This window comes from Synchiropus splendidus, chromosome 2 (genome assembly GCF_027744825.2).
Source record: "Synchiropus splendidus isolate RoL2022-P1 chromosome 2, RoL_Sspl_1.0, whole genome shotgun sequence".
Classification (NCBI taxonomy): Eukaryota; Metazoa; Chordata; class Actinopteri; order Syngnathiformes; family Callionymidae; genus Synchiropus; species Synchiropus splendidus.
Window position 1 is genome coordinate 37,277,760 of NC_071335.1, and position 143,117 is coordinate 37,420,876.

A 143,117-nucleotide genomic window follows, 5' to 3' on the forward strand; every position below is an offset into this window, starting at 1 on the left:
AGTCATCACACTGCCAGACCCACCCAAGCTAAGACGGTTAGTTTGAAGCTTCAGACCTGAAGCAGGTGATCAAAGAGCAGGGTTGAGCTTTTGTTAGACAAATCAGATTGCAGTGTGACATCTAGTGGTGCTCCCGTAGATAGCAATCGAATTAATGCTACCTTACCTGAGAAAAACTACTGAGATCCTTAAATCCGTGTACTGTGGTGTGAGCGACAAATGAACGCATACTAAACTGTGGCACATATCACCATGACACAGACGAAAACAGAAAATCTATTATCTTTCATCTCTAAGTTGTTTTAAAATAATAATAATATATATACATACTTGATACTAGAAAGGCACTGGGACAGTGCCGACCTTGGGCTCTCATTTCCACCCTCACTGTTATAGCCCGACACATATTTTAATCAATATAATTTGTATCAACAATATTTTGAAATTAACGCAATCTGACAGCAGGTGGCAGCAGTGTTCTGGGGTGCCTATAATATGCATTAGATGTGGAGAAGAGGCCACGCAGCAGGGGTTGAATGAGAAACCCTGTAAAATATTAAATACAGTAACATGAAAGTACAGTGGTACCTCGGTTCTTGACCGTAATCCGTTCCAGCTGCTCGAGACGTGATTTGTTCGAAATCTGAATCAATTTTTCCCATTACAATTAATGGAAAAATAAATAATGTGTTCCAAGCCTTAAAATAGGCTTTTGTAGGAGTGAATGTACCCAAGTAAGGCTCTGTCCGAGTCTCGCCTCATGCCTCATCTCCAGCCGACAACAGGACATCGAGTGCTCCAGCCTCGGAGGTGTGGAGAGCGAGCAGCTCCCCTGTGACACTCTACCACGGTCCAGTGCGGAGACAGGAAAGGTTATACACCTCAATATGAAGAAAAAAACAGTCAGGAAATGTAGCTAACGGGACACGTCTGCATACAGAGGCTGCGTTATACACAATAACAAAGCGCATTGTGGGTCAGCTGATCGGTCCGCGCATGCTATGTTTTTTCCGGCTTTTTTCGGGGGAGTTCTGGATTTTCGTTTGAAATTAGAAGCAAATTTTAGTTTGAACTCTGATTTATTCGAAGTCCGGGACGTTCGAAAACCGAGGTACCACTGTACATTTTTTAAGAGAGCAGACTGTTGTGTTTGCCCGCTATAATCTGACCTCACCATGTGTCTAAATGCGGCAGTTGACACACTGAAAAACAATGATGGAATGTTTAGAACGATTGTGAATCTAAAATCAATTCATGTTATTTTAAACTGACCAGGAAGTTGTATTGAAATACGTTCAACTTGTAGTCAATTTGTTTACAAGCCAATGCTTAGTTAAGGCCCTTATACTGATGGCCTGTCGCTCTCATGGGCTGAGGCTAATATAAAGAGCCATTATTGGTTTTATTCTGACCTCGGTGTTCTGCAAGAGAGGGCTTGATTTCGCTTGTGTTTTTCAGGACATGTCAGTCAGTGCAGGGGAAATTAGCTTGTGGAGAATAAATATCAGCTTGTTCTCAAAGGCCGAGCCAGCAGCAGATCACGAACCACGTGGTTCTGTCCTATAGCTATTTTAGCAGTGTCGGAGATCTGGATACTGGGGAAACCATTCTCTGCCTGTAAGTGTTTCAGAATTGTATTTCACTGAAGTTCCCCTTTACCCTTGAAAAATATGGGCGGTTACGACCAGAAAAATTTTAAAATTTGTCGTACCAAGTGATGTCCTATGTATTGAGAGAGGTTTGCCTTGAAATCAACATGGTTGTTTGGACTCAGTAACAGTTTAACAGATAGAAAGTAGATCAACGTAACGTAAAAATGTCAAACACTTTGTGTCCTCCATACAGATGGTTCTCTAGAGGATTCTGCTTCAAAGTGTCTGCAGGACTTAGAGCTAAATGAAAACTGCAAGCATGAAAGAAAAATGTAATCTATTGTAAAACCAACTATTTTCTCACGTTGTTACTCTCATCACCACTTTATCGTATTTGTCAGTGGAAGTAGATTATAATTAGAACCATTGCAGGATGTGTGTTGTTTCGTACAAGACGGTTGTGGATTATTCATTTACTGCTCTTCTACTGTGTCTGTCATCTTAAATCGGCATGTTATTATTGCCATATTCTTTCAGTGTGCCTTAGTTTATGTGTTTGTGTGCACACGTTACTCTCATACATAGAAGAACACTCACTTATCCAACCCTGTTTCCCACTGAGCAGGATTTTCCAGGGTTTGTCTTGATCTTGGACACTTTTCGGCCGAAAAGTTGGCTTTTATCAAACAGGCACACCAACACACGCTTCAGATGACGTGACTGAGACTTTCATTATTTTCCTGGGGACTTATCTCTGACCTTAACTGCAGACTGCCCCACATTGTTCCACTATTTTTCAAAAGGGGACATGTGTCCTGTCACCAAAGGGGGATTTCTTTTATTAAAATGGTGCCCCCTTCCTCTTAAGAATTACTGTCACCCTCAAACTGCTTCCTATTCCAATAAAGTACAGCCTTAAAATCTCTTTGGAAGAGTGTGTCCTTCGTTTTAAGGTCCTCAAAGTGATCCTCAAAAGACTTGCATATTAGTCTTTATTGTGTCTATAGAGTACGAGGGGTTGTGACACTTATAAACCGTCTGCAGTCCAGGACACTCAGACACTCTTTTACAGCATGTGTGTAATGTGTGAGCTGAAGTGTGTGTCTGTGTCTGTGTTAAAGCATATCTGTCCTAGTGAGGTTCAATTTTGGGGAAAACACCCCAATATATATATATAATATCTGAAAGGAGAATCAAGAATGTTTCGAGGTTCACAACAAATCTACATATAAAAAGACGTTGTGAAAAAAATGTGTTGCTCAGAGTGAAACTACTGACCTCCACTCACATGGCTGTCTGAAGTTTGTGTGCAAGTCAAACTGAAGTATTCAAGAACAAAGGGTGTATAAACTGCAGGAGAAAATCTGCAGGGATCTCTGTCGGCCAAGGCAATGAACACGAGAGAACTCCCACACAGAATTAAAAAAATACTCAATATTGAAAGCCTCACTAGCCTCACTGACGGCCGAAACAAGACTGCAGACAGCTAGTCGACAAGTCAGAGTAAGACAAAACAGTTTGCATTTTTTGAGCACATTTGAATCATCCTCCAAAGGATCCATTTCACTCTTGACTGTAGTGCATTCAGTTCATTTACTTCGACATCGATTCTAGCTTCTATTGGCGACTTTTGATTTTCATTTTGAGTTTCAGTTGAAGATGCACTTTCACTGCTCTATCCTGGCCAAAATGACAAGGTGTAAAAAACAAAATCTCGCTTGGATGACAGGTCCACAATCAACTGTATATCACATCAAAAAGAAATACTGAAATCCTAGAGTAAACCTGCTTAATATATTCAGTGACATTCAGAGGATGAAGAGCACCTGAACAGAAGACCACACTTCCTTCCTTAAGAGGCAACCCATCATCTGGCCTCACCAATCTGAGACCCTGTCAGCACGTCAGTCCAACTGTCTGTCATCCTGACAGGGCCCAGACTCGCCTGCCGCTCCCTCAATATTGTCGGCTGCCGTTTTCTGTCTCTGCAGGAGCCATCCAGCGCAGGAGTCACACTTAGCCGTCATTCTGACGAAAAGGTCAGCAAATAATTAAGAGAGCTTGAAACACAGTGTTGAAAAATACCTTTCTCTCCAATATGAACCATAACTTTTGTAGTACAGAAAATGAAATGATGACGCTAGTCCTAAATTCAGTAAAAATAATGTGGGCTGTGCAGACTTTTTGAATCAAGAGGCACAATGGGTACTTTTTTTTTTAAATACTATGTCATAGATGTAGCAACTATGATTTAAGATGTGTCCAGAATCTCAGTTCGAACGGGTTGTGGAAATTTACAATAACGGCGACTGAATCAGACAATGCTGTCAAGCTGTTTAGCTTTAAAAGAGAGCATCTCCAGGAAAAACAACCATGACACAAGTTTTCTTGATGCCATATACTGTTGTTGCTGGTTGTCAGTACCAATTTCTAGCTGTATACTAAAGTTTTACCACTGTATATTCAACCCATTCTCACTCCAAATAGAAACGATTTTAAAGTAACGTGTACGTCCTATGTTGATGCCATGTTGAGCCATCCCTGTTGCCTTCCCGGGTGATGTCCCAGAGGGGTTAGGACATACACAGAGTAGTGACAATCGGGAACTCTCATCACTACTTAGATAGTCACTTGGTATATAGCTCCGTGCTGCTTCTGATTCCTAGCGGCACTTCACAGTATAGAGCGAAAGCAGTGCCCTTCCATTACTAACCCCAACTTCCATCTTTGTTGTACGTGCCACTGAGCCCACAGTGTCAGGATATGCAGACGAAGGCAGAACATTTGCTTCAACAGAAAACGTAATGTGTCAACATCAGCTAAAGTCACTTGACAAGAGTCACTATTTGACACCTTGCTCTCCATCCATTCACTGATGTCGTACAGTGTGAGTGATACAGTGTGATACTTTTACCTTGTGTCAGTGTGAGTTTGTGCAGATAAAATTAGTGATCTTTGGTTGGTAGCCCTCTCACATGGCTAAACAAACAACTGTACTCCGCCATGTGCTTATTGCCAAACTGCGAGCGCAGTCATTCATGGTTCGTCACTGCTGACAACCTTTGATCAGGTCTATAAAGCCCATGGAATATTGTTTGAATTTGTTTAGCAAACACACTAATTATACAGGAAAAAGCAGCAGATACTAATATGAAACCAAGTCTGTGATATATTTTGTGGTTTTACTCCAAAGGAGAAAGAAATCTACTGAACTAAGTCAGGTGTCAGTCAACAAGAGCTCAAAGAGCACTGTTTGTCTTTGGATTGTGTCAACTAAACAGTTTTAAAATAACCAGAGCCAAAACCTGAGTTTAAATATGAAAGAAAGAGGGGGGGAACAAATGAGAGATTTTGAATTGATGATTGAATCACTGAGTGCAAAGTCAGACAGGCATTCTAAAGAATTCTAAACTTCTTAGAAAATAAATCACTGGCGAGGAACTGCCACTCTTTATCCGAAGCCTAATCTGTTAAATGGAAATTCATTATCTACATAATCTGATTTAAGTGTACTGACGTTGACAAAACATCCTGCTAGAAATGGTGAGTTGAATGGAATCATTTGGAACACACATTTGTTTAAATGACTTTGGTCCTGTCCTTGATGTTTAAGAAAGATGGCTGTCAGAATGCACGAGTCCTCAACATTTTGACATGTTTCATGCATGTATATCTGCTGGTGACTTTTTGGGCTCCAAGGTTTCTTGGAGACTGTCTTATTCAGAGAATCAGTCAGAGTTGAGTGAGTGTTCCCTGGTTAAGAGTGAGTACAGAGAGGCGGGGCAAGACCTGGTCCTATGGAGATGTACAGGACTGATGTGGGATGTTGGATATTATCCCGGGCAGAAACCATTCCAGCCCAAAGAAAGAAAACGAAAACACATCGGCCAGGCTGCTCCCACTCTGGAAAAAAGTCATCTCAAATTTATGAAACAAGCTTGGACAAAGAGAGCCAATAATTGCTGTGGACGGTTCTCTCCTGGTCTTCATTATGTCTGGTCAAACTTGAAGTGGTCGTGAAAGACAGACATTTTCACTTTCTTTCTCCCCCTGCCTGCCACACACCCTCTTATTCCCAAAAACAAAGTGCCAAATTCTTGTCATGTTTTTTCGAACCTCCGCAGCGTGAGCAGGGAGTCGCTCACTCTGGAGATGACATTGAGTTAGTCACTCGCACATGAAACACAAGGGGAGGGTTCCTTTTCTCACAGTCATGCACAGAAGAGCCTGATCAGATAAGCACATTTTTATTTGATTTTATAAAGCGCCGCACCACAGTCACGTTACATTTGATGACTGATTAAATTATGACTAAATGGTGTGGGAGGGGATGTGAGAGCTGTGTGGTCTGACGCTGTCAGCCAGAAACAAACCGCACACTTACAGCCAATCCCAACCAGCCAGCCCCTTCACCACACTCACAATTAACTTAAACATCTGTGTGTGTTGATGAGCTAATGGCTGTGTGTGTGTGCGTGCGCATGAGCAAATTACATCTGTTTCAAGTGAGAAACTATGTTCCTAAGTGTGGCTTCGCCTGAGGTCCTGGGTCTGTTGCCAGGCCAGGCATTCTCACAACACTCACAATGCTGCACATATCTGAACTCAGTTCAGCAACGATGTACCTAACGCTAACCACCAGCTGAACGCTTAATCTGAGCCGCTAAATCGAATCCCAGCTCTTAGTGATCCCCGAGACTGCCGCTAAGATCGTCTCTTTCTCTGAAGCCTAAATGCTTCTCACAAGTCCCACACACAAAAAAAAGTACTTTAAGTATGTGGGTATGACTGTCCAAGTCTTGCCAAGACATACTAACCTTTAGACAAAAGTAGGCTTTGCTTTACAAACATATAACAAAGATGTGAGTGATGGGACAAGGAAACAAGAGGCTCACATATTTCATCCTTTCCAGACATGATTGGATGATAGTTAGGTTTTTGACATTTTTTGAGTGAACATAGTGAAAAGGCGAGAAAAGAAAATGCAGTTTTATGCCCTTTACCATTTGTTATTATTTTGCGATTATTGAGAGGAGACTGCGCCATAAGATGACGGCATCAAAGAGCGTCTCTCTGACAGAATTTATTTGGACCACAACGTGTGTGACATGATATCCAGTCCTATCAATATCGTATCCACACCCTCCGAGCAGAACTTTTTTTTTTTGCCTTTTTGGATTTCAAGTGTTTCCATTAATGTTTATTTTTGTGATAATTCAAACAAGTATAGGTGGGTGGAAACCCCGTTTGTGTTTGTTTGACCTTGACTTACTGCATGACAGTACACCTATGCACATATGTATTACATACGTGCATGAAGGTTGCTTTTGCTGATGATGATCTATGACCTTTGAAGACACACGGAAACAACACTGAATCAACAACGCTCTTTTTTTATCACAAAGATGAAAGACACATAACTATAGTTGAGTTGCATGATTTTTGCGGTCTTTGGAATTTGTACATTTTTAGGGTGTTCAGGAAAGAACTTACCACAAGCTAGCTCAATCTATAGTTTGATTTGAGGAAGGAAGACACTCTCATTTTCGACAATTATGTTTTAGCCAAAAAACTGATGCTCGGGGCATGATAGGCTTTAAACATTTTATACACGCTGATATAAATGTATTTTCATGACTGTGATGTCCAGGAGGCTGCATGTATGTACAATGTGTCAAGTCACCGTGTGGAAGCAAGTGTGTTTTGGACGCTCCAGGAGGAGATGAGTATGAGGTGGTGCCATTTCATAAGCTGTGTCTGTGCTAAAGGCTGTTCAGACCACAGTGACAAATGTTACAGTGAGGACTGTCATGGAGTGGAGGGCGATATGGCAAAAATATCTTATCAGGATTCTTGAGACTAAATTGAAATGAGTTACTGCACTGTGTAACCAAATAAATATGAAATTATTATTAGATGTGACTCTGCATCATTCAATACAGTCAGTAAAACAAGTGCACCAAAACATTAAATAACTTATTCTAAAGGGTCAAATTAACATGTTAGCCAAAGTAACTGAGGTTAACCTTTCATTGCAACAATTTGGAACAAAGAAGATCAAAGTGCAATGACTTTGGTTTTAAGCCAACTATCAGCTAACTGAACCTTGATGCTCTATGAGTGTAAATAAAGGTTTGAAGTGAAACTTCACATTATTACTATTAGCTCTATTAGCTATGCAGCGCAAGAAACTTTGGCATCACAAGTCAGACAAGGAACACTTCATCATTCTGCCGTGAAGGTGTGTGGTCATGTTAGAGATGCATCTGGTTATAGAACAACTCACAGTAGTGTTTTATTTGCGCTGGCTGGAGTGTGCGTGGGAGGATGATGCGTATGACAAGAGCGCTCTGGGCTGTTTCCTACACCAGCAAGAGTACGTGCATCAGCAGAAATACTGTAACTTATGGAAAGTGACCTAGACTGTCCATATTAAATCCTAACTTTAGCAGATCATCAACACGTTCTGCATGTTCACAAGCTAATATATTGTCACATTGCACACCCCAAATATCATGTGAATACCAGCTGTCACAAAACACTTCTTGTTTTCAAGACCACATTTCTTGATCTTGACCTAGAATCTACTGCTTTGAAACTATGTCTTGTCTATGTCTTTTAAAATTTAAATTAGCTAAATTCTCAACTGAATAAGTTTTAGAAAAACCTTAATTCAAATGCTACCGAGCTTCATGCTCATTGACATCGCCGGAGCCACTACTACCACGACTACCTCCACCAGTCATGGAGGGCGTGTATTGGGGTCTCTGGTCTTCCATTTGTAAAAACAAACAAACGACACACTTGCAAAATGTATTTATAATACAACTTTGAAGGCTAGGTTGGAAATGAGATAACTTAAGAGGGATTTGAGTTTGGTGGCGTTGGTTAGTTTGTATTTACGATGGCAAAAGACTAATGTGTTCTGTATTCAGTTAGCTGTTGGTCTTGGACTTGGCTCAGTCTTGTCATGCTCAGGTCAGGTTTTGACTCAGCCTCGGGTTAGGTGGTCTCGCCTACAACACTATTTGATAGCGCTTTGAGTGTCTTATTCCTTCAGAGCTGTCAAGCACGAAGCATTCTCAGTAAATTTTGGGTTAGGGTTGGGGTAATATTTTAACCTTTAACCTGCCTTTCAATTTATCTCTATTGACACTTTTCAGAACAGTCCTAAACAGAAAACCCACTTGTAGATCCTAAATAGCATGTAAAAGAGGTCACACATTTTAAAGTCTTCAGTATTTCGAGTACAGCAACTCCAAGCATTGGAAAAAAAAAAAGAAAAAAAAAAACATCTGTGTTAAATATTTGCTTCTGTTATTTTTGTAAATTAGCCCAGACAAACTGCTGAAATGTATGGTTTGAATAAACTTTATGATTTGAAAAAAAGCACTATGACAACTTGACAAATACAAAACAAAGCAAACGAGCGGGTGAAGACAGGCTGACATCTCACAGTACCATGATTTCCTGCTCTGAGTTTGTGTGACATGAGGGAATGCACTTAACCTTGCATATGGTTTTGGTTTGGCTAATTCTGCTCATCCCTTGTTCACCTCCCTCTTGGCCGTTCCCTGAGTGGATTCTGGCCTCTTGCATCTTGAATTAAAATGACAATTCGTCTTCCAGGTCCCTACACTCTTCCTCAATCAAAGCTGTGCATTCCTTGTCGAAGGTTAGCATCCCCGTAAGTGCTTTTTGTTTAAAAGAATAATAATCCCATGTAAACCAACATGCCACATTATCCCTCGGAGCGTTTTTTTTTTGGTTTTTTTTTCACCGAGTCTCTTCTTATCTAACGTCTCTTCCAGACACCCTCAAGACAGGCAGAGAAAGAGAGTGATGGGGTCAGTAAAAACCAGCGTGATGGGGCACTAGTTATGAAAGACGTCTTAAAATCTGAAGCAGCTTGACATCTCTCTGCACAGTGGTACCTCTCCAGGTCAACGCTTGCATGTCACAGCCTCTAGCTTGCCCGATTTCCTGTCTTAGTCAACGTCCTTCAGGAGTGGGGGGGTATTATTCATTATACTTTCTTTAAGTCCCCTTCACATCCCGATTGCTACCCATTAATTCAATGGTCAAACACAACATCGGGATTTTCGGTAAAAAAGATTTGGCACTGATGATCAGGATACGACCAACAAACCATTTTCTAACTTCAAACCATTGCTAACTACAGAGACCAGCATTATTCCTTTAACTGCAGCACTAAAGCGTCTTCTTAGCAAAGAAGTGCCGACGTACCATGAAGTGAAACCAAAGACAAGTACACTCAGAGTCTCAACTTGAACTTTTGAGAGTCGTTGGAATGGTCGCGTTGAGTTGAGATGCATGTATGGATTTTCCATGAGCTGCTCTCGTGTGTTCTTCTATCACCCAACTTTGGGGTGTCAGGTAAATTGGTGAATTGTTGGTGGCTGTAGCCTAAAAAATAGTGAATAACTGTTTCCATTGACCTAGAATAGAAAGACCTTCTCAGACCCGCGCAACCCAACTTACTCTGACTGAAATCGCTCACTAATCCTTGTGAATGGCAGGTGACATTACCTGTCACTGTCTCTTCCAAATATTGTCACAGGTGGGATTGTCTCGTGAGCCCATTTTAGCTTGAAGGATGTGGGACTGGTGCAGTGAGAGAGGCCCAAGGAGGATGGATTACCGATGTTGCTGCGTTAGTTTAGATTGATGGCTTGCAGTAAATGATGTACACCTTCCTTCTAGCAACTAGTTGGCTTTTTGGTGTCGATGACTTGGTGCAGCGTTTGAACATAAATGAGTTGTGTTGTTTCCATTGTCACTGATAAATGGTTTGAGAAGAGGGACCACAAAGGGCTTTAAAGCTAGGACCTGAGTGTCCAGTGTGTACGAAGGGCATGAGGTAGTCAGAGCAATAACTGAATTAAATTTGTGCAACTGTACTGTATGTAGGGAAATGCGCCCTATCTCCAAGCACTTACGCCAAGTCAGGTTTCTATGGTGGAAGATGTATGCTTTCTCATCTCTTCTTGACTTTCACGTTCCAAAGCTTGGAAATAGACAGTGAATAACTGAACAGCAGTGTTACATGCATAGGGACCTTCTCTATGACTAGATCTCAAGGAGCTTGTTCTTGTGTTGCCAAGTCCTTTTAAACTCGGGTTCAGGAGGCAGAGCTTCAAACAGAAGTTTGGGGAAATGCTGTATGACACATAAACATAGCCATGTCCCACAGTGACCACCATCTCCCATTTAACACCAGGAATTCTAAACAGATGTAGCATGTAGTTGTGTGCTTTGACATGGGAGGCTGACACGAGGGCTGCGCCAGAATGTGCTGGGATGGGAATACTGCACCTCTGCAATCACAATGGAAATGGTCCAAACACAATATTGATCTCCTGTCTTACACACACATATGCATGCACACTTATGCATGATATGCATGCACTCTTAATATTCACACACCCTTAAAAACCACACAGGTAATCATTTCCATCTTGGGAATGCCTTTGAGGGTGCCTCCCTTTATGTTAAAAAAAAGTTCCCAAAGAAGGTTGAAAATATTTTTTTCAGTCCCTTTTGAAGGTCCCTGGGTTTCAGTTTGGCGGGTGTAACATGTCAGTGATTACACTTGGCAGTTGCCAATAACACATGGGACTCTCCCTTTGTGTAATGATTGTGGTTATTTTTTATTATTTATTGGTGTTACATATAATTTGATACACTGAATCCAGGTTTTATCAGGAAAAGAAAATCGACTGCTAGAATTTACTGTCTTAAAATATAAGTGGAAAAGACAGACTCCCATTTACAGACAAACACCACTAACTTCTGCGGCAGGAAGAATGTTTTAATGGGCATTTTGAATGAAATTATACCGATGACATCATGGAAAATGCATGCCTCATCAATATTATGGTTTGGTTTGATTCAAAATAAAAAGAGAAACGTTTGCTTTGATTCGATCAGTAGAAATACCGTAGTGCATACTGAATCAGTGTGGTTGTTGGAATGAGAAACAGGTCTGTTTGGACCCTATTTGTTCTCCTCTGTCGAAAGCATTTGTAGATCTTATCTTTACAAACACATGGGCTCGTAAGATAAACTTTTAAGATGAGTACTAGTTCCTCTCAGCAGGATGAAAGGATGAGGGACTGGTAACCACTGAATGCTTAGGGCCCCACACATGAAGTTAAAAAAGCCCCACAATAAACCAGTGTTGATAACAGAAGCAAATGTCACTCTAATCTGAGGCCGTCCTTACCCAGTCCATCTCATGCAGCAAACTTCCGCGAGTGCCTGTCATTTATTTACAGTGTTTTATTCTGATTATTCCGTTGGAAAAAAAAAACAAAACCCACCACCATCCAACGCACTGGCATTCAGCAATTTGTATTTTCTGCTTATTGTTACAATTGTGAGATTTCGGGTTTAAAGGTCTTCCGATGAAAAAAATGAGCATTTTTATTACTTGCATTTTAATGTCTATGTGTCGGACTGTTTCTTGATTGGCTTCGGTCCACGTCACAATGCTGGTCAAGAGTGATCAGCTCTCCCTACACTCATAAAGATCTTTGGTCAGAAATATTGTTTAATATTCACAATTGTCTGCCCCGACCATTTTTAGAGATAATAATTGAGACAAATTCCCTCTTAACACACCACAGCAACAAGGATTCTCTGATAGGATTCACAATCAGTTTCACATGCTGCTAATGGATTAGACAACAGGAGGAAAATAGAGGCAATCGGCAAGACTCCCCCAATAAAGGAGTGGTTCTGCAGGTGGTGAGCACAGACCACTTCTTAGTTCCTATGCTTCCTGGCCCGACATCCACTGGTGGGGGTTATGGCACTGGCATCCCGTGCCACGGGTGAAAGCAGGTTCACATTGAGGATAATGTGACTGGGGAGTGTCAACAGTTCCTGCAAGATGGAGGCATTGATGCTATGGACCTGTTTCCCAGAACTGAATCCAATTGAGCTTGTTTGTGTCCACTGCCATTCACAACCATATGCATGTGTTTTCTTGTCACAATAGCATGAGCAGATTTGAACTGCCATGCTTCATGTGCGTCTCTAAGCATGTTTCACTTTGCCGATAACACACAGAGTTGCTGAGGTATTAAAGGTGAGGCTACTGTGCCCCCGTTTGAACTACATAACAGGTTCCAGGTGCTACGCTCGATCATATTACACACAATGAGTGTCCCCAACTGGAAGCACACAGCCAGGCTTTTGTGGTGTGGTGGTAATGAGTTACGTTGGTGGCTGAGGTTTTATGTGCCTCTGGGAATCTGCAGACACCCCAGAGGGACCACCACCTCGGTGCTAAGCTGTGGCTCGTTTCTAATCACTCACTGCACCAGATGTCACAGAGAGGGAACTGTGGGCAATCGTCTCTCCACTCGCCTTGTTCTTCTGCTTGTGCACACAACCTGAAACACTTGATTCAAACAAGGCACTACAAGATTACATTTAATGAGAATGAATAATGAAGACTGTTGCACTGAGAGCAAGGTTTTCCATATTCCTTTCACTGTCTAAAATTAAAACAAATGTCTGATGTTTAAAATCAAATTTTGTTTTGTGCTCCCTTCTTCTTCTTCTCTCCAGGACCCCGAGACATGCAGGTGGGATCAGGGCCGACCCTTCTCATCCTGGACATGGACTGTTTGTTCCTCTTCCCTCTGGCAGGAGGCTACGGTCCATCCAGACCAAAACCTCCCGTCACAGGAACAGCTTCTTCCCCACAGCCGTCAGACTGTTGAATTTGTGAACAGCCATTTTATTTTATTATTTTATTATATTTTATATTTTCTGTCATCGCTTTATTCCAAAACACTTTCATAATTGGTGGGATCCCCACTGACCATGGCAATAAATTTGATTCTGATTCTTCTAAAGTCATTATTTAAACAATGAGTTGGGCTCATTTATTTTGTTTGGTCAGGTTTGGTTTGGTTCCCATGACTTAGTGAATTAAGATCCATCAGGGGCATTCATTCTCTATCATGTTTCCACAACTCTGTTACAGGTTTAAATTACAGTCATAGTTCAACTGGGTGACTTTCCAAATGTGCTTTACTGCCATCTGAACTTAAGAGTCCAATTCTGTTTACGGCATTAATCTATATGCCAAAACCTTAAACCAGAATGCATTATTTCAATAGCATAACAATAATAATAATATAATTCCTGCGAGAAAACACGGCACTCTCTCCTTCCTCCACTTTAAACAGACTAATGGTTTGTAAATGGTAACATGTTACATTACCCCTTACTGAAAAAAGGGGTTTATAGTTACCAGCATCACTGTATCTAGCAAGCGCAAGAGAAACAATGTGGTGTTATACAGTCAGTAAGCCCACGTCCAGACCTTCACATTGGAGAAACCAAACAACATCTCCATAGATGTTTGGCTCAGCCCAGTTTCTGGGAAGACTCAAAATTCAATTTACACCTCAAGGGTGAGCAATACTCTAAAGAAAGCGAGAAAGCGATGCACATATTTTGACAAGACATAAAAGACTTTGTCATGGCGGAAAGTCCCTCTCTTCAACTGGGGACGTGGGTATAGACACTATGCTTCAGCCCCATAGAATACATCGGATATAGAGCTATTGCCTTTGTTTTTTGAGTCCTGGTTAGCACATGTGCAGTATTAACTCATCTCAACACCTCCCCTGTACAGGTCGTCATGTTTGCCCACAAATACATCCCTCATTGTCACCATGGTCGCACATATGGACAGTACGAATGGTTGGGCCTATTGTTGTGTACCACACCTGGACTGTGTGCCCATTAAATATGATGTCGACCGTTGCCTTCCTTTTCCATTCTGCGCGCGTTATAGAAGCATTAACTCCAAATCCAGTTCACTAGAACTGAAGAATTCTTCTGGATACACGGTGAAGCGTTTGCGTTGGCAAATGTCTGGACATGCGATAAAGCCAGTGGCGTGAAGTAGAAAGTACAACAGCACCGCTCAGAGGAGGGGTGGCAGTACTGCAGCTGTTTTGCTGCCGAGTGGAGAAGGAGGCCGCTTCCTGTAGTCGGGGAGAGAGGGGGAGGACGCAGAATGGCGGCCGTGCAGTGCTCCAGATGCACGGCAGAAAGGAGAGGGTTTCGGCGAGAACTTGACTCGTGGCGATACAAATTGATCCATTGCGTTGGTATGATTGCAATCAAATAATGGGCATTGTTTTTCAAAATTGAGATGACGTGTTTTCCGGAGCACTTTCCGTCATGTTGAGCTACCGTGCTAATATTTACAAGCCGGCTAATCGGCGGAGTTAGCCGCTTTCTTTGTCCCATCTAGCTGCCTTTTTGGCCACTCTTATGGGATTTTTCTGTCGTTCGACTGCATGACAACCCATTTTAAGCTGGTTAGACTGTCGTATCACTTGACATTTGCCTTCCAAATTGGAATCTGAGTAGATGTTGCGGGGTTTATTGACTTTTATGTTGGCAATGCTAATGCTACGAACATCGTTCATGTTGGTGTATTTGTAGCAAGGGAGTTTTAGCCACACGTTTATTCCTTTCTTACCTAACACATGCAAATGACAACTTGTGGCAAATGTAGTTCATCCTATAACCAAAATAGGATTTCGACTGCTAGCCAAACACATTGAATGGGCTTCGGTTTTTGACAAATCCGTGAGTTTTGTTTTGTTTTGTTATCACAGCTGACGTTTTTATGTGTTGTTTTTCAGGGTTTGAAAGTATTCTGGAGGGAATATATGGCTCAATGCTAATGAGAGATCTTAATTTATTCGATGGTAAGTTCAAATTAATAACTTAAACGGAAAAAAAATATTATAGGTGTTGGGGTTGTGTAAATTGTCAACTTCACTTTTTGTGACGACAGACTGTGAACCTGAAGAACTGGATGATTGGTCCCCAGAGTCGAGTGTCTCTCACTGCACATTCTGCAACCTTCCCATAGACAGAGTAAGTTGAAGAACAAACACGTTTTGATTATGCTGCTCTCGCATATGTCTAAGGTCAGCTGGATGATAAACCTGCAGGTATCCAAATTCACGCTATTTTTATAAGGCTGATCAGTTAGTCGAACTTTCGTTCACAGTTACGATTGATGATGATAGTCATCATTCATTGATTCGCCGAACTTTCATTGTGTCCTGATGCACTGTAAATGACATGCTGGGCCCCACCCTGCAACATTCCCTGCACCTAACAGTTGAGTGAGTGCGTGAAATGGCTATTGCTTAGGGATGCTCCGATCGATCGGTCACGATCATGATCGGCCAGTTTCAGCGTGATCTGTGAATGACGATCACAACTGATCACATGACAGCCGGCGCTCTGATGAAGTCCTGTGCTTGTGATGCGTCCACACCTCCCTCCCAGCTGCACACTCGGCAGCAGAATGTCTGCCGTGGAGCTTCTTTCAATCTGCATCCTGCTGCACATGCACAGGAAAATGCTGTGCAGGGAAGCGTGTCAAAATGAAATGCGCCATTTAAAGCGCCAGCACTTGACAGTGCACAGAGAGTTTAAGAAGCTTGTGAAAGTGAGACCGCTGGTTCCTCAGCAGCTGGCTGTTAGCACAGCGACCACTTAGCAACCCCCGCCGGTCCAAGCGTGACATTCGGAACGCTAAGCAAATTGACCAAGGAATAATGATTAATTTCATCGATCTCGATGACCAGATCGGTCTGAAACGAGCAAATCTGTCGACTTTTGGAGTCTGGTGCAGCGTTCATTGGCCACCTGAATCTGAAATGTTTGACAACGTCCGGAGTGGAAACTTTCATAAATTCACTGTCTCTTGAGACCCGCTACAAGAGGCTAGTATGTAAATATTTCATAAACATAGTAAAGTCTCAAGAGATTCACCAAAGTGTGATGTCTAACATTGAATTAAATGTTTTTCAGTTGTCCTATAATAATAATAATAATAATAATAGTTGCTGCATGCTGCAAGGTTTTTCAAGGTTTTGCCTCCTTGAAGAGGTATATCAAAACATGTCTGGTTCTGTGTATGGTTCATTTTTTTTCACATGTACACAGAAGGTCACGTCATTTTGACAAATTATTTGTCGATCCATGTCATCGGTTTTGGTGAACAGTAGCGGTGATCAACATTCTGGCTGATGGGTATCAGTGAACGGCAGCAAAAATCCTGATCTGGAACATACCTATTATTGCTATGTCCTAATCAAACACCTGGTTTAGATGGTGTCAGTCATCTTGACACCCACTACACAGATTGAGCCTCCCTCCTGTTTAAAAAAAAAAAAAGAGGGAGACGATAGTACTAGCCGCTGTTAAGCGTTGATGCTCCATACCACAGGGATGTGGTTTTCAGCATCAGGGTTATCATTCTTGTCATAACCGTCTAGCTAGCCCTACTATTTAATGGGGAAGTTCCTGTTTTGATATTTGCATGCAACGGCACTTCTAAACTCAAGGCAATTCATTATGTAAGCTATTGTAAGGACAAAATGTTTGAGATTGGAAAGCATTTTCTGCTGTAGAAATAAAAGACTTAACCATTAGTATTGATACAAGCCTATCAAGCAAATATGCCCCAGGTGCGAAGGTGCCTCAGGCAGTGACAACTACTTCACACCAGCAGATGGTGGACACGTGGAAAAAACGTTATAGAAAGGGGAAAACGCTGCTTGAGTCTTGAGGGACAATGAATACGAAGAAGCACCACAATCATCACCTCCACCAAGGAGCTTATGTTTTTGACCACATTGATTTGTCTCTATTCAAAATTGAATACTTGAAGACAGATTTGGATACAATTTTCAGGAACTATGTGAAATGGGACAAGGAATAAATTATTCCTTTTTGGGAGTGATCCGGCGCACCGTCGGCATCCAGGAATGTTCTAACATCGAATGTTTACTCCACCCTTTGCTTTAGTGTAATTCAGGATAGCATTTGTGATAAGGGTGCACTTCCTTGATTTGAATCTGGTCTCCTTAAGACCTGTACATGTGGAGCAGGTTGAGACCAGTGGCAGAAAAAATAATATTGGAATATTTATTTTGTTACTAGTTCTGATTCCACAGTGGTTTGAATGCTGGTACATTTTCGCAAAGGTTCCAACTCTAGTATCACGGTCAGTGTCTCTAAAAGGCTTTAGATAAATTGCTAATGTCTGCATTAAAAGATCTTTTTCTGTAAAGAATAAGTGACCATGACCATGAAAACCTCCCCACATTTAAAACTGATGAATACAACCAGTTCTCAGAATCTACGGAAATATAAAATAGAAGCTCCCGTTTTCAAAGAGGAATAAAATGTATATGTCTGTCTTGACAGGATCAAGTACCCTCAGCCGTCTCACCCCTCTCATCCCCATCTGATTACTCTCCTTGTCAACCTCCAACAATCTCTGAAAGCAGCCAAAGAGCTCACAGGTTTCTTCAGTCTGTGTTCCACAAGAAAGGTGAGTTAGCAAGAAATTCATTGTACAGCTTTGAAAGATGATTTTTTTTCAATTTTTAATAGGATCTGTTATTTTTTAGGATTAACACATGCCGATTGAAATGTCTGCTGTTAACTCTTTGGACTTGTGTACTAGTACCATAAATTCCGGACTAAAATCCCCTAATTTTTCCTTGCTGTCTGAACCCTGTGATTTACATGCAGCTAACATGGATTTTTACATGCAGACAACCTTCATGCCACTAAATCAAACCGATGAATATACATGTTTTATTTACCTTAAAGCGTGCGCCAAATATGCCGTGTTCGCCTCTGTGTCTGCAGCACTGATCTCCTTTACTAGTCTTTTGCATATTGTGAAATATGTAAATAGCTCTCTATATTCATAGGCATCTGCCGCTTGTTCAGTCTCTTATGTGCATTAAAAACATTGTTTTTGACAGATGTGAACATTGGCGGCGATTCCTCCATTCCACTGATTGCCCAAGAACTCATGAAGAAGATGATACACAAATTTGCTCTGGAATATGCGTCCAAGTGCCTGCTAGACACAAGTGCAAGTGTTGTGACAGCAGGAGAGTCATTGCCTTCACCTGAAACAATTGATGGACCTCTGGATCTCACCGTTAGTCGCGTCCAAGTAGTGAAGGAAAAAGAACCTGAACCAGGTAGAAGATGGCTGTGTAATTTAAATTATTTGCAAAAAATGGTATTTCAAAAGTGTTACCTTATTCAATTGACTCTGCATGAATTCAGTTTTGAAACATACAGTTTCAGTTAAAAAAATTTGTAATTTACAGGTTTTACTTATGTGACAGATGGTGTACTTGACCTCTCCAAAAGAAATGCAGTCCAGGCAGCAACAGCAGCGTCTAATGATAAAAGCTCAGGGTAAGTATCTATTTTTTGGAACTGCATCTGTGTAAAGCATGATTTGATTTGCATCTCGCAAAATTTAAGGCATATTATATGCTACTGAACGGTGTCTTTGGTGAGGCCTGGGAATGATTTTATTTGGGCTTGTTTTGTTTGTTAAAATTTGTGTACACAAAATCTATAATGTAAAGAGGAGAAATTTGGACTAAACTCGGACTGATGTGCCTTAAAATGGAGCATAAGTTTGACAAATACTTTACTGACTAGTGCTTGTCAGTTACCATGCTGAACATACACTTTGTATTGTAATAGTTTTGATAGCACATGCCAGCATAGTTTTGTATTTTGTTGGATTTACTGGATTTTGTCGTCAAGCAGACCTAATAGCCTTTTTGCGTTCCACTTTAATCTGCTTCATATTTCCTCGCTGGTTTTACCTTAATGTAGTTTTTGTGTAATCCTAAACATTCAGTCCCCTGTGTAATCTGCATCTGTAGTACTTTTAGTCCTCTCTGCTCTACTGGGCTTGAACATGAATTACTTTCCTTTCCCTGGTAGACACATCAGTTTATAAATAGTGCTTTATCTTTTCTTGCAGTTTTTTTAGAAAACTGATAAATAATATGTATGGGCACAGTGTTGCTATAAATGCTAGCACTGAATTGTTGGTTCCCAGGCAATGATGTATTGGGCTCCATTGTTTAAGTCTCTCTAGGTATCTGCATCCACTCAGTGTTTTTGATGTGCGGGTACTCATGTGACTCCATAATATAACATCATAACGGATCGTCTCAAGGGTTATCGTGCATGTGCAAAATTACTTGAAGACATGATTTATGCTACCTACAAAGGCCTTGATTTTGCATGTCCTGACATATGAACCTATGAGGTATAGTATTGATCTGAGGATAATCATTATCTCTGTCTTTTCACTGTCTTTTGGGGGTTGACTCTTTTATCTCTTGAACGGTAACGTCACAATTGCGCCCTACGATGACAACTGGACGCCATATATTTAGGATTTGAAACGTTGAGCATTCAATCTAATTCTGATTATTCTGCCACTGAGCATCTGGGATTTTCAGTGAAAAGGATGTCTTGTCGAATTCCCCAAAGTAATTACTGCCTCTTCACGTCTCCCACTGACGTGAATAGGCTTGATTACACCTAGTGCGTGTGAAACACCAGCGTGTAAAGAGCAGTCAAGACATAATGGTCACGGTGATGTTACCAACACAAGGAATAAAGGAGTGGACCCCTCGACTTAACCCCCGTCCCAATGCAAACAAAAAAAAACAAAACAAAAAAAAAACACAAAACCATCCATCTCCATCCTGACCCTGCTGTTTGGTCCTCCCATCCTTAGGAGGCAGTGCAGGCAGAAGGACTACATTGAGAGGAGCTGGGAGCTGTCAGAGAGCCTGCTGTCGAAGGCCTTGAAAGATATTCGTTCAGGGAAGCTTCAGGTGCAGCGTGCATCCTTGCTTTATGGAATACCTCTAGCCACTCTAAAGCAGGGTCTAGACAGCCGACTGGAGCAAAGACCAGGGAATTTACTGAAAGTTGCCCCTGGATATAGGGAGTTCAAGGAAGATTCGCCATCATTTCATGCCATGTCATCGATGCTTGGTGGAGACGCCCGCCTCGTTCTACAGAAAGTGGCTGCATGGGCTGAGCAGGCAGAAATTGGTGGGGATGCAGAGGAGAACAGGGACCTGTTTTTGTCGTCCCCACCTGTGAAATTTTATCAGCCAAGTGGTTTGCAAAAAAACCTGTCTCACACCTTTGCCCAGCTCAGGGATGCACTCCAACTTTCTCCAAGCCCTACAAGCCCTAGTCTGGAGCACCCCACGTCCCTACGTATTCCTCAGGTCCGTTCCGCCTCTGACCACACCAGGTCTTTCCAAGCTGACAGCGACAACAAGGCTGAAAGCCTGCGGTTCCCAACAGTAGACGGCGAGTCCAGTTTTCCTGCCAAATCCTCAGCGCCATTCAAACTCAGACCTCCTTTCCTGACACAAGGATGTACAGGAAGTGCCAACCAGTCACCTCAACGCGTGGGACAGCGCACATTCTCTCTGGATGATTCAGAAGATGGCGCAACCCGCGATAAAGACAAGCAACCGAGAAAAAAGCGGGGAAGATACCGCCAGTATGACCATGAACTGATGGAAGAGGCCATTTCTATGGTGATGGGAGGCCGAATGAGTGTGTCCAAGGCCCAGGGCGTGTATGGAGTGCCCCATAGCACACTGGAATATAAAGTCAAAGAGCGTACTGGGACTCTGAAGAACCCACCCAAAAAGAAATCTGCCAACTTTGCTTTGTCTAACTCCTCTGGTTCTGGTTCAAACACCAGTTCAGCTAACTCAGGGACCTTCTCAGCTGCTGCTGCGAACAGGTTGTAGACCATAAACACCTCCAAAACTCCTCAACACTTGAACTAATGACCTCTTACATAGTACTTATTCATGGACACAACACATGCCTTTAAGATATATGAATATTAATATTCAGGTTTTTTTTAATACTTTCTCTGCTGTTGTGTTTGCCTGACTGGTGCTGGGGTTTTTGTGTCAAATCTTAAGTTTGAAAATGTAATGCTTACGTTGGTTCTTCCTTGTAAGCAAAGCATCCCTTGATGAAATCTGTTCCTCAATACAGAGATTAATTTCTCCATAATAGAGCGCAAATATCCGTAGCATCTGACATTTTCTGGAACTGCGATGAAAAATGAAATGACAAAAAGGCTCCTTAAACTGAATATTTTTGTTTTTGACTGCCCAGTACGTAGTGAGTGAAACACAACCGTAGAACTGTAGTGTGATTTCTGTGTTTGCTTTATCAGGTTATTCAGGTTTGATTCAAGTTCTTAAAGCCCTGTGTAAATGGGCTGTTGATGATTGTCATTTGCAGCTTTCTTTCTCTGGGTGACCTCCTTGAACTACTTAAGTGACTTAGAACCTTTTTAAGATGGATTTAAATCACCTCTACAGATAAACGATTGTATATCCAACTACTGTTTTATAAAAGAGATTAGCTTCTGAAGCCATTTTGTTCACATGATGCACCCTCTCTACTTGTACATGCTAGTCTTTGTATTGAGTGCAGTTGGAATGCCGCATGATTTGTAACGTGCACTGTAAAGCCTGGGTAATGTACACTAATGTTTCGTTTGTGAAAATGTTCTTTAAACAGCCAGTTATTTCTGCCTGTGCTGCCGTAGCTCTGATTTGAACAATTATTTAATGACTGCTGCTTGATATTTATTTTTACTTTCGGAGTTCATTTCAGGCACAGAACCTACTGCAAAGGTCGTAACACTGTTAAGCCATAGCTTTGGAAACTGGTTTATACTTGGTGTGGAGTCTTTTTTTCCTAGTGTAGAAACACTGGCCTGTTGAGGGGGCTGAAGGCCTCTCTGCTGGTGTCGTTGAGATTTGTGAGTCTGTACTCTTGTTTGCCTCTGAGATGTAATCATTTTAAGTGACAGGGCTACTACCAAAGCAGCAGTCCAGGGTCGACCACGCGAAGCTGCTCGACTGGTTTTGCTGCGATGGCGGCTTGTCCATTTCCCTTTATGACCTCGTTACCATATATACCTCTGAACTAAATCTGCCTATCGTCCAGTGTCAGGTTTCACCTCAAGGTCTCTGATGATGTCGAATGTGCTTGAGCATAAGCTCCCACCAGCTTAGCAAGCTGTACGGGCTGTTTCGTCTTCAGAAACCGTCATTTGTAGACATTGCCATCAAAGAAATTTTGGCTCCACATAGAGAGCAACTCGTCTTTGTGGAGTGACCTTTTTTACTGGTATTAACTGTGGCACTTGCTGGAGAAGCCTTGCTGTTTACTCAGCATGCTTCTATAAAATGTTTTTTGTGATGTCAACTCAAACTTCATTTTATCCATCCCAATTTAATAGCATTTCAGTGAAGTCATTTCTTCACAGCTTGAATGTTTGACAACATAACACTGCAGGATAGTCTCCGCTGGGATTGTGTAAAGGATGAGATCCTCAGTTTGGAAACAAGTCCAATGCCTCATCGCCACTATCTTTGTTTTCAAATGAATCAAGAGTTATTATACTCAATCCAAGGGGTGGTAGTCGTGAGTAACAAATTCAAAGATATTTATACGTAAATCCATTGTGGCACTATAATTTATAAGAAGCATTTATCGTATATTATAGAAACCTGTTCAATGTCTTGCGTGTTCTTAATATTTATTTATTGATGTGCTAAGGAACTGTGATCCACTAGTTTAATTGTACTTTAATTGCATGAATGCTTTAAATGTTAATCCTCTATTTATTTGATTCTCAAAATGACAACTTAACTATTGTAGTTGTGTAGTGCATTGTGAAAAAGAAGTCATTTTAAAACGTAAAGATCACCAAAATTGAGATTCAACCTTGAACTGCGTCTGACCCTGATGGTCTGAAAACTTGGGTCTTTACACTATGTCTGACTGAGTGAGACGGTGAAACATATCAAAGACATATGCAGTTTGAAATCCTAGTGGTGATGTGTCACTGACTTGATGATTTAATGTTGATGTGTTTGATTTTGTTCTGTTGTTTAATCTTGCATTATACAAATGGGTTTGAGCGTTTCTACAATCTGCCTGTTGCAGAAGTGTTGGGTTTGACTTCTCGCGGCTTGATTAATAAAACCCTCCTCTGACACAATCGAAGGCTTTTTTTTTTTTAAGCAGTTGCACCGTGATGTCAACACGACCAAGCCAAATTCACTCTCACTAAATATGGTCTGCGCACTGTATTATGTAAAACTTAGTTTTACATCCATGTCAGAGTAGCGTTAAGAATTTCATAATTCATATATTTCTTTTAAACTTGTTAAATGAGTGCTAGACTTTGGTTGTTTTGATTTGCCTTGGCAACCACACAAAACCGCCTAACTGAAAACTTTGCCTTTTGCCTCTAGCTGCTGTCTGCCGTCTGAACTCGGACATCAACAGAAGAAGCATCACAAGAACTCGCCATTGAATGCTGTTCTAAGTTCTCTTTGTCCAGCACATGGTTCCTTGCTCTACCAAGTGTTAAAGTTGGCAAACCAGGAAAGACTGCTGCCCTATGCTGATCCCAATCGCTCAAAATGTCAAAGGTTTTGCTGCTGTGGGCATCGATGCGAAGTTACCAGCCCACTCTCAATGGCAATATGTAAAACAGGTGCCCACGACTGCGTACCGTCCTTCCCTTTATCTGAAGAGTACGACAAATACATATCGAATGATGGTCAAGGAGACTGCAAGTGCGATGACCTCGCCCACCAGTTCGCTTTGAAACAAAGCAACACTCCTGCAATCTCCATGTGCTGCTGTCATCAGCGATGTGGGATGGAAATGTGCTCAAAAGGTCGGCCTTATTTACACTGCCAAAGTGTGGATGTAGATCATATCTGCAAAATAGTTGGTGGATGTGCATCCTGTCCGTCACTTGCTCCAAGTTTAGGCCCACCTCCCCCTGTGTGCTGTAGCAAAGCCAATCCGTACCCTAACTGTCGATCAAGACATTCTTGTAAAACACAAACGAAAACAAGAATAAAACAGGAGTTGGACGACTCTCATTGTCCAGTCCTCAAGAGAGAGCGTAGTCCGTCCCCTCCCCCTCTTTCTCCAGTCCCCTCAGACATGCATATGAAAAGTCACGAAAAGCCCCCGTGCCTTCTTCACCAGCCTCATGAGGGTCCTAGATTACTGGGCAAAGCCCATGTGACCTCTTGCTGTCAGGAAGAGCGTTTGGACTCAACAAAAGAAGAGCCAGCGTGCCCAATGTGGACAGCACATGTCCCCAATGGGTCTTCCTTACAAGATGTCATGATGCGCTTCAGTGAGAAACTTGACACCATTAGGCCCTTAGATAAAGGCCAGCCTCACGTGGCTGAGAAGCCGCAGGCTCCTTGTGTCCCTGCAAGCCAGAAGCCTCACTTTCGTGCAGACACACATCTAACGGAGATCATCACGACTGTCTTGCACACGGGCAGCGCAAGTGACTACAATCTCAGTGAACTGTTCAATCGCCAGGACAGCAAAGAGTCCATATCTCCCAATACCCGCTCCCGACGTCGCCAAGAAGTACTCGCAGCCATAGCCAAACCTCCTACGGATGCATCCGCCCGAAGACAAACTCTGAACATTAAACGTGAGCTTGCACAGTATTACAACCGAAGGAAGGTGTTACCTTCAAAGTGCGCAGGACGGAAAAATGGGTGTCATAGCAAGTCTTTGGATGCAGGTGAAACACAAGGGAAAATGGCAACTGAAGAACTCCAGCTGAGCAAAGCACAGGAGATGGAAAGAGAAATAACTATGAATAAAAGTGACAACGGGGGTGTTAATGTAGACCCTTGTTCGCTGGATCCAAAGATGCTGTCAAAAGAAAGAGACTCTGACAGAAGCAAGGCATCTGATTTGGAGGAGAAAGGAGTCACGCACGTGGAGTCGAGACGATCCAGGAGAAACATAGTTCCTCCGCAGCGCTTCTCCTCTTATGTCACAGAGCCTAGAAAGATGTTCTTTGTTGCATGTTTTTCTGAAAACATCTTTAATCAGCGAGCACGGGAGGACAATTGTTTGACTCCACCTTCCTCGGATAAGAATATGTATTCCACAGTCACCGTGTCTGGACCTCAAAACGTCAGTCATTGCTCGCAAGTAAACCAACAGTATGTTGCATTCTGTTCAAAGTCAGACTCTCAAATTCCCAAACCTCTCGAAACGCTCCACGGTAAAAGAAAGGCCCAAACACAGAGCCCAGATGGTCAGACTGACGGCTGCGACTCAAGCGTCAGAAAACTCAGAACTTCTCCAAGAAGACAAAAGATCGCAAAGACAGAGTCCCCGGACATGGACCTTAACATCAGCACAGTTTGTGAGAACTCCGCTACCTCTCCAGTCCAGTACACCAGTCCAATCAAGCTCATGCTTGTGTCGCCTGTGAAAGACAAAGAAGGTTTGAAATACAGTCTGAAAACAGCACCTTCAGGTTTAGATGAGCATCCTCAGGAACCATTTGATCCTTGTGTGGAATCTTCATGGTCTGGGACAGCGCTGAAGTCCACTGACGCCAGTACTCATTTGGAACCTGTTTCCTCTGCGCTGAAGTCAACTACTTTGCGTAAAATATCGAGTTCTCCATCAAAGTCACCAGTTAAGTCAAATTCAACATCCTCACCCGTCAAGTCTCCCTCTTCCTCTGTCAGTTCAGGTTCTTCACCAGCAAAGTTGCCTCTTTCACCGAAGTCTGTTTCACCCAAAACAGTCTCTAGGAGATCACCTGACCTTTCACCAGCAAGGCGTCTCCATGAAACTTCGCCGGGTAAATCTGGCCATGACTCCACCCCCAAGAGACGTCGGGGTCGACCAAAGAAGTTCCGAGCGCAGCTCGAAACAAAAATCAAGAGACCCATTGGTCGACCACGAAAGCAGAAGGCGTCGGAATCAGCGACTGCTCCACCGACGCTTGACAAAAACAATTTGCACGATGATCCGTTAAACAAGAACCTGAAGATCACTGTGGTCTATGGCCGCTCCAGGAGAAACAAGAGGACCGTGTCTGAGAGCTTTGACCCAATACAAATGGAATTTAAAGATGTCTGCCAGGCAGGAACGCGAAGTTCTAGCCGTTTCTCCTCTGCTTCATTGAAGTTGTCGGAGAACCTCATCAACACAGAGCAGTCCATAGGGCCTTTAATGCAGAGCACTAATGTCAAATGCCCCAAACATTGCGATGCTCAACCAGCCAGAAAACCAGGCAGACCTGCTAAAGTCAAAATCTCTGGGATTTCTGTCACTGTTGCCACCATGTCTCCCAAGCAGCGTAAAATCAAAATGAAGAAAGAGTCCAGGGAGTCTCCCGCAGCAGTAAGGCAGAAGAGAGCAACAGCATTTAGATCAACCAAAGACTCCTGCTTAACCGCCAGGCAGTCAAGGCGTGGTCCCCCTCAGGAGGAGGCAGAAATGCGAGACAAGAATAAAGACAGACAGAAGAACAGGTCTGCACCAGTACGTTACTCAAAGAGAGTAAGAAAGCCCTCCATTTACTTCCTTCACGCTGTCGCAAGTGCCAGCTCGAGGTCGCACAGCCACAGTAACGCTCTCCTACGACGCTCCAAGCAGCTTTTGCTCAACAAGGCAAGCAGTGAAATGAAGCAGGAAGAGCAACGAGTTTGTGTGGAAGATGAGCGGCGAGGACAGAAAAAGAGCTCATCTCAGAACGTCAGTAAAATGGCTGAGGTGTCTGTAGACTCAATATTTACCCAGAGAAACCCGCCACGGTGGTGGGCATCTTCCACTGAAGAGATGGCTTTGAACCAAGAGCTCATACAACAAATACAACTCATTTCTGGCAGCTGGGTCTCCATGAAATCTACCAACGAAAAAGGAAAAGAAATGAAGACTAAAGCGAGCACCGACGGAGACGGTTCGCTCGAACACTCGTATCTGGTTAAAGCCCTTTTTGACTGCCCGAGAGATAAACCGTGGTCTTGTAGCACACAGCAGCTTCGCTCCTGGTTCATGCAAACGACAGAAACAAAGTCCCTAAACATTATCAAGAAGGCCAGCTCTCGTAATCCGTACGAAGTGATGCACTTTTCTCGTCCCGTTAGTAAGAAGAGCTCTTGCAGCAGTCCCCAAGCAGAGCGGCTGCGCAAGCATGTCAAGAAATTTGCCAGGGCTGTGCCCCAAAGTCCGTCGCAGCACCGCGCCGCCCTAAGAAGACAGGACGTTAGGAGGAAGATATCGACTTTAAAACACAATGTCAGGCGAAGACTTTTCTCTCACAAGCGTCAGACACAAGGGGCCAAGAGGGAGGTCAGAGGGGGGAATTACCTGATGGTACTATCCAGGGCGAAGAAGAGGTTCCAAACTCGTGATGAAAGGAAAGTCTGGCTAAAGAGGCAGAGAAACAACAAACGCAAAAAGGTGGTGACGCTCAAGGTGGAGGCGGGAAGACTGATGCACAGACGAAATAGGAGCCAAACTCAGGAGCAGGTAGATGCACATAAAGAGCCAAAACATTGCACTAAAGCCTGGAGTCCTGAGACACTGAAGGATTGCCGCGTCTTTCTGAAAAAGATTGACCTTGCTCACCACCGAACACCTGAGCGACCCGACTCCAGTACTGTGACACTGGATGACCGAAGTCGCGTGGGAGGGGTCAAAGCTGTGAAAAGAAAAAGGATGACGACAAGGAGTGCCCGAAAATCCGCCCTGGAACGCGACAAAAGGCCAGCAACACGGCAAAAAGGCAAATCTCGAAGTCCCAAGGTTGGATCTCCTGAACCACCACCAGCCAAAATGATGAGACAATCGAGGATGAGGGGCCTAACCGGACCCAGATGGTGCGACTTTGTCTTTGGTAACTATCCAAACTCTTGACCGCCTCTTCTGACTTTCATTGGAGCTAAAAAAAAGTTTCTCTCTCACTGTTTCCCAATAGGAAGTTAGAAGCACCACACCGCCTCTTTTCTTACTGGGCAGGGAATTCGGATTGAAGTTGTGCCTTCTGACTTTGACCTCGCAGGTCCAGTCTTACACTCTGCAGTCATGTAGCAGTCCACCTTTAACTCTTGCACTATTTTTCTGTACATGTACGTTTTGGTTGTCTCAACATGTCCAGTTTGCATTTAAGTCACACGTTTTCCCATGCAGCGACTGCTCTGCCACACCTGTGTCAAACACTCCAGCCATTGAATTTTATATATTTTTTGCCGTTATTTAATTAAATCTTATTTAATGTCGGATTTTTTTAAGCGACTACAGCCTTTGCAATATTTTTATGAAGCGTAACTTCATGGTTGGAGTTGCCAAATTCCCAAGGAGCAAACCTTGTTTGCTACTCTGCTTATCAATGCTGGACACTCTGGTCCAGACGTTGACAGAAACCTTATTTTTGTAGTGTGTGGCTGTGTATTTTGTGTAATAAGTTCTTTTTAAATGTCTCCCCTTTGTTTGCCTGAGGCGTGTGCACTGACTTCAACGGACTTCAACTTCCTTCATGTTGCAGTTAGCTTCACTGGGCTGCATTCATTTTCTCTTGATATAGGTTTTCCATTGATAAGCTTACTGTTGGGTGTAAAGAAATCATGCCATGATATGCACACAGTCCTAGTGAGACCTATAAATATAAAGGAAGCTACACTGAACAGATAATATGCAGTTAAAAAAAGCAGATTAATCCCTCTCCTCACAAGTCCCAATTTTGCACAACCTCCCTCCAATAGATGGTGCAATACAAAGCTGTTGGTTTGTCACAATGTATTTATATTTTATTTCTCAGACAAATGGATGTACACAAGAACCAACGACGACGTGTGATTGAAATAGTTCCCTTCTGAATCTTTTGTCAAAGCATTACTACTTTTCAATGTTTTCGAGTTTTGTTGCGTCTTAATGTCTTTTAACAACGATGCCTCGCCCCCTCATTGATGCTGTGTAGATCTGTTGCTGGTCGGTCAATGTGGACCTGTGACATGTATCTGACCTCCCGTGTGTTGTTTCTGCAGTTGCGCAATGATCGACTGAAGAACTCGGTGCTCTACTTTTTTTTTTAACGTATATTGTTCTTAACAGATTGTGTCGCCTGTGGTTAGAACAATAAACATTTTTTTAAAGGCGTGGTCTTTCTTTCTCACCATCAGAGCTCATTCCTGAGAACGCGGTGTCAATGAGGGGATGAAGTCAGTCATGTAAGCGCATAAATTTGGCAAGGTCTCGGGATGCATCTTGATTTTATGGCTTAGACAGTGACGGTCTCATGCCACTAGATGGCAGTGGTTCATTAGTGTTACAGAATAGTAGCCTCCAACCAAACACACACACACATACACACACACACACACATATATATATATATATATATACACACACTCACACACAATTAAAAAACATTCGAATGCTTTATTTAAAAATAAAAAAAATCACACGTTCCATTCCTCAATGTGAATTACACAAATTGTAAATACATTTTTAAATATTTTAACGCTATTATAAGCTATTACAGACACAGCCGACGCCGGGTTGCTCACAGTGGTCCGGGTGACCGCTCAGAGTCTGTGGGTTTGCTCAGACACATGAAAAATTAGAGGGAACATTGCAGGCCATGAAGAGGGTGCAGTCTGACCTTGTCCCTGGAGGTGGCGCTGCTGTACCAGACCGTGATAGAGGAGGTGAGGATGGACTGGATGATGGCTGTGTACAACTCCACCAGCAACTTTGGATCCTAGGAAGCAGATGGAGTCCACAATAGGAATGGGTAAACCAGGCAACATGAGAGGGGACAGAGAAACTGTGACTCTCCTGAAGTCTATGACCATCTCCACTGTCTTCTGGGTGTTCAGCTCCAGGTTGTTGTGGCTGCACCAGGACACCAGCCGCTCCACCTCCCTCCTGTAAGTCGACTCATCTCCATTTGAGATGAGCCCGATGATGGTGGTGTCATCCGCAAACTTGATCAGCTTCAACAGGTCAGGACTCTGTCAAGTCCAGTCAAGTTCATCCACAACAGACTCATCCATGTCTTAATGGACCTTGCTTTGTGCACTGGTGTACAGTCATGTTGGAAGAGCAAAGGGGCACTCCAACCTGACAAGGTTGGGAGCATGGAATTGTCCAAAATGTTTTGCTATCCTGAAGCATCCTAAGTTCCTTTCTGTGGAACTAAAGGGCCAAAACAACCTCACACCATAATTTGTCCTCCAGCAAATTTCACTTGGGCTAATCTGAAGGCCACATGAAGTTTGGAGCTCTGTAGCAATTGACTGTACAGAAAGTCGGCGACCTCTTTGCACTATCCGCTGACCCCTCTCCATCAGTTTACATGGCCGACCACTTCGTGGCTGAGTTGCTGTTGTTCCCAAACTCTTCCAATGAAGCTGAGAGTTGACTGTGGAGTATTTAGGAGCGAGGAACTGGATTTGTTGCACAGGTGACACCAGTTCCACACTGGAATTCACGGCACTCCTGAGAGCGGCACATTCTTTAACAAATGTTTGTCAAAACAGTCTGCAGGCCTTGGTGCTTGATGAACCTGGTCATTTGGCTGGCTGAGCAAATACGTTTGGTAACATAGTGTATTTCAAAGTGATCGAGACACCCTTTATAAAGAACCAACGCAAGTTTCACGTTTTATTTAATTCCATCTTTTGAAAGCCAGCAACTAATGAGACTTAATGAAAGTAGTAAAAGTGAATAGAAAATAGAATAGAAAATCCAGAAGGTAGTAAAGCAAGAGACATGGATCAGAATCAAAGAACACTGTCATCAGTCAAAAAAAGACTTTTACGACACGTTGGCCTCCTGGTTAATGAGCGGGTTCAGATCCAGTTTGGTTTTCTCCAGAGCTGCAGTCTTAGCCCTCCGCGACGGGCGGAGGTTGGGAGCTGCCTCCGGAACATTCTCTCCATCACTGGTGAGGACAAACAACAGTCAGATACCAGTGCAAAGCAGGTTGACTTCACTGTTGCTGAACTGTGTGGTCACCTCTCTTCTGAAGACTCTGCCTTCCTGCTCGGCTTCCGTCCTCCTCTGGCTGCACAGGCTTTATTCGGACCTGAGATCAAATCAACAGTTGGTTCAAGTTGGGTACAGATATTTGTTTCAATCCTTACCTCTTTTGGGTCTCTTGGCAGATTTAGCCAACTCATCATTTGTGATATCTGTGAAAGACACTCAAGTTAGTTTGGGTTTTTTTCCAACCCCCAGTTTTGAATGACGCTGAAGGCAGAGCAGAATATCTCGTGTGAAACAGCAATATATTGATCTCACTCCATCTGCTGTTTAGAAGCAGTTCCTACCGTCTGTGTTGACGTCCAGTGGCTGCAGGGCTGTGGCACTCAGCAGCTCAGCTTGTTCTTTAGAATCCACCAGATTGCAAAGGATCTTCTCCAGAGCACGCAGACAAATGCGGTCCTTCACAACCTGAAGCGGCACAGTGCCAGAAGAGCATCAGTTTTAAAACCCTTCTGTGCCAGATAGGGACACCAGGGCGCCTCAGTACCTGCACCAACTCCTGCAGCAGCATCTGCAAGTCCTTCCTGACCATCTCGTCTGTGCTCAGCTCCAAGTTGCCCAAGGTTTTGGCGTACAGACGGACTTCTGGAGCTGTCGGGTCCTTCAGCATCTCACCGCAGATTCTAGCTGCCAAGTAGTCGTGCACACATGCCCCCTGAGGACCCAGACACGTCATGTTATGTCGTGCTGAGCAGTATGGGATGCTTCTGCGGCGCATCATGACTTGCTCTTGGGCTCTCAGCTTTTCTAATCTGTCTGTCAGGGTGTTGCTGAATATTGCTTTGTCAGAGCGGGGGTTCCTAACCTCAGTGTTTGTTGAGGGCTTCATCAGAGCGCTGGAACGCGTCAGCTCCACAAACAGCTCGACCACATTGTTAACGTCGACCTCAGCCAGCGGGGAAGTGGCCGGAGCGTTCATCAGAGTGCGGAGTGTGGGCAGGAAACTCTCCTCCACCACCTCCTGGTGAACCCTGCAACACAATAACAATTTTCTCGTCAAATTTCATTGTTGAAATGGCAAATTAGAAAAACCTTTTAGAAGACTGACTAAAGTTGGACTGGGTCAGGTGTGTGTTGCAGCAGCAACCCTTCTCTAGGACTGACAAGTAGGGACGCACCGATTTGATCCGCCACTTAAGGCGGTATCGGGCGTCGGTGAAAAATTGCCGATCCGGAGCCGATCATGGCAGTCGGGAATCTAACCCTAACCGATCCACAGGGCATCATCATCATGTTTTGTGCACACGTTGGATTTCTATGCATTGTCATTTTTGCCTTTTACTCTAAGCATGGCCAGTCCCATTGTATGGCACCAGGTTAATATTTGGTATCGGTCCATTCTCAAAGCCCAAGTATCGGGACCATAAAAGTGGAATCTGTGCATCCCTATTGACAAGTGTCTGACCTGCTCTCGCGGGCGTAGAGCTGGAAAAAGACCCCGAGGCAGTGTCGCAGTCTGATGTCGTCCTCTGTGACTGGGTTGTACCACAGCAGCACCAGGCGCGACAGCATCTTGGCGCTGGACATGCGACCCGTATACATCAGCTTAGCGAGTGCCTCGGCCGTCTCTGTACGCAGATCAGACGCCTGGAAACGTTAGAGAGTAGTCAGATCACTGATGGACAAAGCTCTGCCTGGACCCGCACGCGCCAGCTCCAGTTGACCGCACCTCATCGTCCAGGAACTCTGACAACATCATGACAATGCTCTGGGCCGTGTCCTCTCCCTGTGCCAGGTCCTCCTCTGGACCCCCCAGTGACTGAGGCTGTGCTGCTTTCTGACCCGCAGGGTTCTCAGACAGCAGCTGGAAACCAAAAAGCAGCAGCAGGTCCACCACGGCTCGCAGGGCGCTGATCCGAATCTTCGCCTCGTCCAGCTGAGCGATCTGCAGACACAACCTCAGGTTTCCATCTTGCGGGGGCCAAACATTCACACATGCTCATCTCACCTGCAGCAGCAGAACCATGTGAGTCTTGGCCAGTTCCTTGCTGTGCAGAGTGCAGGTCCCCAAACACACCACTGCCATGTTCCGGACAGAGGGGTGTGAATTTGCGATCCCGGGCAGAATCTAACAGCAAAAACATCAAACTTAAGAGGCTAGCGGAACATAGGGCCTTCCATTTTAAGGCGCCAATTTAACCTGATCTGGACAAAGACGTTAAACCAACTCTGAGAAAACCATACCAGAGAAGACATCAAGGCGTTGAGGGTGGGTCCGACTCGGGTCTTGATGCTCATCTGCTTCAGCAGCTCGGCGCACATGGTAAGGCACCTCAGCAGAGTCTCTGGGTCGTTCTGGAATGGAAGAGGATTAAAAAAGGAACAGGAACAAAGTGGCAAACACCAGCAGGTGTCAGACCTTCTCGGTCCGGACGTCCATGTCGGCAGGCTGGCAGCTCTCTGAGATTTCCTTGACAAGTTGGTCCCTCTGCTTTTCCAGCTCGGTGAGAGACTCCTTCAGCTCTGCGGCTCGGCTGAAATCCTGAGCTGCGATGCACTCCTCCAGAGTTTGTTTCACCTCGATGATCTGGACTTTTACTCCAGCCAACTGCAGCAGAAGAGGAGGTGGGGGTGGGGAGTCAGTCACTGTCTGTCTGTCTGTCTGGAGTTCTTCAACAGGCTTCATCAACTTGCTGTGCCTTATATTGTCTACTGAGAAGTCAGCAAGATGAGGACTTTGCAAATGTCTAATAGTAGAGGGGAGCCTAAGGCACGAATGACATGAAAAATAGCTCCAAACTTGTGGGTCTGTTTATTAGTCAAATGGCAGACAACACTTTCACCAGGTCGACGTGTGTTCCTCACCTGAACCTGCTGCCGTCGGCTCTCATTCTCATCCACCTGCTGAGGAGGCTCCATCATGGGTTCCCTCAAGTCCGAGATGATTTCAGCCACCTGGGAGACACAGTATCATTCATCATCCCCAGTGATCCATCCAGTCAGCAGCACACAGGACAAAGATTTAGAGTTACATGTGACCCTTTCCTTAGCAAGTGCTTGTAAATGTCCAAAAACTGTTTGTTGCATTAACTCACCAGTTGTATTCGTCTCTGATCATCAGAAACCAGTGAGATTAGCTTCTGTGCGAGTAAGAAAACAAGAGAAGATGGTGTCTGCGGCAGAACAAGCATCTCCTGCAGCACGGCCAAAACACGTTTCCTGCACACAAACACAAATACAGAGTTCATCCCAGAAGTTTGGCTCTTAGAGACCTTTCAATTCAGTCACCAGGCTGATTCATTTAGTTCATACCCTTGTACTACTGCTCCAGGAAATATAGTTTATGGTATATTCTGAGTGTATTTTTGTATTTGAAATTGTTCCACACCATTTGAAAATTACATATTTTCTACTGGGGATAATTCGAGATATTTTGGATCTTCCAGTTGGTTCAAACAGCTACTGTCTTTACAGTGTGTTCAGAAGGCTGAAATTGTACTGAACCATCTGCTAGAGGTGGCAGTTAAAGGCTTAAGCCTTACCAAGGAATCATTAGCAGGAAAAGCAGACATTAGTACAGTTACTCGTACCTGCCCCCCTCTTCGTTGGTGTCCAGGCAGCCGATGAGGTGGATGAGCTGCTGCGAGATGAACTCTTTGATCATGACCAACTCCAACTGGCTGAAGTCAGCCCTCTGTTCTTCGGTCAGTGCCGGCACAGATTTCAGATACCTGCACCAGAGAACACGGGTTGAGGAAGTGTTTTAGAAGCTCATCCAGATTCCAGTTTCCAGAAAGTGGTATCGAGTTAAGTGTGACTCGTGAACGTCAAGCTGAAAAGTAGGGCTGTCAATAGATTCAAATGTTTAGTCTCAATTAAAGCTGAGTTAACTAGCCATTCATTACAAATGAATTTCATATTGTCTTAACAGTAACTTCGAGGAGGATGTTATCAACACCATAGTGGCCAATGATTACATTAGATTTGATGAGATGAGGATATGATGGTCCCACAGTGGGGAAATTCAATACTGTATGGCACAGCAGCCAACAACAATAAGGAGACTGACACATACCAAAGACTTTAAGGATAAACAACATACATCAAAGACCTCAAGGCATCTGAATTGTGAAAAATACTAAACAAAAAAAGCGAAGTCACAAGCAACCAAACAACACAAGACTTAAATAAATACCCACAACATATAAACAGATAGCATGACAACAGAAATAAAATATACATAGTTATAAGTTAGTGGATAATAATATCTTATATTTAAAAAATACATTGTATACATAAATAGATCACTCTGTGTGTGTGTGTGTCTTGGAGGGGGTGAGACATGTTGCCATCATGGATGACATCTTCCAACCTGCCTCCAACCTCCGATGTTTACAGTATTATGCTTTTCGCATTTTTTGAGCCTCTTCATCTTCTTTTAAGTCACATTTAGAACAGATCCAAAATGTGTGTTTCATTTGCCATTAATCGCGAGTTAACTAATCTTTGGTGTTATTAATAAAAAATGTAATCTATTGACAGTCCCAAGATTCCAACATTATTTAATATAAGAGACAAAGTCAGATCAAGCACAAAATGTGACTCTTAGTTGAAATGTTAGTCACAGTTTGAAACAGAATAAGATTCTAACAGGTCAGCAGGAGCAGAAGATTGCGATGACTGTTATGTTTCAGTATGCGCAGCACTCACCCGAAGAGATACTCAGCATAGGTGGCGGCATCAGGTAACACCTGCTCCAGCAACTCATCACCTTCATCCCCTTTACACTTGATGAACTCACAGAGCGCTCGCCACAGAAGAACGTTCTCGCAGGTGAGGGCCTGAGTAGGGATCAGTTTCCTGGGGGAAAGAAACACATGCACGCTGTTTAGTCCAAATATTTACACTCTTTCGCAGTATTGTGCTAAAAAACATCTGTTTTGTTTTCTATCATTATATTCCCAACAAAAGAGTGAAGCAGCAAAGTGCCAATAAGCGATTTCAACAGTAACCATGCAGGTCGAATGCAGCACCTGTTGTCAAGCTCAGGTTTGTTCTGCAGCAGCTGATTGGCCGGGGTGGCCCCGAAAACAGCTTTGAGGGTGTCCAGGGCCGTTTCCGCACAGTTCTCCACATCAAGTCGGTGGAGCAGCTCGATGATGTTTCCACCCAGACGCTGAAGCCAGGCCGGCAGCAGACAGGAACAAACCATGTCCCTCACGGCTTCTGAAGAACCGAAACAATCGGGCATGGCAGTGACGCTTGAACTTAGCACAGTGAAACCTTTTAAGTCAATCTTACCAGAGGTGTCATGGAGACCGTGCTGCAGGAGACTCACTCTCTGAGCAATGCTCAAAGCTTTGATGTGGACCTTCTCCGCCAGAACCTTCGAAAACAATTACTTGGGGTCAGTTATTTTGCACTAAGCCAGCCAAGACGACGATCGATTTTATACCTGGTAGGCTAACTTGCGGACGTTCTCCTTCACATCCCTGGTGCGTTTGATGACTTTTGGAAGGGTGCATGGAGACATGGCGATGCAAGAAAGGACCGCACGACGTACTTCTGCGTTTGAGTCGTTTTCCAGGATTAACATGTATGCTGGAAAGTGGATAGAATTCAGATTGTAAGACTGACTTTACAGAATCCAACTAGGGAAGACAAACAGTGGTCACTTCAATTAGCTGACCACCTGACAATACACAGCTGATAAATGTGTCAGTGTCCATCTCACTGCGCTGCACAAGGATTGGCATGGACTAACAAATTAAATATTAAAGTCACTTATGACAGATGTGCAACACTTTAAATGTAAGTGACTGCATTTTGGAATCGAACTGATACTAACCATTGATAGTTGGGCAGTCAGGATCGGCGGGCTGCTGCAGGCGTGTCATTGCTAATGCTGCCTGAATCCGAACGTTGGGGAACTTGTCTGTGACACGGATCAACATGGCCTGATGAATACTGTCAAAGAGGTCGTCGTCTATCTGGGCATTCTCTGCCATACTCCCCAGCAGCTTATTGATCAGCTGGCAGACACGGAAGCGCACTGCATGGCTGCTTGCTTTATGAGACTAGGAAGTGAAATAAGATGAGAAAATGAGACGATGGTTTCAAATCTGAGGGAAACTGTATGATGAACAAACCTCCAGTAAAAAGTTAAAGATGAAACTCAAAAAAGGATGATCCTCATCCTCGTCTTCGTCCTCCGCCTGGTCCTCTTCCTCATCCTGCTCCTCTGTTTTTGGCTGAGACTGGAAACTCGACGCAAATCTCGCCACAAATTCAATGACATTCTCGACTGCAGGTTCCCGTTTGTAGACGATCATGGCATACTTGAGGTAGTGGATAAACTCCTCGTGGAACAGAGTCTTGTCTTCAAGCTGAGGGGAAAATAGACGATGAAGGAATATGTACGTTTGTGAAGGACAAACGTTTGAACCGATGACAGCCTCAGAGACCAGATTATTCTTAAATCAGATAAGATAAAATGTAAAAAAAAAATATGTATCAGTAGTTTGAAGCAAAGCTATTCATGCTCCCAATAAAAACGTTGTTACTACAACAATTTACGTCATAGGCTTGGGATTGACGTGTCCGGATGGATTTATGGCAATGTGTGGGTTCCGAGAAACATTGTAAATGTTTAACAAATCGTGGGTGTTACGATGACTACAGCGTTAAACAAAGCACGCGCACCAGCAAAACACCGAGCGTGTACCTTGCTGTAGCTTCTCTTCAGGCCAGCGACCAGCTTAGCCTTGTTGTTGTGGCTCTTCTGGGCGCGTTGAAACGCCTCTTTCAACTCCAGTTCGGTGTCTGCAGTCATGTTGTCCTGGCTGGCAGATCACATGAAGCACGATCAACAAAACACATGCTCAGTTATGGCTTAATAATCGAGGTGTCTTAAATAATGAAGGCATACATCGAGATCCGCTTGTTTTCGCTAATCGTAAATGATAACAAATGCTCAGTGATAAAGGGCGAAGAATCTTCGTTAAGAGTCACATGTTCAGCGTCGAATCCTATAATCCGGTGTACGAAAATGGAAGTGGACACGTATTTTGATGGTGTTCGTTACCTTCCGTATTGCTCCCCAAATGTACCGCCGCTTTTCAAATTCAACTGCTGTGATCTCGCGAGAACAACAAGATGACGCATTCATCACGTGACGTCATATCATGCGTCTTTCTCCTCCGCCAAAAATCGTAGTCTTATACATTAGATTGCCCTTACGTTTAACGTTTTTAAGAATATTTTATGAAATTGTAATCTAATAATTCAAAGTACACACCATGAATCATCATCATCTCTCCCGCATTGTATGTTGTCATGGGGACGGAAGGGATGTTTTGAAGTCAGCAAGTAACCTCTTCATTGTATTTTTTAAAAACTTACTTTACTTTATTTTTGAATGTTTGTGAGTATTCATGCTCACTTTAAAATGATCCACCAAAATCATTACATAAAATGTTTTCTTCCAGTTGAAAGAGTAACGTGTGATGGTTTTGGCGACATTCGTCGACACTGAAAATCAGACCGGCTGTTGACCACGAGAGACTTAGTTCGACTGTGTGCAGACCTGTCTTGTAAACTGCAGCAGTGGTGTGGCAGTGAAAATGAAGTCATGATGGAAAGCACTCTCCCATGTTGTTTACTTGGCTTGTGGAACAACATAGAGGTGTCTTGTAGCTATTCATAATTTATGACAGTAAATGTGGAGCGGATGAAGTTGCAACATAAGTTCAGAGCGTACAATTGTTGTCATGAGAAGTTCCCCTTATCATTTAGCAGTGATAAGAGTTCAGGCACATTAAAATGAAAGGTTGAATATTGAGTTGAATTGAGACACATTCAGATCAAGAGATGGTTTGGTCAATTTATCAGCACTGAGAGTCAAAATAGTAGAAGAGAGAAAAAGAAATCTACAAACTGTGAATAAAATAATAATTGGTTTGTTCATTATTTTGGAGAAATAAGTCAGCTGGCCGAGTCATTAAACTAAGGATAGTCATTGAGAAACACTCTGGATTCCACACATTATTGGTGTTGGGAAAGATAGATTTCGGCACATTGTACACTCTTAGACAGGACTTCTATATTTGTTAGAAAACATAACAGCAGTCAGGTAGAGCGCACGAGCCAGACCCACCGGGGCACCTCTCTCTCTGAGGGGTTGACACGGCTGGAAAAGTCATTTCCTCCAAATGAAATGTATTGAAAATGGAATCCCATCTGCAATATGGTTAGATATATATATGTTATAAACAATTGAATTCATTGTGATCTCGCATACATTTTTTGTATCAAGTAAAGATTCATTTACTTCACTTCGAGGTGGTCAATGGACGTTTTGTATTAAAATGGGTAATTTTTGTGTGTGTGTCCAGACGGTGGACAGCAAATGAAGACAGAGACAACGGAGCGACAGACATTACAGTGTCTATATATTTTTCAAATCTTCATCAACTCGAAAAGTAAACAGAAATTGTTTTTTCCACACCATATAAATTACAATTCTCATTTTATTGAATATTAACCTATATTCCCCTTCCATAGAAACAGTCGGCAAAATCGTATCGTTAGTTAGTATTTGTATGTAATCACCCCATGTTAATTGTTTATTACAATTATTTATTCACAATTTGGTGCTAAAACGGGTTAGAACAATTACATTTCAAAATATTTGTCAAGCGTTTCGTCATCCAGCGAGCATATTACTATCAATCCACAGTGGTTCCGAGTCAGCTGCCTGACGGGATGTGAGAACGAACGGTTTGACTGATGGAGTAAAAGAACACGGCTGGACCCCCAGAGACTCTCCTTCTCCGTCTCACGGTGGTCGGCTGGGTAGGGGCGGGGCCGCACTGCAGCAGTGCGCCTCTCCGGTAATGTTCCACACAAATCCTGTGATCAGATCCGCACGCCCCTCTCCGCCCCTGCTGCTAGGCAGGTGGAGAGACTTATGCATTCATCCGTAGAGTAGAAAATATCCGCTGGCATCTGGGGAGGGTCGGTTGTGGTGAGCGCGTCCCCGATGTACTTCCAGCGTGTGACCTCGGACAGTGGGAGAAGAGCGGGGCAGCAGATGAGCACAGCCCCGCCGATGATGTTTCCCACCGAGCCGCATCTGACCACGGGAGGGGGCCTAGCGAGGGAGGAATGAGATGCACGAGTGAAAAGTTGACCCGATTTAGGCGCGGTTTTCGGCTAGAGAGGAGCATTTGTGACTACACTCCGGTGCTGGAAGTTCCCCCGGAGAGGAAGGAGGAGGGGCGGCCATCATGGCTTCAGGCGCCGGTAAGGCTGCACAGCCGGCGGGGTCTGGATCCGCCGTCAACGGGACTGCGGCAGAGTTCCAGAGCATCGATCAGGAGATCTTCGACAACCAGCTGCACAACAAGATGTGCAAGAAGATCGCCCAGCTCACCAAGGTAGGACTCAGCAGCACAGTCTGCCCGCACCTGGTGGACCTGGGCATCATGGAGCTCACTGCGAATGAACGAGTGACGAGGATTTAAACCAGCGATCGGTGGTCGCTGATGCTGCAGGGTGATAAGTTGGACGAGAGGTGCTGTTGCTCCGTGACTGACACAGTAATCAGCTTCTTGAGATCTCTCTCAGCTTAGGAGGCATCAGTCTCAGAGCCGAGGCTGTCAGACTGGCTCCTAGCTTCAACAGATCCACTCGCAGTGCCATGGCAGAACGGCCAGTAATAATCCAGTGACGTGTTACATCTCATCTTCTTGATGGAAGAGTGGACTTGGATGGAGTGGATCTGTGTGAATCCAAATATAAAGAGATTAGTTCCAGACCTGATATAGCCTCTAGTTAATTGAATTGTTTGTCTGAACCAGTGACCGGTCCGGGATGACCCGCCACCTCACCCTGTATCCCAGGGATTAGCTCCGGCCCAGGTGTGACCCTGTGAAATGGCAGCAATGAGTGACTGCTAAAAAGTACTAAGCTGGCTTCAGGGAACATTTCTCTGAAACAGTGTCCCACAGATTCTCCGTAATGCTTGTGTATTCACCACATACTCGGTCTTCCCAAGTACCCCGGGCAATTCATTTCTGACCAGCTGGAGGTGACAGCTTCATTTCTTTACTAGCACGACACCGGCATCTTCTTCACTGGACGTCAACCAAGCCACCTATCTAGTAGTAACATGTCTGATTTGAGGTTAGAAAAAAACAAGTATACAATTCAAGGTAAGACTGGAAAGCTTTTTAGCAACTGCCAACCTTTTACAGTTCACTCAACTCCCTCCCATCAGACTAATTCAAGTGATCAAGTGAAGTCATTTTTTATTTCCAGGACCAACTCCCTAGGCTTTACTCATTTTTATTTTTCCTTTTTTTAAATTTATGATGATTATTAATTTTCAGTGAATTGAGGTAGTATCTGCATATATTTTGTATTGTAGTTTTAAAAAAGAACAACACCCAGAAGAGTGACTTGCCAACTTTCTCTTTTGTATTTTCTTCCATCAATCACCTCAGTAATGTGTACTTTTTGGTGTTTTACTGACAAAATTGCAGTTAATGTGCTAAGCTGGTCTCTGCACTTGATAGCGTATTTTAAATAATACGTGAGAGCCATGATTGTTAAGAGAATTACTGGAGAATGAGTTTTTGGACACATAGTGTTTGTGAAGAAATAAGGTGGGAGCATGAAAGTTCAGTTTTTAATGGCCAATGGCTGTTCTTCATATTGAAGGAAGAAGCAGACATTTTGGTCTTCTCCTGTGTGTGGGACTTGGTCACCAGTTCTCTCTGGAATGGTTATGTTCCCACACAGGTCTGATAAGTTGTGGTTTGAGCCAAGAGAGTTTGAGTACATTATAAAATAGCTGCTCGCATGACATGCCAAAGGAAAAAAGCTGTAATAATATGCAATAGTGTGTGTATGATTAATACAAACCAATAAATATGTGGGAAAACAAAAGTGGCACTTTATGAAGACAAATGTGTTACCCTGTCCCCAATAAATCAATAAAATAAATACAATTAAAAATACCATGAGGAAAACAATTGGGAAAAGATTTTTAAAAAGTGGTACATAAGGAAAAAATTGTTGAAAAAATATTGCTAAAATCATAGTAATAATAATGACCACCACCACTTCGACCTCATGACAGCCAACAAAATACAGACGCAGGTCACACTTGGTCTGGGTTTGTTCTAATGTGTGAATTAAATTAGTGTTGTGGTCAAGGACATATGCTGTTTTCTGAATAATTCATGATTTAAACCACTGGGTCATATATTATAATGTCATTATACGAAACAGCTAATACAGAAAACATCACAGCACAAGTGGATCTGAGCGATCTGGATGGGTTATATTTAATTGCTCTCAGTGACATGCGTTGTCACTACTAGCTACCACTCAATTCACAGCCTTGTCTCAAACGGAAGTCATTAATTCTGTTTTATTCTGTAGTTGTGCTAAGAAAAAAAAAATGCTTCAAGCTATTTCAGAGTCACTGCAGGTCCATCATGCTTCGGTACAAACTGTACATAAAAAAGGCATTTTTGTTGCCTCACATTTCTGTTGTGTTGCGGCCAGTCGACTGAAAAATGGCCACAAGATTGTTTTTTGCCACATTCGTGGTACAGGATGAGAGACTAGGCCAGGCTTCACATGGATAAACAAGCCTACCAGACGTGATCAGCAGTTTCTAGAATCAGCGTCCTCACCTGTTTTACTGAAGGTTATTTCAAGAATGACACCATCAAGGACCCCCAAAACATTTTGCTCACAGTTTGACAGTCCTGCCCTTCAGCCAGTGCCTTACGATAAAGTGTCTGAGGTGGTTTGGCATTTCAAAAGGTGTCATCTTGTGCTCTGTGAAGACTATTCACAACTGTGTGCAGAATCTACATCAAAACCAAAGCTAGTCCGAAACATCACCAGCTTTGTGTGTATTTGTTCACGTCTGCTTATCAGTGCACATGAAGGACAGCTGCTGCAGCAGCTGGATGGGGATTCACTCAGCTCACAATAATGCTTACAGAGGCATCGCATGACCTGTAGCTTGTTGAGCCGTGACTATTACTGATGACTGCGCACTTCCTGTCGCTCCTTATGCTTCACCTCTGTGTCCATGTGCATGCGAGGACTGGAGATTAAACAGTCAGTGCATGTGCGGCAGGACACAGGAGGTGACACAGATAAAGGGTCAGCACTTGTGTCGTAGCATGTTTGCCAGTAACCACTCAGGTCATGTACCTCCCATATTGCCGTGGCAAAGTCAAGACTTGATTTGGGTCTCATTTGACGTCAAGACCTGTCAGCCCTATTTAGCTCTCGAGCTCATGTGAAATACATTTGAACCCAAGAGAGCTGATGAAATATCAGACTTCACATAATATGATATTTGCTGTTGGAGCTCTGGGATGCAGAGAATGTGACGGCGGGTTTATATGAGCGTTTTGTGACAAGTGGAGTAGCCTCTGAGCAGGAAATGGGTCAGCAGACATATATTTGAACACACACACACCGCACACACACCTCCTCATCTCATACTACTGCACTCTTCCTTCCCTCATGCTTGACTTACGCCCCCTGTCCTCACCTCCTCTCCCTGCTCCGTCCTGGTTGAATGCATTTGCTAAAGATAAACCCTGAGCATGTTAGAGAGGTGGCCCCAGTCATTGAGAAGTCAGGTGGAGCTGACAATATCCTGCCAGCTGTTGTGCCTGGCCACATAGTGTGACCAAATGACCACATAAATAAACAGTTCTCCGTATTTACCTGACGGGAAACGTGAACATCCTCGCAGTGTTGCCGCCACATGTTCAGATGGAAAAGTCTAATTTTATCCTTGCGGTTTACTGTACTTGTCTTGCTGTCACATTCTCTACTTGTCACTTCCGTGCATCTTTGAAAATGTGTGCCTTTTATCATCGCGACCTTTCCAGCTGCTGACAAACCGCCTTACCGAATATTAATTTTACATTAAGCTTATCAGGGTGTAGCGCCACATGAATTACACATTGACTGGCTGGATCCATATGGTGAGCTCCTTCGAGCAGGATTTCCATCAGCGTGGCAATGTTTTTACAAATCTGTCGCTGCGAAGCTAAGCGCTACGAGTGTTAATCCTGGGGCAGATGCACAGGGAATGGTTTGAGCCTCAAACGTTTTCTTAAAAAGTCATTCAGTTCAAAAGCTGAAATTGATCATCTGACAGCAAGACAAACCCCAACCATGACGTGCATGAAAGCCTCTTTAGTTAGTTAAGATTTGCATAATTACCAAGCCAAAAAAGGATCCTGTTATTAGAAAAACAACACTGATGTTTTTGAGTCCACGCTGGACAGCCTCCTGCTGAAGACTGAAACACTCTTGAGTCAACTGTCAACGTAAATGGTACCTATGATGAACAGGTAAAAATGGATTATCCTCACTGTTGTAGAAAGACTTTGGTCTTGACTCACGTTTTACACCTCTCGTACCAGATCTGCTTTTTACAGTTACCTCTGATCTTCACTTTCTTCGCCCACCGTCCCTGAATTTTTCCCTACATTGCGTACCAGTCCTCATGGCCATATTGCTGAGGCCTGTCATAGCCTCACCAGCTCACTCTGCTCAGCGTGAGTTGTTGTGTGAGGTGGCAGCATGATGGCTTTGGCAGCAAGAAGGTCCCTGTTTCCAATCCAGCTTGAGGCAATTCTGGGTTTGGAGTGAACTTGGATTCTTTCTGTGTGTAGGTGGTACGTTCTTCCACCTACTGTGGGTTTCCTGCGAGCACCCCATTTCAAAAACACACAGAGGAGAAGTGATGACTTGACAACACTTTTCCATCAAGAAGAATGATGGTATCGCCCCCTCTTGACTCTCTCTTACAAAGACTGAACTGGTAGGATCTCCTTCTCAGCCGTCTTTACTTTGGTACTTTGTATGCGTGCATCCAGAACAGGCTGAACGGCCATATTTAATTCAATGACTAAAACAAGCTCACAAATTTGATCACTGTCCAATACGTCATTTAAAGAGCAACAACGTTCAAAAAGCCCCACCTCTAATGACCAAGCTACCTTCATATTTCAATTTCTAGAACTGGCATCCACGGAACACCTCTCAAAGCCATGTAAGGTGTTCCCTTGTCACATGACATTGGCGTGCATTAAGTGAACTTTAAAGATAGAAGCCTACAGCCTGCACAGGCACCGTCAGTCACTTTGGATAAAATCATCTGCTAAAGTTTCTTCTTGATGCCATGATCGGATGTGACTTGTTGAAGACATCTTGAAGGGAAAGCCCATGCCTTTTTTTAAATGATGCCACAAACTGGCATTAAAAGCAGCAGCACAGGCATCAATGGAGCCGGAGACTGCAGATGGAACTGGTGACATGCACACGCACATATGTCGGGAATGTCAGCCCGTGCACTGGCAGCTGCTGCAGACGAAACGGCGACAAGCAGAAAATGTGGCCCGGCCCCCACACTTGTTTGGAGCCCTGCATGGGCACACTCCAGCCACCCACCCCTCTGTTGAGGGGGTAAATATGATGTCAGGGTGAGTGGGAGCTCGTGGTGATGCTCTAGTCTAACAGGGCATCTCATGTATTAGTCAGAGTCTATATGCAGAAGAATGGAAGAGGATCCAGTAGGGAGTCAAATGACCTAATCTTGCCGTTACTAACAGCATTCACAAACCGTTTAATGCTGTTCTTACTATTCAACACTAGTTTGACTCTTTTGTGCATCTGTGGGCTTTCACTTTCAACACCACATTCCTCTTACAATCCGAAACGTTGAGACCTTTGGTCACTATAGTTTGCATGAACTTTTTTTTTTTTTATTGCTGCAGCCAAAATTCCTGATTTTGTAGCAGATAGCAGTGAAAGTTGCTATCATTTATGCGTCTGGATCACCATGACGGGAACACACACACAAAATTAGGTAAAAAATGTACATCTGAAGAAGAATGATGATGATTATGACGTCCCGCGAGTAGTTTGTAGTGTATAGTGGGAGTTCCTTGTTTTGTAACGGAGCTCCGGGCGGACACTGGCGGCCCTAGTACGGAGCACATGACGTTTGGATGGGCGGAGTCTGAAAGGTAATTTTTTTGTGTGAGTGACTCAAGATGTTCAGCTGCTCATTGATACATGGAAATAAAACTAATTGGTGATGTGTTACACAGAGTCGGGTTGTAGAGTGTTGGGAGAGATGGCACGTGCGGTCAGCCATGTTTGTTTAGGAAAATTCTTATGGAATTGGAGCGGCCTAACAAATAAAATCAGCATTCGGAGCAAAAGACAAAATCTTTGTCCTGAATGCTTTAAGTTGAGATAGATTTGTTATAAAATTAGTGGTAGGAATTATATATTCCATTTTTTCCAGCTGTTTAGATCTACATTTTTTAAATAATTTGAGATGTCTTTCTGAATGACTTGTGAGAAATTACTCCTCAGCAGAAGACCAGGACAATGTGAGGATTGAATCCCTCTTCCATTTCAATACTAGAATCAGAGTCAGACCTCAAAAACTTTCGTCATCGGGCATCTCCACAGTGCTACTGTCTAGTGTAGTATCTACCTAAACGGTGCTTTAAATCTGACAGTGAATATCCCTGCTGCGCAATAAATACTCCGCTGTGTAAATAAACATCTTTAATCTGCTTACATCATCAAAATGGACTTGTGAATGTGTCTTTTGTATCTACGTGTAGCTGATACTACAACTGTGAGCGTTTGATTCCTATGACTATTCAGTGTCATAATCATTATGCTCATGTACAGCATTTTTAGGATTGTGGGCCCAAAAGTGGTATTCTGTCTTGGTCCAACTGTTAATTCCAGTAAAAATGGCTGACTCTGTGGGCAGGATACACAGATAATAGTATCACATCTCCAATGTGCGTCTTTGACAGTTTAAAAGAGAAGGTTTGTTGCCTGGCAACAGTCAGTTCACTGCTGCCCAAAGCCCTCGGTGGAGTTTTCTTCTCCAGCAAATGGGATCCATTTACTGTTCAGAGTCAACAATTCTGGATGGGGATGAGCGACAGAATCTTTATTTATTCATTCCTGGTTTGGCGTCGGTGGGCTTTTTTAGCTACGTAGCTTAAGAGGCGGAGGACACCCTGGACCTGACAGACTGTGACTCCATTACAGGCTGACAGCCACTCACACCAATGGGCAATTTAGAGTCATGAATGTAGGAGATGGAGATTCCTGGAAATGGGAGAAGGGGAAGACTACCAATGAGATGTGGAGGTATTCAGGAGCACAACTGGGAGGGATGATCAACATAGTTGAAGATGCCTGAGACTGTGGCAGTACCGGATGGGAAATCCTGGAACAAATAGATTAAGCGAATGAACCAGTGTATATTTAGGTATTGCAGTAACAATGTCTGGAGAAAACCCAGAAGCACAGAAAGACACTAAATCTAGAGATGCCTCAGGCCAGATTCGATAGTTGGGATGCTACTGACTCAACCATGATTGTAGCTTGTAAATAAAATCTTTATGTATGCTCTGTGACCCTTAGCAAGTCTTCACACATGGCTGCTGCTAAATCCCTCTAGAATTCTGGGGTGTTTTCTCTACACACTGAATAAGGATCGGTTGTTCCCACTGAACATTCCCAACATCCTTCTCCACAGTGTTCACCCTGGCAACAGCAACATAAACAGTTTGTCCTTGATGTTTTCCAGGTGATTTACTCTTTGAACATGAAGAATGAGGAGCAGGAGGCGGCTCTGCAGGCCTTGAACTACGCCCATGACGAGGAGCTGCACCGCATCCTGATGGAGACATGTCACGAGGGGGAGGGCTCGGTCCTGAGGATGAGGCTCCTGGAGCTGCAAGAGTCCCTGGACGAGCAGCAACGAGTCGGAGCTCAGGTGTGTTTATCGCTGTCCTCGATCTCAAGGACTGATTTAGCACGGTAATTCATATCATGGCGTCCCTGAGGGAGCTACAACTCATTGAGTGTCCCAGCGGAACTGATAGTTGACAGTCCACAAATCAAGAGAGCTAAATTTTAAAATCAGCTCTTACAGGAAGAGAGAAATAGTGTATTCATGAATGAATTGGTTGCCCTCTTTTTTGTGTGTATATATATATATATATCTATATATATATATAAATGAATTGGTGACAATAACAAGGGTAGTTTTTAATCTTGAGGAGTAAATCTCTCTCCAGTCATTTGAGTCATTGTGAGGTTTCCTTCAGGATTTTTCCGTTAAAACACCCTGAAAACCACCGTAAACGTCTCCATCACCATGATGCCCTCTTGTTTGTTTCCACTTTGTTTAAATACGTTGGATCACATGAGATTTCTGGTGGTGCGCCACAATCGTTTACCTCTTGTTGTAAGTCCGTGGAATAAGCTTTTACAATCATATGTGTGTCTAAATAGCTGAGTCATATCATGTGGTGTGATGTAATATTTTCCTCAAAATAATTAACATATGGATGTGGGAATACCTGGCTACTTATTAAATCATTTTATCTGTTTGTGCTTTTCTTTGATTCCCTTTACTAAAAATAGTTAAGATTGCTTTTTCTATTTAGTTCTGCATTTCTCACCTGGTGTTGCCATTGTGTTTCAGTCTTCCGCACCACAACCGTAATCATAAACGTCTCACACCATTCAGCTGATCTGAAGTCTCACTTTCGTCCCCAGGTTCAGGCAGACTTTGAGTGTTTCCGGATCCAAGCAGAGGAGCGAGAGCGTGAAACTGAGTCTGAGCTGCGAAAAGAGTTCAGCGAGCGACTTCAGGCCGCAGAGGAGGAGCTGCGGAGTTCCAGATCCCAGATCAGTGCGGCTCAAGAGGAGAGCCTGAGACTGAGCGCTGAGCTGAAGAAGGCTGAAGAGAAGATCCAGGAGCTGGATGCCAAATGTGACGAGCGACAGAAAGATGATGATGATGGTGATGAGTGGAGGGAGACAGAGCAGAGGAGACTGAGGGATAATGAGCAGGAAAATCAAGTGCACCTGGAAAGGCTGCTGGAGGAGATCCAGATGCTGAAGGAGGAGAGACGTGAAGCAGAGGAGAAGAGAAGGAATGAGGTCCGAGAGGAGGAGGAGCGATGGGAGCAAAAGTTCAATGATATGAATGAAGAAAGAGAACAAATGAGGAAGAGGATGGAGGCAGACTGGAGGGACGAGCGGCAGCGCTGGGAAGAGAGAGAAGAAGAGGAGAAGAAAGGAATGCACAGCGCCTTACGAGAACGAGTGAAGAGAGCAGAGGCCGAGGCGGAGGGTCACCTGGAGAGACTGGCGGAGAACAAGAGGAACATGGTCAAACTGCAGGAGAGAATACAGGTAAAGGCACATTCACACAACAGTGACACAACAGAATGCAACGTAGCAGCCAACGATTGTTCTCACTGTGCTGAATGGAGCAAAGAGGAAGCGAGGGAAAATGAGGTCTGGTGTTCTGAGTGCAGTTCTCCACTGCCACATCTGTTAATGAGCAGTTGGACTGATGCGCTGCACCATTAATGACCAGTAATCACATACCAGCACGCAGACATACAGCCAGAACCCACTCAGCTCCGGGGGCCAGTGCCAAATGTTGTCACAGTTTGAGCTTTGAGAGACGAGATTTGCGTTATTCATCTGGTGAAACTTATTGTAATGTACTGAATACTGTTTCGAAGTATCCATGAATGTAACCTTCACTGCGGTGATTCAGCAAATACTCGTCTGTAGCGTAGAGCTGGAAGTATTTCGATTGTCGACTACTATTCACTATTCAGAAGTAGTTTAAAAAGATAAATAATGTATGTAAATTGGTGTAAACACTTGTTTTAAATACTGTTTTGAAACGTTATATTTGAATTTTAATTGCTCACGCCGTGGTTTGAAAGCTACAGTTGGCAAAGGTTTGACTTTGTGAAATGTTTTTTTGCCGTTTTGGGTCGTGGTGGTCCCAGTCGGCGCAGTCATTTAAGTCCTACGTATAAAATGGCAGAGTGTTGATGTCACAACTCATCGATGCATGAAGGCTTATAATCACTTATAGTCATTGCAGCCCATCTGTAGTCTCCAGTATAATAAATATACGCTACGGTCCATTTATGTACCACGGTAAAAATCACCATCATTCAATCTTACTAAGTCCCATGATGCACTTCCACAGTTGAGCAAATTCAGAAAAGGTTAATCCTATATGTCTTTCATTTGTGTCTCCTCCTTGTGTTTTACGCCTCTTTTTATAGACATTCTGCCCTTTCCTTATAAAACTAGATCTGACCAGACCACCATTAGGGAAACAACCCAAAGTCCAACTAACTTTTCTGACTGGACCAGGTGATAAGCAGGAGGTTTGGGGACAAGAAGAAAACCCACAAACTTGAATTGCACTGTCAAGAAGTTACGTTTCCTTAATAAACAAAAAGCTAAAAAGCGAGCATCATCATGATGAAGGGCCTCCTGCATCATGGAGAGGAAGACTTTGACATATGACAAACATGCATCATATATCCACATATATCAAAGGAATTTATTTGAATGTGTAAAGATTGAATTCCCCTTCGGCAGAGGGCTCAATCCCAAAGGGAGCATTTCAATTGCCAGTATGGCTGCTGTATGCGTCGTGTCATTTTAGATCTATTTTTGGATTTGGTTTCTCTCAGTAACATAGTGGACGCAAAAAAGAGGCAGAAAGGAAATGTGACTCTTCTGAGACCTACCATATGTGATTAGGAATGCAACTTCATGGTCATCTGGGCTGGATGTGGCCCTCAGGCTTTGAGTTTGACCTGCCTGATGTTCAACATGGATCGTGTGCTCTTGTTCATTGCTGCATCAGCGTCTTTCCTGCCAAAATAATTACATGCGCCATCCTTCAGGACCTGGAGGAGGAGCTGGAACTAGATCGGAGGCGTGTTTCGGAGGCCGAGGGTGTGGCTAAGCGGGCGGAGGAGGAGCTTGCTGTTGCCAAGGAGCGTCTGCTGTTGCAGGAGGATGAGCTGCAGAGCAAAGCAGGTAGATCTTATGTTCCCCATTTAATTGTTTCATCATATTTCCTCGCCTGGGGAGCTGAAAGCCTCCTCTTCTGATATGCGTGCCCATGTTTGTGTGTCAGAAGAGCTTCAGAACCACGGTGTGTGTGAGGTGTGCGTGTGTATGGATGTGGAGGAGCTGAAAAGGGAGGTGAATCGTCTGCAGAGCAGGAACAGAGAGCTGGAGCTCCAGAGCAGTGGGAGAAACAACGACCACGTCCGGCAGATCAGACAGGTGAATTCAATGTAAGTGAATAACCCCAGAAGTAGATCTCTCTGTACACTAACATATGTTCTTACAGCACGCTGAGGCTTTGTCCAGCTTGCGTTCAGAAATGGTCCGAGCGCAGACGGAGGAGCTTCGGCGAATCCAAAAACATGCGGACGACGAGAGAGATAAACTTCAGAGGGAAATGGATAGAGAGAAGGAGAACTTGCAGAGGGAAAGAGAGAAAGAAAAGGAGCACCTGGAGAAGGAGAGGAACAGGCTTCGCAGAGAGAGGGACGAGGAGAAGAATGTGGTGCAGAAAGAAGTGGAAGGAGTCAAAGAACATCTAAGGAGGGAGAAGGAGGAGGAGGTGGAGCGTTTACGGAAAGAGCTGGAAGTGGAGAGGGTTCGCGTTCGTTCTCAGCTGGACAAGCACATGGAGCACATCGACGCAGAGAGAGTCTGTGTTCAGCAGAAGCTAGAGGAGGAGAAGAGGAGGTTGGTAGAGAAGGCTGAGGAGGACAGGAAGAGATTAAAGGAGCAGGTGCGAAAGGCCATTGAGGAGGTGATGAGGAGACACGCAGCAGAACTGCAGAGTGTCCAGGAAGCTCTGAGCTCCGAGCGCAAGACCAACCAAGAGGTCAGCATCTCTGCGTCTGTAACAAGAGTTTATTGTTGAGAACGTGTCCCAGCTAACCAGGGGTGTCACTTATGGGAATTACCCCTCATCTCTCCAAGGTATGTGCACATCTAGAGGAGGAGAGGAGGGCAAGCGTGGAGCTTCACAGCAGGTTGATGAAACAACAAGAAGAACATGAATCTAAAGTGATGGATGTCACCAGTGAGGTGAGACATTTTTCTTCACAGTGACGTGATGTTTGAAAAGAAATGATTTGACAACAGGATCCTTTCTTAGATCAGTCGGTTAAAGTCGGTCCTCCAGCAGAAAGAGCAGAAAGACAAGGCTGCTCCTGAAGTTGCCCCCTCATGTGGACCTCACTGCTCACGGCTGGAAGAGGAGCTACGTGAGGTGCGGACCCGACTGGCTCAGGTGCAGGAAGAGAGCGAGCACAAGCGAGACCGGCTGCAGAGGGAGATCAGTTCTCTGAGAGCAGACAAACACCGACTGGAAGAGAAAGTTCTGGAGCAGAGCAGGGTCAACGCAGAGAGAAACCTCCTCAGTCAGAGTCAGAGGAACACAGAAGAACGGATCAGGTAGTTTGAAACTCAGACGATATAATTTTTATCCCCATGTTTTGAGAAGATCTTTTATTAATCAGATCTTTTGTAATTCATTAATTTTGATGAATAACGTTTTCATATTTGACACCAGAACAATCTCCTTTACTGTAAGTTGAGTCTATACCCGTAAGCTTATACATCAAGATGGACATGCTGTGGTGACAAGCAAACTCATTGCTGTATGTAGTGCACAATGTTCTCTGTGCTCATATAGCAGCTTTTCAACTTCAATTTTCCTCATTTAGCAGACCCTTCTCTGTGAAACCTTAATTTATACACAAAATAATTCGGTTAAATAGAATTTATGATGCTAGTGAAATGAAGCTACATTCAATTTCCTTGGTTAATAATGCAAAAGAGAGGCCTGAGATTATTTTCAAATATTTAATTAATTATTATTATTATTTTTAATTTCTCATAACATACCACAAGCTGCTCCATCTTGTCGACTTCTCAAAATATTTTGAAGCATCTCACAGTGTTGCTTGTTCTGCTAATATTTTGTGTGAGCTTTTACGAAAAAGCACTGGTAAAATGCTCTGTAAATGTTTCACTTCAAATGAAAATTATTATTAGTGTAACTCACTTTAGTTTGTTTGTGCCTTTTTACATTTCAGTCAGATTTTTCTTCTTGGAAAACCAATGTAAATAATCAACATGAAATAAGCTACATAACTATTAGGGTTCTAATATGATTTATGATCTATTTACCATTTAACGTTTCCAATGCATCCTGTTTATATTTGACCTCACTAATGTTTACTGGTGTCATCCACCATGTGTGTAGTTCCTTCTTGGAAAGCACTGGAAGAAGAGTGAAAGCGTGACTTCATGTTTTGACTCCTGCAGGTCAGAGTGTGAGGAGCGTCTCCGAGCAGAGTTCAGGATAGAGATGAACGCTGCCGTAGCCGAGAGCGAGCAGCGCTGGCAGAACCAGGAACAGGAGCTGCAGAATCAGATCAGTGAGCTGCAGAGTCAACTGGCCGAGCTGCAGGTGAGCTCTGCTGTCACTTCATTACCCGTGAACTCTGTTGGGAACGATTGTGTGGTGCACATGTGCAATATAGTCAGTGAGGTTCAGTGAGCGTTCTTTCCTCCTAAATCAGATGAACCTTCCGCACTCCATTCTTGCTTCTTGTTGTCTGTACACTAGGTGAATCAGCCCAGCGTGCATGTTGGTATCAGAAAGGCCTGTGTCAAATACTCACGCTGCAAAGCTTCAATAGAAGGCTGATCTCTTGCAGTTAAGAGCTCAACATTATGATGAGCGTCTGAGTCATCGATGGTCCTCAGGGTGTGAGGCGTATTCTCTTGTGTGGTCCTGCTAATATGTTTTCCTGTGCACACATGAACCTACAGAAACGTAAATACTGAGACCTAGGGAGCCCAGTGGAAGAGTGCCGAAACTGAAGCAGGGATTCAGGCTTATGCTGGATGGTTTTTAACTGAAATGTCAGCTAATAGGAGTTCTCACACTAAATAGCTGGCGTGCACTTGTAATTAGTTTGGAAGCCCAGTCGAGAACACAACAAGGTCTGTTCTGCCTATGATCAACATGGGACAGATGATTAAGCATTCCATTTGTTTCCTACTGAGAAGCGAGCATTTCAAACTCAAATTAAAGCAATGGAGAGAGAACAGCGGGTCAGACGGAGCCAGTATGTAGCTCACCACAAGTCTTGTTTGTGATTAAAAAGGTGCTTTATTTACATGCTCTTGCATGTGTTTTTATTCGTTCAGTTTCACGTGCTCTCGCTGTCAATCACCTGCCACTGCTGTCTACCTCACCTCAAAACTGCCTGGTTAAGTTAGTTTGGACTAACATTGTGGCCAGGGATACAGTTTTCTATTGTTTCTATAATTATTACCAACTCCTTGATGCACTATGGCAATTCAAAGAATGTGTCATACAAGTGAATCCTGTATAACAGAACAGTATATTGTGTGACCACAGATCGGGGATGTTTACCGCCGCTCTATACTGGCCTCACACTGCACAACAGCATGGCAGCACACAACTTAAACCGGCCATGGTGCAATAGTAAATCCACCCACTGGGTGACTCAGGTCCCTCCTGAAAATAGGAAGGAGACATTCTGTCCTCAGCTGGACCCTTGTTCTACTGCTGCTGGGTCTGGATTTCACCCATACCTAGAAAACAAAGCATAGCTGAAGTATACAATTAGATAAAAGAGAATAGTGCCCTAGCAAGAATAATTTTGGATCTGTGGAGATGAGCAAATGTTATCTTAACCTGTATGTCGTTTTGGGTGACGCAAAGCATTTGACCTGAGTCTTAGAGAGAAGGTTCAGGACGCCAGACTAAGATGCTTCGTTTCCACCCATAGCTTTTCACCCACTGGTATTGAGTGCATATATTTTGTCAATGGACTTAGACACCCTTTCTAGCATTTGAAATATCAGCGATATCTTCATCTGATTTGGACAGCAGATGGCAGAAGCGTTCCTGAAGTAGCTGTGGATCCGAGTGGTAGCACAAAACACCACCCAAACATGTGTGTCCCTTGCCTCATTATTATTTCCTGGTAATTTCTTCAAAATCAGATCATTCTTTTTTGCAGAGGTACACAGAGTGTCACATAACCTCCTCGGCAGAGGTCATAATTTACAGCAGTCAAGACTCTTTTGATGTCCGGTCAGTCCAGTACAAATTTGAAAAAAATGGCAACCTAAAAGAAATACGGTATATACTGTATTTTTTCAACAATTGCCACATGAAGGATGTTTTTTTTTCTCTTTCCCATTGTTATTGAAGGAGGAAAAAAAGAAAGGTGACGGTTACCATGGCAACCCTGAAATTGACAGGCTGAAGAGGGAGGTCCAGGAGACCAAGGAAATAAACAAAAAGTTGAAGGATCTATTGCAGGTACTCGAGAAAATCTTGATGGTTTGATTAGAGAAGGGTGAAGCAGTTTTGCTCTTGTGTGTTGAAAATGTGTCTGCCAGGAGCCTCAGAGCCAGACTTTAGCTGAGGAGCGACACAAGCACAGCTTGGAGCTGCAAGCTTTAGAACGACAAGCGAGAGAAGATCTGCTGTCTGAGAGGAACCGACTTCAGACAATGCAGCACCTGGAGTTAGGTAACACATACACACACACACACACACATCATTACCATGCAGCCACATTAGCTAAAGACAGCTGCAATGGCAAACAGGCAATTACACGCGCACACACACGACAACACAAAGTGATACACGCATTGAGATAATAAATTCTACATTGAAGTTCCTATTGCCATGGATACGCTTCACCATGGCAACAGAGGAAGGGTACCTGCTACTGTGAGCCCAATTGATTTGGATTTCTGTACGTGTGGTATCAGATAAGCAGCGTGCAGAGTTGACCCAACAGCACACGGAGTGGAGCCGGCAGATGACCCAGAGACACATGCAGCAGATAGAAGACCTCCAGGCCCAACTGCAGGCACACACGCAGATGATGGCTCTGCAACAGGTGACTATATGGTTGTCAACTATATCAACTATGAACATATACTCAGGAGGAGCCGGCCAAAACTCTGTGAAACTTAAAAATGTGTCTCCAAAGTATGGAAATACTTTTAGAAACAACTGAAATCAATTGAACATTGAAGTAGGGATGGCGGTGGCACTACATACACAAACAAGACAGTTCAGGATGATCCTGGTTTGTTACCCTCTGGCTTGTTTAAAGTTGTCTGTATTAGTTCACTGACATAGTGTTACATTCGTTATCAAAAGTTATGACAAAATCAACAAACCTTCATACGACAGTGATGCAAGATTGAATACTGGACAAAATCTGGTTAGCAAAATAAAGGCATAAATCTCTCTTAATGTTAGTTGACTATTTTATCAATCATATTTCACTACTGGTGCTGTAGACAGCCTACCGATCTTTTCTCGTAGAACTAGGTTGCCAGCGTTAACAGCTTAAGAGACAGTAGACAGAGAAAGGGACGATGGCTCGCAGCTATGCATGGCTGATTCTGCATCCCTGCCAAGGAACATGTCTCCTCCTGGGCGCGTGCTTGCCGCCTCTTCACAAACTAGTGAGCTGTAATTCAGTTCATTTCTACTTTTCCCGCTGTGTAGTTAATTTTTGTGTGTGTGTGTATTAAGAGTTACTGTTTTCCATCATTTATTTTGTGTTGACAAAGCCTAAATGGAGATGACAGTTTGACATAGAAACTTAGAGAACACTCCTTGCAAACAAAGAACACAAAACGCTCTTGTTAATGATGTGTGTATTTCCTGTGGAAAATGTGTCAGTTAATGAAAATATCTTTTAGAAAATAATTGATCCCTGACAAAATACTTGGTCCAATGTTTTGTTTTTTTCAGACTCAAAATAACACCTAAATTGAAAAGCATGTTCCTGGCTGACAGTCAGTAAGTGCAGGTAATATGCTACTTTGAGCTGCTTCTGTCCAGGTGCCGAACTCTAGTTTGGTTAACAATACGAGTTCAGTGGTCAAACAACTATGATCGACTTATAAATTTGTCACAGACAGGTTCAGAATCAGAATCAACTTCATTGCCATGGTCGCTGGGGATCCCACCAACTAGGAAAGTGCTTCGAAATAAAATAGAATAACTCAGCTTAAGGCTGTGTAAACGCTGAAACACGTGCAATAAATTGCCTGACAGTTTTTGTTTTCATTTTCAAATTGCATTTCAAATTACCTTTTTAAAGCAACTGGTAGTCCACAAAACATGGAACTTCTAATGCATTATGACTGTGTCATCTAACTCCTCAAGAGGAGGAGCAGAGAAGAACTGGGAACATCTTGATATGCTAGAACCACACTGAGATAAAGGAGCAAAATGTCGAACTCGCTGACAAAAGACATGAAAAGCCCAAATAACAGGAGGGTATTCATCATAATGTATCTGACACAGAAACTTGGAGATTACTCCAGAGAAGACTTGACGCTGGAGGAAATCAAATGTGCAGACATCAAAGTAACACTGAAGAAACAAAACAAACACATTACTCTCAGCAACATATTACAACAAAAGATCTGTTCTTCAACATGCTCCCTTTCTATCTCTCTAATGTGTGACAAATTGATAAAGGCGGCAGCAACTAGTCAACTGAATAATCCTGTATTGAATTAATATGTATGGACAAGTTGTGGCATCATGGCTGTCTATTCTGCGCACGCGCGAGGTAACACAGTGAGAGGAAATATGATCACAACACAAAATAAGTATGGGAACATGACTCCTTGGAAACATTGAAAAATAAAGTGAGATGCTACATTTGCCAAACATACTGTTTAAACCACATTTTGAGCTGTTTCAATGTATTTACATTTAACACTAAATAAGTGTTTGCTACAACTTATTACACATTTTTTTTCTTTTTTATTACTATTTGCAGAGCTACAGATTTGTTCTGTACATTTCTTCAATTGAGTGACTATCAAAATAGTTGCTAGCTGCTGCGCTAAAAATGCTACCTTTGATGAATGTAAAGTAGCATTATATTGCTGATGTGGAGTGGAGAGTGAAATAACAATCAAGAGTTAGTGTACAATGATTGCTTAGTATTTCATTTAAGAGTGTAAGTATTGGATGTTAAATATGTATGAATGGGACGTTCATGTCGCATGGACAGTCGTCATCAGAACTGGATAGCAATACATGCGTCCTAAATAATTCAAAAGCGTATTCAAATGTTGTACTACAGTAAATGTAAGAAAACTTAAAGATTGTGATCTAAAGTTTCATGTGCCTCCATGGTCACAGTGGTCAGTTGAAGTATGCTTCGTGTTCTGAAGTCGTCTAATAACGTATAGAGAGTAACATAAAATGAGCAGCAGCGAAGTCGCAACACTGCCTTGTCACTGACGCAGCTTAAAAGCATAGCGACATTCCACACCAGCTCCTATCAGATGTCAACACTTCGCCAATGTGTCTGCAGCACATTCGCACTTCTATTTAGAGCCGGTCACCGCTGAGGAGATCACTCAGGCCCGGTCCGGACTGGGCCTGATCTGAAATTCCATGTCACACTGTCAACAAATATCTTAGGCCTCTGGTGTGATTGGTGGTGGTTTGTAGTAGCCTCTGTGTGCTTTTGTTTTAAGGACCTAAAGCAGCAGAATCAGAACCAAGTGTTTGAACGACAGTTGGACGAGAGCCGCTGTGCCTTGTTGGAGCTGCAGAGAGAAAACGCCACGCTGAGGAAACAATTGAAAGACAAGTAAGCTGTTAAAGAATACGAGCGCACACTCCATGCACACTGCCTCATTTTTTCAGCGATATAGTGTGAGCTTCACCTCATGAATTTAGCTGGACATTTTGTTCTTCTCCTTTTATTTGTAGGTCAATACAAGAGAGCCCCAGAGTGGAAGAGAAAGAGGAGGACAGCACAGAAATGAAGGAGAAGAGAGACTCCCATCTTGAAGAAGAAGCACAACGTCTGAAGGAGCAGGTGGAGAAGCTGAGGGTGGAGATGGAGAAGCTGGAGGAGTCGCAGAAGCACTGGGAGGACAGGAAGGAGGAGGACGACAAAGAGGAAGAGTTGGATGAGGAGAAAAAGAAGGAGCGAGAGGAAGAACGGCGGCGGGAGGAGCTGGAGGAGATCAGGAGGGAGCACAAACGGGAGATGCAGAGTTTGGTGTCCGAGTACAGCAATGCTCAGACGCACCTGCAGGCTCGAATCGTGGCCTTGGAAAACGAGTGAGTGTAGAGGCTCAGTGTTTGTGAAGAGTTGTGGTGAACAGTGGTGAATTTTTTTTTTGTAGGTTGCGAGAGCGCGAGGAGCGATGCAGAAGGAGGGAGCCGCGGTGCGATGACCCGCAGTTGGGGAAGCTCCAGGAGAGGATAACGGAGAGAGACGCGCTCATTAAACGACTAGTGGTGGGGACACTGGCACACAACCTGAATCCTACAACCACACACACACACGCAACGTTCTCTTGATGGTCACTTGTGAACAAGTGAGGGGCCGCGTCTCGGAGGCTGTGTGAAATCTGGACTGGCAGGGAATTAAAACTAGCTGCTAATGATGAGTTGATGAGGAACGTGAATCTAAAAATAGCTCAGCTTTGAGTTTACGTATTCAAAAGATGCTAATTTTTCATGAGTCACGAGAGTGACAGAGGTAAGTGTGACATGCAGGCGACACACACGACAGCCGTCAGTGAGGAAGCTGAACGCCCGGACTCATCCTCCTTCTTTCCCCCGACGTCAGGAGGAGAGACATCAGCTGCAGCTACATCCTCCTGTCGCCGGGGACAACAGCACCCTCAGGCCTCGTGACAGTAAAATCCTTCCTCCGAGTGTCACGCCAACCATGAGGGTGAGTTTGCTTTGTTCAACTCGTGCACACTCGCAGCCAGAGCTTGCTTATGCAGCAAGAGTACCACAATAATAAACAGACCCTTCTATCATAGAAAAAGCACAAGGTATTTGTTATATCATTGCTGCCAGTCGTGAATAATAAAAAAAACCCTCCATGAGCATTAGCTGTCTATCGCTGCTTATTTTTACTTTCAAATGTGTCTCAAACAATGTTGCCTCCTCTCGCTGGCAGAGCTGACGTCTCTATTTCTGCAGACCATCTGTTCAGGCTGCTGAGACCTAGATATCTTTGTTTTATCATCTTCAGGTGATTTGGAAATAGTCTGATCAAAGCAGCTGCTCTCAACTGAATCTCACACCAGGTGAGAGACAGAGTCAGAGAACTAGCTGGAAATGGCAGCTCACAACAGATTACTATTGATTTGTTGTGTATTACGAATATTGATTTTACAGATGATGCATTGCCGCTCCTGCAAAATTAGGCCAAAGCTTCTGGTTTAAGCGCAAAGCAGGCGGAAGCCTATCAAACTGTGTGTTAGCTAAACATCCATTTGTGACCTGTGGGGGCAGTCATGTGCATCTGACACAGTATGTTAGCCTACCGAAAAACTGACAACAACAAGAAGAAGAAAAACATGATGAATGAATTGTGAATACTAATAATAATAATAACCGACTTATAACCAAACATTGCAAAATGCTCTCCTGTGAACGCGCTGATTCTGGAAAGAACTGTCCTTTGAAGATTCATTTTTAGATCTATTGCCAGTGCCAGTGCAATGTTGATGCCATTTCTGTGGAACTGTTTTATTCATTCCTTTTAATCATGATGTCATGAGTCATGTTCAATAAAAGCGGGTCTATTTTCCTCCCAGAGAAAGTGTGCCGAGCCGCCTCCTTGCGTCACCAGCATCCCCAGCGCAGCATCTCACGACAGGAACCTCCTGCCTCAGACGTCGTCCTCCTCAATCCACCTCCACTCTTCCTCGACTCTTCCGCACCAGTCCAGCTCACACCACCACAGCTCCGCCCACTACTCCACCTCTTCTCTGCCGCACAAGCACAGCTCCCTCAGCCAGCATTCATCCCCATCCCTCCTACGCTCAACCAGATCACGGACTTCCTGCATCCCTCCCACTCCAGCGCCCACTGCCCCCCTTCCAGTCTGCCCCTCGCCACAGTTGGGGATCCGCTATGTGTCGCCTTCCTGCCAGGACCCCGCTGCACACCTACATGCTCAAACAATGAGGTGGGCATCTGTTCCTGGCTGATCACAACACCTATTCTGTCGCAAGGAAGAGTCACGACTCATGTCTCTTTCAGGGGCCCATATCTGGAGCAGAGGGCCACGGAAGGGTTAAAGCACGAGTGGTTTACCAAATACTTCTCCTTCTGAGCACAAACCGCAGCTGCAAAATCCAGATCCTGGACTACAGTTCAGTGCGTCTTCGTTGTCTGTTTGTCACACACATACTCAGCAACAATCATGAAATGAACTCGACATATTTTGCACATCAACGTCTTAAGATCTATTGGGAGAACCACTATATTAGTGGCCCTCAATAATCTGCTCAAGCAGCACTTATGAATTCTGATGAAATAAAAAAAGATGTGAAACATATGAAGGATGGCATTGAAAGACTGAAGGTCTTTGAATATTTAAAGAATGTGTGCATGAATCCTCCACAACAGTGAACCCTCCCCACCCAGAATTTGGCTTCTTGGATATCAACCCAACAAATATTTTAAGCTTGTGAACATTACCTCATATATAAAATATATTATCTTGGTAATGAAATCTTGATTTTGGAGTCCATGTGAGCTGATCTCAAATGGGTTAAGCTATATTATAAAAGTAAGCCCATTTTGGTGAATCATCGCTGGCGCTCTGAAGGAAAGAGAAATGGTGGCTACAAGGATTCCAGCTCTGATTTTGAGTTCCAGTCTTGTGTGTGTCAAGCTATTGCAATATTCAAGCATGCACACCTTTGTCTTACACTGCCAAGCCATATGATTTTGCGGTCCTTTATCTGGAAGTGCAGAGCTCATCTAGAATGAAGCCTGGGGGTCAGACAGTGGTTATAACATGTGGTGCCTCTGAGCTGGACATACCTGTCCGGTTCGTCCATCCCAACCAGTTGATAGCTACAAGTCAACCAGGAATTTCCCATCTGTGAGTGTTCTTACAAAACTCATGAACAAAATCGCACTTCAGCTCAGAACATGTTGAAAACTGTTGAAAGGTCATCATTCTTTCTGGAGTCATAGAAGTCTGGTGCATTGTTTGGACACTTGAGCTCACCCTGCCTCGGTATGTGCCGCAGTGGTACTCACTGGATGGAAGCCATGAGCTTCTTCTGCTCCCTGATAACAGGTCAGTTATCAATGTGCTCAAACACTCACACATAGTCTTCCGCATCATTAAGAGTTAAGCGTTTATTAAAGGGGCCCTAGTGCGTATTTCATTTTCCTCCTAATTGAAACTCACTTGCTCTTAAAATAGCAACAATATACAATTTTAAATGCCTATATCCACCAATTTATATAAAGTTAGATTTGCAAGACGACATGGCATTGAAGTGACGACGGAAATGTCTTGTCCGAATGATTCAAGCTGAAGATAATGTAAGGATTGGTTTATTTTTAAAAGATGCACATTGTTCTTTCTCATGCCAAGTTGAGGTGACCTTTCTAACTATGTAGATAACTCTTAATGCATGGGATGTGCGCAGGAACCATGGCCATTAGAACTGTAACGCCCCCAAGCAGCCCTGACTGGATTATCTGGGATCCCAAACCCGTCCACTCCAACTGCTGCTGCCCATCAAGGTAAGCGTAGGCTTGAGAGGGGCAGAGCCACTGTCAATGACATGCACCCCTGCCAACAGATTCATACTCATAGGAGCTTCTGAATGTCACGGATGGTAGTAAATCTGGGTAAAATGACAGGACGTTTTGAGCGTTTTTCAGGTGAATTTCCAGTTGACAATGGGATGCACGTTGGTGGAGATTCAACTGGATTTAATACATCAATGGCTTATCACCGCTGCCGCTCACCTCCATTCAGAACTAGCAAAAAAAACCCTGAATACTTCTGTGCTAACGTTACCTACTAGAAGGTCTTCCTTGCACTACATGTCGGAGCCTTTGCACACTAGCCTGACGGCATCAGTTGCAGCTGGAAGAATGTTATTTTAATGTCTTTTCTCATAGCTCAGACATTGAAGGGCCATAAATCTAAAAGCCTATAACCCTTTGATAGTCGTTGGTGTTCATGCTGCCATCAGGTTTTGAGTTGAAATGATAGAGCTTCGCGACCACCCTCCCCAGATTAGTGGGCGACTTGAGCTGTAACCACGACAGCGCCATCGTCCGAGCTCATCACCAGCAAGGCCATCTCAAACATTGCCTCAAAGCTCAACCCGAAAGTGCTTCTCAAACACATGCCTGACCTCGGATCACAGACCGATTGGACCTTGTATAATTTGGAATGTCTCCGTATGTTTTTTTTTCTTTTGGTTTTTACTGTCTTCCTTTTCTATTGCGACGTCGGTCGAGTTGTCTGACTGTTTCGTCAGCACCTGAGATCTTCAACTACACACTCCACCCAACATACCAAAACAAAGCTTGTCTCTAAGCAACAATGTGTAATGATCTTAATGAAAATAATTGAATAAATATTTTGTTTTTCTAAGTGTCACTTGTTTGTATGAAGGCCTGACCCTCTCCTCCCTTCATCCTCCACAGATGTGGCTGTGTTCGCCTCAGAGATTGGTTGGATAGATGGATAGACTAGTGGCCTTTTTACACCGTGTTATATTGTGGTGGGGAACATTGCGTTGAACCATTGTTACATTAAGCACTTAGAGTATTGTTGGGTGGACTGCTTTAACTAGAGAACAATTTTTCTCAACGCCATTTTACTACTTGAAATCAAACGAAGGCATCGCTGTGGCAGCCTGTAACTGCGTTTGAGGCACTTACATCCCAGCTTTCACGATATCTGAGAATTGGGATCATCACATATGAAATGGATTTAAATAATTTTCATTTTTTTCATGCCACCTAAATTTCTGATCTATGAGCCACTTTTTTCTTGTGGTCTGGACGCTACGTCGATTTTTACGAACAAGCGATATATCAACATTATAAGAGCCCGGTGTGGCGACTTTGGCGACTGTGTACTGGCCTTAAAAAGCAAGCAACTAAAAGGATCCGCCTATCAACCATGATGCTATACTTCCAATCGATGTTTTTATAATCAAAACAATGGGTTTATTCCATCTAGTTTACAGAGCCTTTGATAATTTCACATAAAAAAAGACAAACCACCAAAATTTGTGAGTTTGTTTATCAAAAAATATATGCCTGGAAAGATACAAACATTGGGAATTAAAAAAAAAAAAATCAAAATGAAACAAATTAAGTATTTGTTAGAAAATAACATTAGATAAACATGAGACAAGAAGTGAATCTTGAAAGAGAAGTAAAACTTTTAATAAAACCACAGTCACTGTTGCAATGGAAGTTTCAATTGAAATATTCGAGGGCTTCCATTGCCGAACTGTACTTAAGCAAGTCCTTCTGGAAGCAGGTCAGTTGGGTTCTGGTTTTTTTGCCAGCCTTCCCTCCGCTGTTGCGATACTCCATGGTGAGCAGTTTGGAGCACAAGTAGTGGAGCCACAGCACATTGGTGTGGGGGTGGTAGACGCTCCAGTTGTTCCTGAGACACACAGAAGCAGGCAAATGATCAGGAAGTAGCAGAGGAAGAGCGGAACCGTGGCAGTGGTCACTGTGAATAATGATGCCAATGAACGTGCTTTTGGTGCCAAATGTAGACTGAAGTCACGCAGAAAATGGGATGCGAAGCTCCTCCATTGCGGGGAGGGGTCAATGGAAGCTTATAGCAAACATATACTGTCCGATTATTGGTGCCTGTATACAGTAATACTCTACTTGTAGTGTCATCACACTGGTTTCCATGATAAGTTCCAGACTTTAAACAACTGTTTACAAAACCAACTCATAGATTTTTATTCAGAGGAGTAATTAGGTTTTTTTTTTTTTTTTTGACACAAAGCCTGCGCAGGGGAGGAGCGCAGGGAGATGGGTGTCACCACAGCACTTGGCTTACGCCTTATGGCTATATGTTTTATCAGTGAAGTTAAAACAACTTCCCAGGAGACTCCTGCATCTGAAAGTGTTACTGTGGCAACAGCTACTGAATTCATTTCTGTTTAGGATCAGACGTTTGTTTTAATAAAGTTAGTTTTGTACAAATAGATTTTCTTTTTTTCACTAAGGAACTTGCGTGTCGGGGTGGGATGGACTGGGGGCGGGGCTTTAGCTTGACATCAGTCATGGGACACATCCACTGACCCGTTCTCCTGCCTCATCAGTCTGTAGATGTCGAACTGGTAATCTCCCAAGCCCTGGAAGAGTTCCTCGTCGTTGGAGATGTCACAAGACACCGTCAGACCATCTATGAAGATTGTGGTGTTCAGATGACATGTCATGTTAATGAGAAAGGTAAATAGCCGTATGGTGTGCGAGGAATCCCACCAATTTCCAGTCTGGAGAGTGAGTAGTCGATGATGCGGACGAGCACTCCCCCGGTTTCCACCCTTTGGGCCGCTCCTTGGAGGAGGTAACTCTCTGTCTTCTGGCTTGTTTTCTTGACGAGGATGTTGCCCCAGTGAAGATCCCTGCAACACAGCAGCATCACACATGAAAGACTTACTTTAAGAAATATCTTGAATCCTTAATATACTTTATTTTAAAACCTGCTTGTCTCTGACAACTGTCATCAGAATCCAAACAAGGTTATTTGTATTTCCGCTTCAGACATGAAGTTTGTGTTGATTAAATCCAACAATACATGTCTGTAAACATGACTAACACGTGAAAGTGGTGGTTCAAAAGCGTGCGTGGGTTTGTCTGAACTACCTGTGTTCGAAGTGGAGCTCCTGCTCAGCGACAGCTAAAGCCGCAGTGACCTGGTGAAGGATGCTCTTCGCAGTGTTTATAGACGGCAGCTGGAGAGAAAAAATAAATGACTGTAACTTCGTCCACAGATGACATTTGTGCCTTTCAAGGCCTCAGGGTACTTTGTTTTTCAAAAAGTTCACCTATTCGCCACATTTAGGCTAAGGAAAGCTAGCACATACAAACCCCCAGGGTTTTTGCATACTTCTACTCTAAAGTACTGGGATTGCAGAACTTTAGCTCACAATAGACGGAGAGCTCTTCATAGGGAAATTTAGCATAGTTGAGGACAGTATATTTTAGCATAAGCTTGACTTGCCTGCCTCCACCACATGCATGAAGACTTCTAGAAGACTGGACCTCACTTTTGAGCTCGAGACAGACTAACACAAGGCACATATTTGAGCCTGTGGACTAAACAATATTTATAAACATACGTTTTTTTTTCCTTTTTTTTAATTCATCAGGCTCAGTTTAGTAAAACACCTGCCCAGGAGACTCCTGCATCTGAATGCTTCATCTCTGTTAACAATTATTTGACTCAGATCTTTGTTTTTATAAAACGTTGTTTTTCTACCAATAGATATCTATATCCAGTTTTTTTTTACAAAGCAAGTTGTTCAGTCAGTTGTTAACATGGTGTGTTGGGAGGTGAATGGGCTGGGGGCGGGGCTTTAGTCGCCCTTTTCAAAATCCTAGCCTGCTACTGACTGAGTGAAAATGGGTTCGCTTTAGTGTTCCATGTTTAATGGGCTGTTTTGAAGGGAGAGTGGCCCTTTTCATTTCACATTTTGAATGGCACTTTTGGAATATTTTTGGATAGAGGCGCATTTTCTAATGAATAGGTTTGGGAGATGGGAAATATTCCAGTTTTTGTTCATTCATGAAACAGTAATTAAAGAGTGTTCTGTGCTACTAATAACAATTCATCTATTGAATACCTTTTATATGGATCATTCCCGGTGACTTTATGTTTATGCTTAGATATATTCCAATTTCCACATTGTGGGAAGAATAAAGGCTCTCTAATCTAATGTACAGTACTATATTCCCACCCAGTTCTCCTACAATCCCATGGAAAATCAGGAATTTCCAAAATCCATCGAAATTTACTGGAAACCTATCCGGCAGTTTTATCCCAAAGACTGAAAGTAAATTTATTTCACTTTTGCATCTTCTTTGAGAGGACAGATGAACAGATATGAAAATATGAGAAGTTGAAATGTGGGCCGCCATACCTTCCCATTACTGTTCTCCAGGTCGACGCCTCCAAATTCATACTCTAAAATGATGAAGAGCTGCTCTTCTCCAAAGAAATCTGGACACAGGGAGAGTTTCAGTCAAAATCTTGGTAAGGCAATCTAATAAAGTCCTGTGGGTTTAGAAGAGCCATGTGATTGACAACTGAATACAATAGATTTAGCCTATCGATGAAATACAGAAAAAAATGTCATCATATCCAAGAGTGACTTCAGATAAAACAATACGCATTAAGTCTTGCACTTGAAGCCCAAACACTTCTTCAACCACATATGATGAGTCTGCAAAGACTTGCACAACTACTATCTTTGCGTAGCTCACAATATTTCTTATAGTTTATTGATATGTGTAGTGGCACAAGGCAACTGTCTTACTGTCCGTAATACAGAGAAGCCTGATTAATTATGTCCTGTACAAGAGATGCATTCATGAAAATACTTTTTGTCACTACAGAAGCTAATAAAGAATGACTAAAGGACGACACACTTTATACAGTATTATGTATGATGTTCTATGGCTTATTTTAAGTCAAATAACCAAATGCATCCTCGCTGACAGACTGCAGACCAACATGTTACTTGGAATACGATTCTCACCTGGTCTGTCATTCTCTGAACCTTTTGCTTGGTCAAAGTCATCCCATGTCTTCAGGAATTGAGGGGGGTAACATCCTTGCACACAGTGGAGACTGAAGTAAAGCACAGAAACATTTAAGCGCCAGAACGTCAAGGATGGAGGCCCTGAACAAGGAGAGGGCTTACTCATGTAGTCCAATGAAGCCGTGAGTATGATTCTGTTGCTTCTCTTTCAGGCTGCTGAGCTCCCTGTAACACACCATCATTTACCTTTAATTGTGGTCTACAATGAGGTCCCCAATTATCAAACAGGTCACAACACGACTCAAATGACCACAGAGCTTTAGTCCAGAGACAATGTTGATATGCACTTGTCGTGTGTTTTGTACATATGTACATATATGCTATATATTCTGCTGACACATGTTTCACCGCCCAGAGTCTGTATTAAAAAAAAGGTTTAAACTACAATTGTGAACTAAAGTCCACCACATTCTTCACAACACTCACACGCCAGTGTCGGCTGTCAAACACTGCGGCGCTGGACAGCGCGGCGCACCGCCACATCCTCGTCATGTTCATGTATGCAGGTCCAATGGAGCGGATGGTGTTTATCAAATTTATCGTGAAGTGCAGAATTGTCATCGTGGAAGTTATCTCCCATTCCTAAATTTAAAAAATCCTGACGGAAACCCTGAAACATGTAACCTAAAAAAAAAACAACTTACTTTGATATGATAATTTCATGAAGGATCTCTCCAAAGGTCTTTTGGTCTTCACCATTCACCTTCTCTGTGCCTTCCACAGGAATCACCTGAGGACAAGATCAAGCTGAATTCATCACCTAAATAGCCAGGCTGTAGCATAAGGATGAGTATATATGATTCAAATAAACCAATCCCCCCAAAACCATGAAGCAGGGGTCGGGAGCCTATGGCTCGCCAGCCTCATGTGAATCTTTCAACAAGCAGTCTGGCTTTTTGAACGGCTCTCTGAAGTGAGAAATTGGAGTGTGAAACACCGTCAGAACAAGGGTTTCTCTGATTTCTTTCCAATTTTGTCAACACAGCCATCTACCAGGAAATTTTAGAGCACCTCATGCTTCCTTCTGCTGACAAGCTTTATGGAGATGCCCATTTCATTTTCCAGCAGGACTTGGCACCTGCCCACCCGGCCAACGGCACCAAAAGCTTTTTCAGTGACCAAGGTGTTACTGTGCTTGACTAGCCAGCAAACTCACCTGATCTGATCCCCATAGAGAATCTGTGGGGTGTTGTCAAGAGGAAGATGAGAGACACCAGACCCAACAATGCGGATGACCTGAAGACTGCTATCAAAGCAACCTGGGCGTCCATTACAACCTGAGCAGTGCCACACGCTGATGGCTTCCATGCCACGCTGCATTTATGCAGCATTTCATGCAAAAGGAGGCCCAACCAAGTACTGAGTACATGGAGATTAACATGCTTTTCAGAATTTCTGTTTAAAATATCCTATTTTCCTTATGTAATATTCAAATTTTCTGAGACTCTGCATTTTGGTTTTCATTATCAATAAACCACAATCATAACTATTTCAAGAACTAAATGTTTGACACATTCTGAAATGAGTGACAAACAAATGTTTTCAGATATTCTAATTTGCCTTAAATAAAAATAAAAAAAAACAAGCAAACAAAAAACAGTTCAAGGTTATACTTGCAGACAGAACCACATACAGTACCTTTAGGGCAACAGTTTCTCCAGCAGCATTTGTAGTGGAGAAGACCTCCCCAAACGTTCCTTCCCCTATCTTTGTAATTTTTTCCATCTGCACAGGCAGAACACACGCTTGCCAGGGCAGCGGCCTCTGCTGGTTACACTCTGCAAAGACTTTTTCAGCATCAGACAGATCCTCCTCACTCTGTGAAGAGAGATGGGAGAGAACACAACATTAGAACCTGTTTAACAGCATAGTAATGAATAATTTATTAGTGTATAAAATTACCATAGAGTCATTACTCAGCAGTTGCGAACGAAGATGTTTGGGAAGTGGAGTACGAAAGGGTGTGGCGAAGAGATCGCGGCTGACATCGATCATTCCACTCTCACCAGGAGAAAAGGGCGTATGAAGAACCCTGGGAGAGAGCAGCACTAAAGGAGGACAATCATGTGAATTCATCAAAACATGAAAAGACACCAGTAGAAAAAAGTTCATCTGCATTACCTTTGCCTTTACGATGAACGGAAAGGGCAGCTTTGAGCTGGCTCCAGGTGTGGGTGTCTGAGGGCAGTCCGGACAGTTTGAGGTGACCAGCTCTCAACGGAGTGGAGAAACCCATTGCCGGTTTCAACATATCCTGGGCGCCAAAGACAAAATGGATAGCACGTTTAACGCCTCACATGTATGAAAGGTTTTTGAGTGAAAGCAGCAATTTGGGGGTGAAAATTTGAACACAGTGATTTACCCACCCCAGACAGAGGCATTATTGTGCCAGTGGGGAATAATCAATACCTGTCCTGACACATACAGAACCAGAGTATGAATGTCCAAACCCGGTACAGCTGTTTGTGATAGAGCAAGTCTACAGTTATTGCATTAAACACCACTAATTAAATGGGTGAAGACAATTCACTCATTAAAAGTGAACCTACCATACGCATGAAGCAAAGTGAATATGGCATTAAAAGAAGGTTTCCTCACCAGAGTTTGTTTGTGCTGTTTGGAGATCAGCTCAACAATGCTGTTGTCCAGGCCCCTGGCATCATCCTTCTGCAAAGTTCTGCTGCTGTTCCCTTTGTTTTTCCAGCGACTCACACTCAGTCCACTGACGCCAGCCTTCCGGGATGTGCCTGATCGGTCTGTTGACGTGTTCCTCCTGTTAGGTTTTTTCAAGGGCTTGTTTCTTCTTGTTGCACAGGATTGGTCAGTGATAGGAACAGCGGAGCTTCTCTTCCTGAGACGGACTGTTTGAGAGGAAGTTGATTCTGTACGGACTTCACTATTGAGTTTCGGGCTTGGTCCACACACCTGGACATCAGTGGGTATGTATGACACTTCACTGGATGGCTGCCTCTGGCTCAACATCTTTTGCAACTGAGACAGTGGTGCTCTTGTTATCCTAACAACAGCATTATCAGTTATACATTTCATTCTTAAAATATTATCAAGTGTTTCTATCTGTGCATTGTTAGATGTCCTGCGTTCCTTGACCACAGCATTGTCTTGACATCCAGTAGCCTCACAATTTCCCTCAATACTTAGTCTTACAGGTGTAAAACCGTCATCGTCCTGCATTTGCTCGGCCATATCCAACGAATGAGGGCAGGTACAAGATAATGGTGGCCTGAATTCTTTGAATGGCGACAAATCTAATTGCTTCAGTTGGACTTGGCAGTCTGTGGTACGGATTTTGTCTTTCGGCGCAGCAATGTCCATATAAACAGAAGAAAGTGCGTTTGTGCCACCACTACAGTGAAGGTTCTGGCTTTTTTCAAGCACCGACTGCTTCACAGAAACCTTTGAAGAGTTTACAGTTGACTGTGTGTCTATAATCTCTTGGGAAACGTTGATCTTTTCAATTTCAATCAAAGGGTCGTGACGTTGGCAAGTCTCAGTGTAAACCATTGACTTAATATGATGGCTTGCTTCATCCTCAGTCACAGACATGTTACTATTGAACAGAGTGTGTGGGTCACAAGACAGTGGCTGAGGTTCTGGACTATTAATTGGGCTTGAACACTCCAAACATGATAAATAAGTAGACTGATTAAAAACCAAACCAAGGTCAATTCTCTCAAGCTGTACACTACATGGGTGGGTCAAACACTGCTCCTTCAGATCGTATGTGACCAGCTCATTTGCAGCCAAAACAAACCTACTGCTGCTCTCACTGTCACTCGTATGTAGAGTAACACTTAATCCAACGTTCTTGATATCGTCACTTGGACCTTTTCCTAACTCCATGCTCTTAACTTCAAACAGGTCAGCAGAAGCGTTCTCAACATTTTCAGTCGAGTTGCACTCAAGGCTGTCCTGCTCAACATTCTCCTTTGTAGAAAAAGTCTGTAGAAGTGGAGGGGACCCAACACTCCCCTGAAATGGGCTTTGAAGATCCACGCAGCTCAGTGACGTTGATGGAGCATTAAGGGATTGATCAATCATTGAGAAGGAGCCAAGACAAGACAACTTGCCAACTAAATTTGCTGAAGGGGTGGAGCAAAAGATGGGTTTCTTGGTGCATGATTCAAGGCTGTGATCATCTGACTGGTTAAGGGAAATTTCCTGAAAGGGCCTTTTCAAAAAGCTAGCTCCCATATTCTTTGCCACAATCTCAGCGGGGGAATCGGAGTCCGACCGTGGGCATTTTTGCTTTTTCTCTGAGGGACGGCGACCTTTAAAGCCCTTAAAATCTCTTCCTTGAGAAGTAAACTCATCTGAGGAGTTGAGCACATGGGGCTTTGTGAAGACCGATCTTCTTCTTCGGGTAACAAAACATCCCACAGAACGAGGAGGAGGAACCCTGTTGAAAAAAAACAAAAAACAAAAAAGGTGGACATCAGGGCACAAGTGACGAACAAAGATAACACACAAAACAATGAAGACTCATGCGTCATTTTGGAATAGTGGGTAGATGATGTAACATTCTTCATTTTTCGGTGCAAGTGGAATTTGGTTGGCTTTTGCAGAGTCAGACACAGACCTGATCACGTGGTGCTGCCGAACGGCGGCATGGCAGGATGGGACTAGGCCAACATTCTCTTCGTCACTACTGTTTTCAAATGCAGGTAGATCCAGGATCGCTTTCCTCTTTGCATTACCAAGTGTTTCACCACTGCAAGTGGTTGACTTCTTTGCTCTGAAGGTCAAAACAGGTCAACAGACTTCATTACAACAATTCCTTTACAAGTTAATACTAGACAATACTGGCGTAACTAATTCATTTAACATCACAATTTAGATATCAGCAAAGAGAGGTTTGACTGTACATAGTGAACACCAAAATACATTGACTTCTGTGACAAGGTGGCTGAAAGTCATTCGTCTCATTTAAAGTTATTGTTGTATGCTTGTTTGGTTGATTTAATTCCATCTCTAACCTGAATCATGCGTTCAAACTATCCCGGGTTATGTTTGAGTTGCATCTTCTGGTGTATCAAAAATCAACACAAAGGAGTGTGGTTATGTTAAAGCACGTTTATTGGTTCAATTAAATGTCAGTTATTTAGGTATTATTTCATATTTACCTTCAGGTAAAAAGGAGGACGTGGCGGCTCACTTCCTGGTTTTATCACCTTGATGATGTCATTAGTGACATCGTGGAAAGTTTCAACTGTGGGGGAGGCCAAGGTAGGGAAGTGTTTTGTTTTGTTTTATTATCTATGATGGAGTGATGGAGCGAGGTTGAGCCTGATGCGGCAGATTGTGTTCAAAGTATGGTGAGCAATGGACTTTGTTTCTTACAGAAGAAATTAGTTATGGTTGTTATTTGTATTAGGGATTTACCTGTTGAGAGGTACAGTCCAGATTCAAACACTTAAAGAGAGAAGCGGGCAGGCAAGAGAAGGAGAGGCTGCAGTGTGCACAAGTGCGTTAGAGTAATTTTGAGTAAGAGTAAGTCTGTTGAAATTATTTCAGTCTTTTCAGTTACACTGAGTTAACTGTTGAGTTTCTTTGCAATCCATGGTTTTTCTTTTCTTTTATTTATTTATTTTTGCACCCTGGAGCAGCTTGTTAATAAATGTCTTTGGTGAGCAAGAAAAGTGTCTCCAGCGTCTGCCTCCTACACCTACTCTGGCCTGGATTACCACAACTTCTATCCAACTCTTTGTAACAAATGAGTAAGAATCACACATACTTAACGGTTTTTCTCTGCTTGATGGGTTGACTCTCCTCCTTGCTCACGTCGTCCGTCTTCAGCTGACGTACTCGTTTGCGCCGCCTTACATGTAAAAAGGAAATACTATAACTGTTTCCCAATTCACAGACTGAGTCTTTTTATAAAAACCAAAATCAAAGACATATAAATACATACATTGTTATTATTTCCTACTGATTTTGTGATAGATCTGGCTTGTTATTATGCTGAGGAGAGGGAGCCACACTCTCCTCATCAGGGCTTCGGTCCCTCATATTTCTAAGAACATTTATCTTCGCAGGAAGTGTCATGCTTTGGTCGGAACATAACCACAAACAAAATGGATCTACTATACTTCATATGTACTACACACGGTATTGTATAGTATTTCCAAGTAAAGACCATCGAATGGCATGTCTAGTTCTTTAAAAAACGCAATGTTACGTCACACCATTAACGACATTGACAATATACAGCAAGGGCATCAATGATGCACTTCTGTCTTCGACTCACTTGGTTTTGGCAGCTTTCGGCAGGAATATGGAGTCATCGCTGTCGCTGGAGGCAGAAGAGTCGAAGGCTTTTCTGTGTGCGACGGGCGTTAGCCAACCTGAGACCTTCATCCGCTGTCTGCCATAAGTTTTCAAAAACATCGACTTCAATGGCTTCATCGTTCTAAAAGCAAATCCACCATACACTCAACGATGACGTTTCTAAGGACATATATCCATTTCTTAGTGAGTTTTCTTAGCGAATGCCGCTTCTCGTTCAAATGGCTCGTGCGCAAATGATTGGTCAGGAGAAGCCGAGAATTCTTTGAGGAGCGCTCCTAGTGGCGTGGAGTTGCTACAGCAGAAACAAAGCTATACTAGAGTACATCGATGCAAGCTCCAAAACTATCATAACATTAAACTTACTAAAATTAAACTAGAACAAATAGAATTCGCGTCACTCGTCACGTCACCGAATGGTACCATTTAAGCTTGATAATTGAATTTTTTAATAATCGTCAGTTTACTCTGCCATTTGTGTAATAATGTATTTGATCAGCGACTAAAACTCTTAAAGAACGTACAAAAAATATACAATGTCACATGAACAACTTCTTCATTGTGAACTTATATAACAATTAACCTGTAGTATCTCAAAATGAACAGCAAGTGACGCTATAGTATAATAGTTTAATACTGCCGCGTTTACAAGGTACTGTACTAAGAGCCTTTCCTGAGGTGTCATACATGAGGGATATAGAAACAACAACAACAACAAACAAACAATTACCCACAGCTAATTTAAATTTCCAAATATCCTCTGACAATTTGAGATTGTAATACTGATTTTAGAGGTCAATGAGTATGTTTAATTACATTCATTACAAAGGACGAGTTTTTTTTTTCTTCAGGAAAATTAGGGGACAGTTTCATTGAAGACGTCTCGACCTATAATAATAATAATAATAATAATAATAATAATAATAATAATAATAATAATAATAATAGGCTGTCGGAATACAGCAAACCCAATCATATGTGATAGAAACAGTACACGCAAGTTTAATAGGTCACAGCTTTATCTCAGTTTCCTTTTTCACTTTATGGTCAGCCATAAACCTTAGGGGTTAACAGCAGAGCCAGGGCGGACAGAAGCGTTTGCTTCCGGGGCAGCGTCCCCCGGTCTCTTGTCAGCATCTGGGAGGGAGGAGACGAGGCACAAGACGAGAGAACACTGTGAGAAGAGGAGCAGTGAGTAGCGCTGCCAGGAGGTGTGCAACGAACAGCATTGGAGGTAAGTGATGAAGGCATTTAAATATGGAAACCCGACTGATGTTGACCACCGACGTTGAACGATTAGAGGACGGAGCGAACTTTGTGTCTTCTTCGGTGAACGTTTGTCTTCTTCATCGGAGCGGCCCGTCGTGATACACACCAGTGCTGAGAGGTGGGAGAGTAGTCGCGAGGGCTGCTGCAGCAGTGGGACATTTACAGAATCTATGACTATTTCGCAATTGGTTTCAGTGTAATTGTTGCCCCAAATCCCATGACACTGGTTTGTACACTTCGCGGAATTACTGTTTTAGTGTTGGCTGCTAACTGCGGCTGCTATAGTGTGTAGGTCACAGCCAAAAACAATACGTGCATCCAAGCTTTTAAAAAAGCAACTGTTTTACGCTGTTTTTTTGTCGTTCTCTAAATAACAGTCACTGGTTGTGTTGTTTGGATTCACTGCAGTAACACGTTCAAAGCTGTAGTTCATGTAAGTTTGTCACTGGTTTAAAGACATGAATAATGTAAGTCTTGAAACGGATATTTTATTGTCGGTCTGGTGTCTATGGTCACGCATTTTTCCGTACATTACATTTATGTTTTTTAATTAAATATATTTGACTTTTATTTGACATTATCTGTTCTGCACTTGTACACTTTGACAAAGCCATGCTTACTTAGTCTATGGAGGAAAATACTCCTGAGGGTGTACCACAAGTCTCTGGACACATAGGATAGTGGTATAGTTTGCATTTGATTCCACTTTTCATTGCTTATTTTCCCCTGCATAGATTAGGTAAAGAAAGAAAGAGTTAAGATGCTACTTCCAGTTCTCTGAAGATGTTTTCACTTTTTACCGAAGTGTCCAGACTTTATGGACCCCGTACATTTGTTGAAGCGTTCTGTTTTGATAATATCAGGACCAAAACCTCCTGGAATAACTGGTCCTCAACACGATTCAGGAGGTTTGCTGTAGTGTGATTTGTTACTGTTAAATATTCAAAAGCTTAGTTGCATCTATGATTATAAAACTTATGGAGTGTGTGCAAAATGTAGTTGGCAATATAATACAGTTACAAAACATTGCACCACTCATTGAGTAAATACAGGGGGGGGGTCAATTGTCAGTTCTTCAGAATTGACAATTGACTTGACAATGTGTGGAACAGCCTGGCTCTCCAGGATGTGTTGTCCTCTAGGGACCAGGTTTGTGTTTGTGCGTGGTGCTGGTTGGATGATAATTGTTTCCAGTTCTGTGCTGCTTTGCCTGCCACCTCAGGTCATGTACACATGGTGCTGAGCAAATTTGTCGAAATTGAAAGTTCTTTTTCTGTGCTGAAGGATACAAAAATGCATATCTGGAGTTTCGTTCGATATGGCTACATTTGTTGTTGAATAATATTCCATTGATCATGAAAGGCTGGGCTACATTGGGATAAGGAGCTCTGAAGTTGTTGACAATAACACGGAGTGCCAGAGGACCCGTCTGCTCTTTTTGGAGTGCACCGCTGAGGTTTCTCTTCCTCTAGCTCACCCTGCTTTTCTCTCTAAGTGACGCAGCCTCTCATGTATTTTTTCACGTCCAGTTTTCCACAATTTATGAGCTTCCTCTGTACTTTCCCTGAACACCCTTAATGGGACACAATCATCACCAGGGATCTACAAAGCATCAGCTTATGAAACGTTTTCTTATGAAAATGAACGTGTCACGAATTGATGTTGCAATGGTGCACAGTCATCCTCTTTCCACTCCCTCTCTCCTGCCTGCTCTCTTTCATTCAGACCAGCACCTACATTGCAGTTTGTGTCGGAACATGATGTCATAACTAATTGCTCGGTGCTGCCAAGCTCTATAGTTGCTTTATATTCTGCTACTCTGCCTTTCATATGCTCTTTGCTCGCTTGCCTTCCTTTCTTCCCTCATGGCATGAGTAGTTGCTGCTTATGGAAAAAGTGACATGGGTTTAGATCACTGTCAAGTCATGCAGACAAGTGCATGTGGGTTTGTTGTGCCAAGGCCTGATGACAGGGCATTTGCTTTTAGATGACCCCAGCTTCTGGTGGTATCAGCTGTCATGAGTGTAGCTGACATGTGCCCTCATCTAGAAGCAGACATAAATATGAACAGAAACTGCTCTTTTCTTGTAAGTAAAGTGAGGCTGGATGCTCTGACTGGCCTGTAAAATGGCTGTAATTAGAATCGTTGGACATTCTAGCCTTTCACTGCCCTGCGGAAGGGAATGTCATTATGAGCGTCTGATGGGAAAAGATTGTGTTTTTTTTTAAATCCGTGTGCGTTTGTGCACGCACAGAACATCTGTTTGAGCGCCCTGATTCATGTATGATGCTATAACTGTTCAACACTTCATTAAACTGCTATGCCTAGTGACTCGGGATGCAAGGCACCTTATGAATTACACTATATAAACATTAAAAAGCTATTCTGTATCCACGCATGTAGGATTGCATCAATGAATAGCTTGGCCAAGAGATCTGGAACCAAATTATGGTCAAATGTAAAAGCTCTTTGTTTATTTACCAATATTATCCTTTTCAGTTATACAAGATAAGAGACAAAACTTTGGACATAAATGCCATGAAAACTGAAGGGTCATATTTAGTCAGGCTTAAAATATATATATTTTTTAACTCAAATTTAACAACTGTATTCTGGGACTCATTTTGATGATTTGTACTTTATGAAAGTCCACTGGAGTCAAATTTGGAATGACAGCAGTGGCAGTACCTTAAAGACATTTTATGGTGAACCACAGAACAAGTTAGAATAGAAAACTGCAAATCAAGTGACAGATGATACCTTGACAATAGTGATGTTAGTTTCGGCAGGTATTTGCAAAATGTTCATTAATTGAAGTTCAAAGTTACACACTTGCTGTTTTTAAATGAGAAACAACACTGTAAAAATACTTGATAATGATAACTTGATAAATTGAACAAAATGTCAACAAAAATTGTCTCTAAATTCCATGATGGTTCATTGCTACTATAGCCTGCGGCATAAGAGCTTGGTGCTTCAGGGCTGATGACTGATGGTTGTATGGCTTTAAAACCGAAGATCTGACACAGCCATTTACAAAACCTGTGGTGTGAGAAACTGCTTGAAACTAAAAAGTTGAGTAGATACATATGAGTCATTGTGATTATGTTGAAAAAGAAGATCGCAGCAGCACCGTTTGCTCGAGGGTGTCTAACTTCACAGATCAAACATGGCTTTTTTATTATTACTCCATGATGTCACAAAGGCTCAGACATCCTAAAAGGTGCATCATCTTTGTTAATAAAACAAAGCTTTTGAACACTGTATAATCTGTCGCCGCTTGAACTCCTTCTTGACTGTGGTCAACTGCAGGCAGAGGCGGTGCCTGGAGCGGGAACTAAAATTATCTTATTATCTTAATGATTCCAGAGAATCACACAGGGTTCGGGTTCTTACCAATTCTGACAATGCTCTGATTTTAATGTTGACATATCGACACTTCTTGTTCACAAGCTTTCTGAATGGGGAGAAATGAATAGGAAAAAAGTAGATGGAGCATCATCATGATGTGCGACTTGAAACATACACAAGGCAGAAAAGTTGTAAATGAAATATAGGTTCCCTTTAAGAACATAATTAATTCCAAATGAACCTACAGACCACTACACAATGCGTATGCATTATGACTAAGGCACTGTTTTAAACCAACCCTGAAAGTTTTATTTAAATGCTTAGGTCTGTTTTGTAGGAAGTTATTGATTGTTGCAAACCAGCGTGGGCTTTTGAGTTACAAATGAATTAATTAAAACTGTCATCAAACATCAGATCTGCAACTAAAGAACATGCTCTGTTCCTTCTGTCTTTTAACTGTATGTATTAGCATTTGTAACATCTTGTTTTAAATGTTTTATTTTACTAGGTTGTTAATCCATGTTTTTCCAAAATTGCGGTATAATGAAAGTTGCATAAATGATGTCCCTTCCATCCTGCTGTCGATGCCCATCGATAGGATTGTTGTGGCCACCAGCCTATGCACAAGTGTGTGTATGTGAGAGTCTCTGTTTGCGTTGTTGTTGCAGAGGGCAGACAGGCGTGTGGTGTGTTTGGACAGAGAACAGAGGCCATGTTCACGGTGTACGGCGTGAAACTGAATGATAAGATCCTTGTCTCTAGTTCCATCCGCTCATCTTGTCTCTGACAGTTTTAACCAACATGCAGATTCCATGGTCTTTTTTCTGCTGCTGTTATGCACCATGGCATCCCTTGTGAAATGCTGTCTTCTCACTGTCAAATTCACTCTTGGATAATTTGGTTTACACATTATCATAGCTGGTTGTTCAATGTTTTGATGGGCAACTCATGTTCCAGATGCTGCTGCTGTGCATGGCTGCACACAGCAGCCTTTCTAATTTCTTGTTGTGTCATGCTTTGGTGTTGTCCTTTCCACATGGCAATGCATGCTTACATACACCTTCATCCCACCCATCCATTTCAGCTGCATAAGGATTTTCTACTTCTAGCCATGAGCTTTTTTTTTACTCGATTTCAAAATGTTTAACTATCTTGTTGCATTTTAAAGGGCATTTTTGTTGACGGTGAAGGTGGCTGAGGATAGGAAAAACACTGGCTCACATCTCTTCACTGCCTGTATCAAGTTAGGATGGTCCTGGGTTTTTACTTCTTAAGTAATCAAATCTCACTGAACAATAGTAGCTTTTCATCAAAAAAACGTTTTAGATGTTTGTAATTGCAAAGTTATGACAACATAAAGCATAACAATCCTCTGTGATCATTGGAAATGAGCTGTGCCCGTGAGTCCCTTCTGGTTTCAATGGCTCACAAATGTCAATCACTCACGTAACAGACTCTGTTAATAAAAAATCTACCAGACTCCATGTTATCTTGAGACCTTTGTTGTTTCATTTTAACGTCCAAGTTAGTGTAATGGTGATACCATGTGGCGCTACACAAACTCCTGACGCTGAATGCGGAGCGCATAACTATTACCGTTACTGTCTACGAGTCAAGAATGTTTTCTTCCAAACACGTTTTCATATGTTTGTCCTCTTCTTGTCATGGAGTGTTTTAGTCACCCAAGAGGAGTTAATTGAATATACTTATACTGTAGTATGTGGCAAAATGTAGGCGCTGTATTAACGTCAGTGACAGCAGATCCAGTTTTTGGGTCACATGAATGCATTTGGTGACGACAAGCAACTATATATCATGGACAACATATCATGTAGGGTATTGCATGGACATATTTAGATGGATTTAGAACTAAATTACTCATAAATGAATGAACAGGCCATGCTTCATCTTGCGCTGGGTTGCCGTATGTGATCCCTTTAAGATCAACGATAAATGTCAGATTTGTGCACAATTTTAAACTTCTTGTTTGTTTTTCCTGCTACGTTGTTGACTGGGGCTGTTTGCATCTGAAAAGGAAGTGGAAGGCATGAGGATTAACAAGGCTGTTGTCTTGAACAGGATAGGGTTTTTTTTAACCAGGGAAGTTACAGCTCCATGTTATCTCCCTTCATTATCATTCAAACGTTACCAAAATGCCAGAACAAGTCATTTCCGAGATGAAATTGCTACCCTTACTGTCCAAACACGCTTAGCTGTATGAATGCGTTTTCCAGATTTCAGGTACGTGCTCAACAGAGCAACCAATCAAAACCACGTTCCGTATATGCAGCAAACATTTATTTTCAACCATAACTTGAGACAATTTATACCACGAAATCATGCAAGGTACATTACGCTAATCGTGGTTAGCCACGCAAAGCTAACTGAGATGGAGCTGCTCAGTTTCCTCTTCTGAGGTTGGTAGATACTGGTTTAACACCATCAATATGATCGAAGGGAAATTGGAAATAGTTGAGAAGTTGGTTTAATCCAGAGTGAAAACAGTGCTGTCCCTTTTTGAAAAGCATCCTGACGTACGGAATCTAATAGTGTTCTTTTCCGTGTGATCCGCCACAATTTCCAAATCCGCCGGAAACCCTGATCTTGATGATTACATATTTTAGCTTTCAAATCTAATTAGTGGGGTTGGCCTCATGGAAAACTGACAAGCCATTGTTATTTTGTTATTGTTCTAGTTTATGGCATTCAGTTACAAAATACGGTAAAGAAACAAACGCATATTGCATTTGATTATTGTCATTACATAGTGGTTTATTTGGTCACAAAACAAGGTTGTAATTTATCAGCAATAAATTGTGGGTCATTATATAGTCCACCAAAATTTGTTGGTTGATGACCACATAGATTCACTGACGGCAAGAATGTTGACTCACTATAGAGTCATTTGAGGTTGTTCTGACTTAACTAATTCCTGGTATTTACAGTCCTCCCTGTGGTCAACATCGGTGGCAGACGTCTGACCTGGTGAACATGCATTGTTCAGTGATTCAGGGACTTGGTTTGAGAAGTGGCCTCTTCCAAACATCATGAGCACAGTTCTGTAAATTGAAAAACAAACTCAAGCAATGATTCCAATTGCATTTATTTAAAAAAAGCAAATAGAGCAATGAGAGGGGGCTGGAGCAGAGGACTGGGTGATTGAAAGTGATCGTAGCAGCAGCAGCAGTGACTCTGTGGTTCCTTTGGCAGCAATGGGACATTCCTTTTCTGATGAGTCACTCTTTTGCTAGGATCCACTTTCTTCTCTTACACTCACCCAGATACCCTCCCCCATCCCTTTTTCTTTCTGTTCCTCTTTAGTCATCGAGATAGATCTTTTTTGGACTATTGAATGGTATTTGAATAGTTAAATTGAGTCATGTTAACAGTTATCTGCAGTGTTAGCGAAGTGAAACGTCACCTGTGCATGTGCTGCAATGTGAAATCCCCATTTCCTTGTAATTTAGTTGCGCAGTACATTAGGTTCTACTTGGTTCTACTCTCGGTTAAGCATGTTCTTCAACTTATTCGTGTGAAACCTGACTGGGATTTTCATGATACCAAATTTTCCGAAGTCGATACCATTGGCAGTGATTTTCCACAGTATTCGATACCGATTCATTACCACAAAAAAGAACCATTTCAAGTTCATTACTTCATTACTTGCATTTTTCCAGTATAAACAGGAAAAATGTTAGAAAAGTGAGGACTGTCATTCTGTGCCTAGGTCTTGTGACTTCTGTAAGAACTTGTATGTCTTCAGTATGAGATCATTAAGAAATGAAAGCGCAATCTAACATTTGCATGGAAAACTCAACACTCACTTTACTCATGGACCCATCCATTTACAAGCAATTCCCAAGTGACCCTCAATTACCTGTTCAACAGTGACGGAAAGAGGAGGTATCAGAAAAGTGATCATTTGAATTTGAAATGAAAATTTATGAATGGTTGTCTAATTAAAGCCAGAATTCTGCATTTAACTGTGATACAATTATGCAACATTTACTCATTATTTTTAACTTCTATCACAATCTTAAGACCAAACTTCCCCTTGCATATCTATCTATCTATCTATATATCTATATATATATATATATATATATATATATATATATATATATATATATATATATATATATATATATATATATATATATATATATACACACAGTGCATGTACACTGGAAAAAAGAATTGAATGTTCTTTGTCTAGACTTCCTTGTCCTTGCGGATGTTCTGTCACATCTCAGCTATAAATAGGACACAGAGTCCTCCTTTCTCGGCCCTCGTCTTGAATTCGACAGGCCCTTTGTGAATGTCTCTCACAATGTCTTCACTGAAAGATTTTTCTATTCAGTTTGTGCAACCCTTTTTATAGAAGAGATAAAAACAAATGCAGTGCCCACAGACAAACTTGCTTACATGTCTCTAGAGATTTGAATGCTGGTGAAAAGGACATGGAAAACAATTCTGGAATGTTTTAATACTGCTTTGTGAGGTGTCTGTGTGGAGACTATGCTTTCATAAGCAAGTTAATTATTTTTTCTGTATTTGATGATCATAAACTCACATTGGAAGGTTTTGATCCACAATCAATGCCGTGTTGGGCTTGCACAACTGCATCATCAGAACAAAGAGCAGAGTTAAGGTTGCAAGACCGCTGTTTTTAGATGTCTGAATAGTTGATCCCATGACACCGCAGCACAACAGAAGCAAACTTGTTCAGCTGGCCTTTTGTGATTGATTTTCCTGTATATTGGTTGATGCACTTTTAATAATCTCTTGTGAGACCTTAGATTACTTTCATAAATGGCCACCACTGCTATCATAACGGACGTTTTGGTTATTTCTCGACAGTTTACTTTTGTGTCATTACACATCCACATGCATGCTCCACAGATGAGCCTGGAATGAGCCTTCTCTCATTCCATTGTGACATGCTTGTGACATGGTGTACGTTTTTCACCCCAACCTCCCCTCACCCACAGGAAAGAGGGGCTGTGTAAACCTGGAAAGAAAAGTTGGGGGAAGGGAATTCTTGAACTAAGTAAGTAAGTCTCATAAGTCTCAAAAATCCAGGAAGTGGTTTCTGTTTGTGTTTTTCCCTTGTCCATATAGGTGACAGAGGCGAAGGAAAACACTTCCTCACCTTTTTCCACTTCCTATGTCGCTGTGGAATAGACTGAGATTAATTATTATCATTCGTCCACATGTTCACTGACACACTTGTTAGTTTGTGTTTTATTCATTTACCATGGCTCTTGTTGAAGCAGTAGTTTATGAAATCGGCAAACAAAGTGAGTTCACACGACTAATTCATTGTTATGTCTCTGTCTTTTTTGACCAATTACCTCTTTGCCCCCAGTTGCTCTCGCCCACCCACCCAAAGAAAAAGACATGCCTGAGATTCTTTGGCACACCCTGAAAATTCCTTACTGCTTTCTTTTGCTTTGTGGTCATTTTATTGAAAGCTGTTCTCGTCCTAAGGAAACCACCGCAGCAGAAAATGATACACTTAAGGGAATGTCAACAGAGCACCAAGCCTTCATAAATGTGTGCTCACTTTGCTGGAGTTTTGGGTTGTGCAAGCTGTAGAAGTCGATCCATTTCTCTATTGTGGGTGTGTGCTGGTTCTCCCTGTGTGCTGTGTGTTAACGCCTGCATGCGTGTGTCCATGAATTTACAATAACGGGAAATGACAAGAGACAAAGTCACAGTTTGAGCACTTTTGCAGCCTAAACAAACAATCATGTGTCCCGAGAAACGCACATGGTCACGAACCCCCTTCAGCTGCGCATTGTTTTGCTCCATTGTATCCTCCCTCTCTCACTTGACAAACATTTACAGCTAAGAGCGAGAGCAAAGGTTCAAAGTGTTGGCTTTACTTTTGCGGATGTTTCTTGAGTTAAATATTTTCTCTATCACAATGTCTACCAATCAAGAACACACTTTTCATGTCTGTTACTTGATGGATGGTGAACTTTTCCCCTGTCATCTAAGACTAAAGAAACTCGATTTGAATCATCTAAGTTGTGTTTACCAATGAGGCCTCATATATACTGACTGATGTAGTGCCTCATTGTCAAATTTGACATGTAGCAGCAGATAATTAAGAAACACTAAGTCACACAAATACAAATCCCATAAGCCACTGGAGTCCCCTTCTTCTCAGAACAGAGTCCTTTTTTATTTATTTCCTGGCAGTAGTTGGAGGACTTGGCATTGACATATCTTCCTTGCCTTCACACATGAACCTGACATTCAGTTGGTCTTCAAGGATTTGAAGTTTGTTAATGATATAATTCATTTGGATCTAACCTTTTTGTCAATCAAAATTGACCTGAGACAACACATTTATATATTTCTGCAGGGATCAAAATGAGAAGGACATACAGATGAAATATCATAGCTATTTGGTAATTGTCAAAATGAATGTAACATCATCATCGTATGTCATCATGTACAGTGATTCTTTGACTTACAAATGTCTCTAGTTATGTTTGTGTGTGTTGTTGATTGTATTATGCATTTCATATGTCATACTCAAGAAGGTCCAGATCACCATGTCCGTTTACGTTAGTTTATTGATCAACGAACTCAAGTGTCCAGAAAGAGTCATACCTGTGTATGAGGCTGTGTGTTCACTTTTGTCCTTGTTTTTGGAAAAACTTCATTTTTCCAACCATGGCTCAGAAGGAAGTTATTTAAAAATGCATTATATTTTGGGGGAGGAATTAGGTTTGACAAACAAGTGATTAACTTGGCACTGACGTGGAGTGAATTGAAATCCCAAGTCAAGGCAGCACTGAACATAATGAATTTTTCTGTGCCGTTATATTGATGATTGTTGTCAAAACTGGTTTCAAATTTCAATTGTTATTTGCGTCCCTTTGTTTACGGTATGTGCAGACACCACAAACCATTGAGTTTTTCCTGAAATCATTTCCTGACCTTGCACTTGGAATTGCAACAGCTTGAACAGCTAAGGTTGGTTAAGGAAACATATTATATTCAATTGACTGGAAAGGAAAAGTTTGGCAACCCCGGCCCAGTTTACCAGTTTACTTCTCAAATGAATGTTGCACCTTGTAATTTGCAGTTTCTTTGTAGTTAAATTCTAATCAGTACACACACTATTTGCTGTTGGTATATATTAATGAACATGCTAAATATTCTGTTTAAAAAGACTAGGAAGTTGAATGTGAACCAGATCACCAGCCTTGATATGCTTGCAGTGCTCACAGGGAAATGTTAAGGGGCAGTCCTCCTCTGAAGCCAATGAAAATAAAGCCGAGACAGGTCTGGATATTTGCCTACCATTGTGTAACAGCTCTACACGTTCACATCCTATCCCAAATGTCACAAAAAACAGCCGGTTATGCATTTTATATGTCTTTCCTGCGGAGTCTATCAATGCAGAGTGTGCTGTTCAACTTCAAACTACTATTCTAGCCTGTCCTTTTCGGTAGCAGATGGTGGTTCTCACGAGTTGGTGGGCAAGGGTAGAGGAGGGGAAGCGCTGAGACCTTGTAAATCAGTGCTGCGGAGAGAAACGTCTGGTTTTATGAGAGTTTATGGAGCGTCTTCACTTTTAATGAGAAAAGAAAGCAATTCTCTTGTTGACAAAGGAAGGGGGAGTTTAGGGTAGAAGATGGATGTAGTGGGGCAGATGTCGAGATGCTGGGTATGGAGCTAGACAGAGACAACAAAGTGAGAGTTGACTGCGATTAACATAGGGACTGGAATGGCTGGAAACGCTAGGAGTGAAGGCCAGGAAGGAATGATGGAAGGCCAAGTGAACAGTTGGCAGCCGTCCACTTGGCACATGGATTTAAAGCCAGTCTGGTAAAGCAAGGGCGGTCACCCTCTCATAGGAAGAATTAGAGATGTCGGGAGCCAGAGTGGCTGCAGCTGCTGCCTCCATTCTTAGCTGAGCCGGACCCCCCAACATACTTGTGACATGTGCGCACACATGCAAACAACAGCAGACGCTTGTTGAGTTGGGCGGGGGTCAGAAGTCAGAGTCATGCTGCGACACATCCAGGATCTTGTTACTCTCCCCACCCCTCTCATCTTATGTATGACCCTGTTTTTGGAGTAAGAAGTTTACATGCCTGTGTAAACATGCATATTTGCTCACTGTGTTTTGTGTGTTTGTCACATATTAAGGGTGCACATGCCAGTGGGACACTGTGTTGAGAGAAGACCTGTAATTATGGGGAGTCAGGCCTATGAAAACTGAGACCTGTCACAGGCTAGTGCATCAATGTTTTCAATTAGAAACAGCGTGGAACTGCGCTTGGTATTGATGTCAGTTCCAAATCTTTGGTGTCAGGACAGGAAGTTTGCTTATTCATCTGTGTGACACGGAGTCCCAGCTACACTTTTTTTTTATTTCCCCAGAGGCCTTGTGAACTTACTGACCTAAGCATAGTGGTACATAACTGTGCTCTGAAAAGAAGGTTTCTGTATCACGAGTTACATCACATATATGTGGAGTCGACATCCACACGTCATGTTTACAGCTGATTATAATGAAAGAGTAGCTGAATATTTTGTTTTAATATTTACAATAAGCAGAACAGTTGTTGCTAAATAAGCGCTACGCTGTAGTCCGCCAGTATTGTGAAGTCTTGGCTTTTGGGAAGAGAGTGTCCAAGACGTAATTGTTTTCAAAAAATTTGGAACCTGGAACATGGAACCTGTGCAGATATGCTTGACTCTGAGTGGACAAGGACCATGAATCCACTGATGCTGTTTTGCATTGGTGAACGACAACAAATGCAGTAATGCTTTTACGCCTGCAGCACATTATAGTGAATAAGAACTTTCGATGATATCATTCGATGAATTTTGCTCTTTTTTTTCTGTCTCTGAGAGTCAAAATGAGGCCATTCATTGAACACGTATGTTTCCTGTTGTTCACAATAGTCCCAATTTCCTGATTTGCGCATCTTTATTTTGAAGCGTGTACTGTGAGTCCAAATTGTTATCTTGATACTGCTCCTCTGCGGGTGCTTGCTGTCTTTCTCACTGGTTTCCTTAATAATGCATTGCTTAGGCCTGTAATTTTAATTCTGAATATTGTTTGTAGTGAATTTTATGATGTTTAATTCCAGAGTTTCAAATAAACAGTGTACTGTATATGTAATAATTACCTAAGGCTGGGCGATTAATCAACCATGTTTCTCAAACATGCACTCACTGACTACTTTGATACAAATATCCTTGTTGACCACCAAGGGTTGCTGTGTTCTGAATCTGACTGATGACAGCGAAGACTGTCTAAAACATAGCATGTACTTTCTCTTGTTGCAGGAGTGACTACATTTATTCATCTGATCAGTTAGACTGGTTGTTGGTGTTCTCAGCAACTCTGACTGAGGATTGCGGATTCTGTTGGGAGAAATTAGCTAACTAGTGCCCACACGACATGGTGTTATTTATGATACAAGTGGAGTCTTATTATATTAATTTTATTTGTTTAGTTGTATCTATTATTTTTTTTCTCTACATTTGTTCAGTGTAGATGATTTTTGAGTTCCTTTTGTATATTTTTCCATAATTCTTGAATTTAATTTGCGTTATTTAATCTCAAACTGACTTAATAATTGTAATTTTTTTTTAAAATTCATTTTATCAGCATGGCTCAAATGTGACGGTGCACTATATTCACTAGGCTAGTGGATTAAGGGGAGTGTTTAGATGAAGTCACTTGGATTTCTTCTAATTGTTTAATGCCAAGTACTAGAAACATGTTACAGCTGCTGTAACATTTTGTTAATGTGTGGTTTTACATTGCAGTTGAGTTCATATTTCATGAATTACTGGGCCAGGATAAATAATCTGGAAATTTGTTTTTGGAATGAACAACATGCTATGGGGAATGATTTAGTGAAGACTCCCTGACTTCCCTGGTATGCAACAGTCATGTTGCTGCAGGATTGAGCAACTCATGCATGCCTTGTAATTTTAATCCAAAAGTACTAGTCCAAATGTTTCCAGTTATGCATGTATGTATCAGTCGTTTTCTTAAGTAATAATTCTCCATTAATCATTTGGTCTATTTCATTCATACTTTGATGCCTGTAAATGAGAAGTGACTGTTTTATATCAGTACATGTACATCATCTTCAGCGGTTCCTTAACTAAGTTCTAAGTGTGATCCCAGAAATGCATGAAATCATACGCTGTTGAAGTTTACATGTTTTACATTAGCATTAAAACATTGAAATGTTTTAATATGTATTATTATGTTTGGATTTGCTTCTCTTGATTTCATTTGAATTACCTCTTCATAATATTTGATTAAAGAACGACTCACTTGTTGGGCACATAAATAAAGTGCAGTGTAGAGTGTTATGGAGTGTAGAGAACGTTGTCGATCTGTCAATATTTATTTGTGTAGAACAGTTAAAATTAACAGTGTTTCAGTGTGTCTAACATAATTCCAGCTCCTTTGATGTGGAGAGGTGGGAAAGCATGTGGTACAGTTTGCTCTTATATGCAAGGCTTTGTGTTAGTTCGGAATCAATCTTAACTGCATTATGCAGTAGATTGTGTACTTGTATACTTGAGAGCTTGGAGGAGAGGTTACTAGTCTCTCGTGACTTATGATGATTCCAGTCCGTGGACTGTTGCAGAGAATGTGCCAAAAAATATATATATGGGCCATACACAAAATTACCTTCTGACACGAGAACAAGCAAGAAAACATACACACGTATCAGCCTTATGTTACCATTTGTGCAGTGGACTGAATAATTGATAAGTATTATTTGTCCCTGTGGTATCCTGCAGTGCCCCTCTACTTCCCCCGTTTTTATTCTCTCATTTATCCTGTTTTATGTTTGTCTCAAATTCAGGACGCTGTTGCCAGAAGAAACCCTGGTGGTTGATGGAGCAAAGAATAGCACAATGGACGAGCTACATCCTTTCCCATGACGCTCTGGTCTCTGGTAAGTCCAGAATGTAAACAGTCTTTTACGTTAGAGGTTGAGGGATTGGTTTTCCCATGGGGCCACTTGGAAATTCAGGCCGCTGAATACTGAAGAGTGTGTTTTGAATTGAAAGTAAAATTTATTAACTTAGAAAATCAAGTAGTATTTATTAAGCATTGCGAACTTGAAATAAAATTACGTGAGGAAAGAAATCAAGTCATTTTAACCTTAATATTAATGATTTGGTCAAAGAGCTTGTGTAAAACAGATTTGCATTTTTATTAACTCTTTACCATTCAAACTGTGATAAATGAATAATTCTGTATGATCACTTTGTAAGAGTACAGAGTACAGCAGTTCTCCTCCACATCAAGATGAGTTTGCTGCCTAAAAAGCTGGCTCAATGGATGAATGTTTTCAGTGTGAAAAGGACATGTCTAGTTTATATGACAGGTCACATTGCTGTCACACATTGGTTTTAGTTTAGACAATGTAGTTTTAACTAAATGGTATTCATTGTCAGGTTTTTGTTTTGTATTACCTTATTTATACAAAACTATGTCTCAACTATATATCCAAGCTTGCGAAGCAAACATGTCAAAAGAGTGCCGAGTTTCTGTTATGACTAATATGATATGCAATGTGATTGTAGCACAAGGCGTGCTTCTACTTGTTTAACTCATAGCATCATCATTTTTTTGCAATCTGTTAAAGCGTCTATATTCATGGTATTAGTAAATATACAAAGTACATGTTTGTGTTTAAAAAAAAGATACATATCATATGTTTGTAAATGTCTATCAAATTGAAAATGTTTTTGTTTTATCAAAGACTGTTGTGGTAGGGATAGCTCATAAATCAGTAAAGTGTTGACACCATTTTCGCCATTCTTCACCATTCATAATCTCTCGTTTTTACCATTTGGTGTTCAGATTTGTCCCTGAGTCAACTTAATACTGTCTGGCGCCAGGCTGTGGATGATCCTCTACCAGGTACATTTACTCAATGATCTGCGTGTTTGTTTCTATAAACAGATGGGATCGTGCTGTTTTTGAAGTTTCTCTCCATGGGATGCCTTCATAGGTTTGAGTTGCTTTTTCTTTGAATAACTCTGGAAAACCGGAAGCTTAAGTTTTTTTTCACAATTTCCAAAATGTGATATTGTACATGAAATGTTCCGTTATGATTCTGTTTAATTTTTACCGCTTTATTTTAATTATTTTTATTTTAATAATTTTTTAACAGCTTATTTATATTTTTTGTTTTTGGTCTATTTTAGTATCTTAATTATTTTGTGTTCCTGCATACTCCACTACATTGCTATTGCATTTTTTCTCACTCTCAAGAATGTGGTGCTCTCTTTGCATTTTGGAATCCACAACATAATTTTTTTCACGCTGTCATGAAGAAAATTGAGCATATTGTAAAAGAAATGGTTGAGTTATTTAACTTCACTAATGCAATTTGATTATTGTAATTGCTTCGTGCAAAAGCCTTCTTTGTCATTTGTTTCACATTTTTTCAAGTTATTACAAATTATGTGTTTGTTATATCTGTGTTAAACTACACTTTTGTTTTCATTTCTCTACCCAGCACCATGATGATGTCAGTAGATGTGACCAACCGGAACAACCCTGTTGTTGCGCCTCCCACTTCCCTCAGCCTACGCTCCTCCCACAACCAACTACTCAGCAGTGATGTCATCAGACAGGGCTCTGCCACGCCTCCAAAGTGTCGTAAAAAGTATGCGCTCACAAGCATCCAAGCTGCTATGGGCCTTGGAGAAGCAGCACCATCTGTGTCACCGCCCACATCATCTCCACCGTCGCAGTTGTCAACTCCCAACAATCCCAAATTGGCTAAAAATGGGGTCAACCAGCTCCGTAAGGCTGGTCAAGATCACAACCAAAACCCAACAGATGCTGACATGACTGAACTGGAGTGTAGTTTGGATACGCAATCAGATGACCTCAATGTCTACACTGACGAGGGCGTTCTTGGACAGCCCCTCTCGTGTAATAGTGATGAGGACGATGCCATTAAGCTTGAAATTGAAGGGGATGTTGACGAAGAGCCAGAGCCCAAGTCTGAATCGGACCTAGACAGCACCATAAACTCCACTGTGGAGCTCTCACTGAATGGCAACTCCACAGACTTGGACATGAACATTGAGGTTGAGCAAAGTGATGATATCAGCATCTTGTCAGAGAAGGAGATGTTGTCAGTGATGAAGATCGAGGAGGAAGGCGATGAGGCGTTGGAGGAGGATGAGGAGGAGAAGCCTCTACTGAGGATAGACAGTGACACTCGGCTGAAGAGCATTAAGGTTTCATCCTCTTTGGTGCTCATTTCTGACCTTCAGTCAAACTTCAAGCTGCTGGCAACAGGGAAGGACTCCCAGGTGCCTCCACCACCGTCCCTACCCAGGCAGCTACCCAGAGAGGACACACAGCTTCTCTCTGTGGCCTCCTGCTCGTCCTCTGCCACATCCTCCCCAGAAACCAAGAAGGACAGAAGGACAGGTGCAAAGACGGACTGCGCTTTGAACCGTATCCAGAATCTGAACCCCAGTGATGAAGAGTTGAGCTGGACCACATTGTCTCAAGAGAGCAACTCCCCAGAGGAGACAGGTATTCACAAACACACGCTCCTCTGACTCTGCTACTATCTCATATTTTCATGGCTTATGAATCTGTCAAACTTGGATGTTGAGGGAACAAAATAGCAAACTGTCCAGCTTTTGGTTAATCTCTTAAAATCCTTCTGGGAACAGCTCAGTTCAAATAAACATCTGGTTGCAAGATAGTTCTTCTTCATTGTTTGAGTCAACCCAGAAATAATTTGTCTTTATTTTATCAGCTGTGTCAGGCCTTTTTGCCAATCCAATGCATCAACACAGGAGGAGGGAAAACAATTTCAACAGTAAACAGAGTTCTTTAAAATGACTGATCTTTTATCAATAATTGATTTTTTTAAAACAATTTTCCATGGTTTCATGTAATGATAACCTTGTCTGTAACACCATGATCAAAGTGTATGGTTTGGTTATTTTGGATAGCGCTATTGTAGCCGTTAAATTTGGCAGACAAAACTTAAAGAAGGACAGGTAACATTTTCCTCTTGAGGCCGCTGGAGCACAGGTCAACTATCTTCTTGATAATACACAGTTGTTTGGGTGTGGACTTCATTAACAGTTTAGTTTCTAAAGGTATAGGAGATGAGGTCATCTGGGAATTGTAATCAGTATTGATACCCAAAATATTTATGGCTCCACACGTTCCCAAACACATTTATATTTGCAGCATGTGGCAGGAATGTTATTGTATTTATCTTCATACTTGTAGTATATGTTCTCATAATCTATCCAATTGTATAACAATTGTTTACCATTCAACTCCTGTGATATTCTGATAAAGACCCCACCTAAAGATCCATCTTCCTGTAACTGTTACAATCTTATGAAAAAGACAATAGAGGTTGTCATATGAATATTTTCTTTTTTTAAATACCCTAACACATACATATAACACATTTAAATCCAATGTCATGTTTTGTTGGTTAAAATTGTTCCTACCAATTAGGTCAGAAATTTGATACAGAAAGGGGATGTACACCATGCCGTACTTTTTCTTTCGGCTACTCCCTTCAGGGGTCGCCAGCAGCGGATCATCCTCCTTCATCTCACCCTGTCCTCTGGGTCTTCTTCTCTCGAACCTACAAACGTCATGTCCTCCTTCACCATATGCATAAACCTCCTCTTTGGTCTTCCTCTCTACCTTCTGTCTGGCAGTTTTCAACCTCAAGATCTTCCTCCCAATTTACTGGCTCTCTCTCCTCTGTACATGTCCAAACCATCTCAATCTAGCCTCCCTGACTTTGTCTCCTGAACACCTAACATGTGCTGTCCCTGATATACTGGTTCTTGATACTATCCATCCTGGCCATTCCCAGAGAGAACCTCGGCATCATCTCTGCACCACAAACCATGAACCATGAAAGAATTAAAAAAAAACTTTTGCCAGACACCCTTTCTATTCATAGAGGGCTTTTCTAAATCTTTCAGAAACCAGAACATTAAGACAAAACAGCTGAATTGATCTGCCTCGTGATGATTCCATTTACAATTTGGTAACTGTAGTCATATGGTAGATATAAGAAGGACAGTCCAGGTCTAGGCTTGCTGAGGAAACTGGGTCACTTTACACTTTACTTTAAGCAGTTGGAGTTGGAAGAATTGTGTTGCGTGACAAATTTAGGTATTGTGTCAATTAAATTTTATTATTTATTCTTTCTGTCAGCACATATAGTTTTCTAGATGATTGTCATGTTCTTGAAATACTGTACATCAAACCTTTTTTTTTTTTGTTGCAATATTCACGCATTTATAGGGAGGTTTGTGAATTTGATTATTACAAGGGAAACTTTCCAGAGGAGTTAGCCATGTAGACAGATCTGTCAGTTACACTCAACTCACCTTTCCAGACATCTTAATGTAAGAGTAGGTTTTGTAATCTGACCTTTCCAGTTATTGTTTCTGTAATAACTGCAATTGAATAAAGTGTATTTTGATGCTCAGTGATTTCTCCGACAAGTTGTTAGAACAAGTGGCACCTACTGTTTACAATTTAGGGAAACAAAATGTGATCAATATTGATTTTGAATGCTCTTGGGAAATGGATGCTACTGCACTGAGCCCTGGCTATCCTTACTTTTCCACTATATTGTTGCTTGAATGTGAAGATGAAGTCGAGGTTCTGTTTAGCTCCATCCCAGATGTTGTGCATGCCAGAACCATGTCGTCAACTTGGAATAATCACTTCAATTTCTTCTTTCATTTTTTTCCCCAGTGATGGTTGACTAATGCATTGATGGTGAAGTTGTATCAAGTACAATAGCTCACAACAGACTTGGAAATTCTCAAGACAAAATAAATAGATTGCGCTGTAAGTGGCAAGTAGCACAATGGTAAAACAACTCCATTACAATTGAAAACACAGCAATTTAGCAATGTCATCAAGTTTTCTTATCAGTTAAAGTTGTGCGCTCGGTTGTCCGTGGTGTTCTCCCTTTTCTTTCCATTTGACTAGGCTGTTTTCCCAGGTGTGTGGCAGATTCCTCAGCTGATGTTGTGGGTTTGAGGGCCAGTATGGGACTGATTTCACACTGGGAGGTGAAAACAAATACATGCCAGGGCACAAACACAATTGTGTGTGGGTTACATTCCTCGTAAAACTTGTGGGAGAACATATGGTAGGCATTTATTTCATTTGTCAGGTTGCAGCTTCTATAGTGTTACAGAATATGTCATGGAAACTCTTTGCACATGATGTGGAGGGAAAGATGATCAGTAGGTAACCTGAGACAGGCCTAAGGGGAGATGGAAAGTTGAGGAAGATTGATGAAGAGTACCATATGCCTGTGACGATTTATATATGACGTTGAACGGAAGAATGGATTCAGTCTTTAATATTCCATATGCTTGGTTTTGCTGTGGGTGGAGACCCTAAAGCAAACTTAACCGAGTGTCTATCCATCAACTTTCTTTCTTTTCATTCCGTCTCTGTGTGATTTCACCCTTTGATATTATGCACTCAACTTTCCATCTTCTGTACTCGTCGCTGTTTTTCACCTCACCCCCTCTGTTTCGCTTCTGTCGTCCGGCTCCCCTCTCGCTCTCTCTGCCCGGGGTCTGTTTTTTGGTAACAGCACTTGATGGTGCTGCATGAGAGGCAGCTAGTTAACTATGATGCTGGGGAAAGACTACATGCTGGCCATTGTGATTGTCAATTATGAGGGTAGGTGTATGTCTTAAGACTGTCAGATCTCATCCTCTGTGTGAGACGTGGTTTGGTTGCATGCAGTACTTGTTTTCATGAGTGAGCAGGTATGTTAGTCATCTCTTGTGCTGTCGTCCTGTTCAGGAAAATGTGTGTGTTTTGCAGTCAGTGCTCTCTTTTCTCCCCTCCCCCTCTGTAAAGTATAGTCTCGTACTGAACTGCATGCTAACTCGGGCTAACAGCTACGGCACTCTGGTGCCTCATTTCTCCAGAGTGTCTTGCTGCATGCTTTTAATTCCGCACTCAAACCCATACACAGCTAATTTTAAGCCACATTGCTACCCCTGATGCCACTTCCAATATCTCGATTCCTCTTCCTGGTAGTGTATTTTATTTATTTGTTGTGATTTATTTGATACCTGAGCCCATTCGGTGAGTCACCATCTTTCCCTCTCGCTGCACAAGAGAAGAGCAAAGAGTCTTGTAGTTTTTTTGGCTGCCTCTGACCTATTTCTTCTCAATGCCTCCCAGGAACATGGCAAGAATAATTTAAAAGCCCCGTGTCAGTAGCATCATCAATGCATCATCAGATATTACGGACGTTAATTCATGTCTGTATCCAAACTGACTCATCCTCATGGTGGCAAAGAGCCACCGATTTGCCGATTACTGAGCTTTGCGGTGATGTCACTCACAAAATGATAACTGACACCAAAATGATAAATGAAAACATTCACTAGACGCCATACTACTTTTCACAAAAGTATCAAGAAGGATGAAAAATTATCAAACTCAGAATTTGTTTAAAATGTTTAAATATTGATCTATAGTCATAAAAATAATTTGATAAGAATATATTTAATTAAGTTGAGGTGTTAGTCATTTTCAGCATTTTAATATTTGATCCCAGAACAATCACATTTTAGTTGAGTCTGTTCTCATAAGTGTGACATGAGGGTGGAAGTGCTCTACCGATGAGCAAACTCAAGTGCACCAACATTTCTTGTGTCCATCCTAAAGTTTTCTACACTTACATTTTACAATCATCAGCACAATTTCATTTCCTCTCTGTCGTCAATGTAGTAACAAACTCCTATAATGGTTGAAGTACACAGAAAAGCTAATAGATAAATGTAGACATCCAACTTATCTTATGGTTGGGTCATGGGGGCAGCAGTCAAATGAAGAGGCCCGGACTTCCTTGTCCCAAGACACTGGTGAGGCTTTCCCTGACCAACCAATACACGTTGGAACACGGGTGAATATTGCCCACATCACCTCACATCTCTTCTGCTGATATGGAGAAGATGCTGTTGTACTTTGAGTCTCTCCCAGATGGCCCTATTTCTAAAGAGGAGTCCAGCCAGCCTAGATTGAAAAGTTATTTGTGCGGGTTCTATTTGCAATATTATTCTTGATAACTATTCATTGCAATTGTGCTCAAGTTACGGTAGGAAGGTGGCTTGACTGTTAAATAAAAAATGTTGACTTCTTGTTCAGCTCTTTACCATGGCATTGTACTTCATGCTACACTATATTCCGTCCGATCTCACACTCTATCCTTCCTTCAAGCAGGCCAGGATGTTTCAACCTTGCTACTGTAACCATATGTAAAACCTTCTTGACTTAAATACAATGTTCTATTGACTCACATAAATGATCAATCATAGTCACATTTCAAAGTAAGGCAACCAGGAAAAATACAATTTCCCTTAAGTCAAAGACCCAAGTTCTGAGTCAGAACTGTTTGTTAAAAATGCAAAGAAGTGATGGACTTAATTCTGTAATTGGTTTACTTTGTTAACGGAATAAATTCCATCACCAGGTTGGAGTGAGTTAATATCAGCGGCCAGCTACAGATAAGGTGACATTTAGTACGTTGTAAGGCAGGATGTGTCGACTAGAGTTGTGGCTCCATTCCTGGAGTGCTTCTGTAAGTGTCTGTGCTGGTTACTGAGGTGATATGTCACTGTCAAATAAATAAAGATAGCAGCTATCTGTTTTTGTAGCGTTGTTGGTTTTGTTCCTGCCGTGTTTCTCTAATAAGTCAACAAGACATACTGTATGTAGTCAGTACAGTGTTTAGTGTTATGTTGTTGTGCAAACAACAACACTAAATACATAAACAACTACAATTAAAAACAAAATATAACATTTTAATACAAATATAATGATATTGACAATCATTTTAAAATAAACCTCTGATTGTTTTTGAATGCATCCTTTTCAGATGTTTTGAGGCTTCAAGTGAAAAACAGCAACTACTGTGAGAAACAATCAACTGATATATGTTGTTTATTCTCACTAGGGCTGTCACCATATCCTGTTTACTCTTCACGATTATTGTGGCTAAAAAAATGTCACAATTATTAATAATTAAATGTAATTTAAGTAATTAATATCATCACAATATTGTCAAAAAAATGAAATAATAATGGATTCGAGTTAACAAAGGAGAAATAAAACACTATGAATAACTGAACTTCAACTAAGACCTGTATGCAACAGCTACTTCCCCTACTCATTCGCTCTGTCTTCTGTCTTCTGTCTTCTATGAAGGTTGCAGGACAGACTCATGGTATCAAGCTCATTTAAGGCCCATTTAACGCTCCAAACATGACCATATTTGTCTCTCTGCAAGCTTGGCCTGATTTCAGTTCTGTCATCCACCATCTACCGTCTTAAAGCTCTTTTCTGCAGTGTGTCATTTAATTTTTGGTAGTCTTATATTTGATGTTTTTACAAGAATGTGACTCTTTCTATTGAAAGACTTTATGAAAATATTGTCTCTTCCTCCTTGCAGATATCTGGAATGAGCAGTCATTCCAGACCGACCCTGACCTTCCTCCAGGATGGAAGAAAATCACAGACATGGCTGGGATTTATTACTGGCACATTCCTACTGGAACCACTCAGTGGGAAAGGCCGGACAGTCACCCTGTAGCCCCCGGCCAGATTGACCCCCAGGCTCTTGGTGACCACACAAGCTCAACACCACGTAAACACTCCCTGAGCTCACTCAGCCCCTCACCCACCCCTGACCACGAGGTTTGTGACCTGCTATTGCTAGTATAGTGACAAAATAACACATGTATTATTTTATCTGTCTTTGTCTGTGATTAATGACTTGAGATCAGAAAAAAACCTGCTTTAACAACAAACAACTAATAAGTCAAGAAGCAAAATTGTTGATCGAGAGTAAGAGAAAAAAGGTTTAGTGTTTAGCCAATTGTAGTGGCAAACATTTTCTAGAATTGGAAGGTTGCTCATTTCCAAATCACTATTCCATATGGACTGTGTCCACTCCAAACTAAGTTAAGATCCCACAGTGGAATCGGACAGTGTAAAATAATAGAATATGGATCAGATAAAACAGGAATTTTATGGTGCCACTTGTGCACACCCTGAAGCCACCAATGTGCAATAAATCAGAAATTTTAAGTCAAACCCATGCGAGTAAACGGTGTGATACTGTTCTTTAATCTGTTTGGTTGATATCTCTGTTCACACTATTAAAAGTAATAATGTAATCTAATAACATTTTTGTTCATTTTCTTTTTTCATACTGTAGCTTCTTCTTCTTTGTTTTATTATTGTACTCTGTTCAGGTTATGTGGTTGCCTCTCCTCTCAAACTTTCTATTATAATTGCATTCTTGTTCTTACCTACCCCTCAAATCCCCTTTTGAATGTACAATACAACATTTTTTTCATTTGCAGCCAGATCAATAACAAATCAGAAAGTGCTTGTGTGATGACCATAGCTTTGACAAAAGGTGAAAGCTAACTACTCTGAACTCGACTGTTCTCTCAGTCCTGTCAGGCAGACATCTTCTACAGGGCCTCTTCCAGATCAGCCAGTACCACCTCGGATAGCTCAGTGGAGCCTCTTTCTGCTCATGAGCCCACTCTCCCAACATGTGGATTTGTCAACAGTTGCTACTTCGTAAGTATTAACTCTCATGGGGTCACACGATATTTTCTACCTTAAGATTTTGGTATCTAACACAATTATTGGCATTCAAATGTGCAGTATGTGCAGCCTTTTCAATGTACTTGTTTTTGTCCTCTACATTTGTATTGTCCGGCCTGACAAAGTTGCAATGTAGATCAAATGTAATGGGAACCCAGGTGCATAAATTAGGACGTCCGACAGGGAGACATAATGGTACGTGGCCCATTGTAACTCTACAAAAGGTGCTACAGATAGAAAAAGTGATTTTTGTGAGTTGTCCTAAATAGCAAAAAGCATGAAGTATAAATGTCCATAATGCACTGGGCATGTCAGGCACGATTGGGAGGATGGACAGGAGCCACAGTAAACTAAAATAGCAAAAACAGATCCAGTTTCCGATAGGGGTGTCAAATGATAATGTTAATGCTGATGAAGTACAGACATATATAGCACATATTTTTTTAATTGTGTTAATTCGTGGGGTGCAATGCATTCTGCGCCTGAGGAGTTGTGTGTGTGTGTGTACAGCAATAAACTCAATACACTCAGCAATGGCACTGTGTTAATTGATTGAGGCAGATCAAATGAACACCTTGTGGTTAGTACGTAGCCACCACTTCCACGACGAACGCCATATTGTGTTGCGCAAAAGCTGCAGTGACATTGCTATGATGTGATGCTCATATTTATTTATATTTACCCTGTAGCCCCGGTCCACGTCACTGCTGGGAATGTCGGATCAAGAATGTCGGCCACAGCAGGAAGATGAGGACAAGGTGGGATATGAGACACCAGCTCTCCACCCTCTTTCCTGCAGCTCTTTTGTGTGTGTGTGTGTGTGTGTGTATGTATGTATGTGTGTGTGTGTGTGTGTGTGTGTGTGAATAGGCTGTGTGTGTTCTACACGCATGTCTAACTGAATTTCATTTAGGTCAATTGTTAAACCAATTTTAACTGTGAACATCATGGGTAATGTCAGGGGAAGTCATGTTTACTTCCTTTGTTGATTGACCGATTTTGCTCATCAGTAAATCTTCAGTCTTGCTTTTTTTTACATTTCATCCGTTGTTTTTTGTTTTTCTAGATATTATATCTAAGTAGTTTTCTCAATACTGTACAGAACTCAAACTAAAGGACTTTGGTCTTTAGATTTCTTTTCATAACTGTATTTTTTTTTTTAATGGTATTTTGTTTTGTAAACTAATCTGAGAATTGTTTATTTCTCACTAGAGAGGTGTCTGATTCAATTGGAGCCTTGAATGTTTGCTCCACATTGCAACAGGCACTAGTGTGTGGGCTTCTAGTTAATTAACAAGTTTTTTTTCTTTCTTTTTTTCTCCCTTTTGCTCCTCTCTTACCCTTGACCCACAACTATGTGTGAATATTTGTTTTTAAACTCTGTGTATAGAAACAGATGTGGAGTGATTTTGGCGGAAAGATTGATAGTGAAATGTGGAAGGCAAGTATAACATGTCTATGGTCTAACTTCATCCGCATTTATTTTGCGTTACATGCAAGAAGACAGCACCTGTCTGGGCAAATGCATGTGTGGATGATGCTTCAAAGTGAAACTTACCGCAGCAACCGCATCACTTTGTCTTGCCTGTTATTTGGCTGAAGCAACACACTCAGATTTGTGTCTGTACTTAGGTGATTTATTCATCCTCATTTCCTCTTCCTGCTGGTTCAGATGGATTGTGTTTGCACATGTAAACTCTCATGCTGTCTTTCAGCACATGCTGCTCTGGTTAACACCAAAGCCATTCCTACAACCATTGTGCTCTCTTTCTATTTAGACGCATGCAGCTCTGCATTTGTAATATTCGCCGTGGTTTTCCTAACATCCTCTTCCTCCTTTCTCACGTGGTCTGCAAAAAATGTTACATAAAACTGCACAGGAGAATGAGGTTCTTTTGTTTAGTATTGATTAGGATAAAAGCGAGCCTATCCATATACAAATGTATAGTGACCTGTAACTATTAAATAGTTGTGATTAAGACCATTGATATAGTGCTCATGCCGTAAGATGTCATCTTTTATGTTCTTCTTATCTTGTGTTTTTCGTCTCCTACTCGATCTGACTTTGTCATGTCTGCGGAAAAGGACCTGCAGGCAGCCACTGTGAACCCTGACCCCAGTCTGAAGGAGTTTGAGGGTGCTACCCTGCGCTATGCTTCATTGAAGTTGAGGTACGAACACACACAGAAGACACCACTATTATTCTGCTGCTTCATCACGTGTGGTCTGGTTCTTCGCCAAAACTGTGCTCCAACGAAATCGGATCAGAAGAGGAACTCAATTACAATTAGGAAATGACTGCTTGTTCCTTGATGAGCGCTCTGTACTAACAGGACACAGTCATTGTTATCTCATCAAAATAATGCAGCTGAAACAGCCACAGTGACGGGACATAAATCCAGACTAATTCACTATATTGTGTGTCTGAATCTCCCAGGAACCGTCCAGCCGAGGATGATGAAGAATCTGCCAGTGTAAAGAGGGACCCAGAAGTTAAGGTAACATGGCATTGAACACAACATTAAAATGACTTCTAACTTACCTCGGAATGAACGGGGATGAGCAAGGCTCAACCTTATAGAAAATATACATATGTTTATCGTCAATTAACCACCGCTTAGTCCCGTTCAGGACTGGAGCCTATCCCAGCAGTCATTGGTCGAGAGGCAGGAATACACCCTGAACAGGTCACTAGTCCATTGCAGGGTGCACACACCATTCACTCACACACCATTCACTCACACACCACTCACTCACACACTCACTCACTCTCACACACACACTCACTCACTCTCACACACACACACACACACACACACACACACACACACACCTAGTGGCCATTTTAGAGTGTCCAATTAACCTAGAGAGCATGTCTTTGGGCTGTGGGATGAAACCCGGAGAAACCCACGGGCCCTCAGTGAGAACATCCAAATGCAGCAAAGGCCACCGGTCCGAGTCGGGAATTGAACCCGAAACTGTTTTATTATTAATTAGCCAGAAGAAAATTTTGTTGTTCTAAAACTGAAATATTATAAACCGGGTCGTCTTGTGCCTTGGATTTCTCAACCAACAGCTATATATATATATCCTACCACTGGAATAAAGTCATTCCCAGTAATATTTTCCCTCTTATTGTGACCAAAATTTTATTTAAAAAAGATTCAAAATTGTCCTCTTACAAAAATGTAAGATATCACAAGTTTGCTATTTAACTGGATATATTGAGAATTTAGATGGCCACTCTATGTTCCCCTTACATTGCAAAAGTGTTTATGGGGTGGTAAATGTCACCTCAGAATGACTGCACAGAGCTCTGTCGTCGAGGAGGAAAAGCTAGCAAGCGTGCCATTCGGTTTACGGTGACATTTTAAAGTTAATCTTAACAGCCCTGATCTGTCTTCCAAAAACGTCATACCAGTCTCTTCAAATTGTGCCGGAACTTACCTGCTTGAGATGCCTGCCATAAGGATTTTAGTGATGTCAACTGCTGTCTTTCTGGTTTCCTGTTTCCGTTTTCTGTGAATGCTAACTCACAACAACTATACATGAAAAATGTAGGCTTTAATGTTGTGATGCTGTTTGTTTGATTCATTCTCACAGGATGTGTGCCATTTTTTAAACAATGTAAGTTATGAGAACAGGCATCATCGGTTCATCTAAACAGACAAGTCAAAAAGCAGAATATTTTTTTCCTAAAGGCAAATCTCACTAATAGAGCTACGCAACAAGATCTAATTTTAAATGTTTGTATTTTAAAAATTCTCCACCAGACATGCTCTTTTTACATTGAAAGACCATGAAGACGTCATAATACTCACTTCATGTTTCATGACAATGGTCTTTTTAATGAATGTCACCTTTAACAGTCATACGCTGAGATGTTTGTTCAATGTTAGTCATTGAAAATTGTCACATGATATCACAGACCCTGATCACTTTCATTGACATTTTCTCAACTTCTGCATACAAGCAAAACTTTATTAAATTTAACAAAAACAAATAGGACTTCGGCATGTTTTTGTTGACCTGGAATTAAGCTGCTCTCCAACTGTACACTTAATCTGTAGTGCCTCCCTGTGGTGAAGTAGAGCAGTACACTTATCTCCCCAAATACTGTACTACTGCACAATGACACGGGGCCCCAAATTGATTAATCTGAATTGTTGTACATGTCAAATGTCAAAATAACTGAGTGTCCTGTTGATACTTGACCTGTTCATTCTATGAACCTTTGTCTCTCTGGTCATGCTGTTGTTTATATTATTTTATTTTTAACAAGTTCACTTGTTCTTTCACAAATCAATCTGTAGAGCTACAGTATACACACACTTGTACTACTGTAGGTGAGTACCATAAGCACAGTCCAGGTAAAACTGCCTGAATTAACGTTGTCTTATATGTTTTTACTCATTATTTCATGGTGTTATGTGCATGTGTAGTGTTTTGCAGTCAGGTCTCTGGGATGGGTGGAGATGGCAGAGGAGGACCTGGCCCCGGGCAAGAGCAGCGTTGCCGTTAACAACTGCATTCGACAGCTGTCCTACTGCAAGAATGACATTCGGGACACAGTCGGCATCTGGGGAGAGGTGACTGAGAGAGCGCTCGTCATTCTTCACACAGTATTATAAGAAGAACTAACAGACAACTGTAATAAACTGAGGGCCGGTGAAGCCATGGTATAAAGCTAAATAGGAGCAGTACAAAACTGTATCTTAGCAGAAAGTAGAGGGCAAAGTGGTGACATACTGTCCCTGCCCCCGTGTTTGGAGAAGTGCGTGATTTGAAGAGACAAAACACAGAGAGCTCGCCCACTCAAGTGATCATTTATTTAATAGCTGTCAGTCAGTCTTGTGCAAACAAACTCAGGGGGTGATTGTTAAGAGCCATGGTATTTTGGTTTCCTCACTTCATTGATGGATTTGTTTTTCTGTTCAAGGGGAAGGACATGTTCCTGCTGCTGGAGAATAATATGTTAAATCTCGTGGACCCAATGGACCGCAGTGTTCTTCACTCTCAACCTATTGCCAGCATCCGTGTCTGGGGCGTCGGCCGGGACAATGGAAGGTTGGCTACAGCTGCTTTTGTTTTTAAAAATGAACAGGTTAGTTTTTGTTAGCAGCCAGAAATATGCTGTCTAGGTGAGGCACAGTGAAGTAACAGTGATGACAGATCATTTTTGCATGTATCAACTGTGAAAATTGCTCAAAAGCACTTAATTAGACATATCAATGTCATGTTGGCACTTGGACACTTGTCCATGGTGTTTGGGGGGGTGTGCAGGAGCGCAGTTGATAAATGATGATGCTGACAGTATGCTAATGGTAAATTCATTCATTGCCACAAATGGGAAAATGAATTCCATTGCCACCTATGCTAACACTTCCACATTAGCATCGGGAATAGCAGATATACATATCATGTTGTTCAATGCTGTCCTTTCTTTAATTTAATGAGTAACCAAGAGAGCATGCGCCTCAGGGAGTCTCTGGCCAGCCAGAAGGGGGCACGTCCCTCCACTACTGCCGAATTGCGGATTCTTCTTGTGGATGGATGTGGTGTTTTGCAGAATAGAACACATCTTCAACCAGAAATTAAATTTGTGTAGAGATTGGATTCGAGCTCAGGTGTGTAGTTTTAGTTAGTTTAGTTTCTTTTTGGTTCAACCATCACAGCAATCTTGACTGCAGTCGAGGGAGGAGGAGGAGGATAGACTGTTTGGGGAGGGGAGGGAAAGGGTTGGCAGGAGGAGAAAAAGGGGCAGTAAAGCTCTAGGAGGGGAAGACTGGCTCATACTCTCAGGGTGTGGAGCAGACAGGTTGAGGAGCAAGCGGTTGCCAGTGGCTTTTTTCATCGAAACACATAGTAGCGCCGTTTTATGTGAACAGGCTTTCCTCGACTGTGAGTATGCTTTTTCCAGTTTTTCTCAAATAGTAACAAAACTAAAGGCAGAGATGCAATCATTACCTCTTCACTGCATCCATCCTGTTTTAACCGTCCGTATCTTTATTATAAATTAAATTAATATTATAAAGTACTCTGCCAACTACCAACTTGTTTGAGTTCCAGTTGCGGCCCACATAACAAGTGTGTACATGTATTCCAATGGTACCGCCTACCATGATACCAGACATTGCTGATTTCCATTCAAAATAAATTTTAATAATCCAATTAATAGCTTGTGAATTTGAATGAGCTTACTCAAAATAAAATTATTATTATTTAAAATCTATCTTAAACCTATCGTTCACTTCATTTGCATGTTTTAATGGTGCAAAAAAAAAATCTGTTTTGGGGTACCACAATATACTGTAATATCACAATTTTATGTTAAAAGAACCCCAACAATATTGTGTTTCAGCTGATAGATTCGACTCATTCTTTAGTTGCTGTAGTGGGTTTCCATGCTTCTGTTGAGGTTAACTTCCTAGTTTGACATCACAAAATGTGAACTTGTTGTCCAATTATCTGCTGTTTATTAAAGTCCTCGACCTTGTCTGCTGTTGTCCACTGCCTCTAAAACTGGTACCTTGACAAACTGGACCAGGCAGTTGATATTCAAAACACAACTCAACACCCTGTCCTTTAAAGCTTAACATGGTGAATCAAAATCATGCCAACACTCTGGCTGCCTGGGTTTGTGTGACAGTGTGTTCCATTGTGCTCTCTATATTGTTATTTGACATATGAGAATAGTAAATAATTATTAGTTTGATATAATTAACAACTTCACGTGCATGTAATGGGATGCTGAATTATATTGGGGATATGTAAATGCTGCCCAGTGAGACACCGGATCACCACTCAGACGACACACAACTATCTTGACATTTAATTCTGATAAAATCACACAATTTTCCCCTGCTCCCTCTATCTTTCTCTCTCACCACGTCTCCCTGTTATCTCTTCTGAGTGTTTTATACTTCCCATTGCCTTTCAGCTTCTATCTTCGGTGTGAGCTGCTCCCGTTCCAATTTTCACTCCCCGTATTTCACTGGCACAGTCTGTACGCCATTTAGCTGGATCTAAATAGAAACCCCCCTTTGAAAAAAGCAAGCCGTCTCCAGCTGGTTGTAGCCAATTTCTCCCCACAGAGACTTCCTTTCCTTCCCTTCATCCATTTGTGCTATTTTCACGTATTAGTCTTTAAGGTGGCTCATGTGCCAAGCAGCGGGTTATGACATTGTTCTTCTTTTGTTGACTAATCTTCTGTCTTTTGCTTGGCTTCCGTGGACCCAGGGAGAGGTAACTGCATTCCTACTCGTCTCATCTCTTGACCTTGCAACATTATCTCTCCATTATTGTCATCATTCTTGTTTGATTTCCATCTACATCTCATGTTGTAGATTGTCTTGAAAGTGAATGTTGATTTATATCGTCCACATTACACACAAATCAAGGAAATGAAGGTGACCCCCTTTGTCTGCTCGTGTTTAAGTTCACACACACACACACACACACACACACACACACACACACACACACACACACACACACACACACACACACACACACACACACACACACACACACACACACACACACACACACACACACACACACACACACACACAGTTTTATGAGTTGAGATCCCTCGAGGAACGTCATTGAAGTCTTGTTTGCTCCCAGGCCCATATTTCCTTTTGCATTCCGTGGTCCACCTGATACATAGCTTGAAGAATGTTATTAAGTTTGGGTTTCTGCACTTTCATTTTCAGACTTAAATTGTCTGTTTCTGTTTTTTTTATTCATTTTGTGCAGATACATCTTCATGTCTACATTCCTGACTTTCTTCATTCCCTTTTTTGAATTTTCTATTTAACTCTTCTCTTCAACAGTTTTTAGATGAGTTTCTTTGCGGGGGGGTGTTGTGACTCTCATTTGCGTCATGCTGCCTTATTGGTCTCTGGGCTTGTATGATGACGAACGTGTGCGTTTGTCTGTGGGAGCGGCCCTGTGTTCATATTATGGACCTGTAGCTTTCTACACAGACCGCGTTCATATTTGATGTGTCACTTCATTCACTTCATTTGTTTATCTTCTGCTCAGAGACTTTGCGTACGTGGCACGGGACAAAAACACAAGGATTCTGAAATGTCACGTGTTTCGCTGTGACACACCGGCCAAAGCCATTGCCACCAGCCTGCATGAGATCTGCTCCCGGGTAAGTTCAGAGGAGTAGACGCAACGGTAGTAGTAGTGAATGGTTCCATCCCTGCAGTGGAAGAGAAAAAAGTGGAGGAAAAAAACAATGGGGCCCACATGTATTGATATTTCATGGAATAAATATTGTACTGCCTAGTGGGGATGCACCAAAATAGACATTTGAGACCGAAGCTGAAACCAAATAAAAATTGAAGTGCTTGGCCAAATACAGAATAATACACGATACACGATATAGTTTTACCATTTTTTTTTTACAATGTTTCATAAACATATTTAGAAAATATGTTTGTCAAAGAAAGTTTTTTTGATGATTTTATATTATTTTTCCCTTTTTTGTTTGAAATTTTGCTGTTCAAATAATAATGATAATTTAAAAAACAGAACACAATTTCCCATCATATAATGGGCTGATAAGGTAAACACAAAGCTCTAGATAGTTTGGTTGAACGCTCTATTTTTGCTCTCCAACCCTGCATGCAGACTTTGGATCACACACAGGCCGACGATGGTCGGAATGATCAAATGAAGAGGAAACGTGATCCATGGGTCATAAAGTCAAAATCATTTAGATTTGTGTTGAACTGCTCCTGTCAGCTGCCGGGAAGCCTTGGCGCGTTGAGAATCGGGGAGTGGGTTGCTAGAATTTCTTCAGCAGACCGGCCGAGTTTGTTTCACCTCAGCAGCGCATTTTTGGATTTAAAAAAAAAACCCAAAAAAACCCAAAACATGTCGACTAGAAACAAAATGACTCTTCGCCTCCAAAGTCGAAGCTGTTGCTTATTTTACCAGTATTTGGCCATCGAATGTTCGGTGCATCCCTACTGCCCAGTGAAGTGTGACTTGGAGTTAGTTTCATTACATTTTAATGATCACTTTAGGTGGACGGCTTGTTTGGGGAACGCAATTCAAATATTAAAGATAAAAATGATAGTTTCTTCTTTCACTAATTTGAGTGCAAAACACTGAATTGAACAGCTTTGTGTCTTTCATAAACAATTGTATTTATTTTTTAATCATGTGGGCTCCAGGAAAATGGGACTCCCAATTACTCCAAGCACGAACAGGCCGGAGAAATATATCGACATGATCATCATGACTGAATTTATGGAACAACAGCAAAAAGGCAGTTTTTGCGACTTCCGTCGACATGTTTTGACTTGCAATAAATACTGTGCATTTTTTGGTGGTCTGTCTTACTTCCCATCATGCAAATAAGCTGAAGAAGTCATGTTATAGTTGTGTATTTGTTGTTACTCAGTCACGTCCCTCTCTCTCTCCCCTCCCACCAGATCATGACAGAGCGGAAGAATGCCAAAGCCATGGCGGGTGGATCCCTTCAAGATAGAATCCAGGCAGGACTTGATCTTCCTTTACAAGGTAGGAGTCAACGCCTGGGGTTTGTTGTTGTCAAAGAAGTCATTCAGATACACAGTTGGAACACAGACGTCCACTCACCTTCAAACCAACCACCTTTAAACTCCACAAGTCGAGTATTTTCCTGGCCTTGTTTTGTAGAGGCACACACCATGAATCTCTTGACAAAAGACAATAAAGCAGCTGACCTGTTTTCAGTCAGCCCCTCGTAACCTGGCCGAAGAAGATGGTTGGCTGATGATGGTTGAAGAGGTTTCGCCTCTCAGTGAATCACATCTCCTTATAGGAATGGTTTATTTAAATCGGTAAAAATGGAGAGATTCTTGGGCTTTTGTTTTGCAGAATTCCCGACACCAAAGACTGAGCTGGTTCAGAAGTTCCAGGTTCTCTATCTGGGGATGCTGCCAGTGGCCAGACCTATTGGTTTGTTTTGTCTCCAACGACAACGAAAACCTCAACACATTGTACTATTTTGATTTGTTGAATGTAATACAATGTATACCTTAAATTACAGGCATGGACATCCTGAATGGAGCCATTGACAGTCTGAGAAGTTCCTCCAGCAGAGATGAATGGACCCCAGTAGCCCTGAATGTTGCAGACGCAACAGTCACCATCAGCAAGGAGCAGGTCTGATCATCATGTTGACTTCTAAACTGATGCTTACTCATTTCAGTCATGACTTTTGGTGGTTACATTGAAACGTTTTATTTTATCAATACATTGTGTTCATGCGGTTGACCAGGCCGAAGAGGAGGTGCTGGTGGAGTGTCGCGTGCGATTCCTGTCCTTCATGGGAGTGGGACATGATGTGCACACATTTGCTTTCATTATGGATGCCGGCAGTCATCGCTTCGACTGTCACGTCTTCTGGTGTGAGCCCAACGCCGGGAGTGTGTCGGAGGCTGTACAGGCAGCCTGTATGGTGAGTTTAGACCGTCCAGGAAAGATTCGGTTTTCTCTTACATCAGTAGTATGTAACATCATTAGTGTAAAATTACAACAAATTAGAAAAATGGCTTAAAGATTGTTTATTGTTTCAAACAAAACAGAATTCAAAACACAACTGAAGTTGTAAACATATCCCAACTGGTTTAATTCAGTCAGACATCCATCCATACGTTGTACAGAATGTAAACTATGTAGCCCCCGACCTGCTTGCAAAGTGGTGCATGAATACATACAGTTTCAATGGCTCTCTTCCTGCTCATTTACTCTCAAATCCAGTCAGCACTCGTTTTTTAAACTGTGTGTGAGACAAACACAGCAAGCAAATGTTAGGTGTAGCGTGAACACGACCAGCTGGCCTTCCACTTAGTCACAGCACTGCAGCGTGCACCAGTCCCTGATTTCTAATTGAAGTCAACAAACATTCAAAACGCCTTTTTTAAATGAGGCTGTTCTAGCGACAGACGGTGACAGTGTGTTTGCTCTGGTTGAAGGGATTGTCCTTGCTTGTTGATGAGTTTCAGGTCTGGACAGATGGAGTTTACTGGGCGACACCTGCTCCAATCACGTTCTTGCTCTCTGCTGTCGTCGCGAGACATCTTTCGAGAAAGCCACAAAAATGTCCTGAACACCAGTTTCTTCTCCGAAATGTTTTTTGTCTTTCTTCAAATGGACTCCAACTGAGTGAGCTGGTTTAGTAGAAACAGATACCAGAACTTCATCAGATCAGATTGTGGTCTTTTGGAATTACTGATGGGACTTTTGGCCCTTTGGAGCAGTGATGAAGGATACTTTGAAGCTGTTATAAACTTCAGATTCTGTGAGCTTACCAGCAGTGCAATCGCTATGAAAGCTATATCATGATAATGTCCAACAGGGCACGTGGATAAATACACACTCAAGCTGTAAAATTGATCAACAATGTCAAGTCTCACCACCCAGTTATCGTCTAACCAGCCTCCTCCCGTCGTCTTTGTCTCCCACAGCTTCGGTACCAGAAGTGTTTGGTTGCTCGTCCACTCTCCCAAAAAGCCTGCGGCTCGTCTCCCCCTGGTGATTCCGTGTCCCGTCGAGTCTCCACCAGTGTGAAGCGTGGCGTCCTGTCACTCATCGACACCCTCAAACAGAAGAGGCCCGTGACCGAGCTGCCGCAGTAAATGAGCTCCCTGTCACCATGGTAACCTGTCACGTTGCTGCCCGAACCTGTTGCTAACACAGGCACATGTAATCACAGCAACAGAGTTTTGTTTTTATTTGCTTTCTGGAGCAAGAACATTGACTTACCTCACACACCTATGAGTTTCTGGAGAGCCAAGGAGAAAACGGGGGGAAATGCCATAAGGTGGTTGTTGTACATAGACAGAGCCCGAAGGAGCGCCAAAGCTGAACGGCACATTTGTGGAAACACTTGGGCTCTTATTGTGTTTGTGCCGCTGGCATGACCTCACTCATTCACACTTTAGCTGTCGTCACCTGTGTCTCCTCAGAGTCGCCTGGATGATAAAAGACCATTGCCAGTTATGTCTCCTGACGTGCATGTACTTTCCTGAAACAATATAGAGACTAATGCTGCTTTTAGACTGGAGAGTTGAGGAAAGTTTTTTTCTCTTGCCAGCCACATCGATCAAAGAAGGGGTGAATGCATCACCTCAGCAATCTGTTAATGTTGGAACACCTTTTTTGCAAAGCCATAGTGTGAAAGTCAGGGAAGGATGAACGAAGACCAGAGCCAGAAGTCACTTTCAGTCCGGATCTGCATGTATTGACGGATGTGAGACTCAAACTGGAGCAAAAGCTGAAGCTGGTTGTGTTGGTCTGAGCTTCAGCTGCTTTTGTTGATGCTTGTATTGACTTTTATTTCATCAGTAATCAAGTTTGGGTTCAAGTTACAAAGCAGAACAGCTGAAGTTAAGTATTTATATCACACCATGACATGCTCGACAAGCGCCTCTGTTTTTCTGAATCAACAGGTTTCAGTCAAAATAATCTAAAATGAAATTTGCCAATGATTAATCTTAATTTGGAAAAGAGAAGACGTCCATTTTTATGCCATAGATTCCATTTTTTTCAAAGATGACAATCAATGTTTTAGAAGTTAGCTGAGCTGCTCTCAGAAGACGGAGGGAAACAATGTGACGTAACAGAGGGAGCAGATGTTCACCAGAATGAGCTGAAGTTAACGCTGAGCATTGTTTGAGTGAAGGAAATGGTTCATGACTTGGTGACTTCCTTTTGGTGCGTTCATGTGCCCTCTGACAAGTCGCACTTTCTAGAATGTGATGCTGCTTTTCCTGGCTTTGTTGTCCTTATGTCATATAATGTGTTAGCTCGATGCAAAATGACCAATATCCGTCAGCGCTGTAACGCACCATCTGTTTCAAAAACTGGTCTCCAAGTCATTTACCTTTCCTTTTCTTGCCCGTGGGAACACATGGGACAAACCTGCATCTGTTCTGTGGAGTCTGTGTGCTCTCCTCCCGCTGTCCAGAAACATAGAGGTTTATTGGTGATCTAAATTCTTCGGGGACGTGTATTGGGATCGAGGACCCGTCCAAGATGCCTCCAGTTCAGATTGGGAAAATCAAGAAAGCTTAAATTCAGAAAAACTGTGATGCAGTATTTCTCTTCAGTCAATGCAAAGAACCACTAGATGTCACTGTACACCGAGAAATGTATCCTTACCGTTATTCATAAGGAAACATCCTATATGTGGTCAGTTTTCAAGGTAGTTGTATTCAAAGATTGTGTGTGACCTCTAGTGGTGGCAAGTGAGACCACACGTTTGTGTACATAGCATCCATGTGTGTGACAGTTGGCTTCCACCTTTGTTATAAGCTATCCTTTAATTCAGATTTTTTTACCTTTCTATTTTTCATGTAATGAAATGCCTTTTTTTACCTGATGGCCAAAGTGTAAAATACTGATGTATAAATTGTTGTAGATAAGAAGAATATGAGAGCAATGAGCTGATTGGAAATCTCCATAGTTTTGGAACGCGTTAATAGCAAGCAATTACTGAGCGATGATCTATGCATTCTTTTAATCGGACTAAATGGGACGTTGTTTGTTGCCTTGCATGCCCACAGACATTTGAAAGATCTGTGTGTGCGGAACAGAAATATTTTTAATTTTATTTATTCTATTTTATAACAGAATATACAGTTTTTGTTGTTGTTGTTTTTTTTTGTTTCATTGTGGCAAGTAAAGTCTGAGGAGCGATGAACAAAACACACACCTGCAGAAAGAGGAAATGGACAAGCTCTAACTCCACATGGTGAAGCTGCTGATGTCAAGAGTCCACAGCTGCTTGGATGAGGATGACGCTGATGGGGACAGTAGCTGTGGACCCTTTCGCCAGTTCACACACTCACATAACACATCTCCATTTCAAAGAGATGGATGTGTCGCTTCTGTTTGCTGCTCACTGATTTGTACACCTTTTCAATGTAGCCAAACGTGAGAATAAACGGCAATGGATAATATCAAATTGAGTTTCTTTTTCTCTCTCTCTCTTTTTTTCCTGGAAGTTGACAGAATTTTTGAAATTAATATAAAAGTATAATTATTAATAATTATTGGGGAAAAGAAAACTCCTGTCCAACATGTGTCTCATGAAGCCTGATGATTGACATCTGTATTGGTGGCACTGTGTATATATATATATATATATATATATATATATATATATTTTTTTTTTTTTAACAATAATTCACTTGACTTATAAATCAAGAAATAGAGGTAAACTGTAGAGAAAAAATAATATTTGTATTTCAGTTTGATCAGCAATTTTGATTCACCTGTGCATTTATACCACTTAGATTCTTTTGGTTTACTGTATTGCTACTTGTCAGTTGTCATGTGTCAGTGCTGTTCAGTACTTCACCACAAAATGATTTTTCTAACGGATTTTCTTTTTCTATAGTGTTCTATAGTGCGAAGGGCAAGCGCAGGAAGGTGGTTGTTGGGGCTGAGGAGGCCAGTGCCGTGCTTATTGACTATCACGTACGAGCTCATGGTGGCCAGAAAAAAACTAGAGATGTAATTCATCAAAGTTTATTCTGGCCATAGATGATAATGGATATTGATAAATGTTTATGGATATGCTGATGAGTACAACATAACCATTGTGACTGGACATAACAGGGTGATGTGCTTGGTTGGAACCTCTGGACACAATACTGTTTATTATTAAGACATCCGACTGTCACGCCCACACACACACACACACACACGTTTGTATTTCCATCCTTGTGGTGACATTGTGAGGTTTCTCATTGACATAACCCTTTCCCCAGCCTCTCCCCTTAAACCTAACCATCCTAAATGAATGGCTAACCTTGACCAATATTTATAAGAATTGGACCACATAAAAGCAAACACACACACGCCCATTGAAGATAGTGGAAACCATGCCATGGTGACATTCACATTGAAACAAAAGTTTATAACATATATGTAATGAGCCTGGCGCAGTAAGAAGATCAGTTATAGGAAATGCATGTGAACATCCTCCAGTGCGGACAGCACTGCCTCAGAATAAATGAGAATCATGCGTGTAACCGGCATGTGTATGAGTTGCTTGTCCTACATCTACATATCATACTGGAGCCCTTTCAATATGTAAACAAAAAAAGACAAAACACCACCCACTGTTTTTGTATTGCAATGTCTTATTTATTATGATTACAATGTGCATGCAACATTTGGAAAACTACTTTGACCACCGCCATTTACTTGGCAACAAATAAAAAAAGGTGTGACAGTTGCACTGCCCTCTGAAACTGTTCTTTGAATAATTCAAATATAGCAACTAGAACCATCGATTAGAAAAACAATTACAATAACAAGCTTCATTTGCTCGCAGTTTTCCATTATACATTAGTTTTGCACAAGTTGTGCAGCTTTGCTTTTAACCTTTTAACCTCTGCGATTCTGAGGATGCTGTCCAAATCCTACTAAGCAGGGAAACTGCTGAAAAAAATCAGTGAGTAGAACATGGAGATTTACTATGGGCTAGTATGTAGCATATTAACTGTCGAGAAGTGCACAACACTTAGATCTGTGCCACGGATCATTCCAGACATGTAAAAGTGATGAATCCTATTTAAGAAATATTAAAAACATGTTGACGAAATGCTTTAAATGGAGAATGAAATCCACATGTTGCAAGAATATAGAATTTTCACATTTCACAAAACATCAGGCTTTTGTAAAGATGGAGAGCAGCCTTACAGTAGTGCATGTGGTAGTCAATCCTGATGTGTTTTTGTGCAGACAGCAATTTGGCCTCAGGAATCCTGGAACAAATCAGAGATGCAGGTCACAAATTTGGAGGTTTAGGGAAGGTCCTGGCTTTTCAGTCAAATGCAGAAACAGCCAACCAAGGTGCCCTTCCCCTCACCCAGGCCTCCTCCACTTCTACCTCATCAGATATGAAATCCACAATCAAACTGGGGTTGGAGCAACATAAAGATAGAGTTACTGTTTGAATCAGAGTTATAGTGGATGGAACAAGAATATGAAGTTCACACATGAAGCCACAGTTCTGCAGCTGGACCTTCCTTGTGGCCACCTTAGTCTCTATCACAGGAACAGAGTGGCCTCCTTTAGAGAGCTGGAAAAAGGTCAGGCAACAGACCGCTACACCATCACCAACACAAAATCAGGAAAAAGTGTGGAAAGCAGATGACGACTTTCAAACAAGCAAAGAACATATTCCAAACAACAGGAGAGAGAAGCATATTGTGGGGGGACATTTACAAGGTCCATCTAGAGAGGCGTACCTTGCCACTGGAGGCACTGACCAGGCCAGAACATGCCAGGATGATGTGGCTGAAAGAGAAGAGGAGGACCTCTGAGGAAAAAATGCTGACATTACATTAATGACAGTGACATGCAAGGACAGGAGGCTTGTGGCTGTGCTGCAGCCTGCCACAGGTGAGTCTTGTCTTCCTCACTTCTAGGGACCACTGAGACTTTGACATCTCCTGTTTTTTTATTATTATTATTTTTTGGACACAGATACCTTAATTCACAAAAATACCCAAGCCACACTTTTTCAGGAATAGTGAAGGTCCAAGTATTAAGAGTTCATAGAATTTCTACCCAAAAAGAAGATTTCTCCACAGCCACTTGAGTGTTGTGTTGCAGTTTGCTCACTAGAGGGGACTCTTGCTCTTTCCGGAGAAATAGTTTGAAAACCTTCCTCCAGAGAAAGAAGACTGCTGATCAGACAGCGAGAATCCCTTATGTCTCCACCTTTTCAGCGTCGTCACAAAGACGCATTAAAAGATTGAGAACCAGTTTTACTAAGTTGCAAAACGAACAACAAATACGGAGGAACTTTGAGTTCATTCCTGTGTACAGAAAAAAACAAAAACTTGAAAGATTTATTTATAATTTCCTACTGAACCAAAAACATGTTGGCATAGAAAAGATTAATTCTTCAAACAAATGCAATGGATTTGGAGCACAACCAATGGTCAAGTCAATCAGACACAGATGGGAAGTCATGTGAAAATGACTAATGTTGTGTATCTGATCACGTGCAAAACTTGAAAACTTTGAATCGTATCAAAGATACAATATCAAACATCGGAAAATACAATGAAAGATTTCAGCAACTGCAACAGTATATATATATATATATATATATATATATATATATATATATATATATATATATATATATATATATATCTGTTATGACCCCATGGTCATATAAGTTGCTGACAAACCAGAGTGCAGTTTTGATTCCTGCAGAGTGTGGTTGTGACCGTGGCTGGATGGAGGCTGATTCGCTGGAGCCGGAGTGCATCCTTCCAGAGGGAGTGGAGACATCTATCAGTACCTGTAGCTGCTGCCTGCTCACTCTCTCTCTTCTCCAACCACTCCCAAGCCAGCAGCTGGTGCTGTTCTGTGGTCCTGAATATTCTTTTGTGTGTTGATTTGTTGTCAGAGTTTTGTTTTGTTCCTTTTGGTCTTTGCATTTTATTTGTGTTAAATCCCCCAGTTTAAGTTCAAACAAACATCCTGAGTTTAGTGGTATGTGAAGAACTTCTGTCTGCAATTTGTAATGAAAAACAGTCATCATCGCATCCGTTACTGAGTTTTGTTTCAGAAACCAAGCCGTTTGTGACTCGAGAGGGAGGGGACATTTATTTCATTTGTGGACCATCTCTTCTACTTTTGTTTTGCGTTGTATTAAAATGATTGCTCAGTGTCAGTATTGAATAAAGTCATGTTAAATTTCCCCTTCTTTGCTGCTGGAGAATGGAAACAATCATGTTGTGTCCTCCTTCCCCTGGACTGGGGACATAACAAATCCTAAATAAAGGAGGCAGGTTGAAAACAAAAGGATAAAAAGATTAGGCACCAAAAGACTGGAAGAATCTGTGGTCTGGTCCTCTAAAATTACATGAGGACATCCCACATAAAGTCGTACAAAACCCAAAGCGTCCCCATTTCCTTAAAGGAAGATAGTAGATGAGGACGCCAAAGAACAAGAATTAGAAATCCCAGAAGACGTTATGTGGGAGATGTGGCTTTACATAGACCCTGGCAGCCCACCTACGTGGATAGCAGGCAAGACAGTTCATCATACCTCAAGGGTTTGGCTGCCACAGGAGGAACTCTGAACAGAAAACAAACGTATGCAGCCTACACAAAGGCCTACATTGAGAAAAAAAAAATCCATACAATCATACCGGGCTTTCATTCAAGGGCACTGGAATCTGAATAAAATGGCAGAGGGAGTTGGACCCGCAAAAAAGCTCTACCATTCAAGGTCAACGCATGTTTAATTGTTCTAAGTGCTGTGTTCCTCTTTTTGTGTTCAGTGATGCCTTGACATGGCATGTTGTTTTAAGTGTCCGGCCTGTACGATGAATAGAGTGGACTACAGGTCAGGCACCACACCAAATACTCCAGACTTCTTCAGTACTTACCTCACACGTCATGCGGCAAGACATAAATTCTTAACTATGCACATTACCTGCAGCCAAAATGAACAAACAGATGGCCCTCAAATCCATTCAACATGGCCTCAGATCTACTCGGTGGCAAAACCACCCATGATCTAATACCCCTCACCCTAACTTAGCCCCAGAGAGAGTCCCCCAAGGCCGTGCAAGGCGCCCTATTGGAAGACGCCCTAATTTCTGCGGTGGCTGCATGCCCGGTCCTTTACGACCCGCAATGCCCCTTTTACCAGGACAGAAACAGAAAGGAACTTACCAGGAGGGAAGTCAGCAAAACCACTGACGTCCCTGGTGAGTTGTGACATTTATCATTTTGCTTAATTTACGTAGCACACGCGCTATAGTGGCTGTATCATATTAAACATAAATATTTACTTTTCCTCTTAATTTTACAGAAACACCACCATGTTTATCATGTTGATGATGAGGAAAGGAGGAATTGACCCTGGAAGAAGGTACAGAGGTGGAGCCTCCTGCTTCCTCATCTGCTGCTGCGTCAGCTCCTCCACCTTCACCTGTCGCTGGCCCATCCACATCCTCTGCTGGTCCCCGAAGTGTGAATGAAAATATTTTTTATGCAAACAATATTCAATGTTGTACTGTTATTAATGTTTAAACTCCATAACATAAAAAGCAACGTCATTTTACTTATCATTTATGATATGCAGATTATTGTTATTAGTAATCATTGACTTATATAATTGAACTCAATATATGCCTTATTTACAGAACAAAAAGGAAGCGGTCATCCACATCATCCGTGGAAGAGGAGGACAGAGAGTTGCGACGGGATTTCATCGCCTCTCTGTCAAAACTTTTGCACTTTTGAAATAGGTGTGTGGCTGTTAAAAGAGCCATTGTGTCAAGGACTGGGAAAAAACTTAACAGAAAAGAGGCAAATTATTCTAAAGTAACGGGGGCAACCAAAACCACACACGGATATATCCACGAGGCCCAAACAACAAAAAACGCTCGGTGGTGGAACACTGAAACACGCACGCGAGGAAGAAAAAGCCAACAAGAGAAAACAAGACACGAGTAAGAAAAACTCTTGCAGAGCACACAACGCGGCTATAAAAGGCAGGAAACAAACTAGAAGGACAAACAAGAAAGTAGCAAAAACGTCACGCAGAGTAGATAGATATCAAAGAGCTTAATTTTCATGGAGGACTTTACCGGAGGAAGAGGATCAACCATCGGGAACCTAGGTGTAGAAATCACCGCAACTTGATCATCAGACGAGCTCCAGCTGCGCTGCCATGAAGCTGGGGGGAACAAAAGGAAAGGAAAACACAAACAGGAAATAACATAATAAAAGCACAAGAAAAACACGGAACATAACGGCACTATCAATAATTACTATGTGAAGGATGGCTACTAGACCACTTCCAAGTGGAACAATTACGGTAAAAGGCTTGCTCGGCTTTTACCCCCCAACTACGGCAAATATGTCAACCCAATACTTGAAGTTAGTTGTGACTCACAATTTTATTCTTCAGGATAAAAGGATGCCAAAGAACAAGCATGTCAGTATGGCAGAGATGCATTTAGGACACAAAACAGCAGTGATGTGTTCAATGAAACAGGAAAATCACATTTGCAAATGAACTATAAATGAATGAAACAAAATAGACAAGAGAACAAGTGGGATTTCAAACAGGCATATTAGCCTCCTTTTACCAAAAACAAATAATTTCCCAATTTGGATATTACACCCAGCTATATCTAATTTTTCAACATATTGAATAAGTCATGTTATTGTTGTGTGCCATTTCACCTACATTGTGAACATTAACTGCTGAACTTATTCCTTGAAATGTGAATAGAATCTGCAATCTTGACACGTCCGCCAGCATCACTACAATAACGCCACAATGCTCATCAAAATCCCATCCCTACCGCTGTCCCAACGATCTAATGGACAACTCTCTCTCAGAGCTTCACGGCACATGGATTTTGTTTAGATTATTAATTTACTACCCCGTGGTGGGTGGACAGACGCACACACATTGTGTTATGACAGGAATATTCTTCTTTGCTGTACATGACAACTCCCTACACCACCTGGGAAATGTATGAGAAATGTAACTTCCTGTTTTCCCGGTACCTTGTTTCCTGCTTTGTATCTGTTTCTTGATGGCAACGCAGCTGGAACTCATCCCGTTAATCACATCTCCATGGATATCTTCTCCCGGGTTCCAGCTTGCAAACGGCAGATGGTCTGTTTTTGTATAACATGGTAAAATTTCCTCTCGATTACTCCGTTCTCTTGTGTCCCTGTATCTCAATGTTTCTCTCAGTGTTCTCCTCCTCGTTCTCTCGCCTTTCCTCTCTCGCGCTTCCCTCTGCTCCCCGATAGCCTGTGTGTGTGTGAGTCTTTGTTTACTCGATATTTTAGTTCTACCACTGTGGTATTGATTTCCTCTGTACTCGTGTGTGTTTTAACCACTACAGAGCGTGCTTAGTTTTAGATTAGCCTCTTGAGAGTTATATCCCAGTGCGTTTCTCAGTTGTCCCAGTTTTCAGGATTGTATCTCTTACACCTGCTTTCCGTTTCAGGTTCTTTCCCTTCTTTCACGTTTGTCCTCCGCGCTCCACTTTTGGTGTCGTCAACCTCAGTTCTCCTTATTGTTTGTGTGTTATTTGTATTAAATTCATTGATAACTGCTAACCTCCTTTGTCCGAGTCATCTGTGGATTCCTAACCCTTCTGCACTTGGGTCAGACGAGTTAGCAAACATGACACAAAGCAGTTTATTAAACTGTCCAAGGTCAATCACCAGCTGACCAGTCACGTTTCAGGGAAAAGGCAGGATCAGTTTCCAGGTCATAGATAAGAGGGATGACAGTATCAAAAGACCAGTAGTCCAATGCAGGCAGACCACTGCAAGAAAAATACTTGTTTACGGATTAGTATATGGTGACATTACGCTGATTAACACGCATGAACCGGCAATTGCTGGAAAAGAATGGGGTCCTGCTTAATCAGGAAAACGTACCAGATTAGGAGGCTCCTGGCAGAGGTGTGAAGTCCACACATCGCCCGCCCCTGTTCTCTGCACGAGTCTCCAGACTCCATTGATAGCAGGTCATCGTGGGTTTCTTTTTACTATTCATGATGCTACAGTTGACCAGTGTGCTGAACGAGAAACACAAAAATGTGTGATGCTCCTTGAAGCATACCAAAATCCCTACATAAGCTTGCGGAGCGTTCTTGCCTCAACACACCTTGTGTGTTTGCATGCTGAAACAATGATACAGCTCAATATAGCCCACAAACAAAATGTTTTCTCACCTTGGTTTGGCATCAAATGTGTTGGTTGGGTCATGTTGAGACTTGTGGAGCCTCCTTGAAGCAACCAACAATAAATGAGTTAACTTCTGAACAACATGGAATAACATGTCTTAAAGTCCACTTATCGAACAGTAACTAGATATGTTCTGCAGCAGTAAATGGAAGGGTTTCATCAAGAATGAAGATTTGCGTAGACTTGGGAAAACGGCTGAGGACGAGTTCAGAATTCCTGCTCGCCCGCTCCTGTTCTCTGTGCGAGTCTCCAGACTCCATTGATAACAGGTCATCGTGGGTTTCTTTTTATTATTCATGACACTACAATCAGTTTACCAGTGTGCTGAACGAGAAACACAAAAATGTGTGATGCTCCTTGAAGCATACCAAAATTCCTACATAAGCTCACGGAGCGTTGTTGCCTCAACACACCTTGTGTGTTTGCTCGCCAGTCAGTATACCTACCGTAGTATAGTGGGAGACGTGTTTGTTAAATGTATATTATTGTTATCAATATTATTTTGTTGCCAGGATTGACGGGGTGTGGCTATTTTGAGGAGCCAATAGAGGGCGAAATGGCATTGTGGGAGTGCTGGTAGAGACTCGCTTGATTGAATAATTGTTGTCCTTCGCTCTGCCGGTGTTCATTTGGGTTGATATATAACTGTGCTGGAAATAATGTCAAGTAAAGGACTGGAGTTTGGAAACTGGGAATCCGTGTTTTACTTCAAGATGCAACACCTACTCTACACATTTTGCTTCCTTTTTTGCTCATAGTGATGTCGGCTATAGTTGTCGTTGCTCGTTTTACTGATTTACTAAACTTAGAGTGAACTAAAGTTAGTCACGGCTAGCAGCACCTGCATCGTGTTCCTCAGCTCCATGTCCTCCCAGCCATTGTATTATCACATTGGCCCATTTTCTTTGAAAAAGAAGAATCTGTGGTCTCCATCACGTAATAACAAAAGTAGACTTTATTGAGGGAGGGGTGAAACTGCTCTCGACCCCAGCTCAGACGTTTCAGTGACTTGTTTGATCTGCTTTTAACATGATGACAAACGTGTCCAATTTTTTCAGCATGCATTCAATTTTCCCCTGGTTGATTATCTTCCTCTTAATTGATATATTGTTGACTTATTTCGTTTTTTTAATAACTCATTTTAAACGTTTTCAGTGTTTGATAAAGTTCAGCTTTTTTATAAAGCTGTACATTTGAATTCCAGTGTTAATCTTTTGTTCAGCTGCTAATCACATTGCATCACACCTCATGTTTAGCTTTCTGTGTGTTGACTTCCTTTTTAAAAAGTTCCATATGTGCTTCATTTAGTGTCCGTCTTCTCATGTGTCTGTTTTTTCTCCCCGTCTCACGGCATCAGAGCCGACTTGCAAGTACACTTCTGGAGAGACAGACTTCAGTTGTTGCTATGGATCATGGTTTGGAATTGTATTTCAAATCATACTTATTTGCTTTTTCTTCCATATGAATTAGACATTAGACTCCACCACCTCCGAACTCCACGCCAAAAATCCTACCTAGAGTGCATCCAGGAAGTATTCACAACACTTCACTTTTTCCGCATTTTGTTATGCTACAGCCTTATTCCAGAATTGATTTAAATCATTTTTGTTCCTCAAAATTCTACACACAACACTCCACAATGACAGTGTGAAAAAAGTCAAGATTTTTTTTAAAATGTATTAAAAATAATAATAAGTATTCACAGCCTTTACCATGAAGCTAAAAAATGAGCTCAGGTGCATCCTCTTTCCACTGATCATCCATGAGATGTTTCTACAGCTTCATTGGAGTCCAACTGTGGTAAATTCAGTTGATTGGACATGATTTGGACCGGCACACACCTGTCTATACAAGTTCCCACAGTTGACAGTGCATGTCAGAGCACAAACCAAGCACAAAGTCAAAGGAGTTGTCTGTAGACCTCCGAGACAGGGTTGTCTAGAGGCACAAATCTGGGGAAGGGTACAAAAAAATGCTGCTGCTTTGAAGGTCCCAATGAGCACAGCGCCCTCCGTCATCCGTGAAATGGAAGAAGATGGGAACCGCCAGGACTCTTCCTAGAGCTGGCCAACCATCTACTGTAAACTGAGTGATCAGGGGAGAAGGGCCTAAGCCAGGGAGGTGACCAAGAACCTGATGGTCACTCTGTCAGCACTCCAGCGTTCCTCTGTGGAGAGAGGAGAACCTTCCAGACGGACAACCCTCTTTGCAGCAATCCACCAATCGGGCCTGTATGGCAGAGTGACCAGACGGAAGCCACTCCTTAGTAGGGCTGAACGATATTGGAAAATAATCTAATTGCAATTTTTTTTCTCACAATATTGCAATTGCGATTAAATGTGCGATTATTTTTCAAGGTCCTCTTCTCATGTATTTTACAGCAAACACAACTAATAAATTAATCTGCATTATAACAAACCATATGTGATTCAGCATATATAATTGTTCTTCCTTATAGGCTATTCTTATGTTAAGATAAAGGCAAATGAAGCATTAATTAAAATGAAAGATGGTTTATTTGTCTACTTCAGTTCCAACTGTAGACTTACTAAACTGATAAATCACACAAACTAAAGTGCATATTACAACAATAATGCAAACCAATATGTGGCTTTACCACTCTAACACGTCCAACTCTTCATGTAAAGGTAGATTGCACTTTTTAAGCACTGTCTGAACATAAACAACCCATAATTAGGAATAAAAAAAAGCCGACAAGAGACGTCACGTGACTACCGGGAACGCGCATGGAGTAACAGGCAGGCATTGCCGCCACTTCTACGAGTGCGCATCAGTTTTATTTATAGGTGCAAAAGGGTGCACGCGCATACGGATCATGTTGTGTGTGGAACTTATGCACCCGTTTTGGCGGTGGTTGAGGTGGAAAACTTAGCAATGTGTCACAATTGCAGTTTCAAGAGCTCGTGTTTAGCCACTTGTATCTGTGCACTTAGAAAATGAAGGCCAAATTACTTTTCGTGTTTGTATGAATGTAAATCTTCTTTTTACACGCACGTGCCATGGGGTTTACAGATGCAAATGTGCAGTGACGGGTATGTGCCTCTGACGCATGGATACGAGTCTTGTGTTACGGGTATGTGCCACTTTTGCACCCATTTTACCTTCATAGGCTAAAGCATTCATTTATAGTTCAATGGCTGAAGCTCAACGTTGCGCTGCGCCACCAACGTGAAAGTCACATGACCAGTCAAATCGCAGCCTTACGGTTAGAAAATCACGTTTTATCATATTGCGATATAATCGCAAATGCAATTAATCGTTCAGCCCTACTCCTGAGTAAAAGGCACATGGCAGCCCGCCTGGAGTTTGCCAGGAGGCACCTGAAGTACACTCAGACCATGAAAAACAAGATTCTCTGGTATGATGAGACAAAGATTGAACTCTTTGGCGTGAATGCCAGACGTCATGTTTGGAGGAAACCAGGCACCGCTTATCACCAGACCAATACCATCCCTACAGTGAAGCATGGTGGTGGCAGCATCATACTGTGGGGATGTTTCTCAGCGGCAGGAAGAGAGACACGTCAGGACAGAGGCAAAGATGAATGCAGCAATGTACAGATGCATCCTGGATAAAAACTGCTCCAGAGCGCTCTTGACCTCAGACTGGGGCGACGGTTCATCTTTCAGCAGGGCAACGACCCTAAGCACACAGCCAAGATATCAAAAGGAGTGGCTTCAGGACAACTCGGTGAACGTCCTTGAGTGGCCCAGCCAGAGCCCAGACTTAAATCCCATTGAACCTCTTTGGAGAGATTTGAAAATGGCTGTGCACTGACGCTTCCCATCCAACTTGATGGAGCTTGAGGTGTAGAATTTTGAGGAACAAAAATTAATTGAATCCATTTTGGAATAAGGCTGAAACATGACAAAATGTGGAAAAAGTGAAGCGCTCTGAATACTTTCCGGATGCACTGTAAATTGGACGTGACTTTGGCCAAGCTGTTGAAAAAAAATCTTAAAAGCCCAACACCACCTGCTTTACTGTGAACATTTCACAAGCAGGCAGGTGGATATGAAAGACTCACACAGGCTCACCGTCCACACGCAGCCTCGGGATAGAGAGCTGCACACACTGATTCATGGCAGTTGGTAGTTTCCAACACGTCGTCACATTTTCATTGGGTTATGAAGGATCTCACAACCAAGATAAAACAGTCGGATACAGACAACTGGCAAGTGTCCTGGGACAAGGCTCTCAAGTGGTGCACACGTGAACTAAAAAACTTCAGGATACTGTAGTGATTGCTGAGCAGAAGTTGAGGGAACTATTGGGCACAGAAGGGCAGCCACTGGGAGAGAAAAAGCTCTTGTTTCAGACACATTACAATGACAGAAACTGGAAGGTACGCAGCCAAGATTACTGTTGGTTCAGGTTCAAATCTATCTAGATTTACCAGCATGCCTCTTTTCCAGGTGTCAAGTTATGTCATGCTGTATATATTTTGCAGGTCATGGATAAGTCAGACAGTGTCATCTTGTCATTTGGTGTCAACAACAGAAACTCCAAAGACACAAATCCCAGTTGACTGTAAAGTGAGTGGCTGCCATTGTCATTCCACTGATCAATTTCTCGCAATATTTGCCTGTTGCAGACAAAACCACACTATTACCAAACATCCCCAAAGAGATGATTTTCACACAGTGCATGACAACATCCACTGGACTCCAACGACTGCGTTGACGGAATACAACTGGATTTTAAGCAGCATGGTCTAGTTAGCAACAATCTCTCTTCTGGAGTCTTCTGACCAGTGTAGGGATATCATCTGAACGGGAGTGTGGACGCAAAGAGGTTTGGCCTGTTTCACAGGCAGGAGCTGGTAGATGAAGCTGCAGTGATGGGTCGTTCTTTGAAAGATTCGTTCATTTGAACGACTCTTCAAAATGAACTGAGAACTACGAGTCATCTCACGGAGTGATTAGTTGACTTTTGCGCATGCGCAGATACGGTTTCCTCACGTCACCGCCATTTTTTAGTTTATTTTGAAAGGCGCTACCGGACGTCTTGTCATGACTAATAAACAACGCTTAATCGTCCGCTGTAGCTCCAACAGAAGTGCTGGATTCCTCTGCTTTGTTGTTGGATTAATAGTTCCTAAATATGAGTGCATGGATCATGATCAAGAAGATATTCCAGGTAACAGAACGATTAGTTCTTTCTTTAAGTTCTATTTCCCGTCCAATGAACTGCGAACTGCGAACGATTTGTTCTTTGAACGAAACAGGGAGCAAGTAATTCTTTGCTCAGATCGACTTGTGTCGCACTTAATTCACTGCATTCTGTCCTCCGTCTTTATTGTAAACATCATTAAAGCAGCTGCGTTCAGTTAACTTGCTCAGTGGCTGAGTTTTAGCTCATTTAGTGAACAATGTCACTGAAGTGGTCTGTCTGTAGCTGGGCCGGTGCTGTGGCTGCGTGAGCCACCCAGGGACGATGCACTTTCTGCGGTGAGGCGTCTCGAGCAACTCTGGGTGTTGAGCTGCGGTTCCCCAACAATTGTGGAGGCTGAGGACTGTAAGTAACGCATGGAACACAAAATTTTATATATATATATATATATATATATAAAAACACATTTCATAAAGTGCGAAGTACAAGTTAAAATCAGTTCACATTAAAATCAGATTATTTTCAAAATTGTGCAAAATGCAGTTTTTCATTATCAATATTGCACAGTATATTTTTAAAATACCATATCGATTTAAAACCACCTTCCCTGTTCTCCAGCTTGTTTTTCCTGCTTTTATAAATTGCCATTTTTGCCTCTCCAGAAATGAAGTTTAGCAGTTGGAATTTTTCTTTTTCTTTCGCACTGTACCCCGCTCCCATGATAAAAATTGCCTCAGTAAAATTTACATTAAAGAGACTAAAAACATGTTTTAAAATAGAGAAGAAAACCCTGAGTCTCTCGCACTCTATAAAAACATGATAAATAGTCTCTCGTTCGTGGCAAAAAGGGCAATCATTAAGAGCAGTAGGATTAATAACAGAGATAAAAGCATTAGAAGCAATGGCACCATGTAAAATTCTCCACTGGAGGTCACCTGTCGGTTTCCTTATGGGGGGCTTATATAGTACAGAGGCTCTGCTGCTCAGTCCGACCCTGTGGATGATCTTCACACAGTTGCTGTAGATTGTTTTCTTCTTTGCTTTGTGTAGCGTTGAGTTGTCTCGCTCCATGACTTTTAAAAGGGGGCTGGTGTGTTCTCCAAGCCCTGGGCTCAGGACGATGTCTGGGAAGGGGTCTGCTGGGTCCGGGGCTTTTCTTTGTTCTTTATAGTCTTGGAGGAGGCGTTTTTCTTTATCTGTGATCCTCCTGGCCCAGAGCTCCAGGATTCTCTGGGCCACCCGGGCAGACTTTAGCCTCAGCAGGGATCCCAGGGCCTGGACATCCTTCAGCTCCGGCCCCACCGCCTCCACCAGATGTTTCAGGGTGAGGGTCTGGTGAGGGACTGGACTAGCGCTGCCGTCAGGCCGGGAGTGGTATCGTTGGTGATGTCCAGTCTGGCCCCGTGGATGAGCGGTTCTTTGAGCAACCAGTACAGAGAGTCGGCTGAGGAACACCTTTTCTGATACAACAGATTCCATGATTTAAAAACACTTATGTAAAAAGGAGGTAGCCCAGTTAAATGTAACAATTTAGAATCAGTTAAAAACAGAACATCATCCAACCCCAGGTGATTGGCACGCCTCAGGATGCAGCTGGTCACACCTCTCCACACCAGATCTGTCGGGCCGCTCAGGTACCTCTGTAAAAACTATTTGATTCTAAAAGTAGCAGTCCGACTGGCCAGGTGGACAAGGCCCTGTCCCCACTCCTCTCTGGCTAAAAACAGCACCCCCTGTGACACACAGTGTAGACCGTCCCAAAAGAAATTTAACATTTTGCGCTGTATGACTGCCAGCAGCCCTGGGGGAGGGTCTACACACACTAGTTTGTGCCACAGTTGGGATGCTACCAAGTTGTTTAAAACCAGCGCTCTGCCTCTAAAAGACATCTGAGGGAGCAGCCATTTCCATTTCTGCATTTTGTCTTCAAGTTTTTCTGTGACGTTCTCCCAGTTCTTTTTAGCTATATTTTCCCTCCCTAAAAATATGCCTAAATATTTAAAACCATCTCTGCCCCACTGCAGATTTTGGGGGAGAACCGGGAGACCGCCACGCCATTCGCCGACAGCGAGGGCTTCGCTTTTGCTCCAGTTGACCCTCGCTGCCGACGCTATGTTAAAATCCTTGACTATTTTTTCTAAAAGGTCTGCATCCCTCTGAGTTCTAATAAAAACCACAAGGTCGTCCGCGTACGCAGATAAAACCATGTCTTCATTAAAACCCGGTAAAACCACACCTTGGAGGCTGGAGCGTATCTTGTGGAGGAGGGGTTCGAGGGAGAGTGCGTAGAGCATCGCCGACAGAGCGCAGCCCTGGCGGACCCCTCTGCACACTCTAAAAGGAGCACACAGACTGCCGTTGACCTTCAGGACGCTCTCAATGTCACTATACAACACCTTGATCTTAGCTATGAAACCGGCGCTGAACCCAAAACTCTCCAGAACTTTCCAGAGGAATTGGTGTTCAACGTGATCAAAAGCTTTTTCCTGGTCTAGGGAAATCAGACCAGTATCTAATCCCAGTGAACTGGAGACATCCAAAACATCCCGAATGAGGTGGACATTGTCCACCATTGACCTGCCGGGCACACTGTATGTCTGATCCCGGTGGACAAGATGCTCCATGAGTCCCCCCAGCCTGGAGGCCAGGACCTTGGACAGGAGTCTGTAATCCACACACGGCACCGACACAGGCCGCCAGTTCCTGATGTCCTGCAGGTTGCCCTTCTTCGGAAGAAGGGCGAGCACCGCCCTCCGGCAGGACACTAGCAAGGAACCAGAGGCCAGACTCTCGTTCAGGACGTCTGGTGCCAAGACATCCCAGAAGGCCCTGTAAAATTTAGCGGTGAGTCCATCTAAGCCAGGAGCCCGACCGCCCTGCATGTTCTGTAGGGCGGCTTCCAGTTCCTCCATCTGGAGGGGTCGCTCGAGGTGGGAGTTCTGCTCCGCCGACACCTGAGGCAGTTCTTGACAGAACCCCTCCAGTGGTGTGGGCCCCTGAGCATGCTCGCTGGTGTACAATGACGAGAAGAAACTCACCGGCCGCTCCCGAATCTGGTATGGTTCCGTGAGTTCCTGGCCCGTGTCGGATAACAGTGCGTGGATCACTTTCCCCTGCCTGTTCCTCCTCTCCAGGCCAAAGAAGAAGCTCGTTGGAGCATCCATCTCCTTGACGAGTGCACCCTGTACTTTCCTGTCTAACAGGCTGGCTAAGGCCATCTTTTTGATTCTGAGGCTTTCAATGCATCCTCGATTTCCTGTGGATTCCTCAACTTGCCTTTGTAGCTCCACTATATCGGTCTCCAGATCTTTAATAGATCTGGTGATGTCACCTCTGACATTTAGGGTGTGCTGCTGGCATAACAACCTTATTAGTGTCTTACCATGGTCCCACCACTGCCTAAGATGAGTAAAATCACTCTTTTGTTGTCTAAAAATGTCCCAGAAATAAACAAATGCTTCTTTAAAACTCTTATCATGGGTTAAAGCAGAGTTAAAATGCCAGTACCCACTACTTGGTAAAACATTTCTGATAAAAACGTCACATAAAAGCAAACAATGGTCAGTAAAAACAGCAGGTAAGATGCGGGACGAGTTAAACACATTAAAATGGTGTTTAAAACAATAAATACGATCGAGTCTGGCTGAGGAGATCTGGCTCTCTCTGAGGTGGGACCAGGTATACTGTCGGCAGTCTGGGTGCATCCTTCGCCACACGTCCACCAGGCCGTGGGAGCGGACCAGCTGCTTTAAGGCGTGCTGTGAGGCTGGGTGAGGTTCTGCATGATTACGATCTAAGATCTCATTTTCTGTGCAGTTAAAATCCCCACCCAAGAATAAAAGATCCTCCGTATTGCAGTTTTTTAAAACGTCACTAACATTCATAAAAAACTGCCTCCTCTCTGCACCGGTTGCTGGAGCGTAGACGTTGATAAAAACAGCTTTAAAATGGTTGAACTGAGCTTTGATCGTGATGACATTTTGGACCTCCAGCGAGTTGGGTTTAAAAGCCCTGGAGAAGAGGAAGCCTACTCCTCCACTAAGAGAAGTGTTGTGACTTAAAATGGCTTCCCCTTCCCACTCCCTCCTCCAGTCTGCTTCGTTGCTAAAATCACTGTGCGTCTCTTGGAGTAAAAGGACGTCTATTTTTTTCAGTTTCATTGTCTCATAAATATTTGCTCTTTTTTTAATTTCTCTCGCTCCATTTATGTTTAAAACTCCCACTTTAAAACCATTCATGAGGTGTTGTGAGATGTTAAAAACGAGAGTAAAAGCAAATAATTTATGTAAAAAGTCCATAGTTATTTTTCTCTTCTTCGCACAGTTCCTTCTTTTCTTTCTTGGTCAGTGAGGCCGGACTCTGCTCTTTGGCTCATGTGGGCTTTGGCTGAAGTATAAAACAGACCGAAGTCTGGGAAATGTTCAACAATTTTAACCCTGAGTTGATTTTTTGTCTGTTGTAAAAAAGTTTTGATTTTTTCTGCACTGTATAATTTGGTTTGGCTGTTAAAATTGGGGATGTCACTGTTATCTGACACACATTCATCACTGCTTTCATCCGTGTTTATTTTCATCTTAAGTTCAGTCCTGCTATTTTTTGTTTCAGTTGTGTTTCTGGTTTTCTTTCTACGTTTTGCTGTTACTCTGGGTTTGATGAATTCTCCACCATCTTCCTCCATCTGTTCAGTTACTGTGATTTCTGTTTGATTACTTTCACTGTATCTGTCTGTCTTTTCTGCCTCTTTATTTTCTTCCCCTCCCACCTCCACCAAAACACCCTTTAGTGCACCACTGCTCCACTTCATTTTTTTTGTATATTTTTTCATGATCGCCCTCTTTCCTTCCTCCCACCACCTGTTCAACCCCCAGTAACCCCCCTGTTTCTACCTGCTCCCCCCCTTCTGGTGCCCCCACTTGCTTACTCACCCCCTTATCCCGGTCGGACACAGCCGCTGACGTTCCCCGGAGTGTCCGGGGAGCCACAACCGGCTGCCCGGATGAAGCGGCTCTCCCAGCGGCGGCCGGAGTGCCGGCCGAGCGCGTTGGACCAGGTGTGTTCGGCTCACCGCGGTTCGGACAGGAGCCCACCATGTGTCCCTCCTCTCCGCAACCGAAACACTTCATCACCGCTGAACTGGCATAGATCATGTAATCGTAATCCTCTACTCTCACCAGGAATTGGAGGTTGAGCTCCTCTCCCCGGTTATTGAGTATCATGTATAGCTGTCTGTGGTGAGACACGACGTGTTTCAGCAGCGGAGACTTACATCCAGACAGGATCTTATGGACCGGTGACACCACTTTCCCATGTCTGGACAGCTCCTTGGTCAGAAATTCATCAGTGATGAAGGGAGGGACATTGGATAGAACTATCCAGTGCGAGCGGCTGCACGGCCACGAAGCAGCCGTTGACGGCGACTCCCGACTCCACCACACGGTTCACCTTTTCCACCTGGTCCAGGAATATGACCACGGCACTGTTCATCCGAGCAGCCGATCTTATGCTGCTGTGCCCGACTTTCTCCCCCACAGCCAGACTAATGTCCTCCACGCTGCAGGGGAAAGTGGCAGTGACTTTAATCCCGTGTTTGCGGGTTAAAGATTTGAACTCCGCGTTTGCCATGGCGTGAGCCACACGGCCGGCGAGACGCCAACACCAGGGTTCAAACCTGTAACCCACGAAACAGCCCACAGAAAGACACCAAAGTGAACTCCTAATGTGATCTAGAAACACTACACCCGTGAAGTTACTATTTATTAATGAATACAAAATGAAATAAAGTTCGAAAAATCCACTCGCTCAAGACACCCACTCACGCACCTCGCTCCCAGCATGCACTCCGAGAGAGAGAGAGAGAGTGAGAGAGAGTAACAATCGTATCTATCTCCATAGATATGTAGATAGATACGATTGTTACTGACACTTATCACAGTATGATTATACACGTTTGTATTTTTATGGCCTTTTTTTTTTTAATTTGACACGAGTAGAGCATACAGTTGTGAATGCAAAACTGTTTTACTGGGCCGTAAACTTGAACTGTGAACTTACAAATCCGTCTTTAAGGCAGGTTGGCATTTACAAAAAGAAGTTGACTGACCCTTGATGGACTCAGCCTGTTCTTCTGGTCAGAGATAATCTGCCCAGTCTTGGAAAAGATTCTCTCTGATGGTACAGATGTAGCCACGATGCACTACCTGGCCTTCATCACCACAGAAAGCCGTATATAAACTGGGGAGCATCTCTTTGACCATGACAGTGAGTCCAACGTGCGAGGTAGGTGTTCCTCAGCCAAGTAACCCCTCATCTCCATTATGAGGTCTGATGTAGTTGATATTGTTCCAGGCCTCCTACATTCTCATTCTCTTATCAAAGTCCTTCCAAAACATTGCACTTGTGCCAACTGCAGCACCTGATGCCACCTCTGTCTCTGCATCACTTTCAGTGGGAGTCATCGCTGCTGCAGCTGCTATGACCATCTTTGCTGTCTCCTCTGCCTCTGCTGGTTGACAAAAGCTTGCTCAGGGATCCAGGAGAGTTGCATCAGCAAGCTTGTCGATGGACTCCACTCTGCCAAATCATCTGGTCATTTCTGACATCATGGAGTCGACCAGACTCTTTACAGGTGCAGTTTAAGTTTAAGGGGTTTGTTTTCCTCTCATCAAAATGACCTCAGTAGTTGACATTCATTCAAAACTTTAAACTACTTACCTTTCAGCGCCGGGGTGCTCTCTTCCCCATTTCAACCCTTTCGTCCTGCCAGACCTCACACAAAAATACATGTGGGCAATAAGGGGGTATGATCCCACTGCAGGTACTTTTTCTCTGCTAAAACCATGTTGCTGGTGCAGTGTGTGTGTGTGTGTGTGACCACTAACATTCTTGTGTCTCAGACCCTGTTCCTGTGGGGTGCCAAGGAGGATGCTGCAGAACCTGTTCCATGTGCTGGAGAGAGTCATTTATTCTTATGTTTTGAAAAAAAAAACTTGGTGTCAAACACCAGGCCAATCTTCAAGATGGTTTAGACTATGCCTCATGATTCATATTGTTGTTATGCATAAATCTAACTAATTCAGGCATCAGAGGCTCTGAGGTTGTGCTGGTTTATATACATTTATACCATGCAATGATGTCCAACCACTTCTTCATTCAAGCAGTAAATTGCATGCAGTTTGTCTGCAAACAGAAAATTGCAAAATTTGGTCAAAATTGTTTAACAGCATGCCATGTTTGACACTTTGTTTTATTTGTAATATGTTGGTAAAGTCAATTAAATTGACGTTTAAATCCAACTGCAATTACAATTCAATCGCAGTATTGCATGTCGCCAATAGACGGCGAAACAAAGAACTGTAAGACTAAAGAAAAGATTAGTTCTTTACTGAATGAGAGTTAATGAACTGAGTCACTAAAATTAACTGTTTTGCCCATCACTAATTTGCTGTGGATCTGAAGCTCTCTGACCTTCTTGTACAGCTCTGGGTGAGTGCTCGGATCAGGAATCTTGGCAGTGCTCAAGAGACAAAATAACAAACCGACTGATCAGAGTCTTCCTCGAGCACGGGTGCACCTTCAATCTAAATCAAGCAATGGATGTGTGGATTTCCTCTGTGCTGGAATTCCACACGGTAATAGTCCACTACCTTGCCAATGGGTTGTGCAGGAGTGAGGATGAGATCTCAGAGGAGTGACTCAACACATTTGACAAACATGCACTTGGTCTTGATAAAAGTGAATGAGATGGAATATAGTAAAACTAGAGAGCCATCACAAATGAACATGTCAGGCCTCCTCACTGCTTGAGTTCCATACAGCCTTAGGAAAACTCTTTGGAATGCCTGCAGGAAGCATGTCCCTGATGCTGTGTGTATGATGCAACAGGCAGGGTAGATGCGCCTTTAGTGGGATTTCTCACCACAACTTCATAGATTTAATATGGTTGACCTCTGGCACATTCTGTATTATGCTTTCTGTTGCATCCAAATACACAGCATCGTTCTTACATCTCTTGTACTACACGGCAAGTGTCTTTTTAGACCATGGCATTATGCCTTTAGGATGCATTATTACTTTCTTCAGAACCTCTGAGTCTGAGCCTCTATGTTGGCGCAATAGTGCATGCAGAATGAGCAACTCGTTTGGGTGGGCCCTATTTTCTTAGGGCCTCTTTTGTGGGCACTCCATCCCTGCAGACAGGTTGGACAATGTCCTCAGTTTTTCCCAATGGACCCCAGATAAATACTCAGATGAAGCTGTCTAATATCTTCATATTCACAGTGCAAATGTGCTCGTACGGGTCGTCCTTTCAGTTCAGTGTGCTGTGGCACACATCACCACATCAGCTTTCAGGGTGTGCTCATCTTTTATGTCGATGGTGAAGGTGACAGGGCAATCCTCAGAAATCCTCAAATCGGCAATAACCAGAGCATTTAAAAAGTGAACTGGTTTTAGGGGAGTGTAATGTTTTCAATGAGTGCTGTTTAAATGCAAAGCTGCAGTGTGGATGGACTGTTTTAATTCCTTTTGAAACAACATTAGTCCATTGCAGCCCAGTAAAGCCTCGTCCTTTTTGAGTTTTCCTTCAGTCAAGCCATTCCTTTGTGTCGAACGTGGCATTTGACGTGTGAAAAACTGTTCTTTATCACTGGTGAAATGGGTGGAGTGAAAGTGAAGGGCTGTTTGGTCACGGACGCCTGCGTCTGTGACGTGGATATGATGAAAAATAATATCTCCTCAAAAGTTTGGGCACCACCTGAAATATAGTTCTCAGGAGACTATTAAGCTCTCTTGATTAACACTGAGTAATTAACTGTAGTAAATTAATTAATAATTAGCTAAATCAATCTTTTTATCTGAAGTCACTACTTCAGTTGTGATGTAATGTCCTTTACTGATCAGAGGCTCTTAGATTATAATACACTCCAAAGTAACGTGATCAAGACCCAACGTAATTTAGTAAATTTATTTAAGAATAAAAGAACAGAAAGAAACAGCAAAGATGCAAAAGTAGAATGAGATGATCCCGACAATATCGCCATGGAAACGCAAACCAGTGATAAGGCAATGTCAGTGCTGTATCAGACACGTGTGTAACTGATGGGAAAGTTAAGACGTTCTAGTCTAACTGTCAACCTCAGGCAAGTAATGATATTACTAAACCCCAACACACCAATCTGTGCAGAGATGACAAGCAGCGGCTTGAGTTGACGATGGTGATGAGTGGAGGGATGAATGGGATAGATGGATGGATGAGAGGGTGATGAGTATATGCAGAAAGTCGGTCAGTAGATGAGGGAGGAGGCAGGCGGCTTTGGAGGGAGGCGTCCTGGTTCTCAGCGAGGTGACTTGGAGACGATGAGGACCCGCAGCTTCCAGGTGTGGATGGGACTCTCGGATCGTCTTCTGGACCGTTGAGGATCTTTCGTCGCAGACGGGGTGATCATAGCTGGCAGAGAACGGCGTAGGACCAAAGGCGTATCTTTATCTCGTGCCAGGTGACTCACCGGTCTGAACAACCTTCTAGAGTGGTCGCCTTAATGACCCACTCCAGGTAGCGGAAGGTTGTTGGAAGTTGGACTCGCGCGCTCGTCACGGCTGCCGGCTGCGATCACGTGGTGTGACTGGGCCGTTCCTGAAGGAAGCTCTGGCTTGGCAGACCGCTGGAGGACGAGGGCGACGTGCAACTTTGAAGAAGTTCCTCAATCACTCTCACACTTGGATGTGCAGCGAGTGGAGCGCTGGCACGGCTTCAAGGGTGGAGGAGAAGCAGGAGTCTTTGCAGGAAACTTGAGCAGGAACCGTCGAGGGAGTTGGTTGTAGTTGGTTGTAGGAGGCTAAGGAGCCAGAAGAAGTGGCAGAAGCAGGGCTGAAGCTCTGTAGACCAGGTCTTTTAAACTCTGATGAGGGGTCTCAAGGAGTCCCATCACCTATTGCTGATTGGACGAGAGTTTCCAAGCCGTCCTCCTCCTCCTCCTCCTCCCCTGACGAGGTTGTAAATTCCAGTCTGCAGATGGGAGATTTAAATCCTCCCAGTACCAGGGTTTTATTTGACAATAAAACATTACCTGAGTTGTAAAGTTGCTCACAATCTGTCAAAACTTTCCCATCTTGATTTAAGTATTCAAACGAGACCAAACATGACCATTCTATCACATGATCTTCCATACTGATCAATATAACAATCGACCATTCATGTCAATGTTAACATCACATGTTCAGGGCATCTGGTCTGCTGAAGCATCTGGTGAGAACCACGGGTTAGATGGGAAACAAAGTCCTGTTTCAGGAAGGTACGTGAAGAAACATCAACATACAAGTCTGTCTTTGTCCATCTGTGACCTGGAAAATAGGGAGCTGTGAATGACCCCCCGCCCCATCACTGGGTTCAAGAGTTGGTCAGGGTTTTCCCCCTTTGACACCATCTTGGAATGTCCTCTGGTCTCTCCCCCCTTTGAGCACTCAACCAATTTATGGTCCTTATCTGAGGATTCACAACTCAACTGATCATGGCATGGCAGGAACCTGAGGAGAATGTCACTGAATTGAGGTTACACATTCACGAAAAGTTCACCAGGCATCCACGCTTTAGAGAAGGAGTCACTACATGGGTCCATGTCATTACCCTATAAATAATGAATAAAAGAATTATGAAATTAAATTCCCAACAATACCTTTACCATTAAGACTAGACATTCAGGCTCCTGCCTTGGCGAAGGCAATAAACTGTCTCCTACATCAAGGTCAACCTTTATAAATGTGCGCCCAGGAAGGCACGGCCTAGTATGCATAACATCCCTCGTCTTCCACAACTCAGCCTCTTTTTCCACTCAGCGTGCGACTTGCCACAACCCTCCGTTTACAGTTCTCGTAAAAAAAAAAAAAAAATTGGCCGAGAAAGTAATGTGACTTCCCGTTGGAGGCTGTAGACCAGCACGATGCCTGTGTTGCGTGCCTGGGCTCACAACACCTCCATCTCCCGCATGTTTGGCCTTGCCTGAGCAAGTGTGCCGCATGCGGGCAAGCGTCAAATCGTGGGACAGTGGGACTCCTCAGAGTCCGTCCTTCCACGCCAGCCCGATGGGGCTGGTTTGGGCCGACGCAACCAAGGAGGAGATGGGTCTCAACGTCTTACCTGAGGATGACGATGAAACCATGCGCTCCGTTTTGGAGGATTCCAGAAAGGCAACACCAGCGGAGCCGGCCCCCAGAGTCTACCTGCTGGATGAGATGCCTCACCTGTTCTGGATGGCCTGGAAGACTCTCGCGATTGATCTTCCTTCACCTCCATGGTTGGCAAAGCGCAGAAGAAGGTCCTTAGACCTGTCTTCACCTGTCCCAAGATGCCACACCTTTGGACTCATTCAGCTAAAGAGATCCACCAGCCACCGAGTATCCATGTGCCCCCCCAGGACGTTTACTGGATACGTGACAGTGGCGGGCATGGACTACTCTGAGGGGTTGCCACCCTGAGGTGACACCATGAGTTTCTGCTTGGCCCCTGCCTCACGATGCAGCTTCTTGACTGGACCTTCTGTTGTGCGCTACACCTCCAGCAAACAACCTCAGCTCAAACATTCTGGAGCTCCAGGAGAGACTGGAGACCAGGAAAGCGTTGGCGCAACAGAGCCGACACCTCCAGGCCAAACACCGGGCTCCGTCTACATCAGGCGCCAGACTGAAAGTCTCACTCACCAGGAAAGAGGTCAGGTTTGATGGACTCCAGCCTTCCACATCCACAGCCTCATGTCCTCCACCCGCTGCTGATTCTTTTCCTTCCTCCTCGGGCAAAAGAGGCAACCAGCCTGAACCCAAGCGTCAGAGCACTTCCTCTGCCCCAGTCGTTCAATAAATTGCTAAAGCGCTATTCCCTGTCCCGGTGTGTTTATGACAGTTTTATTGCGGTTCCCCCCCACCCTAAGTGCGAGGCACGGACCGCTAACTCCACTCCCTATGAGAAGGGTCTGACGTGCGCGGTTAACTCTGTGCCCCAAGACCTGAGCGATCCCACACCCAAAAAGGCTAGGCTAACGGCTGGCCTGCTGCTCCTGTATGTGCCTGGAGCTTCAGATAAAGCTATTCAGCGCACACCGGGTGGCCAATTTGCTCTGGATGTAACCCTCTGTCAGGGGTCTCAGCACGTCTTCCCTTGATAAATATTGTGGGGCATTTCAAACATTCTCCACTTGCATATTCTCACCTTCAAGAGATACAGGTGTCGATGCAAATGCCTGTTAAGCGGCTGCAGCAGGATGGAAACATGAGGTGGAACAGCACCTATTTTATGACAGCAAGTCTGGTGAAGCAGAAAAGACCTCTTTCTGCATACGCAGCTGACCAAAACTTACCCACAACCCTTACAACAAACCACTGGGCCTTAATAGAGAAAACAATGACCGTTCTTGCCCCATATGCAGAGTTAACTGGGAATGTTAGCTCAGCCACCTCCACTGCAGTTGATGTAATTCCAGCTGTTACTGCTCTTAAATGTCTCATGGGAGGATGAACCACTGTACTTGATCCAAGACATGTAAGTGTCAATTTTTCACTTTAACCATTCAACATTTAATGTTTATATAAACAGTTTAGTTTTTACTTTGCATACGATGTGGATTACAAAACTCATGTCTTGTTGTTGATCCAGTATATTGTTTTTGTTTTAGATTGTTCACAAGTGCAGAGGCAGCAAAACATGCATGAGATGCCCTGATCCTGGAACTTGAGACAGAGTCGAGTTTCACGGTCGGATCGTCAAAGGACTCAGAACTACCACCAGCAAAGACCCCACATGTAGACGTAGCAGGGCCATCAGCACCAAACACGTCGAACAGGAGCAGCTTTATGAGAGAACTTGATATTCTGGTGGAGCAGGTAGACTCACGTGCGGCAAGCAACAGCTCCACAGCAATTGTTCAGGTGCAAACTTACTGACGGAGCCGACTCTTCCTACCACAGACAACCCATTCCAGTACTGTCATGGTGGATGAAAAACGGGGCTGAAACGCTTGTGTTCTTAAGAACTTATCAATGCATATTAGTGAGCATCAGCTGTTGTAATGTTAACCTACTTGATTTTTTGTTCAATGCCGGGAAATCTTAACTTTTCCCAAAATTGTCAATTTTATTTTTTTGTGATCACAGAGCTTGACATTCTCAGGGTTGTTTGCACCTTATTATCACCGTTTACAGCTTCAGATCACTGTTTTTGCACACATTATTTTATTTTATATTTATTTTGAAGAGTTTTCAAGGGTTGTTTGTTTTCACCAAAATTCTGGTAAATGTTTAAAGACTTCATTGTTTAAATAAATACCAATGTTGGATTTCTATGCATTGTCATTTTTGCCTTTTATTCTAAGCGTGACCAGTACCATTGTATGGCACCAGGTTCACATTTGGTGTCGGATTGGTATATTCTCAAAGCCCATGTATCAGTATTGTATCGGGACCGTAAAAGTCAGATCGGTGCATCCCTAAAATACATTCAGCGTTTACATAATTTGTCAAAAAATTTGGCCAGTCCTCACTTTGTCAAGCCTCATTTTGAGGGTGAAAACTACAAAATAGCTAGGTTATTATAATTGGGTTTTAGTTTGGTTCAGAGTAGCGTATTTTCACGACTATAAGGCGCATATTAACGTCTTAGAGTTTTTTCAAAATGTGTGGCGCGCCCAATCTGTGTGCGGACGTGTTAGAGACCACCATGAGGCGGACGTGTTTGAGAACAGGGAGCGTTAAAGGGGGACTTGTGGGCGTGGACTGGGCGTGTATTGTGTATAAAACAACAGGTATGTGCTTAATGCAGAACATTGCTGTCTTAACCGTGAAAATGGCACAGAGACACGCATATGAAGCTCAGTTTAAGCTGAAGGCTATCAACTACGCCGAGGAACATGGGAATCGAGCCGCCGCGAGAGAATTTAAAATTAACGAGTCGATGGTTCGCAAGTGGAGGAAGCTGGAGAACGAGCTGCAACAGGTGAAGAAGACGCAGCTGAGTTTCCGCGGACACAAGCCAAGGTGGCTGTTGTATATACTGGAAATTCGAAAATATTATAATCAAAACCTGCTAAATAATATTTGGTATTATTTCTGTTTTTTATCATTAATGGACCTGCTAAATAATATTTGATATTATTTCTGATTTTTTATCATTAATTGTTTGATGTTTCGAACTTTAGTGAACCTGTATGCTTTTGATCGTGAACGTTTGAACTCACGAACAGCTGTGTGCTTTGAACTAAGAATGACCTTGTAGGCGCGCTCGTTTGAAGTCATGAGCAGGTGGCCATCTTGAACTTAGTTTGAACTTGTAAGCGCACGTGCTGACAAAGATGGAGTAGATGTACTGACCTAATATGGTAAACCGGGCATCAGTGACGTAAATAATGATGCAAGTGCTGATGCAATTGACACTAATATGATCTATCACCAAACATGCATCCTTTTGAGGGAAGGACTTCAAAGGCCATCTGGAGAAAAACAAGATAAGACAAAGATATGATTAATTGCCTTGGCATGAGAAACGGACGTCGGTATGTCTTCAAGGCCATGTGTGTGGCTACATAAGTGCTCGGAGATGTGACCCTGGGTTCTTGCTCTTTTTGGATCTTCACCCGCGTCTGTCCGCCGTAAGGTCTTGTATCTTATCTTGGGACGGTGCTCTTGCTGTTTGCTCTCAGACCATCTGATTTTAACTCGTCTTCTATTTTTCTCTTACTATTTTTGAATTAATTCCTTTTATTGCATGTATTTTGATTATATGATTTTTGAAGTGTTTTTGATTATATGGTTTTTGAAGTATATGTACTAGTACCAGTGTCTGGCGGTACTTTTGATATTGTTGGGTATCAGCGTCTGGCGATACCCTTGAGTTTATGGATTTTATTATTCTTGGTTGACTTTGCTGTTTTTACTATTCTTTTATTAATTTTTTGAAGAAACATTTTTGTGACAAAATATAATAAAATTGAGTACGAATTAAGTACTGAAAAGGCACAACGGCGTTGATCCCTGACTACTAAAGAATCAGCTGGCTCCTACCTACTACCATCAATTGGGTTATAGGTGAGTTACTGTTTGATTTCCTCCTGTTGCACATGTAGTGAATGTCTCACATGGTAGCATTATTCCATCCTGAATTATTGTGTCAATGATTAGGTGGTAGTTTTAGGCATTTATGGGGAAAATGTTATTTGAAAGGAATGGATTGAGGATCCAATCATGAGTCCCTAAACGAAGTTAAGTAAAGAGACTACGGTAAGAGGCGTAGCATTGTAAGGTCAAGAACCTGTTTCTTAACAGGTCGGGCTAATTAAATAACACACTCAGTGAAGCGCCGACACTACTCACTAATATAATAAGGTAAAGTTGATACACTTATTATAGTCTTAGAACCGTGTCCGCAACAAGAGGCTGACTGAGTTGACCACCCGAGGGGCCCTTTACCAGAGAGGCCAAGGGAGGTAGTGTGCTCGGAACTAGGGACGGCTTATGTTATAGCCAATCGCCTTGAACACAAGACCTTGAAAACCTAAACCCGACGACATGGCGCCCGAACAGGGACATGATTGAAAAACGTACAATCTATTTGTGAGTAACTGGACCACAGATTAAAATTCTGGCGGGAAAAGTTCGGTAGTGAATAGATGGATCCTACAATCTCTGAGTTTTGAATCAAAGATAGATTCAGGCTCTATCACTCGACAACGTACGATTGTGTTGATTCTACAACTTACCAAGAGACTGTCCCTTGGGACTGATCACCCCGAGCAGGATAGTTAAAGTATTAAGGTAATTGTAGTACAACTATATAATATAGCTGGAATACAGAAGTACAGCAAAAAGTCCCGTGAGGCCTTATAACGGGCACCCCATGGTAAGGAGTCCGCTAAGGACAACTGGGGAACTGCAGCAGGAAGCAGCGGCATAGTTCGGGAAACTGTTCATAGCCGGTAAAGTGAATTCCTTAAAAATAATTAGACTGAGATTAAAAAAATGGAAATGAGCAAAGAGGTTGTGCCTAAAAGTGGTGGAGCTCTTAAGAGAAGAGCTTCCATAGCCGAGTCTGAGGTTGTGACTGCTCCCCCTGATATGTGGGTAATGGGGTGTTTTCTGATAATCGATACACGATTAGAAAATCAGGAATTTTGGGATATCCTGCCACCCGGCTCGTATACGCTTCTGAACCCACGAAGATGTCCGAGACCAACCGATGCGGGGGTAGCTCGTTGGGTAAAAGAAAAATTTGGTGAACAAGTCGAGAAGTTTGATCAGTACTCTGAATACTCTGAGAACTGGGAACCAGGCGAGGCATGTCCTCTGGACACAGGGGAGTCGAAAATACAAACGATATCAATGGCCCATTACACGCCATACGACGACAAGAACCACGAGGGAAAGTTTACACGGAACTGGCTTCCAACTTAGGCCAGGTTTATGTAAAATGTACAGTACAGAATGACCTCACTAAAGAAATGGTCAAGGATACGGTGGAATTCGCTAAAGCTTATGCCTCTAGATGGGGAAAGTGGAAGCAGATGCTCTTGGATCCGAATTGGTCATTTATAATGGCCAAGTCTAAGCAGCAGCCAAA

General features: G+C 42.5%; 5 protein-coding genes and 1 long non-coding RNA gene across 18 annotated transcripts; 4 read left to right on the forward strand and 2 right to left on the reverse strand.

Moving 5' to 3' along the window:
• The first annotated feature begins 14,464 nt into the window (after positions 1–14,464).
• Positions 14,465–29,487, forward strand: LOC128754481 (ligand-dependent nuclear receptor corepressor-like protein). 5 transcript variants are annotated; one of them, XM_053857131.1, is made up of 8 exons: positions 14,465–14,749; positions 15,293–15,358; positions 15,448–15,530; positions 17,880–18,006; positions 18,449–18,673; positions 18,806–18,896; positions 23,828–28,263; positions 28,345–29,487. In XM_053857131.1, exons 1-8 carry the CDS (start codon positions 14,656–14,658, stop codon positions 28,350–28,352), a joined length of 5,130 nt encoding a protein of 1,709 aa, XP_053713106.1. In that variant the 5' UTR covers positions 14,465–14,655; the 3' UTR covers positions 28,353–29,487. The 5 variants fall into 5 exon arrangements, with proteins under 5 accessions (XP_053713106.1, XP_053713105.1, XP_053713107.1 ...); XM_053857130.1 differs by having other exon boundaries at positions 23,828–29,487; XM_053857132.1 differs by having other exon boundaries at positions 18,824–18,896; positions 23,828–29,487.
• A 1,564-nt stretch (positions 29,488–31,051) lies between these two features.
• LOC128754290 (condensin complex subunit 3-like) lies at positions 31,052–38,493 on the reverse strand. 2 transcript variants are annotated; one of them, XM_053856798.1, is made up of 22 exons: positions 38,440–38,493; positions 38,080–38,197; positions 37,505–37,741; positions 37,204–37,432; positions 36,811–36,956; positions 36,657–36,741; positions 36,389–36,581; positions 36,066–36,215; positions 34,946–35,086; positions 34,451–34,574; positions 34,221–34,310; positions 33,775–33,963; positions 33,600–33,710; positions 33,364–33,483; positions 33,085–33,300; positions 32,821–33,002; positions 32,221–32,386; positions 31,903–32,070; positions 31,700–31,823; positions 31,514–31,561; positions 31,386–31,455; positions 31,052–31,311 (listed from the first exon to the last, which is right to left on the reverse strand). In XM_053856798.1, the coding sequence occupies exons 2-22, from the start codon at positions 38,185–38,187 to the stop codon at positions 31,185–31,187; spliced, it is 3,024 nt and encodes a 1,007-aa protein (XP_053712773.1). In that variant the 5' UTR covers positions 38,188–38,197; positions 38,440–38,493; the 3' UTR covers positions 31,052–31,184. The 2 variants fall into 2 exon arrangements, with proteins under 2 accessions (XP_053712773.1, XP_053712774.1); XM_053856799.1 differs by lacking the exon at positions 38,440–38,493 and adding an exon at positions 38,284–38,404.
• Positions 38,494–40,238: 1,745 nt separating this feature from the next.
• Positions 40,239–63,753, forward strand: LOC128754781 (trichohyalin-like). 2 transcript variants are annotated; one of them, XM_053857652.1, is made up of 18 exons: positions 40,239–40,792; positions 48,031–48,219; positions 49,008–49,649; positions 51,182–51,317; positions 51,421–51,569; positions 51,637–52,182; positions 52,281–52,388; positions 52,459–52,757; positions 53,634–53,778; positions 55,561–55,671; positions 55,752–55,884; positions 56,130–56,260; positions 58,881–58,996; positions 59,119–59,475; positions 59,541–59,655; positions 59,990–60,097; positions 60,975–61,348; positions 61,423–63,753. In XM_053857652.1, the coding sequence occupies exons 1-18, from the start codon at positions 40,643–40,645 to the stop codon at positions 61,493–61,495; spliced, it is 3,882 nt and encodes a 1,293-aa protein (XP_053713627.1). In that variant the 5' UTR covers positions 40,239–40,642; the 3' UTR covers positions 61,496–63,753. The 2 variants fall into 2 exon arrangements, with proteins under 2 accessions (XP_053713627.1, XP_053713626.1); XM_053857651.1 differs by having other exon boundaries at positions 40,240–40,792; positions 51,418–51,569.
• A 721-nt stretch (positions 63,754–64,474) lies between these two features.
• On the reverse strand, positions 64,475–74,528 carry LOC128754381 (uncharacterized). 2 transcript variants are annotated; one of them, XM_053856957.1, is made up of 15 exons: positions 74,269–74,528; positions 73,756–73,839; positions 72,601–72,756; positions 70,602–72,420; positions 70,125–70,257; positions 69,906–70,051; positions 69,642–69,821; positions 68,648–68,733; positions 68,106–68,168; positions 67,941–68,032; positions 67,323–67,402; positions 66,046–66,134; positions 65,662–65,804; positions 65,479–65,581; positions 64,475–64,822 (listed from the first exon to the last, which is right to left on the reverse strand). In XM_053856957.1, exons 1-15 carry the CDS (start codon positions 74,424–74,426, stop codon positions 64,630–64,632), a joined length of 3,525 nt encoding a protein of 1,174 aa, XP_053712932.1. In that variant the 5' UTR covers positions 74,427–74,528; the 3' UTR covers positions 64,475–64,629. The 2 variants fall into 2 exon arrangements, with proteins under 2 accessions (XP_053712932.1, XP_053712933.1); XM_053856958.1 differs by lacking the exons at positions 73,756–73,839; positions 74,269–74,528 and adding an exon at positions 73,145–73,235.
• An 896-nt stretch (positions 74,529–75,424) lies between these two features.
• On the forward strand, positions 75,425–113,573 carry LOC128753694 (amyloid beta precursor protein binding family B member 2-like). 5 transcript variants are annotated; one of them, XM_053855639.1, is made up of 18 exons: positions 75,425–75,540; positions 89,796–89,888; positions 90,803–90,862; positions 91,464–92,500; positions 98,451–98,695; positions 99,461–99,592; positions 100,309–100,377; positions 101,010–101,060; positions 101,705–101,790; positions 102,057–102,117; positions 104,062–104,208; positions 104,559–104,686; positions 107,669–107,783; positions 109,075–109,162; positions 109,502–109,582; positions 109,674–109,789; positions 109,905–110,084; positions 111,094–113,573. In XM_053855639.1, the coding sequence occupies exons 4-18, from the start codon at positions 91,468–91,470 to the stop codon at positions 111,262–111,264; spliced, it is 2,703 nt and encodes a 900-aa protein (XP_053711614.1). In that variant the 5' UTR covers positions 75,425–75,540; positions 89,796–89,888; positions 90,803–90,862; positions 91,464–91,467; the 3' UTR covers positions 111,265–113,573. The 5 variants fall into 5 exon arrangements, with proteins under 5 accessions (XP_053711614.1, XP_053711615.1, XP_053711616.1 ...); XM_053855640.1 differs by lacking the exon at positions 101,010–101,060; XM_053855641.1 differs by lacking the exons at positions 75,425–75,540; positions 89,796–89,888; positions 90,803–90,862; positions 91,464–92,500 and adding an exon at positions 95,557–95,665.
• Positions 113,574–126,765: 13,192 nt separating this feature from the next.
• LOC128754984 (uncharacterized) lies at positions 126,766–137,630 on the forward strand. Of its 2 annotated transcripts, XR_008413998.1 has the most exons (4): positions 126,766–126,931; positions 132,597–133,151; positions 133,245–133,340; positions 133,420–137,630. It is a non-coding gene; the product is annotated as an uncharacterized LOC128754984 (long non-coding RNA). The 2 variants fall into 2 exon arrangements; XR_008413997.1 differs by having other exon boundaries at positions 126,766–133,151.
• Positions 137,631–143,117: the final 5,487 nt, after the last annotated feature.

What these genes read in the sequence shown, in the direction of transcription:
- LOC128754381 (XM_053856957.1), bottom strand. Translation starts at nt 74,426, where the DNA reads ATGAAGCCATTGAAGTCGATGTTTTTGAAAACTTATGGCAGACAGCGG. An exon ending in AAGCAGAGAAAAACCGTTAA is followed by an intron (nt 72,757 to 73,755) that starts GTATGTGTGATT and finishes TTTGACCTTCAG; the next exon opens with AGCAAAGAAGTCAACCACTT. An exon ending in GAGCTCCACTTCGAACACAG is followed by an intron (nt 65,805 to 66,045) that starts GTAGTTCAGACA and finishes GCTGTGTTGCAG; the next exon opens with GGATCTTCACTGGGGCAACA.
- LOC128754481 (XM_053857130.1), top strand. Translation starts at nt 14,656, where the DNA reads ATGGCGGCCGTGCAGTGCTCCAGATGCACGGCAGAAAGGAGAGGGTTT. An exon ending in CAAATTGATCCATTGCGTTG is followed by an intron (nt 14,750 to 15,292) that starts GTATGATTGCAA and finishes GTTGTTTTTCAG; the next exon opens with GGTTTGAAAGTATTCTGGAG. An exon ending in GTCTGTGTTCCACAAGAAAG is followed by an intron (nt 18,007 to 18,448) that starts GTGAGTTAGCAA and finishes TGTTTTTGACAG; the next exon opens with ATGTGAACATTGGCGGCGAT.
- LOC128754290 (XM_053856798.1), bottom strand. Translation starts at nt 38,187, where the DNA reads ATGACTGCAGACACCGAACTGGAGTTGAAAGAGGCGTTTCAACGCGCC. An exon ending in TATGCTGAGTATCTCTTCGG is followed by an intron (nt 35,087 to 36,065) that starts GTGAGTGCTGCG and finishes TCTCTGGTGCAG; the next exon opens with GTATCTGAAATCTGTGCCGG. An exon ending in ACGCCTTGATGTCTTCTCTG is followed by an intron (nt 33,484 to 33,599) that starts GTATGGTTTTCT and finishes TTTTGCTGTTAG; the next exon opens with ATTCTGCCCGGGATCGCAAA.
- LOC128753694 (XM_053855639.1), top strand. Translation starts at nt 91,468, where the DNA reads ATGATGATGTCAGTAGATGTGACCAACCGGAACAACCCTGTTGTTGCG. An exon ending in TTGATAGTGAAATGTGGAAG is followed by an intron (nt 101,061 to 101,704) that starts GCAAGTATAACA and finishes TCTGCGGAAAAG; the next exon opens with GACCTGCAGGCAGCCACTGT. An exon ending in AGAGGGACCCAGAAGTTAAG is followed by an intron (nt 102,118 to 104,061) that starts GTAACATGGCAT and finishes GTGCATGTGTAG; the next exon opens with TGTTTTGCAGTCAGGTCTCT.
- LOC128754781 (XM_053857651.1), top strand. Translation starts at nt 40,643, where the DNA reads ATGGCTTCAGGCGCCGGTAAGGCTGCACAGCCGGCGGGGTCTGGATCC. An exon ending in AGGAAACAATTGAAAGACAA is followed by an intron (nt 58,997 to 59,118) that starts GTAAGCTGTTAA and finishes TTTTATTTGTAG; the next exon opens with GTCAATACAAGAGAGCCCCA. An exon ending in GTGTCACGCCAACCATGAGG is followed by an intron (nt 60,098 to 60,974) that starts GTGAGTTTGCTT and finishes TTTTCCTCCCAG; the next exon opens with AGAAAGTGTGCCGAGCCGCC.